This window comes from Thermobia domestica, chromosome 13 (genome assembly GCF_964235325.1).
Source record: "Thermobia domestica chromosome 13, izTheDome1.hap1.1, whole genome shotgun sequence".
Classification (NCBI taxonomy): domain Eukaryota; kingdom Metazoa; phylum Arthropoda; class Insecta; order Zygentoma; family Lepismatidae; genus Thermobia; species Thermobia domestica.
The window spans coordinates 27,210,334-27,354,512 of NC_137466.1; the positions used below are offsets into that span (position 1 = coordinate 27,210,334).

At 35.9% G+C, this 144,179-nt stretch overlaps 1 long non-coding RNA gene across 1 annotated transcript; it reads left to right on the forward strand.

The window, feature by feature from the left end:
* Positions 1-12,566: 12,566 nt before the first annotated feature.
* LOC145669147 (uncharacterized) lies at positions 12,567-112,096 on the forward strand. Its single transcript, XR_014128146.1, has 4 exons — positions 12,567-12,827; positions 30,455-30,600; positions 48,891-49,020; positions 111,920-112,096. It is a non-coding gene; the product is annotated as an uncharacterized LOC145669147 (long non-coding RNA).
* The last annotated feature ends 32,083 nt before the right edge of the window (positions 112,097-144,179 follow it).

The following is a 144,179-nucleotide window of genomic DNA, read 5'->3' on the forward strand; positions in this document are numbered from 1 at the left end:
ATTCGAATGCTTCTGTAACATTCTTACCACTCTTATCTTTAACAGGAACAGCAAACGCATATTTCGAAAACACATCTATAATCGTTAGTAGATACTTATAACCTTTATTTAATTTGGAAACACCTTTTAATACTCCACTATCCATTTCAACAAGATCAGCTTGCCAAAGATCATCGATACCTTTTATAACTACACTTAATCTGTCAAAGTTTTTTTCTAGATGGTTTGTGAATTTCTTCTATAATGTCTTCTCTAACACCTTTACCTTCTTCTAGTCAATCAGGCTTTTTAACGAATTGAGTTTTAGTAACACCACATACAGAACAAATACCTTTCTTTAGATATCTTCCATTCTTTGTTTGTTCAATTCTAATGGTATCTTTCTCTGTATCTGTCAATTTCTTACACTTAATACAATACATCATCATTATTTATTGTATAGAAAGTCAACAAAAAAAATTAAAATTTATCACTACCTAATACTATACTTTTAACATTATTATCATCATCACTTGATTCGTTTTCACCTTCATCTTCTATTTCTATATACATATTAAGCAATAATAATTTACCTTCTTTCAATTCAAAATCTTCGGATGGTCTAATTGTTAACTGATCATTTATATTAAAGTGTAATGGAAAACTTTCAACTAAAACGTCATTTAAAAATAAGTCTATAAAATGTTTATTAAAACTCGATTCTATATGCATTAACATACCTCTATAAAGTAATTTGTAGGCAGCAGCTAAATTATATACAAAAAAGGCTGGTTTCCCAAGATCATCTTCTGCCAATCGACATGGAAATTCAACAATTTTTTTTCTTGTAAGTAAATTAAACTCTTCTTTCACTGATTCAAGCTGTTCTAATGTTACAACATCTTGTTTATCAATAGCATTAGATACATTAACCAATCTTTTATTCTTAAAATCTACCCAGGATGTAAAAACTTCTCTAGATTCTTCCATTATACTTTTAACATTACCAAAAATATCCATATTTATTATATAGCAAACGTCTTTAAGAAAGCTCTCTTTCTATGTACATTACAACAAACAATAATTGACCTTCCATAGCTGAATTTTTATTTGGTTTAATTGTATCATTCTTGTTAAAGTTAAAAGGTACATTTTCGATCAAAGTATCACCTAAATATATCTCTAGAAAGTATTTATCCAAACTTAATTCTATGTGCATTATTTTTCCATTATAGAGAAATTTATAACCATTAGAAAGATTGAATATTCTAAAGATTGGGTCTTTAACATTCTTAGTTCTGAATCGATATAATAGAGGTATAGTTTCTTTCTACATAATCAATTTAGTAGTATCCATCCTAATCTTTTGAAAATCTTCTTTCTTTATGTATGTATCTTGTAACGTTTCTAATGCATCTTCAAATCGTTTTCTATCGTTCTCTAATTGAGCTTCTATTTATCTAAGTTGACTTACGCTAACAACAAAATTTAAATTCTCCAACAATTTAAATTTTTCTTCACTAATATCAACATTATCTTTTCTATCTTTAACATTACCAAATATATCCATACTCATTTATTATACAGAAAATGCCCATCCTAATTTTTCAAAACATTTCTTTAACATCTGTATTTGTTTAGATGAGTGTTTAAAATCAATATCAACATGAACATCGTGCTTTTTCAACAGATGGTATAATACACATTTTAAGTTAATAAACAATACTCTTTTCGGATACAGCTCCCTAAAGACCTCGTATAAGTTTTCGAAGTCGTTTATAAGTGTTTCTTCCATATGTCGTAAGTTTAATGGTTTTTGATCGGTAAGGTGATAGTGTATTAAATAAACATCATCATAATATTTTGTGTATTTGTTTTTCTTTAGTACTTCCAAAACATCTTTTATTGATATTAAATCTTTTGATATATCCCTAAATTCATCATTTAACACCTTGAACACATCTTCAGGAATAATTCTATCCTGTAAAGCTTGCAAACGAGATAGCTGTAACTTAAATCTCTTTGTAGTATCATACCATGGTTTTCTTACGCAAGCAGCTCTCATTCCTTCATTAGTACTGTAAACAAAACCATTCTCTACAGAACAATAATCACAAATGTAGCTACTCCTTCCTTTTGTTAATGACTTACTACCACAATTACTGCATTTTAATGGTCCGGTGTTATAATTTGATAACATATCCTTTAAGGTAATTATTGGATATAACTTCACCAACTCTTCTTCCGTGTACAAAAATTTAGGTATTAACATTTTCCATAACTGAGCAACTGTATATGCGTTGTTTTTATCTTTTAAGTCTATCTTACTAACATCCCGAAAATTCCAACAAAAATTAAATCTAACTAGTGCATCTAGTTCACCTCATGCTTCTCAAAATAATCTAAAAATCTATTGTGTACAGCTTCCATATTTATCTTAAAACAAAACTTTTATGAATATAAGCCATAAAAGTACTTAAACTTAATAATATTTAATCATTTTTAATCATATACATAACATCACTAAAAGAATACCCTTGATTTAGAAGATTTAAAACCTTAACACAAAGATGACCACATATGACTGAATTAAAGTCTTGTATTCGTTCGTCATTGTAAAATAAGTTTTTGGTACCAAGATATTGTACTAGTTGTTTAGGAGGAACACCACCATAAGAATCGAACAGGTACTTTATGTTGTTATCTTTCCAATAGCATATTCAATGAGTGCCAATGTTTTCTGATTAATCAAAGTTAACTACACCACACTCATTTATATAGGGTTTTTGTGGAAGTTCATCACTCATAAATACAACTCTAAATCGTTTTATCTTTAATTCTTTAACCAACCTCTCTATATCGAAGTTGGTCAATGGTTTTAGTTTTTGACTTGTTTGGTTTACCTGCTCCTTATTTTTCTTCCATAGCCATATTGTGCCTTTTTTGTTCTTCTAGTTCTTGTTTCTTCTTCTTAGCATCAAGTACAGTTTTAGTAATCGCTGCTGCACCACCTGCTAATGAGCCAACTGTTCCTAAAGCTGCTAAAATGGCCGGAATTGTAAAAATAAGACCACCCATATGCTCTTTCTTAATCTTTTTCATTTGTGCAGTAGTTAAAGTTAAATCCATTCCTTTACTTTCTTTAATTTTCTTAGATTTATCACAAAGTTGTTTCTTTGTTAATACATGATCGATATTTAAATCCTTTAGTTCGTTATAAGGAACACTAAACATACAACCTTTAATAGAACACATCTTTCTATTTTTTAAGAGAAAATCTTAGTTTGTAAAAGTACAGTTGTAGTTGCTCCACCAAATTCAATTAAGGAATCATTCTCATCTGCTATCCTTATCTCGAAATTGTCAACCTTGTCTTTAGATATAGGAAAAAATAATGGATAAGTAGGCTCATAAATAATATTATGTTTAAACTCGGCATCTGTTTTAAATGATGCTATAACTCCTGTTTCTCTATGTGTGTATTCTTTATCTTTAACAAACATACCATCTGCTATATTACAGTGAACATTTATAGTATCAAACGGATGAAACTTTGGCAACTTACTTCCAATATGTGTTTTGTTTTTTCTAAAACTTCAAGAACATTAAACCCGAGGACAGTACCTATACCCCCAATTGTAACATCATTACTATTAGTTTCTATTTTAACTCTATTTCTTAAATGATCTTCTGATAATGTTATGTTGATGGATTGAGATTTTAAATACTCATTAAGTGATTTTAAATTATATTGCCCTTCTGGTATAAAAACTTGTCTATCACCATATGAGAAACTGTTTTTTTCTGTTGTTATGTTTGGAGTTAGATATGTACTGTAAAACCCAACTAGTCCTATACTTAAATAGTTGCTACTGTTGTCTAATTCGTAATGGACTTTCTTCTTTAAAACAGAAGTATCACTCGTTAACTTAAATACCTTAGCCATTTATTATATAATAAATGAATGAGTTTGATTTACCTAGAGATATTCCAAGACAGAAAGTAATCAAGTTAATAGAAGATATCATTCAAAAGTTAGAATACAGTTTAAAGAAGAAAAGAGAAAACTACGAATTGTTAAATATGCATACTACACTTTGATTACGTTATCGGTTATACTTTCTGCAACAACTGGATTTATTAATATTTTTATACCTGTAACAATTTACTCAATATTAACAACGTCTCTTGCAACTGGAAGTGCTATTATAACAGGTTTATCTTCTAAGTTAAACATAAGCAAAAGAAAAGATGAATATAAAACCATTGTCACTTGTATTAACTCATTTAAAGAACAGTTAGAGATGATAATAACATTAAATGGTGAAATGGATAACGAATATATAAAAGATACGTTGCTTAAGATCAGAGAACAACTTAAAGATATAAGATCATAAAAGAGACGATTTTCTCTATAATAAATGAGTAAGAAAACTGTTAATTGGGATGTAAAAGAGATGATAAAAGAAACAGCAGTTAAGAAAAGAAATGGAGAGCTTATACCTGATGATATTCGATGTCTTATTGGGGGTCCATCTGGGTGTGGTAAAACTTTTTTGTAATTTAATTTTTTATTACAGCCAGGTTGGTTAAACAATAATTACTTCTATATATATTCTAAAAGCATGAATCAGCCAAAGTATGAGCAATTAAAAGATCGATTTGAAAAAGCAGAACTAAAGTTTAAGAAACAAATAGCAACGTTCTTAAGTGGTAATGATCCTATTGTACCTATTGATGAATGTGAAAAATACTCTGTAGTTGTGTTTGATGATTACATTTTAGAGAATCAAGATACTGTTTGAAATTACTTTACAAGAGGAAGGCATAGACATTTAGACTGTTTCTATCTTGCACAAACATATTTAAAAGTACCTAAACAGCTTATAAGAGATAACGTTAACTTTCTATGCATATTCAGACAAGATGATACTAATCTTAAACATGTATATAATGAGTTTGTTGGAGGAGATAAGTCTTATGATAAATTTAAAGAGTTATGCTCAAAATGTTAGCAAGAAGATTATGGTTTTATAGTAATTGATATGACAAGGAAGGTAAACAATGGCAAGTATAGGAACAAGATAAAACACTTTATAAACGTTTGACTTTTTTCACGTTTATTGATGTTCTTTGACGTTTATTGACGTTTGTTCGTTTTCTATATAATAAATGGATGAGAAAGATATTAATAAGAATATCAAGTTAAAGGAGTTCTTGATAAAGGGCTTCAAATCTTGGAAGAAAGAAAGAGCATTAAATTTGATATGATAAATTTAAGACGCAAGAACAACCTGTAATTGATGTTATTAAAACCTTGGAAGTGAGATCAAAGAAGTAGCAGAACAAAATAAAAATCTAATAACTGAACTTGTTCGAGTTGTACATAAGTCGGCTTCAATAGATCCTAGTCTACTAGAAATACCTAAAAAGATAACTTATGATAGTTCTCCAAGTAGTAGTGATACGCCTATTACGGGAGAAATAAAACAAATGAGAAAACAAATTAAAAACAAAGTTGAAGGAGTAGAGCCTTTAACAACAGCACATTCATTTGGTAAGATTGAAACGAAATATTATAGTAAAAGAAATAATAAGGTATTTGGAATAAGAACTGTAGAAGAAGATGGAAAAATAATAAATAAGATAGGAAATTCTGAAGTTAAAGTGAGTGGTGATGATTTGATAATTAATGGTAAAACTTATAAAGGAACAGAAGGTCTATGGGAATTGTTAACGATGAATACTAATAAAACCATTGAAGGTTATGATTATGACGATTTTGAACAGTACAAGGAAATAATAATAGAATCAGATGCTGCCTTCCCAAAATATAATCGAGATAAAAAAGTAGCATCTAATAGAGGTTCTAAGTACATTAATATTATCAAACCTATTTGGGATAATTATATTAAACCATCTTTACCTCCAACTCCTAAAAGGACTGGTGAAGGAATTAAACAATATACAGAGATACCTAAAGAATATATATGGATGGATGATGTGAGAAAGTTAATTGATCGGTTAATAGTTACAGATGGAGAAAAAAAGGCTGGTAATAATAACTTTTATAATGAGAAAGTAGGTATAGTGAGTATGATTAATAATAAGCTTTCACAATTTATTCCTAATGATCCAAAAGGTATAGGTTATTTGATTAAGATCTTAAATACATTACCACCACGATTCTGGAATGATGAGAAGCTTGGAAAAGGATTAGTAAATGATTTGATTAATAAACTTCCATTTGAATTACATATTCCAGGATTTTCGTACTGTGGTCCGGGAACTAGGCTACAAGAAAGATTAGAAAGAGGTGATAGAGGTATTAACTCATTAGATGAGGCTTGTAAATAACACGATATATACTACAGAGACAATAAAGATACAGAGTCAAGACATATTGCAGATAAGGAACTAGAAACTAAAGCGTGGAAAAGAGCATTTAGTAGTGATGCGTCAATTGGTGAACGATTAGCTGCTTTTGGAGTTGGTACTGCTATGGATGCTAAGGTTAAGTTAAGATGGGGATTATAAGTTTTTAATTGTTATTATGTATGATTCTTTTTTGGGTATATCCCATAAAAGCGTTGTTTCAAGATTTTCTTTATAATAAATGGATAGTGTTGAGAGTTACGAGTTACAGAGCTTTAAAGCTAACACAAGAACATTTAAAATTTGAATGAAGCTAACAAAGATATTGAGTTTGATTTCGATGTGGGGGATGGGTTCATACATCCACACAAAGCAGATTGTCATATGACTTTTGAAGTTGTTGGTGCATCAGTTGGAGGAACATTTGGTGCAAATGATACTATAAAACTTGTAGATAACTTCTTACCATTCTTTTTTCTTAAATTGAGATTGGAAAGCATGTAGTTGTTATAGATAAGATTGAACTACCTGGAATAACGTCTACAGCTATTGGAACATTAAAGATTTCCAAACTAGAAGTTGAATATCTAAAACAAGCAGGATTTGAAACAGATGATAAACTTGGTCTAAGAAAGGACTTTAGTGTTTTGTACCCATTAAGATTAATTCCAGGCTTTTTAAGTGATTATAAAGAGGTTATGTGGAAAGGTGGATTGAGAATAACATTTACAAAAGCTAACAACAATAACGATGTCTTGTACAAATGGACTGGATCAGGAGCAGGTGCAGCAGCTCCTCATGATGGAAAAATAACAATAAAAAGTATGGAGATAAGAATGCCTATTGTTGAATACGAATCTAATTATGAAAACAAGTTAAAGTTGAATATTCTTAAAGAATCTAAAATCATGGTTTCATTCCATACTTATCAATGTGTTCAGAAGACTGTTGTAGGTTCTTTCTTGGAGTTTGATGTTACTACTCAATTTAATTCTAGACAATTTGATATGCCTGATTTCGTAGTTGTAATGTTCCAAACTGATAGAAGTGGCAAACAAACAGCAGATGCAAGTAAGTTTGATCATTGTGAGGTAAAGAATATCTATCTTAAGAATGGAAGGAATGAGGTATTTCCAAAAGAATCAAGAAACTTAGATATTGCTAACAGGGATTATTTTAAGATGTATGAGGATTATACTGCATTTAAGAGAATAACGTGTGGCAATACTGAAATGTACTATGATCCTAAAGAGTTTATAGATAATAGACCAATGTATGTGATTAATTGTAGTAAGAGGAAGAATGTATCGGTAAATGAGAGAACAAACATAAAGATTGTAGTAGACTTTGCAGAAGCTGTGGCTGCTAATACTATATGTTATGCGATTTTAATTGGACAAAAGAACTTTACATATGATCCTAAGAATGAGAAAGTAGTAGAAGAGTTTTAGATAGTTAAATATATTTTTGTGTTATTTATGGGAATTTTCCATAAACGAAATTGATAAAAATGATTAAATATTTTTGGTGAAGATAAAAATTGAAGAGTGTTCATTGATTTTCTATATAATAAATACGATGTCGAGTCATATTGAGCTTTTAAATAAACTTGGAAGTCTTGAGCAAAAACAAGTTATTGGATTAAGAGAATTAGAATTACATACAGAATATAAGATTGTGAAAATGGAAAAGATTAAAACTAAGTTTGGAAAGAGCATTTTAGTTGAGCGTGAGGAGTTTAAGGTCTTTCTTCCACCTAGATTTACAAAACACTTAACAGATAAAATAATTGATGAGATCGTTAAAGATGGAATAAAAATCAAATACACTGGTCTAAAAGATAATTATCCAACTGTTGAGTTCTGTATGTAATTTTCAATGAGAAGTGGTTTTATGAATTTTAAATGGGAAGTGGTTTTATGAATTTTATCATAAAACGAACATTTTCCTTACAATATATAAGCTATGGCTACTTATTTGAATAAAAATGACATTAAAGCATTGAGATTCCTTCGCATAGATGAGTTAGAAAAAGGTAAAGCGTACGAGATAACATTATGGAAATTGATTCAAACACAGCGTTATGGTCAAAGAGTTTTAGTACATTTAGATGAGAAATATAAGACGTTATTACCACAAAGATATAATGATGAAACAGACCAGGAGTTGAAAGACATGAAAAAATATAAGCTGTTTGTTATGTATGAGGGTTTGAAAGATTTAGATATTGGTTATAAAATACATCAGTTTTACTTTAGAAATGAATCCAAAAAATAACAAAAATTAAACTTGTAATTTTAAGTGTGTTTTAAGTGTATGTTTTTATAGTATCAAGACTATAAAAACTAAGACCTTTGGATATACAGAACGCAATACCATTTGAATTTTAAAGATACATGTATAAATAAGGGATTTATTCGAGTCATTTATAATTATATCCTTAGAGGTATGCAATCTGCAAGACATTCGATAGATAGTAAATCGATTTCTCTATTGATTGCCGTTTGAATTTTGAAAATCAGTTAATAAACAGCGGAGATATAACAACTTAGAAATAGTATCCTTATAGTTATGCAACCCGCAATACATTCCTAAGATGGCAAATTTATTGCTTTATTGATTGTCGTTTGAATTTTGAAAATCGGTTAATAAACAACAAAGTTATAACGATTTAAAAAATAACATCCTCGAGTATCCATTAAAACAGGGGTTCATTATCGCTTCAAAAAAATATCATAGTTTCCTTATTTAGTACTAGTTCATTTGTAATAGTTTCAGAGCTTTATTCATAATTTTAACAATTCTGGAAAAACATGTTAAAAATGTTAGTTTCCAACCCTATTTGTCACGTGAAGGCAAAAATCATCACGTTACAACTAAGAATTTTAAAACTTTTTCGATTGTGAAGAGAGAGAAAATTGTAAGTGCATAACGTGACAATATAACGTGACAGAATTGGTATTGTTATTATTACACTTCCATATACTGCTTGACTACTAAAAAGAAAGAAAAGAAATACATGTATGACTGCGTGAGGGGATGCAACTTGTGACTTCTACTACAGCTATGTTCATATGGAAGTCACGTACGCAACATGCATGTGGAATCATTCTCATATACAATGGAAGTAGATAACCTTGGCTTTAGTTCAACTTATTCTTTTATTCTCACCAAGCAAACTGGATTCTGTGTGTCTGTGTGCATGTATTAGTGAGTTAGATGAATGAAAATATATATATATTGTTTGGCTGTGCATTTATTCAATACTCATATACAGTCTAAAGTTCATCTTCTTATTACTCGGGCATTTGTGAATCGATTTTAATCAAACAAAAAGTATCTGTTAAATTAAAGACAGCACTATAAGTTATAAGTTTTAGATATAAGTTTTTTATGATTTTAATTGTCATAAAAGCCTATGCGATCTCACTTTAACATTGTAGTTATGGGAATACTTTGGCCGTGTAACTTTGTATAATTAGCTGGATCCTTCTGCGCTGGTCAGAAAAAAAGGTCCAAATTGCGCTAGTCAACTAATGTTAAAGCAAAAATTATTCAAAGAAAATGCTTAGTAATTACATTAGTTATTTAGTGGTGATTTGTAGTTAGTGATATTATACCCCTTTTCTTTAAATTCTGACAATCTTTTTTGTATACAATCATGTAGTTTTATATGGGGTATGGAACAAAAGTTCTCATTATAATATGCAGGAATTCCACATACAACACATTTATTATTAATATTTCTTTCATTAGTTAAGTCATAACAAGATGTAGTTTCGTTCCTTCTTGTAAAATATGGTGGGAAACCAATACGTATTATATCTTTAAATAAAATAACTTGTGGTGCTAGTAACGTAAAACCTACGGGGTTATATGTTGGATCTAAAAACTTACATTCTGATAATGTAGCTGGTCTTAAAATCTTAAATCGTATGTCTATATCCTCAAAGAAAAGATACATTATTTTTATAAAGTCATGCTCTAGCATTTTATTATGTATTTCAACCACTCGTTCTTTCGATGAGAGTAAATAATCTAGCAGCGGTCCAGAATATTTTAAACCATGTTCAATTTCTTTATTGAGATTCTCTGCTCTATAACATCTTTTACAGTTATCAGACCTCTTGTTTCCATTTCTAGCGAACTCCTGGAATTGTTTAATTCTCCACAAATTACACACTTTTTCATGATTTATTAAATATAAAATATCCAAAATAGTTAGCTCATTTTTGTTTGATTTTAAATGTCATAAAAGCCTATATGCAGTGCAATTACTCAATCTACTTTGGGTTATCCCTCTCTGTTAAAGTACAATAGTCAGTGGTGGCTTCATATTTTTTTGACAGATAGGGGGGTGGAAGGGGGAAAAGTGTCCTAAAACATACATTCATACCCTACTTCCCTTATTTTGTGTTTTCTCTCTTTCTGTTTAGTGTGGATGTTTGTTTTTGTGGTGTTAGGGTTTTATATTAAGCCTTTACATTATGTAACCTTTTTTATTTTTTACGAGATTTTTTTTGGAAAAAGTAGAGAAACTTCTTTCCTCTTATATTTATTTCTTAGCGTTCATCTTGTTTGAACTGCTTAAGTAAGATCATTTTATAACTTCTTATGTTATCCATTGTCCTCACGATAATAAAATCGTCAATCTTAACAATTAATTTTATTCTCTTATTTGCAGTTTGCCACACTGTTATATTTGTTAAAAAATTGAGGTTTCGTCCTAGCCTTTCTAATTCTCAACAATTCCAACTACTCTGCTTTTTGGGTTGCCTACTATTGCAGGGCAGGGAGAATTGTATTTAGTAATGCACTTTTGCAGTCGTGTATACACAATGGTGACCGAAGGAAAATGTCTGACCATGGCTGATGCTTCATTCTGCATAATTTCTTTTTCTTTAGACAGAAATTGCTTCGAGCGTTGTCAATAAATAAATACCCTCAAGATATTTTGTCATCGATCTGGTATGTTAACAGCAGAAGTTGTAGAGCCTTGGATTAAATGTAGTTGTTTGATGCGCACAAGTGACTCTGAGTAATAACAAAATGCAATTTCACATAATATGGGTACGGTGATATTTGCGTACATGTTAATATTAATGACATTTGCGTATATGTCAAAGTGTAAATGACTAATTCGGTAGCATTTGCGTATGAGCTAATATGTAATTTGGTTATGATTAGAGACCGGATGCTTAGACATTAAAAGCCTGGAAAATAGTCAGGCAAATAGGTACTTAAAATTTAAAAGTAGGCAGTAAAATATTCACTAAGATGTAACTCTAAGTAATGAAGATAAATACTCAATGCAATTAAAAATTAATTCCAGTCATAGATAATGTTCAAAGAGTATAAAAACATACCTGTTTGTTAATATTTTATTTTGCTCTATATATAAAAACGAAGCTTGACATGTATTCCATGTACATTTGGTTAGTACATTCTACATCACTATACCTAGGCACATAACAGCCCAAATTTTATACACTTTATCAGCACATACAACAGTCCAAAGTTTTACATCTTACCACTACAAAGAACACTTATATTTCTCGGAAGAGGCCAAATCATTTCTTGAAATACTAAATTACACGTTTTTCCCAATAAAGTTTTATTTTAAAGAAAATGCATAGAAGAGGCAACATTAGGCACTAAAACAATTATTTGGGAAGAATGTGAGAAATAGGCGAAAATATAATTGACTTAAATGGAAACTATAACCCCCCATATAAACTTTGAAACGTTATTTTTCATCATATCTTTAATATTAAAGAATATGCATTTTGCCTAATAACGGTCTCTAGTTATGATTCTTTGGAGAATGCTGAATCTTGAACATATACTCATGAAGTGATAAATGAAAGTCATGATAGCAAACTACTATGGTGAATGTTTAGCATACTTGTATGATTTATATTAACGCTTTATCCCATCTATGTCTCGATGGTCAAGATTTGGGAGGGAAAAATGCAAAATTACTTTTCATAAAATAATTATGTAAGACCGATGAGGAAAGGAGAGGGAAAGATAAATAATGTTTAATATTCCAAGCATAGGAAACGACAGGAAGAATGAAGTATGTATTTTATATGATAAAATCTACTTGCCAAGATAATTTTTGCTCACATGGATGAAACAAATCTTATTAAAGCAGAGCATTATTATACCTATTGTTAGAACTACAATATAATAATCGTGATATAGTAACGGAAATAAAGAATGATAATTTAAGATGGTTGGGACATCTAGAACGTAAGGAAGACCATAGAGGAGTGAAACAAATCTGCAAGGGAGCTCTTGAAGGAAGGAGAATCATTGGGAGACAGAGACTCAGATGGTTGGATGATGTATTCAATGACTTAAAAAAGATGGGAATAACGGCATGGAGAAGTAAAGCAAAGAACAGAGAAGAATGGAAATCTACCTAAAGGATGTCCAAGTCCTACAAGGACTGTAGCACCATGGATAAGGTATTATACCTATTATTACAGAAATGTTCTTTTAGTCCACTTTGTTACAAAATAGAAAAGCACAATTTTTCTCATATGAACAAGGGTCAAGTAATGGGAGATCCCAAACTTCATTTGAAAGAAATTCACTGGGCCTATGTTTAGCAGAAGGGGTCCAGCTGTTTCTTTTAAACATTTTTGGTAATTTCTGTTCATATTAGGTTAGAGGTTAGTTAGGTAAGTTTAGGTTACATTAGTTACACTGAGAAAAATAACCGGTAACCTAGTGAAGGTTAATGGACATTAACCTAGTGATGGTTAATTTGACTGCTAGAACGAGTTAATAATTTGCAACAATCCTTTTGAGACAAAAAGGTTAATTTTACGAGGTCACCGGTAATCAATCGAAAAATATTACTGGAAAATTCGTAGAAATAATCCAGTGTTTGGTTGTTATTAACCTATAAAGTAGCTTAGAAGATCACAACCAATTCAAAAAGATTAATTTAATTTAAAACACTCTGTTGTTATCACCTGATTTTCACACAAGGTAAATTTAACCACCCAGAACTTGTTTACTAGTAACACTGCATTACTAGAAGCATACACAGCAACGTCGCCATTTGCAATTTTAAGAACGAAAAGTTTTACCAATTGTGAATACATCCAAAGGAATAGGAAAACAGTTATTAAAATATGTATTCTACATGAATTAATAGAGAAATGTGAAGGAAAGTTTATTTACGGAAGTTTATGCATTTTCTGACATTTAAATGAAAATCATTTTGAGATACATCTTTCTAGTACAAATAATCAAACTAAATGGTAGCACTACTAACCATGCAACTGCCATCAAATAATTCATATACTCGTAACAACAATTTCGTGATATTTAGAGGAAACTTAATACGTTGTACGTTCCTTTACAGTCAAATACCAAAAACCTTTTGCAGCTTTGCTTGTAGGAAAAAGTAACACCCAAACAAATTTTTACTGTTAGTTTTTACATACTTCTGATATGGGTGGCTTAAAAAGGTATCACATAAGTACAACCGAATAATAAGTTTAGGCAGTTCTTACCTATTTTAATACTGCATTTTTTGATGTTATCATATCATCAAAGATGTGATTGAATGAAGAATACAAATTATTCTAACTAATTAAAGATATGTTATTCAAAATACGCGGTTAGAAAGTTGATGCACTCTGTTTCGTTAACCGAGCAGTCGGTTGTTCTCAAATCCTAACTAGGTTACCCGTTATAGGCTACGATTGGTAGTGATAACTACGCGATCGGTTAGCGTACCCCTGTGAGTTATTACACTGTAACCTAGCAATATTAACCTGTAACACAACGTTAAGATCACCGTCTCTCGTTAACCTATTTCGCTTGGTTGCTGGGACACACGACTTTGTTGTCCATATATTGACAAACTGACTTGGTTACTGTTCACCTTTTCCTTGTTTACTAGTACCTTTCTTTTTTTTTTTTTTTTTTTGCGTGTAGGTAAGTTTAGGTTAGTATATGTTATATTATGTTAGTATAGGGGTCCAGTATAATTTTTTAAACAAATGATAGAATTTCGCTTATTTCCACTAATATTAGGTTAGTTTAGATTAGTTCATGTTAGCTTAGATTAATTTAGGTTAGGTTAGGTTAGATGTGGTTACGTTATGTTACGTTACGTACTTGCATCATCCATTTCTTCCGTAAATTTTGTGTTTTTTACGTGCTTCTGGACCCCTTTTGCTAAATACTCCGTTCGCTGATCGTACACGTTTATTGAAACTAGGGACTGCAAAAGTTTTCCGAATTCCAAAAAAATTATTTTCCGGAATGGGAATTTTTCCGAATTCCGGATTTCTTCCAAAATCCAGAATTTTCCGAATTCTGGAATTTTTCCGATTTTACTTTCCGGATTCCAGAAATTAAAAATTCTGGAATTGTCCATCCTTAATTGAAACGGTGTTCAATAAGAAGTACTGTATCGAAAGTTTTTCAGAAAGCATAAGGGCAGGGCGCAAAGTTTTGAAGTCAGACACACTCGCCAATCCAAAAAATTATGGTCGCCAGTATCTCTCATGTGGAAATTATGAGAGGTTCCCTCCTCCTCCACGACCTTTGATTTGACAAAGGAAGATATTACATCAGGGCATAAAATTTCAAAACCAGACAATTAAATTCAGGATAATAAATTTTGAATCGGACAATTCATATACGTGTTAAAAATATAATGCTCACGTTTCTTTAATGTTCTCTCTCTGCACTGAAGTACCAGCTGATCAAAGTCCTTAAGTGAAGGGCCATTGATGAAAATTGACAGCAAATCATCCAGTGTGTCAGTCTTCAGTGAATTTCCGTAGCAGTCTTAACTCCGTTGAGACTGTTAAAGCCTCTCTCACATGAGGCAGTACTCACAAATAAAACTGCACAAAATGTGACAATTGGAATCAAATTTGGGAATCTCGTAATGATGTTTTCACTATAAATTTTTTCAGTGGCTGATTCAACGTCAATGAAGGAAACGAAAGTTTATATTCAGCCTACTCTGCTAAGACAAGGTCCATTTTCACTGTATAAATCTAGTTGCAAGTACTTAAAAAGCGGTTTTATTTCTTCCACACCAAATTCAAGAATTTTTTTCTTTAGAAAACCTGCCCAAAATGTCAAATATATGAAGGCGCAGAACTACCTCTCATGATACCGATTGCAACCGTTCTGTTATGTATATTTTCGCATTCTTGAATCATTCCTACTGAAAACTGGTCACCAGCTCTAAATTTCTAGTCTCCAATGGCGACCTGGCAACCAGAAATTTTGCGCTCTGATAAGGGTATTGAATTATGGGATAAGATATTTCTATTTTGACTTGCGTTTAGCGCCACTTTTAGCAGCGACACTATATATGAGATGTGGATCCATAGCTTAACATGGGAACCGAATAAAAGCTCAAGCCGGGAATCGAGCCCAAATACCCTGCGCCTAACACGTGTGTGCTATTCTCATAGTCACGATAAAGCACAGGGATAAGAAATCGATCGGTATTGGTTCATTTAAAAAATGAAGAAAGGGGCGCGGTGGGGATTACCTCTAGTGCGTAGGGTTCCTGGTTCGAACTTCGGCCAAGTAATTATGTGGTCGACAACATTGTGTCCGTGGGTTCTCTCGTTTCTTCCCAAATCTTCATTGCAACAATTCTTCCATATCATTTTCTTCCCTTAATAATCTCTTTCCCTTAGCTTAATGGGCATAATCATAGGACGTTAAATGAAAGATTTAATTTAATTTTATTTGTTACGTGAGATAGTGTCAATCTTCATGATAATGAGATCTGATAAAACCACACACACACACACACAAACAAAAAAACAATATCGCGGTAAAACCCAAGAGTTGTGGCAAACAACACCATGGCAAACTACGTGCCACTATGTGCAGTTACCGGGATAAAGATAAGAGAATTGACTGTTGGATTGAGATTTAGAGTCCCTTTCGGCATCAGGGCTAAATAAGACGATAACCTAAGTTGGAATCGGAACAACCGTAATGCGTTCAAATTTTAATGATCCCCCACCGGGAAGAAGAGAATTACGTTTTTTAGAATTACACCAGAAGAATGTCCATTCTTCGCACGGGGAGCATACGTTTAACTTTGGACATAAAGCGCTCCAAAACTGTCAGTAATCAACTTAGGGACCAAACACTGTGAATTGGACACTAATATTGGTCATTTTAAATTATTTTTACATGTCACTTCCTTCCTTGGGGTACTAATGGGGTCTGAATTTGGATTTCAACGGCATCGGAAGTGTCACTGTTCATCTCAGCGACCTCGAAAACTATGAATTCGACACTAATATTGATGATTTTCAATCATTTTTATTCATTTTCCCCTCCCTCAAGTGGCGGAGCTAAAATTGGACTTAAACGGCATCGGATCTGTCACTGTTCATCTCAGCGACCCTGGAAACTATGGATTCGATACTAATATCGGTCATATATATATATATATATCTTTCCTTCTTCTTCTCCAAGTTGCTCTGTTAAAGTGAAATGATAAAAACCACCCTAGACCTGGAACTCTCTATGTTGAAAATTTGATCGAGATCGGTCGGGTTAAGTCAGATAGTCACTTTCATTTTTATTATATATATATTAGCAGCTTCATACATTATCTTTACATGTATAAAAATGTTTCATCGTTTTCGGGTAACCCCAGATCTGTCCAGGGTCAACGGGTCACTACTTTACTTTCACAAGAAAGCATTGGTTTTCCCCTCATTCAGTAGTATAATGCATTGATTGCATACATATTTTACTTTGGTTACACATAAGTTGGTAAGGCGTTGAAAGATGTAATTGAAAATTCAAATGAAATCCATGCCATTTTATATCATCCTGTAGTTATTTCCATTCACCTTCTAGTGTAACTTTGTATTCTCCTTCAGTACGTATTAGACGTGAATTACCTTCATTGTAGTTACATATTGTAATGTTTTACACGTGATCTATATTTGTAAACCCTAACACGTGCTTCTTATCTATAAACAAAATCACATGGCCTTCTACTATTACTTCAAGAACCAGACCACAGGAATCATCATCACGTCATGTGACGGAAGAGAAACATTAACGCCACCGCTGTCCAAAAGAAGATATAAAACACCATGTAATATCTCCATCGGCATTAAATAGTAGTTTCGGCTGGTCAATTCTTCTCTTTGCTTGTCTGGAGCCCTGAGAGATCTATCCTAATCGAAGCCTTTGATTCTTTACAATACCGTAGGTTTTTAGTATAAATATTTTTGTCTTGATGTTTCTTTTCTCATTTGTAGTTTTCCTAGACTTGAAAATAAGATGATTACAATATTGACTATTTTATGTTTTTATTTGACAAAGAACCCTGACGATGCTACTAATAGAATTTGCCCATGCTGGGGTAAATTTCTAATTGTATATATATTCGGGATGTTTGAACTACTGCTTCTGCCACTCTGATAGAAGTGCTCATTTTTTCACACGTTGTTAGTTGAACTTTTTATATTAATTTAAGGATACTGAAACCAGTGGAAGTATTTTAAAACTTGTTCCTTCATGAGGTAACACGGGAAATGGATTCAAAGTTGGAATATATACGTTTGCTTCTTTGATCATGAAAAAATAAATAAATAAAAAAATACTAAATAGGAGGTATTCAAACAGAGCGCGCCAACCGTTAGAGGGAGCTAGCTACAGCTACTGAGCGCACCTAACGGCAGGTGTATACAAAAAGCTGCAACTTGCTTCGTTTCGTTACGACCGTCAGTCGCACCATTCAAATTGGTTTTCCCCCATTCAAGCATTTTCCCTCAATCACGCTAAATTGTCCAAGTACAGTTAGCGACAAGAGTTCTTTCCGTTTCGTAAAATTTATTTTAGGAATGACAGTGGTATGGTTGGAACATACAGAAAATCACATTTTTTAAAATTTACTGAAAACTGTACTCAAATTGTCATTCCATTCTGAAGTTATTTATGAAACTAATTTCATGAAACAAAAATAACTTTTGTCGCTGACTGTACAACCGTTTGTTTACCACCCGATACAAATTCATGTAGAAATAAGCTTCCAATCAAAAATAAATAAATAACACAACCAACATCACTTTGGCCCTTTGACCGACTCATACGTTAAAATACGTCCAAAATGAAAGTATGAATTAACCCCCTCCCTTCCAAATGCATTCGACGAAAATTTTAGTTAAAATGTTCGACTTAGCAGTAATAATTATGTCATAAATTCTTTTTAAGGCTTCCCAACCATCCTCTCTGCAGAGAGTTAAAATCAGCAAAAAATAAAGTATTGAATTTACCGTCAGCTGGTCTTCTTTTACAGTTCAACGATAAATTTTCTAAAATACATTCGGTTTTTATACAATATAATATGCATTTTCTTTGACTTTTTCCTGTAATCCCCGTGCTTGGGGTTGAAATTAGTCAAGAATGAGTAGTGAATTGACTCCCTCTTGTGTAATAATATGGACCCCCACAATTAAAAAGAAATATAATCCTTGATTATTTCTGTTTCAACTCTTCGATTTTAGTGTAGTATGTGGTACACTTTCTTTAAGGCTTCCCACTTGTTCATTGTACATGGAGCAGAAATCAGTAAAGAATAATATAAGCCCCTCCCTCGAATTTTTAGTGTTCCATGATAACTTATATAAAACTTAATTCAGTTTCCATACCATATTATGTATATTTTGTTTGAGTCTTTTATGTAATCCATTCTGCTTGGGATTAAAATCAGTTAAGAATGAGCTGTGAATTTAGTTCCCTTATGTGATGCAGATTACTCCGCTCCCCCTAATTAAAAAATACTTGTCACGACATTTTTCGTAAAAATAATCTTTGGTTCTGAAACAATACGACATAGCTATATATTTTCTTTGAGCTACAGTATGATCACTTCTGAATAGTGTTTAAGGAAGACCAGTGAAGAATAAAGGTTGTATTTAACCCTCCTTCACCTGATTTTTTTTAAAAAAAATAAATAAATTTCACAATAACTTTTACAAAATTTATTCCACTTTGACACACTATGCAGTTTCGCAACATTCTAAAGTAAGTAAAACTACATAGCAAGTTGCATTCTGAACAATTCAAACATAATCTCTATTCAACAGAGAGTGACATTCTCCCGTTAGAGAAATTTAGATAATAACTTGAGTTGTGGTGAGTAGATAAGTTGATTGGTATTTTTTCCGATGTTGTGCGGTTTTTGCGTTTTGTGAGTCAGGTAACGCGGAGAAGAATGTGTAATGAAAGAAAAGATTAATTTATTTTGGTAATAAAATAATTAACTCAGTTATCGATTTTATAAAATTCGGATATCTTGCTCTAGCATTTATTGTAGTATTACTAATACAACATTTCTATAAAAACAAAATTTAAATGGGAAATTAAAAATATGTATTTCTGTTAATTCGAACTAACAGTGGAGATAATAGACGTGAGAGAAATGTTTTACGAATTTAATTTATATCGGTATATATTGAAAAATTAAGCACATATTTGTAAGTTAGGGGTTATATTGCCTCCTTTGAAAGGTGAACCATTGAAATCAATTTACTCTACATTTATGGGATGCCTTAAGTATAATGAAAACATCTGTGAGACAAAGAATACGGTGCACTTTATAAAATTCTTTTCCATTACTTTTCCTGCTTTCAATACGTGCGTTAATTTGTCTTTTGGTGCTTGCACAAATAATTGTTTCGAGTTATGGCTAATATGCTTGCAGATTCATATGCCCCCGATTATAAATAATTATTTTCAGTGGAATTTAAGGAAAACAGAAAAGAAAAAAATTATAGTACATGGTAGGTGTTTTGTTGGAATTTACGGACATATTAATATAGTTAAAGCTAGTGAAAATCAGGAGAGGGATCGCTCATTTCAACAATCAGAGCATTATTACATGAAGTAAGGCTTCTACTATTCGACTCGATTCGGATTTGTGTGTCTGGCCGTCCATCTGTTCGACGTTGACTTTCGTAGAACGTTCCCCCATTTTAACGTAACTTAAAATAAGCCTTCCTCCAACAGGCAGAAATAACCATATTATTTGATGTTGCAATCCACGAAGAATAAGCGGGCTCAAAGGGGGCTAAAAAAAATCAACCCATTGTTGTAAATTTGAATATTTGACATAGAAACGATTTTACAAGGTATATAAAAATTCTATTCTGTTTCGATTTCTACAAAATGTGTTATATTTTTTAAAAAAGAGGATGACTGAATAATGAAAGAGTGACTCCTTACCCTCAAGTTTAAAACATACGTTCCACGAAATTTTTATTTGAGAAAAGATATTGGATTTTAAAACGATATGCCGAACGTTTTATTTGATACTACCTGTTCATTCCCTGTGGACTGACCTAAGATCATGGAAGAGCAGAGGGGTGGATTATACACCTTCCCCTGATTTTTTAAAAAAGTTTCGTTGTAACTTTCGCAAATATTATTCGATTTTGCTAGGATATATGAACTTTCTTATTTTTGAGGCTTTTCCACAGTCCTCACTGCTTGGAATTAAAAACTATCACGAGTGAGCGGTGAATGTTGGGTAGAGTCCCCCTTTTATCCCAATCCCAATTTTGTACAAGATGGTGCATATGTTTATTGAGGATCACACAATCTGCAATGCTTGGGGTTGAGGTAAATAAAAAATGAGCAGTCACAGTCTCTCAATATACACACACAATAATTTAAAAGTATAAATATATATTCTACTCGTACAATAACTTTCGTATAAAACAAAATCATTCGATTTTCGTGGAATGTCGCCTGAATTTTTCTGAGGATTCCCAATCGTCTTTATTGATGGAGCTGAAATTGACCAATAAGGAGAGCATAAATCGCCCAACTTGTAAATAAAGTGTGTCCATGAGAATTTTGTAACAAAACTCCGATTTTTGTATACATAATATGCGTTTTGTTTGACATTAAAAACTTGCTGGTATAAATTGAATAGGCGGATCCGGGGCAGGGGGCGAAAGGTCGTTCGACTCCCAAAATCAGCTGCATAGTCACAAGTATTCTAAAAGCTTGATAAGAGATAAAACTGAGAATCTTTCATCCCCTATCCCTAAACTCTCCCAAGAGTCCGTCCTGAATCCGCCGCTAATAATTAGTAATTGCAATTAGTGAGAAGGAAAAAAGGATAGCTCGCTTGAACAATGCATGACGATGCTAGAGACAATGAGGCGAGCTTTCACCAGGTGGCATCGTCTGACCCTCAGACATGTTGTATTTTAAGGTAGGCCAAATAATATAAAATTACAATTTGGGTGTAAGCAAAAAATAGTTGCCTCCAAAAATTTCTCTGCCGCTCCACTCCCCCTTCCCACCAACTCGAGGAAATGAAAGCTGGCATCGTCAGTGATTGTAGAATTATGATGAAGTTAGCATGACTGCCAACTGTACGGGTCTACCAACTCAGATACGGGTGTACGGGTTGCTATGCAAAATGTATGGGTGAACTAATATTTTTGGCAATACTTTTCTTTTATTGGTTAAAAGCAGCAATTGGAACATTATTGTTATCATTTAGCAAAATAAATAAAGAAAATAAAAAAATAGACTTATTTGCCTACCCTATTGTGATCAGAATCACAAAGTAAGATAGGAACAGAGTGGTAACGTATAAACCCTAAAGTAATTGTCTAGCTTTCATGCAGCCAGCAATTTTGTTTCACGATGTTAAGTCACGTGGCTCCAGTAGGCCGTCAGTCCCCACGTGCGGCCTACTTACTCCTCTGTTCGAAAGCACTGACTATCTATTATTTTATGCTTATAGCCTATGTATTTGTTACGATCTTCGATGTTTATTTATTTATTTATTCAACACAACAGGCTCTAGGCCCAGTTACAGTGTTGTTCCTTACAAATACATTTACCCTTAGTTATGTATATTTATATATTTAAACAAGGTTATACATTTGTATATTTTCATTTTCACATATTTTAAGGCTATTTTTATACTGTCTCCGACATTCCAAAAACATCTATAGAAGTTATCCTTTCAATTGCATTGTAGGAAGCACTCATTCTCCATATAGGAGACTTAGCGAGGATATTTGTTCTTGCCTTTCTGCAGTAAAATGTACTGATATTTCCTATGCGGGTTTTACCTGATGGGACATGCAATTGAACCTTAGAAGTAAGATTGGGACAGTTAATTTTACCATGTAGCAATTTGTGTAAAAATAAAAGATCCGTATGTTCTCTACGTTATTTCAACGTGTTCATATTAAAGTTTTGTACTATTTCTGAATACGACTCGTATTTTGGATCCATGCCAGTTTTTCTATAAGCAAGTAATCTCAAGAATTTTGACTGTATTCTTTCAATCATATCTATGTGTTTTTGTGTTTTTGGTGACCAAGACAGAGTCGCATATTCTACTTGTGATCTCACAAAACAAAAGTAGAGTTTCATTTGTTTTGAAACTCCTTACCTATTCTCATAACAAAGCCAAGATTTTTGTATGAATTATTAACAATCGTTTCAGTATGATGAATAAAACTTAATTTAGGATCAAATAGCACTCCTAGATCTTTAATTAAAGTAGGTTCCTCTAAAATAGTTCCTTCAATAGAATAGTCATGTTTAATGGTGTTTTCTTTGCGGGTAAGGGAAAGAGTTTTGCATTTATTTTTCAACTTAAACTTGTTATTGTCACACCAGTTCCTAATATTACATAAGTCTATTTGCAGTTTTGCACAGTCTTCAAGCGAATTAATTTTGGAGAATATTTTAAGGTCGTCGGCGAATAGAAGAGTGTTAGAATAATGAATATAAGACGGTAGGTCATTTATCACTAATAGAAATAAGAGTGGACCAAGATTTGAGCCTTGGGGGACTCCAGATAAGGCTGTGAATTTTTTAGATACAAATCCTTTGTACATGACGACCTGTTGACGATTTTGCAAATAGGATGCAAAAAAATTTTTTGCTTGCATAGAGAAATTAAAAGTTGTTAGTTTTTGCAACAGTACATCATGGTCTACCAAATCAAAGGCTTTTGAAAAGTCAGTATAGATCACATCCACTTGACCCCCTCTATCCAATTCATTTGCAATAAAATTTGTAATAATGGCTAAATTAGTGGATGTTGATCTATTCTTTAAGAAGCCATGCTGACGGGCTTTACATGACACATTATCCTCTTGAATATTACTTGCTCAAACACCTTGACAAATGTTGATAAAATAGAAATAGGCCTAAAATTCTGTATATTCTTCACATCACAAGATTTAGGGATAGGACAAACTATGTCTTCTTTCCACTTGTCCGGAAACACGCTTGTTCTTAATCACATATTTATAATTGTATGTAGAGGATGCTTAAGAATGTCTATACAACCCTTAAGAATGTACGGTGGTATACCATCCGATCCGCACGATCTTTTGGGTTTCAACATTCTTATGGCTTCCTCAACATCCTCTAGAGCTATTTCATTTAAGAAAAACATATCTAATGTTTCGTAAGCTGTCCCATCAGGCATGAATCTATTTGTATCACAATGCGCTCTGCCATTACTATAAACCGAATTAAAATAGCTGGCAAATTCCTCTGCAATATCATTGCTGTTTCTCAGATCCTTACCATTATACGTAAGGAAGCCTGTAGAAAGATGCCTATTTTTACTTTTTATAAAATTCCAGAATTGACTAGGATCCCTCTCTGCCATGTGTTCCGATTCAAAAACGAAAGATTTATACGCTAACGCTATTTCTGTTTTCAATTCTTTCCGGAGTTTACACAATTCCCATTTGTGAAACGAAACATCACCCATACCGTTTCTCCATTTTTTATGGTGATAGGACTTACATTTTTTTTTTTAAATATAATTGGACTTAAACCAACAGGGATAATTTTTGTTCAAAAATTTCTTAGAGGAAACACTTACATGTATCGCATTATAAATAATTTCATAAAACTTATCAACAATCACGTTAATATCATTCAGATCTTCGAGGCAGTCCCAGATAGCATTTAGTAATTCATTGTACATTTTAGTAAAATTTGCCTTTCTAAAGTTAAAACCTTGCAAATTGTTTTGCAGTTTATCTCTTATTGATAGTTGATTTAGGTACAATAAGCCTTCCAATGCAGGATGATGCCTATCTTCTGAAACCAAAGGGTGCTCTACTCTTTCAATAGAAGCGTCATCAACATTAGTAATTACTAAGTCCAATATGCGACCATTCTCATTCTGTACATTGTTAATCGAATTTAGACCAAATAAATTAATACAGTTGAAAAGACTTTTACAGGCGCCTGATGAATTCAAAAAGGATAAACTTGAATTTATCTCTGGAAGATTAAAGTCTCCCATACAAAGAATAGTGCTCCCCATTGGGCAATTGGATTCAATGAATTGACAAAAATTTTCATAAATTATTAAATTAGAGTCGGGTGGTATATAAACAGCACAAACATATATAGTTACACTATTTGTCACAAGTTTTGTAAGAATACATTCAAATCCATCGTCATCTGAATTAACATGAAACATTCAATGTTTTTTAAGTACCGCCAGTAATACCCCTCTACCTTTTGACTTCCCAAGCAATTCAAGATCCCTTCTTTTCTAAATACAGTGTATCTACAATCAAAAAAATTCCGAATTATAAAAAACTATCAGACAGACCGCTTTCAACAATTGCAATTATATCATAATTATTTGATAGTACACTTGTAAAAAAAATTCAGATTGTTTGCTCCTAAGTCCATTCACATTTTGAAAATAAAATGAAAAAGGTTTATTTCTCGCTTTGATTTTGTTTTCACTACTTTTATTATTATTATCTTCAATACGGTCACAAGGAAGGTTAGGTATTGCTGTTTGTACTTACATGGAACGTCCCTTGAGGCATTTTTCTGATTTGGTGTAGTCTGATTTCCGGTTGACCAAGCTTGCACTCTGTGCCTGTTTTCTTGAGGGAGAGGGAGACGATTAAGGGATGGAGTTATTTTGGGTTTCCTCGTTGACAGTTAAAGGTTGAACGACCGTGACCTCCGGCTTTTCTGCTGGCGACACTTGTCTTCGCGCTCCTGGTCCCTTTGGTGTTTTCCATTCTCCAGATCCCATAATGTAAATTTCCTCCCGTCTATGTTTAAGTACCTGAACTGCAGATATGCATAAGAACCCGCTCTCCTAGCATTATTTAAATAAAACTGTAGTTTCTTGCGTTTTTGTCTTACTTTGTAAGAGTAGTCCTGTTCAATATAAATGTTCGAGCCTTTCAGTTTGCTCCTATTTCGTGCACACTCTCTTTTTTCTTGTCGCTGAAAAATTTACGTTATAGGACGATTTCTTGTTTCGGTCTTTCTCCCCAATCTATGGACTCTATTAAGATCAAGTTCATTTGTTTCCACTCCCAATCTATTCCGTATCACTTCACAAACTTTGCGTTCACTTTCTTCTCATGTTTCCTTAGCACTTTCACTTATTCCATAAAAAACTAAATTTTGTATTCTGCTCCTATTTTTTAAGTCTTCTATTTTACCTTCAAGATAACTCGTGTAGTCTTGTAGTTCACCGATTTCCTTTGACATTCTTTCGAATTTGCCCTCAATGTTTTCAAGTCTGTCCACTAGCCTAGCCACAGTATCGTTTAGTCGTTTCACTTCTGACACAACACTATCATTCGAATTACGCAAAGCACCGAGCATATCTTTAATCTCTGCTATATCAGATTTATGTAAATTAGGGGGACCTGGGTTCTCCTCTATTCCTGAAATCAATAGCATAGAAGGAACCACAAGCCCATACACATAGTACACTTTGTTCGATTTTGAGATACTACCCACACCTGGGCTACTACACAGTATTTTCTTCCCAGCATTTCTAAACAAGCCAATTCTGACCCTTCACACACCAATTGATACTCCCATGTCACATTTCACCGAGCACCGGAGCGTTAAACCAACACGTCTTCTCTCAACTACCACTCGATGTGAAAAGTGCGATCTGTGTGTGAGAAATCTGGGGATCAGTTTTTACCTTTAGTATGATGGGAAATGCTTGGACTGATGCAACATAACGTCTGAAAATTTACTGAAATCTAAATTAATGGTAAAAATTAAGTTTCACAGGACCTGCAAAGAATTTTACTCTTATGTAAAAAGAATCATGCTGTATTGAAAGGTGGTAAAAATGAAAATAAGTATTACGTCTGTTCAGAAATAAATGTTAATTACAGTTTCAAATCAATGTTATTTTGTTTCTCTGACAAATATTTCTAAACAGATTTAAAAAAAAAAAAACATGGGCTACATGGATGTGTTTAACTGAAATAAGGTTTTAATTTAACGAAATTAGATTTGGAGGACACGCTGTGAATGTACGGGTGAGCAGGTTTGAGAAGTTGACAGCCCTGGAAGTTAGTATCTAACTCTACCATATGAATAGAATGCATACTTTTGAGGTCCCTGGTTCGATATTGGTAAAGTAAGTTTTTTGGTGGACAACATCGTGTTCATGGATTTTCTCGTGGTGCTCTCGTTTCCTTCCAAATTCTTATTCTACCAATTCTTCCATTGCCATTTACTTTCCTTAATCATTCGTTTCCCTTAGCCTAATGGACATAGGTATAAACGTGGGACGTTAAACTGAAAGATTTCTACCATATGAATGTATAATACTAATGTATGTTGTAATTACTAAGAATGAATTCTCTAATTGCCTTGTATAATTGGATGTTTCCCCTCCCCTTTTCTCTCTCTTCGAGGTCAATAAATCAATACAATAAATTGAAGTATTTAGTTAAAGCATGTTGTGACATTAATTATGCAATTGAACGAACGGATAATTTACATTCTAAAACTAGTTTACAATTATTCATTTCACGGTTGAAATGGCAGCCTCTTTGCTGTTCCAAGCGTTCAAACCAGATAGTATAGATTCCAAGCGTATAGATTCAATAGTTATACTTGTTTGACTACTGCTCAAAATAAATGACCAGTGTCCATCTTCTTTTCTGAAATGTATTCGACTTCTTTTCAAATGTATTCGACTTCTTGCGTGTTGATTTGTGTCCGTATGCTTCGGGTATCCATATCGCTGTAAGGAAAGAAAGAAAAAAGTCAAGCTACTGAGTGATCAAGGTGAAAAGAGACATCGTCATGTTAGGGTGTTTGGAAGGGATGCTCCGCCTCTACTATTACTCCGCACAGCCCGGACAAAAGAGCCACTAATTCTCCCTAATGGCAAACGACCTTACAACTTCGGTAATCTATCACTAAACGAAAACGGTTGCCGTTTTCTGCCACCGATTTGTGTATACACACATATACTACCAAGCATAGTAGCTCAAGTGGTCTAGCGTTGGCTTCGCATTCGGGAGGTCGCGGGTTTGAGTCCTGCTGCCGGCCATAGTCACTGGGTTTTCCTCAGTCTTACGAGGCAAATGCCAGGATGATACCTACTAAACAGGTCCTGGCCGATACCTTCCCAAGTCCTTTCCATTCTTGTAGTTGTTGTTAGATATCCAGTATACCTAGGTAAAATTGCCTCTGACCTGTATCTGGTGATTGTTAAATACATACATATATATATATATATATATATATATATATATATATATATATATATATATATATATATATATATATATATATATATATATATATATATATATTCCTATACGCTACGTGCCATCACAAGTTAGTTCACCTCTTTAGCCTGCGCGCTGAAGGTATAAAACAGAGCTCCGAAAGCAACAAGAAACGCTGTCCGCAAAGGGAGTTGGTGATTTACGTTCGATTAATGATGGTGTCCGCCATAGAAAAAAAAATCGGGTAGAGAAATGGTTACAGAGCCAAACGTGCTGCTACTAAAGCTTTTTTTCGGGGGTGAGGATCCAAGGAAGATGTATCTACTCGTAATGCCTTTAAGCCTTTCTTCAAGTTGGGCAACGCTCATCTCCTGTTGATTTGTTGTAGATATGAAAGATAATCTGAATTCCGCACGAAACTTTTGATTTTTGTTAAATCGAGTTCTTCCTCGAAATGAAAATCTTTATCTCAGTTTAACATCCCACTATTATGCCCGTTAGGCTAAGGGAGACGATGATTAAAGCAAATGAATGTTAATAGAAGAATTGATGGAATAAGAAAGTGGGAGGAAACGGGAGTATCCCGAAAAAACTCACATACACGATGTCCACAACAAACTTATTTGGCCAGCGATCGAACCAGGGAGCCAGCATATCTTGAGATAAACGCTCTACCGCTAAGCTACCGTGCCCCTCGTCCTCAGAATAAGAATTAATACAGGGTGGTTCAAAAGTAGATATACATTACCGTACTAATCGGCTTATGGCATTTTATATCATTTACTTATTGTTATCCACACAGGTATTGACTTAGGTTCTTACTTAGGTGTTCTTAATTTATTTTTACTTATAACTTAAGCTCGGAACAAACCATAGGAAATAAATTCATTATCTTAAAAATTAAAATGCCATACTTGATCGATGCAGGTCTGTACACCTACTTTAGGACCACTCTGTATATTTAAAGATAATAATCCTTGAAGAAGAGAGGATCCGAGTTGAAGCTTCTTTTTTCTTTTTTCTTTTCTTTTCTTTTTTTTTAAGATGTAATTTCGACCCATTAATGTTTAAGAACAGGAATGAAACGGAATCAAAAATGAACGGAATTTTATTCCTGATTTATTCGGAGTAAATTTAACATGCTAATATTATCATCGACTTATACATAAATCACAAGCCACGAGAAAAATATTCAACATCAACTGGAACGCAGTAATAAAACAGATCATGGGTAACCAAGTCACTTGAGTCACTCGGATGTAGGTCTCTCTTCTCAGATTCCGTCTGACCCGAAGAGATCTGGCAACCCAGGCAGATCCGATTACCCAGAAACAACAGTTAGCCAGCGATGAACTGGTCACCACGCTCTCTGGATCTCTTTCAACTTTACTTCTACCTATATAGGACCATCTACCTTAAAGCCATGTTGTACATCGTCAAGATTCGGAATTTACAGCATTCGTTGCTGTGAGTGGAGAATGCATATACTGGCGTGGGCGTGAGTCTAGAGACATTACTAGCAGCTGTGAGTGAGGGATGCAAGAGGTTTGTGGCAGCCATCATAGCTGCAGAGACTGGTTATTTCAAGTCTATATTGTGGGGAATCAACATAGAGATACAATGAACTGATACTGATAACATAAAATGGTCAGCGACGTTTCACTCTTGTGAAAACATCGCATATAAAACATGCGTCCAATGGCGACCTTTGTATTTTAAAAATTAAAGTGATATTCAGGATGACACGCTCCAACATGGCGGCTGTAGTGGTCACTTGTGTTTCTGATGTTGCCAGATCTCAAACCCCAAATATGGCGAATACAGGCCCCGACTCAGAAGCCTTTCCTGTGTTAGCTGTCATATGACTTTTGGCTCAGGCCCGCATTGTGCAACTCAAACTTTTTATGTGGATGTTGGAGGTGGTAAAATTTCGAGATTTCATCGGAAGTGTTCTTGTCGAAAATTAACACAATTTTGATGATTGATTAAGCACTGATTATTAATTTATATTTCATGTTCAGAATTATTTACTTAATTCTTATGTGTCAGAAAAGTTTACGTCGATTTTTCTCAATTGCTTTGTGGGTTTCAAGTTTACTCTTTTGGGTTTAATAGTTATTCTGATGTGCGGTACCAACAAGTTATTGGTTCTTCGGTAACTCATTGACGTCTCGTGACATTCCCGCGTTAGTTACTTGTGCCCGAATGTCGACGATATATTGAGAATGGAGATTTAAGTAAGATCAATATATTCTTAAATCCATACATAAATAATTTGTGACATTGTAACTATGCAAATGAACCCTTAAATTTGAAAGCGTTTGATGTAACCGAAACGTATACGGCCTTCCTAATTATAAGTTAAGTGAGCTATACGTATATTGTTTCTTTTCCTTCAGTATATTTCGATATAACAATTATAATTGTATATATGTGCATATCCAATCTTATTTCCATTGTTACTAATAAATAGCGATTCTCCTAGAAACAATGAAAGATTATTTAATTATTTTATTGAACTTAATCAACTATCTTTATAGGAAAACCACAAACTGGAAATAATTCAAGAATAACGTTCACATACATCAAGTTTTATTTAAATTAAATTGGTTAACTCGAAAGAATAAGAAAAATACTTAAGAAAAATGTATCGTGCCAACATGAACAAAAGGATTAATTCTTTAAGGTAAGATTTTTAACTCTTAATACTCACAATACTTAAGAACACAGCAATTAGATTATAATTTCGTTTGTACTACCGGAGAGGGACGGTTCTGTAATATACTCACGTGCCTTCCTAATTTATCTAATAAACAAATAAAATAAACTAACAATTATGGAATTTTGAGTGGCTCGAGCGAACAAAATGGTAAGTGCCATTTCCGGTGAAATTGAGATATTAGGTAGAATGGGATTTGGCAACGAACCACAGAATAGTATGTAGGTAGTTTAATTTCGGAAATACACCTGCAGAGCGGAGGGGAATCTTGTTTGGGATGTGTCATTGCATTGAATTGCATGGGAATTTTGAACCTTCTTTTACAGTTTACACAAAAGTTAGAAAATGTGACAGACCATATGTTCGCCCGAGCCTCATTTTATTCCTGTATATGAGTGAGGAACGACTCAAAACAAATTTTTACTTATTTTATGTTGAGCCGGCAATCCTAATTAATGTCCAGGAGAGATATTGCGACACAGTGTAAAACACAGTGCTTGAAGTCACAGTCTGTAACGTGTTCTGGCTTTGTTCTTTCTAGTGCCCGCTGCAGCTATAGAACAAGCCATTAAACGGCTGTCCTCATGTAGAATGTAGTCACACAGTTCGCATCACTGCATCTTTCGTTTCCCATGACCTATTTTTTTTTTTCACGGGGTTTTCTCACCCAACCTGGCAGTGTTACATAGTTGTAAGTTCTATCGATTTATTTTCCTACGTTTGTATATATTATTATTATTATTATTATTATTATTATTATTATTATTATTATTATTATTAGTAGTAGTAGTAGTAGTAGTAGTAGTAGTAGTAGTAGTAGTAGTAGTATCGGATACTAATTTAAAATGGTGTATAGACAAATCCAATAGTATTGGGTGATATCAATAAAACGGAGAAGTTACTCATTACGCCCAATTTTGAAGTAGTTACTCGCATTGGTATCAATAAAAAGAGAACTGAGCACTAGTCGTCTCGGCTGACCTCGGAGAAGCCCCGCCCTTTTGAAGTAACCACACCTCTATTCTCGAGCCGAGTAACTACTACGCGTTTGATATCAATAAAAATGAAAGACTCCTCTGTGATGCTAGTAACTTCTCCAAATTTGTGGAGCAAGCTAAATAGGTGACTCCGTGCGAAATATGGCAGAGTATATGATTGTTTTATTACGTAGAAAAACTTATAAACTGCATAGAAATGTTGGAAATGGAGATTACAAAAAGCATTATAAGTTTATGAAAGAAAATGTAGTGATTAGCACAACATTTTTAAAGGAGAATCAACCGAAATTCGGGGTGGTGGACTACGTAATGATGAAAAGATGCGGGTTTTCTTCAAGGGCGCCGATCCTGTGGGGGCCAGGGGTCCGGGCCCCCCAAAGCTCATGTGGGCCTCCTATTGTATTTATGAATATACAATATTTGGCATAATTAGAGTGCAATTTGTCTTAAAATCCTGATATATATACCTTCTGCATCTGAATGCCCTCCCCCCAAAATTTACAGAGAAATCGGTGTCCTTGGTTTTCTTGCGTTACGTGAGTGATCCGGGATTCCAGGTCGGAATGTCAGGGGATTCTGGTGTGGCTCAAAGTACTGTTTATGACTACCTGAAAATGGATTGTTTCCGGAAGTGTGCGTAATATACAAACAGCAAAGGCAGAGTGGCAAGAGCAATATACATTTCCGGGTGCTATCGGAGCACTTGACTATACACAAGTGGCATTAAAGAAACCTAGTATTTTGGAGAGTAATACGTTAATAGGAAGAGCTATTTCGTGGCTAAGCGGTTAGCATACATGCCTTTGGCATAGGAGACCCGCGTTCGATTCCCGGCAGGAGCTTATGTGGTTCGGATTCCACGTTAATCAGTGGGTTCCGTCTCATATAGGCACGCTACTGAAAAGGACGTTAAACTAATAATCAACTCAACTCAACGTTGATAGAAAGGGTGTATACATGAGAATGTATTTTGTTTATGTCAAGGCGAAAGGGGACACGTATGGTGTGGAAAACGCAATCAGATGGACGTGATTTATGACGTGGGTGGCTGGACTTTTTTAAAAAGAAAACAAAGGAGCCAAGTGTCTGATTTCGTTCTTAAAGCCAAACAATCTACAAAGACCTTGGACAACACGTGATATGCGCTTGTCGTGTTAATCTTGATATTGCTGGATTCCAATCAACATCCATCAGCTCAAATAGGTTTATTCCCACGGTTTCAGTATTACTTTCTTCTTTCCCGGTTTTTTAAAATTATTATTATTATTATTATTCTCGCTCGAATATTAAAGATTCTCTTTTGAATTTGTGTCTCAGTCGTAGATGTATTTGATATTTCGTTGCATTTCACTGTAATTACCTTCAAAGTTTCGGCTTTCCTTCGTTTACTTTCTGGTAGCTGTGACTTTGAAAGTACCATTGAAAACTCTTTTAGAATATCCACAAATGCACTTTGATTGAAGCTATTGTTGCTACTTGCCCGTTTCATGGCTTTTAAGATACTATGCCATAGGTTAAAAACAACGAAATGACTGCGCGATGAATGGGAGAAATGGGTAATCACTTCTTTTATTGATACGACTCAGTGCTACGTGCAGAGGAAGCGCGAGTAAACGTTCACAAATCTGGAGCAGACTAGACCTGAGTAGTGGCTTGTTTTATTGATACGAAATTGAGGGAGGGGATTACTCCAGGTGTAGTTACTCCGATTCTCGAGCAGGACTTCTCAGGAGTAGTTACTTATTTTTATTGATATCACCCATTATCCACAAATTATTTCATGATCATTCACTCTTATTAATCATCTTTCTCATTTGGCCACATTACATAATTATCGGACGTAAAACTACGAATTTCATTTCGGGTTTCATTTTTCAACAATCAGAATTTAAAATAATACAAAACGGAGCCACCAAGAGTACGAAATGGAGCCATCAAAAAGACTGTTCCATAGCTCGGCTTCTAGCATTGAGAACTTTACAATAGAAGGGCAGGTTTAAAGTCGCATTATGACTTCCATAGTCTATTTCTCTATTATATTCAGATGAATTGTAGTCAATCCTCCTTGTAACAACTTTGCTTAATCACTGTATTAACTTCATTTATTATTATTTTATGTACACTGCTCGGGAAAATACAGTGAGTTCAACACAAGGGACCATAATCCAGTGCAACACCTCGACAATGTACCATTAGCTTCTTAAATGTTTGTCAATGTGTAGAAGGCACAAATGGGCACATAATCTAATGCCACTCCATACCATAACATCAGGTGCTGGATGCTAAATACAGGTGTCACTTAGCCTAGTGGCACGATAGCGCTAGATACGAATGCAGCAATCATGATAGTGCAGATAGAAGCGGAATTCGTGTGAAAATAAGATGCCCTGCCATTCGTCTCTTAATATGCAATTTTTGTGACACCATTCTAGTGTCCCATACTTATCTTGAGCTGTCAGAGGAAACCGCAGTAATTTGCGCCTCTGTCTGCCAGATTATGTAGAACTGTTCATGGGGGCATTGGACACTGTGCGACAGCATCCAATACTTGCGCCAGTATAGGATGTAACTGTCCGATTCGCCAGAGCCATACCCGCAAGCCATGTGTCTTCGCGCCCTGTGATAGTGCACGGTCGCTGAGATCCTGCGTGTCGCTGCATAGTATAATAGCGAGCAGTGTATTTACCAGAGTTTTTATAATATGTTCTTGTGTTTGTACGAAAATCTACCAGCTTGTGAAGAAGCAAGATTTCTTTCCACAGGAGTGTACTTGCCCAAATGTAATTAGGTGGAAATCTTTAAATAAACAATAATTTGAAAAAAATGAAACTGGTCGGAAGTACAGAAGGGTTAAAAAAAAAGTACATATCTACAACAGAAAGGACACCATATCAACTTACAGTTGCACTATTTCCCCAAGGTAAGCGTTTACACCTCATTCTCACGGGGAAGCATTATAATTATTTTACATTAGATATTTCGAGCTTCCAGATTCACCATATTTCAGGGCACTGAGATTTATAATTTTATCATCGATTTTCTTCGTTGTGTTATGTTCAATCCCATTCCGATTAGAAAATGATTTACTCCGAAATTTAGTTCAATGAAAGTCAGAAACGATGAGCCTGGCTGCAGAAATCTAATACAGCATAGTTTAAGATAAGATACATTTCACCTTCTCATATAGCAAAAATAACCAAACCTTTTTCGATTAAGAAAATAAGTTATTTAATTCATAGACACGAAATGCTATATTAATAACTTAGGAAATAATTTTAATGTGGGTTCGTTTAGAAAGTTCTTTGATACATCAGCTGCAAAGTAAAACTATAAATTACTCAAATTATGAATTACTTTGCTTCAGATTATAATACTATAGTTCTTTCATTTCAAATAATATTTGATACTAATGGAATTATTAAAAATCTTTCACTCTTAAACTGAATATGCGTATTTCATTTCCATAATTTTTAAAGGAGTTTCGTTCCCTCGATATGATCCCTTCGGGACGACTGTTGCGAATTCGCGACATACTATGCGTTCTTCTGCGAGTCGGTGTACGAAGTGCTTTCAAGTTGTAACACCGCCATTTTTTCTCAGAACTTGTAACAGATAGAAGCGTGCTGTTTGTTTTAAAACACGCAAACACTTGTTTTCCATGCATGACAGTAATGGAAATACCGTACGATACACAGAACTCTAGCACGCTGGAAAATTCATCGCCAGTTTACTGAGACTTGTGATGATGGTGTTATAGATGTATCTAATGTGTGTTCGTGGGTACGATAGTTCAAAGAAGGTAGCACGTCGTGTGACAACAAACCAGATAATCTCGGCCTCGCCCAAGTCGGTCTGACGACATGATCGAACGAGTGTAGAAAGTTGTCTTTGGAGGATCACCGAATGAGTGTGGAACACATCGCCTCCAAAGTTAGCATATTCGTGGGATCCGTGCACACAATCTTGCACAAAGACCTGAAAATGCGAAAAGTGTCCTCCAGGTGGTGCCACAAATGCTGACGAACGACCACAGGGCTGCGCGCATGGTTGTCAGGCAATGTTGACGCGTTTCCCTAGCGACTTTTGGCTGTTACCAACAAAGAAAGATACTCTCCGTGATTGATCATTCATTAGCCGTGCCGCTATTGCATCAGCGATTTTTCAGTGGTCAAAATAAACTCCTAAAGAAGCGTTCGCTACGGTCATGGAGTTATGACGTCGATGTTGTGAAAAATGTGGTCGACTGCATGGAGATTAAGTCGAGAAGTGACATAAGTTTTATAGTTTTCGTTTGATTACTCAGTGAGAAAAAATATTAGGTCTTTTAACTTGAATGCACCTCGTATAGCAGTAGCAGTAGATGCCGATTGCAACAGATTCGCGACGTGCCCGCTCACTCATCCTTCCTTACTCTGCCATCTACTGTTGATTTTGTCTAGTTCTCTGGGAATGAGGATTATGGCGGAAATAGAACAATGCGTTCCTGCGTTTTTACTGGTTTTATGTTTTGTTCTACTGAGAAAAAGTGCTTCTAATATAAATAGATTAAAGAGTTATTTTCTGTGTCTGCCTGTGTGTCTGTGTGTGGCCTGGGGACCATTCGAGTGGACCAACAGTTACCAAATTTTGGTCACGAGTACTTTGAGGCAAGCCCCTGTCTTTTTAAAGTTCATACATACCAGGGAGGTCTCAGGCAGGCTTTTATCGAGATATGTAAAAATAATCCAAAATGACCAATATTAGTGTGGAATTGATAGTTTTCGCGGTCGCTGAGATCAATGTTGAAACTCCGATCGCATTAACTTCCAAAATCACCCCATTCGGCTGCAGGCCGGGGGTCACCGGGGGGTTACCGAGACATGTAAAAATAATGCAAAACGACCGACATTAGTGTCAAATCCTAGTTTTCGCGGTCGCTGAGATCAATTGTGACACTTCAATTAGCAATGGCTTTCAAATTCAGCTAGCATTGAATGCGGTTCGGGGATCATCTGCGGGAAGGGGTTACCGAGACATGTAAAAATAATCCAAAATGATCGATATTAATGTGAAATCCATAGTTTCTGCGGTTGCTGAGATGAATGTTAATACTAACACAGGCATTGATTTCCAAATACAGCCCTCATCGGCTGAGAGCCAGAGGATTCTTTTATTAAAACAAATCGAACCAGTGGATCTCAAGGGTCGTTTACTGGGATGTGTAAAAGTAGTAGAAAATGACCGATATTTTTTCCTTTTGTTGTTCAATTTGTTTACATAGATATTTTATCTTACCCATGCGAAGAATGGATATTTCAGCTAGCATAATATAAAAGAAATTCTGCCACTTATGAATGATCCTACACAATGCTGCCTATTTTGAAACATCGTTTCTCGATATATCTCAGTAATGTGATTAGTCATTTTCTCTCAACAAAGTGAAAATACGAGAAGCAGTCATAGTTATGGCATCTGTGATGCAATCACAATGAATATTGTACAGTACAGTCCTTAGGCTGCCTAATTATGAATATGACAAGTGTGAACAGGTCATAACAATCAGTTTATGAGTAGTGCACCTAAATGGGCGAGTATGTGGTGATCAGTTGTTGCATTGTCGCAGATGTTACAACGCGCAAACATCTAGTTTTAGTGCAAATTGGCGAAATCTGCTTCAGATACCTAGTTTGATAGCCTTAAAGCCAGTTAACGGTGACAGTACTTTAAGGAAACCGTAGGAAACATTAAAACCAACGCGACTGCTGAACTTCGGAAGACGTCTTTCCTTGGTGTTTCCAGCAATGGCAGCAGCGGTGGAGGAAGTGTGTGTGTGCGTGTTCCGCAGGTGTCTACTTTGAAGGTGATTAAGTAAATATGTAATTGCATTGTGGTAATAAAGAGCTACAATAAATTTCCTGGAACTTTCTGAGTGCCCTCATACATAATAGTAAAATACTTTTTGCATATTTTTCAGTTCATCCAACTTTATTAAAACTGAATATTTTTTGAAAGTATTTTGGGTAATTCCGGCGTTAAGGGCAGTAGCATCATTTCAAATTTTGCCAGGCGGCAAGATGTGTTTGCGTTTTTTTATTACTATTTAGTATACAACCGATTAAAATGTATGAACCCCTCAAACGCAGGGTAGGGCAACTGCTCTCTGCCTTCTCAAAGGATGCTGTTGGTTAAGGGGGTAAAGAAGGATTTTAGTAGATTACGCTTTTTCTATAACTATTATACCTTTGTTTTAGGATATTTTATAGTACGGTAGGTTAGAAATTGAAATTCAGATTTGGGTGAAAGGTTTATTATTTTCTTCTGTATTTTTGTTAAAGATTTAAGAAAACGGCGGGAAACTACTGATATAGCTAAGTATGTGTGTCATACATGTAACGTATGTTGTGAATTTGTTTCGTGTTCCCTACTTCTAAAGACCTAGGAAGTGAAATTATTTCATTGCGTACGAAATGACTGAACAGATTTCTTTCCACCAACAAATATCTAGGCTGCGCGTGGATCAACGTCACTGTTATGGTTGCTTGAACATCAGAAAAATTTAGCTCTATGAAACACGGAAGTTCCAAAAGGCGTACAGAACGGGCTAGTGTTAGAGAAAGAATCATTGTCAGGATAGATTAGATTATTCTGACGGGACTTCTAAACATTATGGGAATTATGCAGAGTCGTTTTCAGCGTTGCATTAAAAGTAGAGATGCAAAAAAGCCGGCTTTTTTGAATCGATGGTTTTTTTCACATAAAAAGTCGGCTTTTTTGGGAAAAAACGAGAATTTTGGAAATTTTGGCTTTTTTCAACTTCATGATTTTTCTATCTAAATAGCTTTCTTATAGTATATTCTATAGTCAGATAAGAATTCCATGACCTGAATGTGATATTTCGCTCTGAAATTCACCATCAAGATGGATGGAGCACGTGTTTTACGAATTAAAGCTAACATGAAGAATGTAGTATTTGAGGGTAATTTTAGAGGCAGCTTTATTTAACTTTATTTTAAGTTTTGAGTTATCGACATCTCTTTTCTTCTCTAGTTTGTCATCCGTGTTTCATTTCTAAGAGCTTTTAGTACTCTAGCTTCTAGCGCAAAAGTTAAACTTGCCCGTTTTTCTATTTATCCGTCAAAGCGTACGTTTTTCAATATATCCGTCAAGCCGTACTTCCATATTTCTGTTATACTGTAGCTGTGAAGTGATTTAGCAATAATTTTCCGGACACAACCTTGAATACCAATTTATACAAATAATCAGTAGCGGATTTAGAAAAGTACTTTAGGAGGGTTTTTTCTGATTGTTTCGTTTCCTAAAAAGTCCTAATTTTATTTGGGAAGTGCTTGAAGTTTATGAGTACAGGCATAATATTTCGTTTCGTTTATATGTTTAGCAATAATCTTCCGGATACAACTTTAAAAATCATTTTATACTGAGAGTCAGTGGCGGATTTAGAAAAGTATTTTGGGAAGGGTTTCTTACTAATGTTTAGTTTTTTTAAACATTCGTAATTTTTATTTGACGGGAGCTTAAAGTTTATGAGTAAAGGCATAAATAATAGATATTTCGTTTGTTGCAGACATTCCGTAACTTTGGGGAACGGGCTTCAGTCTGAAAGACCGCCCCCCTAACCTTCGCGAAACCGTCACTGCTGGTAATTAGTAATAATAACGATTTAAAAACAATAAAAAAGGAAGTCGCCCGACTCACAGTACATGCACTATTTCTACATTCACAGATGGAATGAAGAAAAGCTTTGTCAGAATGGTCGAATGCTGGTTAAATCTCGGACTTCCCGATAGAAGCGCAAAAGCTAATCACTCAGTCATGTTTGTTGTGGAGTTGTATTTAGGTTAACTTAAATATATTCCGTAGTCCTTTTTTTTTGGGGGGGGGGGAGTTCCGTAATGATATGTTGAATCCCTCTTGTTAAAAATTCAGAAAACTTGAGGATTGGGTAAACTGTGATGGTGGTTCTATAAAACTTAACTGTAGAATTTCAAGAATATACAGAACCAAAAGCTCTAGATGTGCAGCCTTTAAGTGTATCATATAAATCTAAGTATTTCTCTTATGTTTTATTTTAATTTTATTTTGTTTCAAAAAGACGGTATGGAATATTTTGAAGTAAAAATACTACATACTATTTTGCTAGTTATTTGTGTATTCTTTAAAAAGAAGTGTTTACTTTTAGGGTTGGCTGGTTTACACCAACTTTTTTTTTTTAATAACTGGTTTAAACCACAAAAATAAAAAGAATGAAAAATGCGAATCGTGTGAACTTCATGGTAACGTTTCCAGATATCAAACTACCTGCAATAGTTTTATTTCCCTTTCACCTTTTAATCAAGGTGTCCCATGTTCAATTCTCGGTCGAACCACAAACCTTCTTTCATGCGTAACCCAAGTAGCGGTTCGGATGTCAGTTTAAGCGAAAGTCTTCTCCTTGATAACCTCGGTATTTCGTAAGGATGTTAAGTCTAAAAATACGAAACAAACCAAATTGTATATTTCTGCATGCCTAAATGCGTGTTGTTTTATAAAGAAGCCAATATTGCTTAAATATATTGATAGAAATTGGCAAAATTTATCGATTGCCTACGTAGCTTCCAACATTAGCTTGGATTGGACTTTCAATGATATCTACGTACCGGTACTAAATTTGTAATTTAATACCTCAGTTTTAGCGTACTGATTATGGTACGTTGACCTTTAAATTTTACATGCAAAGCAATAACAGGATTTTCCCGTTATTGTCTTACATTTCAAGTAATGACGGGATTTTCCCAATGGCTAGGGCGGGAGATTCTCAACTTAAGAAATTTACTGACCGCACTTCTTTAAGCTTATGGGAGTTCTTCCGGCATAACCCCGCTGTTGCATAATAACATCAAGGCGAAACAAAGTTATTTCTGTGAATATGTAATATAAATACATAAAGCAAAAAATCTAAGTCAAAAAAGCCTGGTTTAAACCAAAAAAGCCTGGTTTAAACATCCCCCAAAAAACGGGTTTTTGGCATTTTTTAAAAGAACCACGGTTCTTGCCAACTCTGCTTACTTTTGTATATAGGAGGTTAAAAAATTCTTATTATATACATTAGTTAATCCTGTGGAATTCATAATGTAAATATGTTGAAGAAAAATTGTTTGAAATATCTTTTCGAAATTCATAGTTTATTTTCGAGGTTTTATATTATTATCAACATCAACCACTAATTAAATGATTTTTTGTGTTATAGAGAAGCGATACAAAGTCTGTTTTATCAATTTAAAGCAGTATTTTGAAAAAAGCCCAAAATTTCCCAAGCAAAAAAGCAAAGCAGAAAAAACCGAGTTTTTTTCCAAAAAAGCCGTTTTTTTTCCGAGCCCTTGCATCTCTAATTAAAAGCTTGACTAACAAGTAATGCTAACTTCCATATTTAGAATCACGTTTGTGAAGTTAACAACGATTTATATCAAAGAAGGGCAGCCACCACTTCCCTGAAGGATTGTCCAAACACATTAGGAAAAGTTAAGCAAAAGCTGTATTCTGTCTTCTATTGATTTCTCCAATTGTGTTTGAATAACCTTGCTGAAACGTCATAGCTAACTTTCTTCAATACTCGTATAAATCGTTGTTAACTTCAAAAACGTGTTTCTGAATATAAGTTCGCATCACTCGTTAGTTAAGCTCTTAATACAGGATTAAAAATGATTCTGCATGGGACTCTATAAGTCTAAAATGTAGCAACTTTGAAATCTACATATTATCTACTCAAAGTGAATTGTTAAAAAAATGTTTACACACACAAACGTTGAATGCGTTTCATCACTGGATGATTTATTTCTTTAAGAATGCCATTACGTTTTAGCGCTGTTGGGAGTAGAACCAAGGACGTCTATTGGACACTATAAGTAACCATAAAAGGAGACCATGATCATCAAATATAAGGCGAATGGGAAAGCTGGGTGCCCATTACTATGCCTGAGTCAGTACAAACTTCATAGTTGATATCCCTATTCATTTTATGTCGTAATCAACAATAATCAGTAGAGTTGAATGTATCTGTAGTATTTTATGTACTTTTGCATCTCGCTATGCTCAGAAACACTGTATATGTTTTTTTAATTGAGCACCACGAGTATGTTAACAGTAGGAACGCTAGACGCACATGTCGTAGTTAATCTCGAAATAAGTAAAAGAGTCATTCCCTGTCAAATCATCTAATTTTAAAACATGACCGTGCTTCAATGTCTCAGATTCTCTTCAAATTTTTTCATACATTAATACCAATGAAATTATGCTAAATTAAATTTTTCGGATTTTTTTGGATGAGAAATGGGCCGGGGATAAATTTTTGAAAAATGTGAATTTTGCTTCAATTTCACTTTCCGGCACTCAGCATCATGGAACTAAAATTACCATAACTTCCTTATTTTTTAAGTTATTGGGCTCATCCAGGTGTCAAATGAAAGCTTAATTTTGGGTCTTTCAGTAGATCCTAAATAAATTTACAAAAGGTTACTATGTCAAACATGAATGGGAATTCATTTTTTTTTACAAATTGTGCCTGTGCACATAAGTTACAATTATGATGGTTAAAAAATAGAGTGTTTTTGTATTTTTGTAATTATTATTTTTTATGTACGGAAACTGTGTTCTTGCTCGTAATTTACACTAAAATACAAATGCTGAGCAACGCAACGTTTTTTATAAAATAGTAACATAATAAATGTGACAGTTTCGGATATCTAACATATCCTTCTTCAGACACTCAGGAAAATAAATGAAAATGCACACATATATATAGTGGGGTGAAGCGTTTTGCACTTTTTTTGAAAATTCAATGACGGCTAGTGCGGAAAAGGTGTCATTAGTGGCACCGACCTTACTGATTTTTAAAAAAAAAAAAGAATTTGGACAACCCCTTACCGTGCCTCAACGGACTTCAAGTTTTTTAAGTGTTTGGTTAGGCAACATGCACACACCAATGACAGAAAAGCTACTTATGGTCGTTTGTAGAGTTACCAGATGGCTATAATAAAATTAGTTTATTAAAAGAAACTTGTATCAATGCCAGTAAATAATTTTAAAATGTTTGAGTCAAAGTACAGCCATATTAGCTCAGTTGTTGGAATTAATGTCCAGATTTTGTTTGGAATGCCACGTTAACGATGATTATAGGCATAGCCCCTGATATAACACGATTTGTTTTTGGCAACTCCTCGCTTGTTATGTACATCGACAGCAGATACCATCTAGCGGCAGGCTACACAACTTCGTGGTTGCTTACTTTGGCCACACTCTTCCAGCGTCGTCGCAACGTTCGGCTGCGTCCAGAAGATTCGCGGACCTCTCGCTCGCCTCATTGGCTCCAGAACCTAGGCCGACGTTTTTAGAATATTCTCGTTCGAAGTTCGGCGGTGGTATAAATATTGCATACTTCGGGCAACCAATCCAACAGGCCAGTTTATTGCAGCTTAAGCTTTAACAGTTTTAGTTCGCTACTGTTTCTGTTAAGACAGAGAGTTTGTGCATTGTACCTAAAGTTACAGTTTTCTTAGTGCGACGATTCATGAACATTTTGTATACTTTGGTTTCCAAGTTCGGAAGCAATGGAAAGCAAGATGAAGAAAAAGCCTCGTAGCAGACCAACGCGGGAAAGTGTGAAACGAGTCTTATTTGGCACTCCAAGTGAAATGAGTGAAGTGCAGTTACCCACGAACGCTGACGTTATGCGACATTATCATGGTTTCGCTGCATCTCATTTGCTTTCTTCATACCGAGTTGCCATTCCGACAACTGGTTACCGAATTGGACGACTGGACCCAACGCTTTTTCCGGCCCCATCGGAAAGAAATTAAAGGATTGTGAACGTTCACCGATCGTATCCTTTACACCCATTCCCGTTGCTACAGGAATGTGTACTACCGATCTAGCAAACAGAAAACCAGGATCATTATCACATTCACGATGGCTTACATTGGCCTGTAGGATGCTTCGCCGCTACTTCAGTACTGATAAACCTAGTTCAAGTTTCTGTCTACTTTGCCAGTGCATTGTTAAAGTATATGCTCCCGTCTGATTTTCAATACGGCGAAATCCTTCATGCGAAATGGGCACCATGCATCTGTTTAGCGTAGTTAAGCTATCACGTTTTCTGCCAGAAAATCTACAACACATAGTCCATTCTCTTCTACAAACAAAAGGATACTACGCTCATCATGAAAATCTGCTGATAGCGATGACAGCAGATGAAAATCCGCATATTCGAACGTTAGGCTGGAGAAGGATAAAAAAAAGTGCCGCAGCCAGAAGACTCCGAGATCAAACCACCCACGTGACTTCATTATTTCGAAATTAAACTTTACAGCTGAAAATTACTACATGATTAATTGGCCTAAATGTGTAACAGCAAACACACGGAACATAACGGATCAGCAGCTTGAAGAAAACATCCGAACTTCAGCTACTCTAACAACAATATTCCTTTGCCATAGTCAAGCTGTGGAACGCACAGTGAAACTGGTGTCCGAGGCAGCGTCGAAAAAGTGCGGCCAGAACGCAAGAGATATCTACGTTAGAGTCAAACTGAAGTCTAAAACAAGAATGTCCCGCTTCGAGACCAAGCAGAAGTACGTGACCTAAAGTCAAATGTCAACGTATGCCTACTAGGTGGGTGGGTGGGCGGAACTCGATGTGCAACCACCTCCCTGTGGTGAGTTCTGGGTTATTTTGCGTACAGAGCAAAATAAACGAAGAGTTGCACAAAGAAAATCGTGTTATATCAGGGGCTATGCCTATAATCATCGTTAACGTGGCATTCCAAACAAAATCTAGACATTAATTTCAACAACTGAGATAATATGGTTGTACTTTGACTCATAAACATTTTAAAATTATTTGCTGGCATTGCTACAAGTTTCTTTTAATAAAATAATTGTATTATAGCAATCAGGTAACTCTAAAAACGAGCACAAGTAGCTTTTCTGTCATTGGTGTTGTACATGTTGCCTAACCAAACACTTAAAAAACTTGAAGTCCGTTGGGGCAGGGTAAGGGGTTGTCCAAAAAAAAAAAAAAATCAGTAAGGTCGGTGCCACTAAAGCATTTTTCAGATGGGAAGCGGCATGGCCTTGAGTTGGCTTTACGCGGCGTCCAATTGGCTTTGAGCGGTGTTGACAATTCGCGACAAGCAGTTCTGCACGCTGACTTCTCGCGCTACTGCGAATCTTGACAATAGCAGAGGCGCTTATTAGAAATATTGTATTAGCACATTAACTGCTCACTTTACGAAGTAGAGGAAAGAATTACGAACACATACGTGAAAACTACATCTTTTTATGACAACTGGTTGTCATGATACACGCTTTGAAAGGTTTCCATATAAAACAATTAGTAAAACGAGCGTTGAGTCCCGTCTAATTTCCAATGGATTTTTTTTCGATTTGGAAATGGAACTCAACTTTTATTAAAGGATAATCAGGGGTGTAACCAACAGGTTGTTCTAGGGGAACATTACTTTCAGGGGGAGGAAAGCTTTTCACGCATTAAAATCAGAACAAATGACCTCTTTCAGGATATGAAAGCATTTTAACTCACCATGTATACTATACACATATTATGTTTTCTCGATGCTACCTTAACAAAAGACGGATCTTGACAGTACTGAAGTTGAAAAGCGGATTGTAAGAGATAAATCAACAAGCTATTCATAAGAAAACAAATGCTGTTTCTAGCAGTCTGTTTATCCGACTTTGTGTTTATGTAGGTTAAAATACTAAAGGGAAAAAACTCGAAAAAATATCAACTCAGATATTATTATGCAATAATATAGTAGTGAAAGATCCTGGGGGGACTGAGGGAGCCAGGGCCCTCATTTTATTTGTAAATGTGCAATATTAGGCATAATTTGAATGCAATTTGTCACAAAATCATCATATATGCTTTCTGCATCTGAATGCACCCCCCCCCCCAATTTACAGAGAAATCAGCGTCCTTGTAATTAGGTACAGAAACTGTATTGATGATGTTTTCCTTTTTCTTTTTTTAAAAATCGTATTTTATTATAAACGTTCCTAATTTGCATTAACTATTAAATAAGTTTACTAAACATATACTAGATGAACCTCATTTCGGGGCTGGAAATAGTTTGGAAAGTCAAGGCCTTCTTTTCCCCCGTTTCTACACCCTTGAGAATAGTAAGCGATCGAATTAAATAACAAGCCTCTGCAATTTGATTCATTTATATATATTCGATTCCCGGCGGGAGCTCATGTGGAAGAACAGAAGGTATGGGACATTCGTAATATTGTTTTGAAATTGCCTTCATGCAAGATTCTTCCTTATTCAACAGAAGAAACGCAGTATGATTTTTTTTCTTCGTTTCAATACCTTACGTATGTGTGGCCAATTACGTAATCCTTCTTTACTCCTCTAGCAGGGATGCAAAAGCACCAGGCGTCTGAGTGGTGTCATAAATTATTGTAACCCAAAACAAACTCGACCATATCGCGTTGCTTACGAATCAGATGGATTGTTGTTGTGAGACCTACATCAAGTATAAGAGTATGTTATTATAGGAACAGACATGGAAGCAAAGGAGCTGATTGTGTGTGTAGGAACGCAACTTCTCTTCTAGCATAAACAGAATTCATCAGTGTCTAGATTGCTTTTTTTCGTGGTAGTTCATTTGTTCTCCAAAATTATAGTTGACAGTGTCTTTAAGGAAACCGAGTACAAGTGCGGAATTTTCTTAAAAAAAAAAGTGCTACGAAGTGAAGCTCGAAGAATTATTTTTTTGTGTTTATAATTTTTGGAACTCATAATAAAAAATTTACAAGAGTCAGATTCAGACAATGGCGAAATATTAATTGACATAGACGATAGTGAAAGTAGTGTTGAAGACGAACGTTTAGCAGTTCCACTGGAATAAGTTAATAGGTAGGTTATTCAGTTGCTATATATACTTCTAGGATACACAGCCAAAATCTTTGAGTTTGCTGGAATAGTATATTTACATTGTGAATAATGTTGCCAATGTATGTGTAATAATCTCAACTAGAGGAAGAGCGAGAAGGGAAAGGGGAGTCCGAAATCCGGCAACACCGCGCGGAATATCCCACAGCATTGGCTACTGCCCGTGATGCTTTACATCTGAAAAACACAATAATGGTACCTTTTCCGCACTAGCCATCATCCAATTTCCAACAAAAGTGCAAAACGCTTCACCCTAATATATAGTCATTGTTATGACAAATTTTAAATTCTTTAACAGACATACGTTCATTGTTAAGAAAAATATTTAATTTCCTTTAACTATATATATTTAGCATAATTTCATTGGTATTAATGTATGAAAAAAGTTTAAAGAGAATCTGAGACAATGAAACACAGTGCTCTAGGTGATTTGGTATGGAATGACCCAGAAGTTAATGAAGTGAAGTATTGTTAAACGAAAAGAAGAGCTAAACTTCATTAATAAAAGCAAGGAACAATATAAATAATAATAATAATTCAAGGTTAATATTTCGTTTTTGAGTGACGGTAAACACTAATCTTATACTCGGTCGATGATAGCCTATTGAACTATTGTATCTTGTCGACTTGTAGGTCAGTGCCGTTTTCGTTTCTACTCAACTTTCTTTCGGAAGGTAAAATATATTTCAGTTGATTAAATAAATGTTAACTCATTAGGTGACTTATCAGTACTGATACCCTTTGATGCTTCCAATCGTCATTTGACTAACAATGACAGACTTGCAAAGAGGTACAAACATGTTTACTTATTAAGATAGTTGTTTGTGTTTTTATTATTATTATTATTATTATTATTATTATTATTATTATTCGAAATACTAAATATTTTTTTACACCTTGTTAGCAGGTACATAGCCAAGGGGAGTCCGGAACCCCTCACATTCGAAACCAGATATGAAAAAAAAATAATTAAAGAATGATAAAAAAAAGTAACGAGAAAAAAATCTGCGTTAAAAATGAAAATAATTTTTCGCTATCGCTTCTCTGCAGTATCAAACATGTATCAGAAACAGTTTCCTACTGCTCCTTTAAATAGTCGGGGGCCGCGGTGGCTCAATGGTAGAGCGTTCACCTCTGGTGCTTGGGGTCCCGGGTTCGATCCCAGCCCCCGCCAAGAGAACTTTGTGGTGACAAACACTGTGTGCGTGGGTTTTCTCGGGGTTCTCCCGTTTCCTCCCACTTTCTTCATTCCACCATTTCATTCATTACTCATCATCACCGTCTCCTTTACCCTAACCAGCATTACCATGGGACGTAAAACTCAAAGATTTCATTTTCCTTTAAATAGTCATTTGGAACAGACGGTAGTTGACGGAGTAATAAAAACAAGAAGTTATGTGGAAAGAAAGTTCTGTTAATATTTGATTCAACAGAGAAAAGAAAGCATATATTTTAAAATATTTTAAGACATTTTTGGATATGTACTTTTTATATTAGTTAAGGTTATAATGAAAGGAAATTTGAATGATATTTGAATGAACAGAGGAAGGAGCGTAGATATTTTAAAATCTTTTACAATACTTTTTATATTCTTTTACTTGAGATTTCTTCATAGTTCGTTATTAAAATACTTACTAACATATCCTCATTTTATTGTCCTAACAAATCAATATATATTGCCAGTAGGAGACTTTAGATTGATTAAGCTGCTGGTGTGATAACAACAATAGGACGGCCCTATTTCATGTTATGCCCCATTATGAAATCTTGGCTAAACGAACCAATATATATTGCCAGTAAAATAGTTTAGAATGATCGAGCCCCAGGTGTGATAGCTATAGTATTTAATGCCACGGACCTCCCTCCCCATTACGAAACCTACGTGCCTGCTGTTAGGTATCTATGTAAGCCTGAGAACCTAAAGGCAGATATGACAAATCAATTTTTTTTAATTTTTTTTTTACGTAGTTTAAGTTATTGATATCTTTCTTTAGAAATAAATAGTGTAGATATATAAGAAGGGTTGGTATTTCTTTTTTCAATGTAAGTAGATCATTTCATTACTGTAAGTCTCTCGTTCATATTAGAAAGATTCTGACAACTGATAGATACAAATGCAAATGACAATTTACTTTAATTTACATTTTAGGCTTTGAGGGGTTCTAGAGGCGTTGGACCACTTGGAAATACCTTGCCTTTATAAACTGCATGACATTCCTTCACTTTTTTCAAGTTTAAATATTTATTTAGATATTAGGATATTATTTCTATGAATGAATATATAAATCGAAATTTATAAATAAAATTCATTTTCAGAACATTACTCAGAAGTGGATAATGCTGAAAATAACAGATATTCTTCTTAAGTTCATGCAACCAAGAACCAGCAAACACGAATGTCCTGCAACATTAATGTTAGATATGGTAAATCGAAACGGAAGACAAGGTAAGAATCTTTTCTTACTCACAGGCTTAGAACATTAGAAGTTACTTCAGGATTTTAGGTGTAATAGTCAGCTTAAGATTAAACAAAGTATTTAGTCTGTAGTTACTGAATTATGTCCATTAGGCTAAGAAGATCGGATGATTAATAAAAGTACTTGATAATACAAAGTAGAATGAAGACAGTGAGAAAGGAAGGAAAAAATCCGAGAGAACCCACAATGTTATCTTGGATTTAAAACGTAAAGTATTCGCCATCTTACAAATGAAAATCAGTGGTTCCCAAGACAAAACACAAAAACTAGCTGACATAAACCATAATGTTTTTCAGATAGTACATTATATTTAGAAAATTTTATTTATTTATTTATTAGGTTTAATTACTTTTTCAATTAAATTAGGAACGTAAACATGCAGTTCGATTCATGCTAGTAAGTATTCGCGTTAAGATTATTTTCAATTTATTGTCTCAAGTTTTAGTGTTTTTATATATTATTTGGAAATAATTTGTGGAACTGACATTAAATGTTCTTGAATACATAGTATTACTGACAATTGTTTCTGAAGCTCTTCATACAATTTAATTTTATAATTTCATTCCATTTCATTTTCTTTCCTCTTCTCTCCTTTCCTTTTCTTTCAATTAATTTCTCCTTCCCTTTATTTTTTGTTTAAATTTTCTCTCTTTCTTTCGTTTCATAGTCTTCCTTTGATTTCCATTTATTGTATTTCTTTTATTTCTTTACTTTCCTCTTATCTTCTCGTCTCTCGTTCACTTTAAAGAAAGTTGATGCAATAGTCAGATAGCTTTGTATGATCACAAGGAACGATACTTAATTTAGATAAAGAAAGATATTTATTCAACGATAGCAAAATATATACATAATTGTTAGGGAAACATGTGTATTCGTCAGTCCCATCATCATTTATTTGCCCACAAACACGCATAAGCAAATTTCGAACATCTCTAAATACCTATTTGACATACTTTTAGTCACTCTGTTTAAGTGATCAAACACATGATTTAATTGATGGATCTGTGAGTCTAAGAGCTCGACGTTGAAACTCTCTGCTTATGAAAAGTGAAGATTAAAATGATTTTTCACAGTTACTGGATTATTATTATTATTATTATTATTATTATTATTATTATTATTATTATTATTATTATTATTATTATTATTATTATTAAGTATTCTGTCTTTTGGCAGGTCCTAGGACTAACGAGTTTTTTTCTTTTTTAAAATTTTAATTTTGGGCCTGAAAATGTTTTTTCCGTGTCTCTCGATTTTCAGCTTTCTGTTTTAATATCTGTGTTGTTCGTCTTCCTATTCCTCGTTCTCCTTCTATCTTTCCTTCTATGGCGGTATGAACAAGACAATTTCTTCGTAAGATGTGTCCAATTTAATTGGCCGTTGTACAAGTATGGTGGCTAGAAATGTCCTTTGTACAGACGATCAAGAGGAGTTCTATCTTGAAATCTTGAAGTACCTATGGGCACAAATTGAACAGTTCCATCCATAATACCGACAAATTAGTACATGTGTCCATTAATACAAAGCGCCAAATCACCCGTATGTGCCTGTCCATCACTTTTGATAACCTTCCCTACATATTTTCCTATCTTTCTCCTCTTGAGTACTTCCATTCCACGAAATTGAAATTAACCTAGTTTACATTCAAAGAGTTCCAACGTCAAGGGTGTTTAAAGATGTTTTGAAAAGTTGTACGAGTATTACCTTCATTATGTTGAACCCTAAGAAATATATTTTTGATGATATATTTCCCTTTTTGCGTATGTGGTTCCAATTTTCTGGTTCTAGTCTGGAAAATTATAGGACACACTATATATTGACTGAATTCGGTATTTATGAAATATTTGTAACCTACAAATAATTTTCTGTGATGGAGAAGAGATTCATTCGCCTGTTTTATTCTCGTCCAAAATCTGTCCCAGGCGATAGACCAAACTGAGGAAATCTTAGGAGGAAAGCAGCCAGAGCTGAATATATCACTTCGTATAATAGTATAGTAGTAAGTATAGTATAATTTAGGTAGTACAGGGTGGTCCGGAAGTAGGCGTACTCCCCTTTAGTTTCAACCGTATAGTGTTACTTATGGTAGAATGTCTGTACACAGTTACTTTAAAGTCTTAAGAGTCATAAATATCGGTATGATCATCATCCATGTCGTAACACAGTTGAATTATGCGCCAAGTTCTCGCAGATGTTTTGCGGAGATACTCCGGAGTCACGAGGGTAAAGGCGTGTTCCACAGCTGCTCGTAATTCCTGCATTGTATGATAGCGAGTGTATCTTACTTATTGCTTTATGAAACCCCAGAGATCATTTTCTGGTGTCATCTGATTGAGACTTCTTGGAGACCAGGCAAAGGGAGCTGGTAAAGATGCACAACCTCTTCCAATCCATACTGTCAGTAGCAAATGCATGTTTTTCCGACCCCAACATTGTTGCTTTTCTTGGTAGATTAATACCAAAGCGGTCTGTAAATTTCGCTTTAAAACTTTCCATGGTATCACCTGTGTAACGCCTTTCGTGAAGCCAAACCGTAACAACTAATCTTTGTTCAGTGCTACATGGATTTTGATCACACATTGTTGATTACTCCAACTTCACTGCAAGTACCTGTTACCAAGCAGAAAACACCAGAAAACAAATGAAATGAAATGTTTGAATTTTACGTCCCAGGTTAAGCCGGCTAGGAATGAATGAAGTGGTGGAATGAAGTAAGTGGGAATAAATGGAAGAACCCCGACGATACCCACGCACACGGTGTTTGTCAACCACAAAGTTCACTTGGTGGGAGCAGAGTTTGAATGCTGGACACCATGCACCAGTAGTGGGCGCTCTACCATCGAGTAACCGCAGAAAACAAATGAATGTGGATAGCAATGTTGCCAGACAATGCCAAGCAATGTTCCAAACAAATATGGATAAAACCTAAAACCGTCAGAATACATCAATTACGGTTACGCCCATTTGCGGACCACCCTGTAGGTCTATATATCTTTTCGACAATTCAACTTTACAGTGTATTTATACGTATATTATTTCAATGCATCAATCCAACCTAAGAATAGTCTAGTCACTGTTCGTTTGGGTCTCCATATTAGGAGAATCGTCGCTCTGAATGTTGGTTTGATAATAGACATAGAAAAGAATAGACCGATAACGCTTCTATCTCTATTGTACGAACTGTATATTGAGGATTCTCGGGGCATAACGGCTCACGTCGCAGAACAAAAGAAAGAAGGGGAAAGGTAGATAACAATTTCAGACACACACACACACACACAAACACAAATCGATAACGAGAGCGAAATAAGTGACGCGAGATTTATTTTGTAGTTGATGGTCACTTTAATATGAGTTTCAATGATTACTAGATGTGAAGCATTTGCCCATTCATCTCTCTCCGCAACAGCAGAAGAAAACCCTCAACAGCACATTTTCTTATTTCCTTCTGCATACAAGCAGCGAAATAAAAACTGTGCTTTCCGATTCCAATTTACAAGCCAGCTGTGGCGTGATGATGAAATTAGAAAATGGTCGCTTTCTATAAATAGAGTACATACAATATTAAGTATTTTCGAAATGCAGGTCCGAGCAGGGGCCGATCCAGTGAGGCGATCGCCCCCCCCCCCCTCCAGAAGAGGAAGATTTCTTATTTTGTATATAAACAAAATCCATCCCAGAGATTGGAACTCTTAAAACTAGCGCTAAGTAGCAGTAACAACCCACCACCCCGCGCTAGAGATCCTTCCTGAATCCGTCGCTGGGTCCGAGTGTGTCTTCGAGTTTCTTAAATTGTGGATACTAATAAAGTTGAATTGCTGAAAAGATCAGTTAGTTTATAAGGTCCTGGTGCAGAACCTCGCCAAAAAGAAAACAGAAGGACCATTAAGAATAAACCATTAAGAAGGACCATTTGTCAGAGAATTAACCTCAAAAACCTACAAGAAACTCATAAAATTGCAGAAGTTGGCACAAGTGAAAATTTGCCCATTTCTGAAAGAGAAACAATACCATGTGGTTGTTTCTCTGCAAATACAGAAGCAATTTCTACGTTTGAATCCATTTTGCAGGAGAGAAATTTTACTGAAAGCGAAAAATACTTCACCTGCCATCTCATGGGAATATAATAGACATTTCAATATTTTTAGATTATATTCTTATCACACAGTATTCAGAACAAATCGGGAAAGAAATTTGTATTTTGTATTAGAAATGATATTATCTTTACCAATATACTTGGAACGTTTTAGTTGCTGAAAAAAAACAGCTTCCAACTATAAGAAGGCATCCTACTTCAGCTCCTCTTCTTCCTTTCTTTTTCTTTTTTCAATATAATTCCATTTCATTCTCTTATTTACGTTTCTTTTTAGAAGTTTAGATTCCTTTTCAGCTTCGAGGTTATATTAACTTACAGTTGATTGTGGATCCGAATCATCGTAATGCGTTTAATTCTTTCATACCAAGAATCGAACCCGAGACCTCGTTTACCAAAGACATGCACGCTAGTCACTACAATGTCACCGTCGCATTTGCGCTTGAGGGTACACTTATCTCGATTGCGCATATGGCGCATGGATGACACAGGTGGTTTCGTTTATGGAATTAATAATCAAAAACTAATAAGAAGAGGTTTCATATATTTTAAAAAATTATATACAGATAACACTGATTGAGTCTGTACAGGTAAGGGGAAAAAGCCAAATACTTAACATACATAAGGCCCGTTACGCCAGGCGCACTTCTTCATTCTTGTGGTCTATTCATTGTAACATGAACAAAAGTCCTTATGCAGTAATTTCCATCACTGTCTTCTTAGTATACCTTCTAGTGATCCTAGCCCCATCAGGTATTTTTACGGTGCAGCCGATGCTCCTGTATAGTAGGAGTGGTTGCCGGAAAAAGAAGGAAGCTCTCACGGTCACGGTAATGTTGAAGTTTTGCGAAGAGTATCGGGGCGAAGCCCCTGACTCCATGAGTAGGATGGCGTAAAGAATATATGTTGATGTGCAGGTGGCTAGTTGCGTATTACTATTGTTTTATTATGTCTGGAAGTCTACATCTGCAACTGTCGCAGAGTAGCTGATAATGTTATTACGAGCTATGGAAAGATATTAAATGCGTGGCGTGCGATGAACATTCCGTAGAGCGCATTTGGTGCCGATGGTGGCTATAGGTGGATTAACATGTCTTGGTAAATTATGCCAGAACTTCTGATGGAGATGCCGTAGAACTTCTCTAACAGGAGGTAGCTCTAAATCTTCCAGAATTTGGCTGTTGCGTGTATATCTGTCGTGACCAGTGATGATGCGACCGGCTCTCGTTTGCACACTTTCGAGTGTTGGAAGATGCCTATTAGAAGCATGTTGCCAGACAGGACATACATAAGAAAGTGTGGGCAGGATCATCTTTAATATGTGCACGCGGACCTCATGAGAGATTGAACTGCAGCAAAAAATGGGGTACAATGCCGAGATTTTCCGTAATGCTCGTTGCTTGATATCTTTGGTGTGTGGGGCGATCGTGAGCCCATGATCTAATGTCACACCCAAATATTTCGCATGCGTGGCGTGAGGAATGTGTGCGTTCTCATATATTAGATTTCGAGGGGCGCGGATGCGTCTTCTACTGTGGATGACAGCGCAACTTTTGTCGGCATTTACTTTAATTCTCCAGCGCCTGGCCCATTCCTGAGACCTGTCTAGTTGACGTTGCATATAGATGTAGCACTGTGCAAGTGAACTACTTGTGAAAAAGGCGGTATCATCGGCATACGTTGCGAAAAAACAGTTTGGTAAAGTCGGAAGATCTACTGTATAGAGATTATATAAAAGCGGTGAAAGTACAGCGCCTTGTGGGACACCTGCTTTAATTGGCCTAGACGAGGATTTGACACCATCAACCGACACCTGAAAGGTTCTGCCAATGAAATAAGAACGAAGTAGATGCAAGAAACGATCCGGAAAACGTTGAGTGTATAGCTTATATAATAATCCAGCTAACCATACTTTACCAAATGCTTTTGACACATCCAGGTATACTCCAAGGGTGTGGTGTTTTCTATTGAAAGCCACTGTTAAGTGATCAACTACTCGTACGAGTTGGGTAGTAGTGCTATGTTGAGCACGAAACCAAAACTGATGGAAGGGTAGATCACTATTTGCGACATGTTGTTTCAACCTCCAGAGGAACACACGTTCAAATAATTTACTTAAGTGTGACAGAAGACTTATCGGCCTATAGTTTTCCGGAAGCAGCGGATTCTTTCCAGGTTTAGGGATGGTGATGATACGAGCTTCCTTCCAGGTCTTTGGGAAGTAGCATATTTGAAAGATGGCATTAAATAAATATGCCAAAAAGATCAGTAATTTTCGAGTTGGATGTTGCAGTATCTCAGGTCGAATCCCATCAGGCCCAGATGCTGTCTTTGTTGGTAGACATTTGATGTGTTTTTCAATTTCCCGAGGTGTAACTAGGTTGATGCCATGTGTAGGGTTTTGAGTTCGTATACTATATAAGGTAGTTCTAATGTGCTGGTGGAAATAAGGATCGAGTTGGCCTCTATTGGGCTGGAACTGTGCTTGCAGAAAGTCAGCGAAAGTATCTGCTTGCAACTGAGGGTCTTGTGTCAGTCCTTGTGGTCCTTGGAGGACTCTAGCTCTGGAAGCATTAATAGCCCGTTGGAAGGATTTAGAGTATGTCCAAATTTTACGATCATTTACTGTGAGATTACGAAAAGTATGTTCCCAGTACTGTTGGTTTTATCGCTGAGTCAGCATCTTGATCTTTGCACGCAGTTTATTCCACAGTGTCTTGTAGGCTGGATGAAGTGTGTGCTGCCAGCGACGTCTAGCCCAACGTTTTAAATGAATATAGAGTTTCAGATGTAGACTGTCGCATTGACCTGTTTGCGTTGGAGAGATTGTAGTAGTGGAGCTTGCTGCCTCTGCTGTACGAAGTGCTACTGTGATATGAGAAACTGCCTGATCGATGTCCTGAATGATGGCGGGCCGATCTCTTAGATCGATCAGTGTGTTTATGTCTTGTTTAAAAAAATCCCAATCAGTTTCTATATTTTATAATAGGAGCAGTATGGGCGATGCTACGGTGGGAGACATGAAAAATGACTGGATCGTAATATGAGTCTAGGTTCGAGAGGACATATGGATGAATACTAAAGGATACGTTTTTGCAAAGAGCAACGTCAAGTACGTCGGGTTGTCCGCCGAATTTTGGATAATGAGTTGGATCTGGTGGAGCACTGATGATGAAGTTGGATGTGAGGAGGTATTGATGCAAAGCGTCTCCAGCAGTGTTTGGAGTAATGGAGTTCCATTCTCCATGCTTAGCGTTAAGGTCACCAGCTAGGATAACTTTGGGCCCTAAGTTTGCGATGATGTCGAAGTCACTCGGTTCTAAGTGTGTGGCCGGAGACCTGTAACCAGTGACCAGTACTAATGGAACTCCTGGAGTTATTAGCTCAACAGCAAGTACCTCTAAAGTTAGTAGTGGTGGTATTGTAAGGGACCTTACTGGGAATGACTTTTTGATGATAAGCAGCAATCCTCCTTTCTGTCTACCCACTCTGTCCTGTCTGTACACAATGAAAAAAAATAAAAGTGTGTATATTGTATGTACTGCATAGTGTATATGGATAGAATGTAAACCCAAGTCAAGTCATGAGTGGGAACCTTTCACCCCTTGTGGGGATGATATATCATTATCTTATTAATTTAGAGTATTCTAGATTTCATCTAAATAAAAGAATTCTTATTATCGGACTTCCGAAGAGAAATAAAATGTAATAAATATATAACCGTGTTTATTTTAACTTGAGTTCCCAGTCACGACCCCCTTTTTCAGTTTTTATTTTTGAAAAGAAGAAAGAAAAGAAGAAGAACGAGGTGAAGAAGACAGGAAGAAGGGAAAAGAGGGAGAGTAAGAAGATGGAGGAAAGAGGAAATCTGTTATTGGTTAATTTAGGGGATATGGTAAAAGGAAGTTAAGAGTTGTCGAATTGAAATCGGTTTTAAGGATTATTCGGTAATGATTTGGTATTCGATGGTCGAGATAGACACATGTCAACTCACACACACCGGACCTAGCACCAAGATGACCAACATTTTTGGGGGTCACCCCAGGCTAGCGCCGAAAATCAATGAGAAAGTTTATATTATCATTTCAAAACTGTTCGATGTTAATTCAACACTTGAGGTTTAAATTCTGAGATCGATTGTACTGTTAAACTGGTCGCAGGAAAAGAAAAAAATATTTAATTGGTCTCTGGAGATTCAATATTCCAAAATATTAATAAACAATGGTTAGTTTCGGCTTCTCCTGTTCTCTTCGCTCCTCTCATAGAGCCATTTCAGATATAATCAGTGTTTTCATCAGTATTTATTAGTAATGAATTGCAGCTACTGACTACCATTAATCAGCAAGTCTACATATAGGTAAACACAAATTTTTCAATTCAAACTAAATCTAATGTCCAGCCACACACACACTCATACAGGACAGCGTATAGGATTTGTACATTTAAATTAAACTACCTAACTACAATTCACCAAACAGTTTATTACATCTATAAAAAAATTAATTTAGCAGAACACAGGAGGGTAATAAGTACATAGGTTAGAGAAAAAAAAATTGCCATCAATATTCACATAGATAGGATAGTCTGGAATACTACATTATATGCTCACATATCAATGAATTTAAATACATTGAAAGCAAAAGAAGAATGAATAAAAAAAATATAATGATACTACAAGTATTGACAATAGGGTGTCAACATACTTAAATTTTCGTGAAATGAATGAAAAATTTAAAAAACATCTTTCGTTGACCATTCTACAACGTTTTGTAATTAAAAAAATGTTCAAAAAAAATAATCTTCGATGAGTTTGGTTCTTTTTAAGCCAAATTGGTTCAACATTTGAGTCCTGTCTCAAATAACTAACTTTAATTTATGTAACGAGACTCACTTGCACTAATCAACGCGTCCATGTTTATCTTCCGTGGTCTCTAACTAACTATATATATATTATTGCATCACACGATGTCTATTATACGAAACTTTCAGTTCATATTTTTGTTTTTATCATATAACTGTTAAGATCACTAAATTTCGAAGTTCAACTTCTCATCCCCAAACATAGGGATCATATCTTTCAAGGTAAACTATTTTAATGAACTAAGTCCTCGGACCAATCCTGGGTCCCTCATACTAATTTAACGTATCAGGTAATTCATGTCAACATTTTGTAGCACCAAAACAAATTTATTCCGTGAAGTTCGTGGAGATTCGCACACGCTAGTAACATTCAATAGTTTCACTTTTGAGACGTACCGGGAGGATTTGGGGCACACTGTTTCAGAATTTCGAAGTTCGTAAGTCACAGGAAAGAAAACTATACCACCGAATCGAAGTTTAAAAAATTTTAGCTACGACCTGCCATTTGAATTTCAGTTACATGCAGATTCAACTTACAGTGAGATTAGTCAAAACACACATGCATATTAATATGTTTACAACAGATTATTAATTCTACATACACGGCAATCCACAGCAAACTACATTAATATCGGGTGTTCGAAAACTATGGCAACCTAAGACGTCAAGGGTAGATACCGAGCCCATACTAAATATATTCATTAATATATTCCATATAACTACTTATTATATTCATTATTACTTAAAAATCAATAATAATATTATCGTCGATAAATATATTTCATATACATATATATTCATATTCATGTCAATATTCACTAAACATTCACATTTTTCTCTTTGGCTCACATGACCCTGACAAAACACATTTTTCCCAAATAGGTTGCAAACTTTACAAGAAATCCCGACAAAATAAAATTTTCATTAGTATCCGCGTATTGAATGATATTTAATATTCCAATGGTAATAGATATTATGTATGTATTCAGAACAAATTATGCAGGCACGTAACATAACAGGCAAGATGGACATATATACACATGCATGTACAAAGAAGAGAAAAAAATCAAAGATTGTTAAAATTAGTGGGCCCAAACTACAAAAATGTACACTACATGCAAAAATAAAGTCAATTGAAACGAAATTATAATCGGCAACCACTTAGAGTATTGGCTAATCAGCAGAAAATAATCAAACTATTGAAAATCAGAAATAATGTACCCTCCCAGCAGTCACTTCTGTAATCGATTGAAAATTACAATAAACGGTTCGATGTTGTTTAAGAATACGGAGTACCCCCACGAATTATACCTTTCGAAGTCTCAGTTAGTACATTTTGTCAAAATCAGTAGTATAGTTGATTATATATTTATGAGCTTCAGAAACTAGGGGGGGGAGGTTCAAAAATTAAAAAAAACTCGAAGGCTAAGAGAGAGAGACAAGATGAAGTAATGACAGCAAGAAAAGTAGAAGAAAACGAAAGTACTACCCACTACACAGATGAGTGATCGGATTTCAATATTTAGCGACTCATAGCCAAAATCTTCATGTACGCCCAAAAGGGTGGTCTAATCAAATACATAGACTCAACATATACTTTCCAGCCTACAACTAGTCCGTGTCCTGAATGAAATTTCCACAAAGACAATGGTTTTAAGGGAATTTCACTACTCGCTGTAATCCGGTTGAATTCTGGGAAGTCCCGGGATCTCCAGGAAAGCTAGGATGGATCATAATTTGGAAATTTCTAACAAAAAAAACTCATCCAACCTTCTCAGAAACTAAGAAGTCAGAACAGTAATGAAAGTTATAGTAAGAGGGATAGCTAAGAAGTCCCTAACTTATAAGTTGCCAAAATAAAAAAAAATAAAATAAAATAAAATTAATTTCGTACTGGTGATTTTCCCGCCAAAATCTCACCAGTGGCGTACCCGTTCGCAAAGTTCGCTAAGCCTTGAAGGTGTCATAAATTTCTATAACTTTCTAGTTTTCAAAACTAAGAAAAGAAAAGATAGACTCCAAGGGAAAAGGGATTCGACACCTCGGGTACGAGAACTTGAATAATTTTGAGGTTATTTCAGTAAAATTTGATTTCTGTTCGGTCTATTTACTCTGTGAACATTGTACAGAAACGATGTAACCGATGCGACGGAAAAATCATCAACAGTAAATGGATATGGAAAAATGCCACTGATCAAATTATAAATCTTGGTGGCCTAACTTTTAGGTTTGTTTGTAATAATTCCGCGAATATCTGGGACTGATGTTTATATGATGTTGCTTTCCACTCTCAGATAGTAGGATATTGACTAAACTATAAAGTAGCATGATCACGAAGTAAACATAACTTCAACTTCCACATAATCATTCCACCAATTAGATCGAACAAACGTATGAGGTTAAGAGTCGAACAGTAGGGTATCATTAACTGTAGCTATTCATATTATTAATACATACGTAACGAACACTGGGCTAATGCATTTTCACTTAGGTGGCTCCTCAACTTATTCATTTTTCTTTATAATCATATATATTATTATTATATTACTACACTTATTCGTATATTTATTTCATTTAATCAACCGAAGCACTATATTATGGACACCTTATTCTTTATTTTTACCCAGGCCACTCATACATTACATTACACAATAAATATACAATAAAACTACTAAAATTCCTACTCTTAGACTCCCAACTGAGACATTTTTTCGAACTACGAACCTCTTTACTCGTTCCAGGTTATATTCACTTCGCTATTTAAAAAAAAAATGTAAATACGTTTACCAGGGTTGCCACACTCGAGACTCGCGATGATGCCAAACACGGGTCTGAATTATGCTAGATTTTTGTAAATTATGCCAGATTTTCAAATTACCTTTCCTAACTAATTTTAAAGACCCACCCCTATTTATCTTCATTATTTTAATGAAGTGTATTAACTGTATTCATGTACAGCTAACATGATGCTGTCAGGAATGATAGTAGATGGCACGTTATAGGGAAGGATGGTCGAATTTATATTTTATGAATGGATAACATTTTAAGAAATATATATATAACATGCTGTTTCCGACATAGCCCTGAAGCATTTCTTTTATTGTATTACTAACTGTCCCCTGACCGTCATATCCCTCCCCTCTCAAGTTGTAAATTGAAATGGACAGAAACATCCCAGATAACCACACATTCATTTTTCAGTTGACAATAATAAAGCTATGGGTAAGTAAATGTGTTTTGCAGAGTCGCTTTTGCTATTTTTGAACATTTGCGTTTGCTCTGAATTCAACAAAAAATTAGAATCGCAGAAATACTGACAGGTTTCATTGCTCCAACCATCGCTTCACCTAAAATAAATAATTCCCGGCAGCCCTTGAACCATCTAAATTTTCGTTCTTTTTCTGTCCACCAGGGAGAAGAATGAAATTATGCGAGATTTGGCCAGGATGCTAAAGTCAAGATGCTAGATGCTAAATGCATGTGGATTATGCTAGATCTAGCACCAAGATGCTAGATATGGCTTCACTGACGTTTACTGAGAGTATAGATATTAAGGATTATTCTATTTCTGATTTGATAAGGTCAACAATGGCCTCTTCTGTAGTTATAGAAAAGCGAGTTTTATAATGAAAAGTTGACAGAAAGCAACAACATGTGAATTTATATTATTTAGTAAAATAGGTGTTCTTTATTCTTTTGGATATTTCATCATATAATTGGAACCGAACGTTGCAATTTTTACGACAGAAAGGTGGAAAGACTGTTCTCTACGAATATGTATTTATTTTGAATAGAAACTACATTCGATGCTTATAATTTCAAAATTAAGGGCCAAAACCTACCATTCTAATTCACTAAGTTGTGTGATGACGTCACACGAACCAGATGATTAGTTACGGTATTCTACCGCTATGGCGTTGTAAACATGAGCAAACAACTGAATATGTAAACATTGGCCTTGCGTTTAGATCAATGATACGGAACTATATATTTTAACTATATTCAATAAATTGAACTCATCGTAACAACCAAAATACACTGTCCTTAGTTTCTCATCACACATTCATACCCTCTTATTCATCATACATAATACTAATTATTACACACATTCAACTACTAAATTCATAACTTAACCAAAACATTAGTGACATGCACACTTCATATACTAATTTTTACTATCAACATTTTTTTACCATTTGAGATTACTCTGTAACGGCTCTATTGTACTGTAGGGAAAGAGAGGAAGGGTATATCCAGGTCAAAACCGACCTAACAAAATCTGAAATTACATGTTTACAAATATTAAGTGCCTGAAGGGCAGGTCATTTAGAATATGGGAGGGGCCCCTTTTCCCCCTGAAGGGGGGAAAAAGGTCCTAACTGCCACTGCTTATTAATTCATGACACTGGAGGGAATTTAAATTTGGGAAGAAAAATAGGTCCCCCCGAAACTGTTTTACACTTGCATATTCGTGGCTTTATGTGACATTTCGAAAACCTACTCTACTACACTTATACTGAATAATAATAAGGAAAAATTTACACTACCGATATAAACTGAAACTAATCTAGACAGGCCGTATATATTTCTTTCGAATAAGTTTACTAATTATCGGAAATAAGGGGCTCAAATTATTCGTTCATATCATCCTCCCCGGTCTAGAGCAATATGGCGGAATCTACCAAAGGGGTCCTGTCACTAAATTTGAAGATTTCACTCCTGCACTATTTCTGCTGAAATGCTAGTCCATATTTGCGTCTATATGATGCTTGTGGCTTTAGAAATTAATTAGTCTATATGTTACCTTACATATTCAACAGCAAACTCCCATCTCTTTACAAATTACTGCAGGGAAAAACGCACTTCTGATCACTGTAGGTGTTGAATGTAAAAAGCAGAATCTGTCCGCCGAAAACAGACAAGGTGGAAGGTATCCTCCAATCAGAATAGGGTATTCAGGGCGGGTAGAATAAAAGCAAATGAAATTTGGACAAAACTAGTTATAACTAGATCTGAAATTAGAGATGGACTATTGAAGGAATGTGGGGGGAAGTTTAGATACCTGGTAAAAATTGATATTAATCTGAGATTCTAAAAAATGATACCCAATGAGGGACTATATTCGAGTATGACGTCAGAGCCGCAATTCTTTTGCTGATTTAAGTTGTATATTGAGAAGCGAAATATAATTATGAAATATAAAGTAATTTAGGTGTAAATGAAAAGATTATTTCCCAAAAGTAGCTTTCTGATGGGATAATTCGAGTTGACACGTTAATTTAGACACAAAAGAATATATACGCAAAAGAATTTCCCGAAAGATGAAATATAAAAAATTACACTAGGTACAGTCCTGTAAAAAAAAATTACCAACTGTAGTGGTACACTACAACAATATAATTAGATAGGCGCCAAGTAGTAATGCGAGCAGTAAAATGTGTTTCTTGGATGAACATGACATCAACTCTATGCTTTATTAGAAAGCGGAGAAGCGTTTGTTTTTGCCCCTCGAGACCATCTACATTCCACGTAGCAAGTATAAGTGTTTGGTGGAGGACGCCGGATTTAGAAACAGCCATCGTCAAGCATTTTCGCTATTGTTTCGATTACTGCTGCAGGCCTGGAAGCGGAGTCTGCAGCTTGTCGAAAACGTGTGATACCACGTTTTATGTGTGTAAGGATTTTACGGAAAGGTAAGCCCTTGAGAAATGAAAGAACTGATTTTAAGTCAAGGTCTTCGTTAGAGTTCTCTTGTTGGACGGCAGTAACTAGTTGGGAGTGAGAAGAAGTGGGAGCTTCAACATCTTCGTTATCCGTAGTCACGGGTTGTATATTATCAGCAGTGGGAATGGAAGTTTTCTATGAGGATGGTGTGTGGAAATTTTTCTTAGGTATGTCTGGGTGTTTGTTCGGTTGTTGCACCGGTAATTTGAGAGCTTCTGAGTAGGATTTAAATACCGGACAGCCACGGTAATTTGCTGCGTGATCTCCCTGACAGTTTGTGCAGGTGGTGGGTGTGGATGTGTCTGGTTTGTTACATGACTGGGTGAAATGTGATTGCCCACATTTGAGACACCTCGGGTGGGCTTGGCAGGTGTCTTGCGAATGCCCCAAGCGTTGACATCTGTAACATTGCAAGACTGAGGGAGGCTTGTAAGGTTCAATTTGAACCCGGTAATGAAGCAAGTTGTTTATAGCGTATATTTCTTTAACAGCTGCAGTTCGTTCTAAAGCAACCAGGAACAGTGGCATCATTACTTTTGTGTTATCCCTTTTCCTCTTGCGAGACATTTGGTGGATGCTTGTTGGTTTATAGCCCAGTCGGAGGAATTCATCCTTCAGATCGTCTAGGTCAGTGTCAATAGGTAGTTTTCGAACAACTACCTTAATGGGCCTTTCATTTTTTGCTACTGCTGTGGCATATTCATTCTTTGTGTGTTCGCAATACGTCTTGATAGAGTTGAAATCATGTTTGTTAGCTGCTTGAAGTCGAAGTGCGCTCCTTATTGGGCTGTGCTAAGGGAGGCTCCTTCAATGCTCGTGATAAGGTCTTTATAAAGGTATATGTGTTTGTAATTCCGTATATGAAAATTGGAGGGGGCTTGCAACTGGAGGGCTTGTTATTCGGTGCAGTGTTGTCACTGGCATTAGTATTGTCTGTTTGTTCGGATGACAAAACAGCGAACTTATTGCTAGTGGGAAGAGGTGGATATTCTAGAGTGCTATTAAATAGTTTTTCAGCGTTGTTGAGATTTTCCAAAGAAAACCTACGCCGCTTAAGTGTTCCCACTACTGTGAAATCCATGTCTTCTGTGTTATTTGACGTTGATGGCTGCGAATTACTTGTCTGTTTAGCTGTAGTTGTTTTCAATTTTGACTTCACTGGAGCGGTCGTTTGCTTGTTTTTACCTAAAGGCAGAAGGAAGTCTTCTGGTTTCTTTGTTGATCTTATTATTTTGCCCCTGTTATTAGGAATCTTGGATGATTGGGCCTTTTTCTCAGATTTCACTGGTGTCTTCTGAGAGACCATCTTTATACTTAAAGTAGGAGATGGCGGCAGTTTTCCACAAAGGAGGGTAGCGGTGTACCTTTTAAATGGTTTGTACCTAAGGCAATGCTGTGAGTTTGTAGGTTATTAATCTGCTTCCTCCGAAGAGGAAGCACAAAAAGTAATCGGTAACCAGTAGAGATGCCTAAGTCGTCAACTAATTTCGCTTGTCTCTTCCTCCGAAGAAAAAAGTAACAAAATAAATCGTGAAACCAAAAGAACCAGGTCGTCAACAGATAAGATCAATCTGGTGCTTTAACCTCCGTGGAGGTATTAAAATAATTCGACAGTTGTTTCCTCAGTCTCAAAGAGGCAAGTAATCCAACCGTTTATACGAAGATCGCGAATCAATTCAACAGATGGGGATGGAATACCTAAATGACCCGCTTATTTTTCTCCGCCAGCTACGGATACCCTATTTTTAAACCTGGTTAGAGCTCCAGGTGGCAAGTTCGAAGCTCTCATTCTTTCTTGACATTATATAACCCCTTGGCTGGTCTCTGTGCTGCCACCTGCCGAGAAAGCTGAGAAATTCTCCAAAGGTATTTAGGAAGAGAGGAGGCGATCTGGTGGCGCTGCCTACCACATCAACTAGCGAGCAAAGGTTTTAATCTGTTTTTATTCTTATATTATTTCTTCTTTCGAGTTATAACACAAACTCAGCATTTAATGTAGAACGGTGCAAAATTGGTATAGTAATACTTCAAAAACATTGGTTCTCCTACTTACTGTACGATAAATCTAATCAGCATATTCTGAAATCGAACAACATTCACAATCGTTCACACCTGATGATTAAATTTTAAACAGATGACATGAGCACACTTGTGGGAGGATTTCCTGCATTCTCTTCTAGCCGTTTTCTAGTGTCCTTTTCTCTTCTAGTCGTTTTGAAACGTCTTCGTTTTTTACTCTTTCTGTCCATTTTATCTTCTCCATCTTTCTCCAACACCAAATTTCGAAGCTCTCTAAATATCTCTTCTCTAGCTTACGTAATATCCAATTATCTGAACCATAAGTCCAATGCTACATATATATATATATATATATATATATATATATATATATATATATATATATTTGGTCTAGGAATTAATTCGTGCGGTTGGTACGCACACATTGAAGCTGTAGTACAAACACAAAATACATAAATACCTTAAGAAAAATATTGTCCATCGCTAGCCACCACTTTCGCCCATCTGTCAGGCAATGTACGGATTCCGTGGCGAAAGAAGTCCTCATCCTTGGAAGCGATCCAGTCAGAGACCCATGTTTCGATATCTTCTGAAGAAGTAAACCGCTGTCCAATCAAATCGTTGTTCATGCAATCGAACAAATAGTAGTCCGAAGGAGCAACGTCTGGTGAATACGGCGGGTGGGGTAAAACTTCCCATCCGACATTTTCTAAATAGGTTTTGACCGGTTTTGCGACATGTGGGCGAGCGTTATCATGTTGAACAATAAGTTTATCATGTCTGTTCTCCCATTCTGGTCGTGTTCTGGCCAGAGCTTGCTTCAAACGCATTAATTGTCGTCGATAACGTTCTCCATTCATAGTTTCACCCGGTTGCAGCAGCTCATAGTACACCACACCTTTCATATCCCACCATATGCACAGCATAACCTTTGCACAGTGAATATCTCGTTTTGGTTGTGATGGACCTGGTTCACCTGGTTTCACCCAGGCCTTTTTTCGTTTAGGGTTCTCGTAATGGATCCACTTCTCATCAGCCGTAATAATTCGATGCAGAAACCCCTTTCTGCTCTGTCGTTGAAGCAGCAATTCGCAAATGGTTCTTCGTCTTTCAACGTCTCTGTCTTTCAATTCATGTGGAACCCAATGTGACATCTTTTGAATCATTCCCATGGCTTTCAAGCGTTTGGAGACTGTTGTTTAATCAACGCCTAATGCTGCTGCAAGTTGTTCCTGCGTTTGACACGAATCCTGCTCGAGCAATGCTGTCAATTCTTCGTCTTGAAATTTTTTTGGCTGTCCAGCTCGCTCTTGGTCTGCCAAGCCGAAATCACCACTTCTAAACCGTGCAAACCACTTCTGACACGTTCGCTCAGCTAGAGCATGGTCACCATACACTTCCACCAAAATACGATGACTTTCAGTCGCACTTTTCTGCATGTTAAAGTAATGCAGCAGGACACCCCGCAAAAACACTTTATCAGGCACAAATTGCGCCATGTTCACTTAACTACAAACTGGTGTTGTTGACGCTTTAATCCACTGCCCTATACTACGAACGATACGCGATGACAGGGGTTTGCAACACATGTGTGGATACACGGAACTGTGGGACGCTCCGTTCGTTGCGCCATCTCTTGTCCACCCGCACGAATTAATTCCTAGACCAAATATATATATAGCACTTGCCCAACTTCTTCTTTAGCCCAATAACTAAAACTGCTAGTTAAGAATGATCTTTAACTGTTCAATGTTTCTTTGGCTATTTCAATTCTTGACCTGATCTCTTTGATGCAGTAAGCGTCTCTCGTTAAAATTCTTTCCAGATATTTGAAATGATCGACCTCTTTAATTACTCTTTGTTCTATTCTGACCAGTAAGAGCTCATTTCCAAGTGATATTCTTATGACTTTAGATTTTTCCATGTTTTTTTTCTTCATGTAGTTTTTCAGTGTCAACTATTTTGCCAATCATCTCCTGTAGTCATTCTTCGATTCTAGCTATAATAACCGTATCATCTATAATAACTGGCTCTTGTTAATGATATGCCCTTCAATCTTGAAGTCTCCAATTCTCATTAATGCTTCCTTCACTATGTATATGTTGAATAATTGGGGCGATATGCTACAATCCTTATCTGACTCCTCTTGCAATCTACACCCTTATTGGTTTCTCCTTCATACAAACGCAACCTTACTCATTGCCCTATGTGTAGATTGCGAATGAGTCGTCGGTTTCTCCGGTTGACCCCAATTGCTTTGAGTATTTGCAGAAGTTTAGTCCAATTCACCCTGCCGAAAGCTTTTTCAAGTCTATGAAGCACAATCACAACGCTTCGTTTACGTCAAGAACTTGTTCTGAGATAACTCTCATCATCCCAATGGCATTTTTCGCGCATTTCCCTTCTGGAATCCAAATTGATCTTCCTTCAATATCTCTTCTACCTTACTTTCCAGCAGCCTGTTCAGTATGCCCACAATTACCTTTCCAGTGTGGGAAATAATTGTAATGGTTCCATGATTTGAGTTGATTTCGACTTAACGTCCCTTTCAACAGCGAGGCTATATGAGACAGGACCTACTGATTAACGTAGAATCCGAACCGTATGATCTCCCACCGGGAATCGAACCTGGGTCTCACCTGGGTACGGAGCTCAGATAGTGGTTCTGTGATCACTGCAATTCTTTGCTTTCTTTTTCTTGGGTAATGTAATCAATCATTGTAACATCAATTTACTGGAGATTTGTTATTTCATTGTACTTAAGCTATAATTTTAAGAACTGATGTAGTGCATATACTTACTGCAAGATCTGCAAAAATAAATTTCAAATTATCCTTATGCTTTACCTGTCTTACATATAAATTTGAATGTTAGGGAAGGATACCTGAAAACAGTTACAGTGACACAAGCGATACCAATCTAGATCACAATGTTGGAAATGAAGTAAAATAGGGGAAACATCTAACTACTGACTTTTGCATAATTGTAGTGCACAATCTATTGTGAGCCGTGATGAAACATTGTGTTTTCAATGTGTAGAGAAGTGCGAAAATTCGGTGTGAAAGAGCCAAGAATCCCCCAAAACGAAAAGATTCAACTGCAGAGGTCCCATATCAAAAAGATGCTCCTCACATTCCTTGATTCTATAGGTATAAATCATAAAAAAAATCATCCAAATGTACAGACGATCAACAGGAATTCTATCTTGAAATCTTGAAGTATCTATGGGCACAAATGGAACAGTTCCATCCATAATACCGACAAATTAGTACGTGTGTCCATTAATAAAATGCGCCAAATCAACCGCATGTGCCTGTCCATCACTTTTGATAACCTTCCCTAAATATATTTTCCTATCTTTCTCCTCTTGAGTACTTCCATTCCACGAAATTAAAATTAACCTAGTTTACATTCAAAGAGTTCCAACGTCAAGGGTGTTTAAAGATGTGTTGAAAAGTTGTACGAGTATTACCTTCATTATGTTGAACCCTAAGAAATATATTTTTGATGATATATTTCCCTTTTTGCGTATGTGGTTCCAATTTTCTGGTTCTAGTCTGGAAAATTATAGGACACACTATATATTGACTGAATTCGGTATTTATGAAATATTTGTAACCTACAAATAATTTTCTGTGATGGAGAAGAGATTCATTCGCCTGTTTTATTCTCGTCCAAAATCTGTCCCAGGGGACAGACCAAACTGAGGAAATCTTAGGAGGAAAGCAGCCAGAGCTGAATATGTCACTTCGTATAATAGTGCAATAATAAGTATAGTATAATTTAGATAGTACAGGGTGGTCCGGAAGTAGGCGTACTCCCCTTTAGTTTCAACCGTATAGTGTTACTTATGGTAGAATGTCTGTACACAGTTACTTTAAAGTCTTAAGAGTCATAAATATCGGTATGATCATCATCCATGTCGTAACACAGTTGAATTATGCGCCAAGTTCTCGCAGATGTTTTGCGGAGATACTCCGGAGTCACGAGGGTAAAGGCGTGTTCCACAGCTGCTCGTAATTCCTGCATTGTATGATAGCGAGTGTATCTTACTTATTGCTTTATGAAACCCCAGAGATCATTTTCTGGTGTCATCTGATTGAGACTTCTTGGAGACCAGGCAAAGGGAGCTGGTAAAGATGCACAACCTCTTCCAATCCATACTGTCAGTAGCAAATGCATGTTTTTCCGACCCCAACATTGTTGCTTTTCTTGGTAGATTAATACCAAAGCGGTCTGTAAATTTCGCTTTAAAACTTTCCATGGTATCACCTGTGTAACGCCTTTCGTGAAGCCAAACCGTAACAACTAATCTTTGTTCAGTGCTACATGGATTTTGATCACACATTGTTGATTACTCCAACTTCACTGCAAATACCTGTTACCAAGCAGAAAACACCAGAAAACAAATGAAATGAAATGTTTGAATTTTACGTCCCAGGTTAAGCCGGCTAGGTTAAAGGAGACGGTGATGATGAGGAATGAATAAAATGGTGGAATGAAGAAAGTGGAAGGAAATGGAAGAACCCCGACGAAACCGACGCACACGGTGTTTGTCAACCACAAAGTTCACTTGGTGGGAGCAGAGTTTGAATCCTGGATCCCATTCACCAGAAGTGAACGCTCTATCATCGAGTCATAACAGAAAACAAATGAATGTGGATAGCATTGTTGCCAGACAATGCCAAGCAATGTTACCAAACAAATATTGGTAAAACCTAAAACCGTCAGAATACATCAATTAGGGGTACGCCCATTTGCGGATCACCCTGTAGGCCTATATATCTTTTCGACAATTCAACTTTACAGTGTATTTATGCGTATATTATTTCAATGCATCAATCCAACCGAAGTAGTCTAGTCACTGTTCGTTTGGGTCCTTATTAGGAGAATCGTCGCTCTGAATATTGGTTTGATAATAGACATAGAAAAGAATAGACCGATAACGCTTCTATCTCTATCGTACGAACTGTATATTGAGGATTCTCGGGGCATAACGGCTCACATCGCAGAACAAAAGAAAGAAGGGGGAAAGGTAGATTTCAGACACACAAACACAGAGAAACACAAATCGACAACGAGAGCGAAATAAGTGACGCGAGATTTATTTTGTAGTTGATGGTCACTTTAATATCAGTTTCAATGATTACTAGATGTGAAGCATTTGCCCATTCATCTCTCTCCGCAACAGCAGAAGAAAACCCTCAACAGCACATTTTCTTATTTCCTTCTGCATACAAGTAACGAAATAAAAACTGTGCTTTCAGATTCCAATTTACAAGTCAGCTGTGGCGTGATGATGAAATTAGAAAATGGTCGCTTTCTATAAATAGAGTACATACAATATTAAGTATTTTCGAAATGCAGGTCCGAGCAGGGGCCGATTCAGGGAGGCGATCGCCCCCCTCCCCCCTCAGAAGAGGAAACTTTCTTATTTTGTATATAAATAAAATCCATCCCAGAGATTGGAACTCTTAAAATTAGCTCTAAGTAGCAGTAACAACCCACCACCACGCGCTAGAGATCCTTCCTGAATCCGTCGCTGGGTCCGAGTGTGTCTTCGAGTTTCTTAAATTGTGGATACTAATAAAGTTGAATTGCTGAAAAGATCAGTTAGTTTATAAGGTCCTGGTGCAGAACCTCGCCAAAAAGAAAACAGAAGGACCATTAAGAATAAACAGTCGAACAACAACATCCATGATTTTGTCAGAGAATCAACCTCAAAAACCTACAAGAAACTCATAAAATTGCAGAAGTTGGCACAAGTGAAAATTTGCCCATTTCTGAAAGATAAACAATACCATGTGGTTGTTTCTCTGCAAGTACAGAAGCAATTTCTACGTTTGAATTCATTGTGCAGTTGAGAAATTTTACTAAAAGCGAAAAATACTTCACCTGCCATCTCATGGGAATATAATAGACATTTCAATATTTTTAGATTATATTCTTATCACACAGTATTCAGAAGAAATCGGGAAAGTAATTTGTATTTTGTATTAGAAATGATATTATCTTTACCAATATACTTGGATCGTTTTAGTTGCTGAGAGAAACAGCTTCCAACGATAAGAAGGCATCCTACTTCAGCCCCTCTTCTTCCTTTCTTTTTCTTTTTTCAATATAATGCCATTTCATTCTCTTATTTACGTTTCCTTTTAGAAGTTTAGATTCCTTTTCAGCTTCGAGGCTATATTAACTTACAGTTGAATGTGGATCCGAATCATCGTAATGCGTTTATTTCTTTCATACCAAGAATCGAACCCGAGACCTCGTTTACCAAAGACATGCACGCTAGTCACTACAATGTCACCGTCGCATTTGCGCTTGAGGGTACACTTATCTCGATTGCGCATATGGCGCATGGATGACACAGGTGGTTTCGTTTATGGAATTAATAATCAAAAACTAATAAGAAAAGTTTTCATATATTTTGAAAAATTATATATAGATAACACTGATTGAGACTGTACAGGTAAGGGAAAAAAGCCAAATACTTAACATACGTAAGGCCCGTTACGCCAGGCGCTCTTCTTCATTCTTGTGGTCTATTCATTGTAACACTGAACAAAAGTCCTTATGCAGTAATTTCCATCACTGTCTTCTTAGTATACCCTCTAGTGATCCTAACCCCATCAGGTATTTTTTCGGTGCAGCCGATGCTCCTGTATAGTAGGAGTGGTTGCCGGAAAAAGAAGGAAGCTCTCATTCTCTCTTGATATTATATAACCCCTTGGCCGATCTCTGTGCTGCCACCTGCCGGGAAAGTTGAGAAATTCTCCAAAGGTATTTAAGAAGAGAGGAGGCGATCTGGTGGTGCTGCCTACCACATCAACTAGCGAGCAAAGGTTTTAATCTGTTTTTATTCTTATATTATTTCTTCTTTCGAGTTATAACACAAACTCAGCATTTAATGTAGAACGGTGCAAAATTGGTTCTCCTACTTACTGTACGATAAATCTAATCAGCAAATTCTGAAATCGAACAACATTCACAATCGTTCACACCTGATGATTTAATTTTAAACAGATGACATGAGCACACTTGACCGATGACGTGAGAGGATTTCCTGCATTCTTTTCCAGCCGTTTTCTAGTGTCCTTTTCTCTTCTTGCCGTTTTGAAACGTCTTCGTTTGTTACTCTTTCTGTCCATTTTATCTTCTCCATCTTTCTCTACCACCAAATTTCGAAGCTCTCTAAATATCTCTTTTCTAGCTTACGTAATATCCAATTCTCTGAACTATAAGTCCAATGCTACATATATATATATATAGCACTTGCCCAACTTCTTCTTTAGTCCAATAACTAAAACTGCTAGTTAAGAATGATCTTTAACTGTTCAATGTTTCTTTGGCTATTTCAATTCTTGACCTGATCTCTTTGATGCAGTAAGCGTCTCTCGTCAAAATTCTTTCCAGATATTTAAAATGATCGACCTCTTTAATTACTCTTTGTTCTATTCTGACCCGTAAGAGCGCATTTCCAAGTGATATTCTCATGACTTTAGATTTTTCCATATTGATTTCCATGTAGTTTTCCAGTGTCAACTATTTGGCCAATCATCTTCTGTAGTCATTCTTCGATTCTAGCTATAATAACCGTATCATCTATAATAACTGGCTCTTGTTAATGATATGCCCTTCAATCTTGAAGTCTCCAATTCTCATTAATGCTTCCTTCACTATGTATATGTTGAATAATTGGGGCGATATACTACAATCCTTATCTGACTCCTCTTGCAATCTACACCCTTATCGGTTTCTCCTTCATACAAACGCAACCTTACTCATTGTCCTATGTGTAGATTGCGAATGAGTCGTCGGTTTCTCCGGTTGACCCCAATTGCTTTGAGTATTTGCAGAAGTTTAGTCCAATTCACCCTGCCGAAAGCTTTTTGCAAGTCTATGAAGCACAATCACAACGCTTCGTTTACGTCAAGAACTTGTTCTGAGATAACTCTCATCATCCCAATGGCATTTTTCGCGCATTTCCCTTCTGGAATCCAAATTGATCTTCCTTCAATATCTCTTCTACCTTACTTTCCAGCAGCCTGTTCAGTATGCCCACAATTACCTTTCCAGTATGGGAAATAATTGTAATGGTTCCATGATTTGAGTTGATTTCGACTTAACGTCCCTTTCAGCAGCGAGGCTATATGAGACAGGACCTACTGATTAACGTAGAATCCGAACCGTATGATCTCCCACCGGGAATCGAACCTGGGTCTCACCTGGGTCCCACATGCTAACCGTTTAGCTACGGAGCTCTGCTAGTGGTTCTGTGATCACTGCAATTCTTTGCTTTCTTTTTCTTGGGTAATGTAATCAATCATTGTAACATCAATTTACTGGAGATTTCTTATTTGTTGTATTTGTTTTTATTTACGGTATCATATTTTAACGGCGTTTGTTCTTTAATTACCATAATTGGCATAAGTTTACAATAGGTAATGTTAACTTCGTATGTGTGTGCCTTAAGATATTTGAATATATATACATATATTAGATACAACCATAAGTAATTACATAAGAATTGTAAAATAACAATGATTATTAAAAAAAAAAGTGTTATAATGAAAATTTCAAATGAAACAGTAAATATCTATTCTTCGGTACTTTGTTCCCATGATTTTTGCAGGTAATACTAAATCTTCTGCTTTCAAAGGCTCCAACCTGTCATGTTATGTCACTGTCTTGACGTACGGTACATCATTCATGCCGTAATTTTTTATATAAACTTATGGACTGTTATCTGTCTCTCCATACTCCTTGCTCAGTTGCTACATAAATTGATGCACCACCTCCCTTCTTCGCAATTACAGATGTAAGACTTCTTCTAGCTCTTTACTAGTGGGTAACATTCCCATTATAGCCGACACGTTCCCACGTTGAATGGCCATCCTTATGCGTTGAATCAGGAAACTTTTTGCTCGATTATTTCCTGATTTAATCGATAGCCGGTGGCCGATTTCTTTTATAAATTTGAAACCTCCTTCTTCCCAAGAACCGCTAGACTCAATTGCTATTGCGACTAAGCAATAATTATCGAGTAGATTGCTATATTTATTCCATTTTCTTTTGCTCTTCGAGCAGCTAGGAGTCCAGCTTGTACTGAGGCATATTGTAGGTTGGAGGGAGCATAGGTGTCTGAACATGTGAAGTCCCAAATCATTGCCTTTCCTTTCTTTCAAGGTACTAATGTCATACCATCGGGTCTTTTTCTGTCAGATCGGCTGCATCCAATCGGTTCCCTCACTGCTGGGATCCCTGCTGATATTAGTTTTTTTTTATTTTTTTTATCTTATTTGTTTGTGCATAAGGTATAATTTTAAGAACTGATGTAGTGCATATACTTACTGCAAGATCTGCAAGAATAATTTTCAAATTATCCTTATGCTTTTCTTGTCTTACATATAAATTTGAATGTTAGGGAAGGATACTTGAAAACAGTTAAGTGATACAAGCGATACCAATCTAGATCACAATGTTGGAAATGAAGTAAAATAGGGGAAACATCTAAATACTGACTTTTGCGTAACAGTAGTGCAGAATCTACTGTGAGCCGTGATGAAACATTGTGTTTTCAATGTGTAGAGAAGTGCCGAAATTCGGTGTGAAAGAGCCAAGAATCCCCAAAACGAAAAGAGTCACCTGCAGAAGTCCCATATCAAAAAGATGCTCCTCACATTCTTTGATTCTATAGGTATAAATCATAAAAAATTGTTCCAAATGTACAGACGATCAACAGGAATTCTATCTTGAAATCTTGAAGTATCTATGGGCACAAATTGAACACTTCCATCCATAATACCGACAAATTAGTACGTGTGTCCATTAATACAATGCGCCAAATCACCCGTATGTGCCTGTCCATCACTTTTGATAACCTTCCCTACATATTTTCCTATCTTTCTCCTCTTGAGTACTTCCATTCCACGAAAATGAAATTAACCTAGTTTGATTTTGTTGAGAACATTCAAAGAGTTTCAGCGTCAAGGGTGTTTAAAGATGTTTTGAAAAGTTGTACGAGTATTACCTTCATTATGTTGAACCCTAAGAAATATATTTTTGATAATATATTTCCCTTTTTGCGTATGTGGTTCCAATTTTCTGGTTCTAGTCTGGAAAATTATAGGACACACTATATATTGACTGAATTCGGTATTTATGAAATATTTGTAACCTACAAATAATTTTCTGTGATGGAGAAGAGATTCATTCGCCTGTTTTATTCTCGTCCAAAATCTGTCCCAGGGGATAGACCAAACTGAGGAAATCTTAGGAGGAAAGCAGCCAGAACTGAATATATCACTTCGTATAATAGTATAGTAGTAAGTATAGTATAATTTAGATAGTACAGGGTGGTCCGGAAGTAAGCGTACTCCCCTTTAGTTTCAACCGTATAGTGTTACTTATGGTAGAATGTCTGTACACAGTTACTTTAAAGTCTTAAGAGTCATAAATATCGGTATGATCACCATCCATGTCGTAACACAGTTGAATTATGCGCCAAGTTTTCGCAGATGTTTTGCGGAGATACTCCGGAGTCACGAGGGTAAAGGCGTGTTCCACAGCTGCTCGTAATTCCTGCATTGTGTGATAGCGAGTGTTTCTTACTTATTGCTTTATGAAACCCCAGAGATTATTTTCTGGTGTCATTTGATTGAGACTTCTTGGAGGCCAGGCAAAGGAAGCTGGTAAAGATGCACAACCTCTTCCAATCCATACTGTCCGTAGCAAATGTATGTTTTTCCCACCCCAACATTGTTGCTTTTCTTGGTGGATTAATACCAAAGAGGTCTGTAAATTTCGCTTTAAAACTTTCCATGGTATCACCTGTGTAACGCCTTTCGTGAAGCCAAACCGCAACAACTAATCTTTGTTCAGTGCTACATGGATTTTGATCAGACATTGTTGATCACTCCAACTTCACTGCAAACACCTGTTACCAAGCAGAAAACACCAGAAAACAAATGAAATGAAATGTTTGAGTTTTACGTCCCACGGTTATGCCGGCTAGGCTAAAGGAGACGGTGATGATGAGGAATGAATGAAATGGTGGAATGAAGTAAGTGGGAGGAAATGAAAGAACCCCGACGAAACCCACGCACACGGTGTTTGTCAACCACAAAGTTCATTTTGTGGGAGCAGAGTTTGAATCCTGGATCCCATTCACCAGAAGTGAACGCTCTACCATCGAGTAACCGCAGAAAACAAATGAATGTGAATAGCAATGTTGCCAGACAATGCCAAGCAATGTTACCAAACAAATATGGGTAAAACCTAAAACCGTCAGAATACATCAATTAGGGGCACGCCCATTTGCGGACCACCCTGTAGGCCTATATATCTTTTCGACAATTCAACTTTACAGTGTATTTATACGTATATTATTTCAATGCATCAATCCAACCTAAGAATAGTCTAGTCACTGTTCGCTTGGGTCTCCTTATTAGGAGAATCGTCGCTCTGAATGTTGGTTTGATAGTAGAGATAGAAAAGAATAGACCAATAACGCTTCTACCTCTATCGTACGAACTATATATTGAGGATTTTCGGAACATAACGGCTCACGTCGCGGAACAAAAGAAAGAAGGGGAAAGGTAGATAACAATTTCAGACACACACACACACACAAACAAACACAAATCGATAACGAGAGCGAAATAAGTGACGCGAGATTTATTTTGTAGTTGATGGTCACTTTAATATCAGTTTCAATGATTACTAGATGTGAAGCATTTTCCTATTCATCTCTCTCCGTAACAGCAGAAGAAAACCCTCAACAGCACATTTTCTTATTTCCTTCTGCATACAAGTAACGAAATAAAAACTGTGCTTTTCGATTCCAATTTACAAGCCAGCTGTGGCGTGATGATGAAATTAGAAAATGGCTTTCTATAAATAGAGTACATACAATATTAAGTATTTTCGAAATGCAGGTCCGAGCAGAGGCCGATACAGGGAGGCGATCGCCCCCCCTCCCCCCTCAGAAGAGGAAGATTTCTTATTTTGTATATAAATAAAATCCATCCCAGAGATTGGAACTCTTAAAATTAGCTCTAAGGAGCAGTAACAACCCACCACCCGGCGCTAGAGATCCTTCCTGAATCCGTCGCTGGGTACCGAGTGTGTCTTCGAGTTTCTTAAGTTGTGGATACTAATAAAGTTGAATTGCTGAAAAGATCAGTTAGTTTATAAGGTCCTGGTTCAGAACCTCGCCAAAAAGAAAACAGAAGGACCATTAAGAATAAACCATTAAGAAGGACCATTAAGAAGGACCATTTGTCAGAGAATTAACCTCAAAAACCTACAAGAAACTCATAAAATTGCAGAAGTTGGCACAATTGAAAATTTGCCCATTTCTGAAAGAGAAACAATACCATGTGGTTGTTTCTCTGCAAATACAGAAGCAATTTCTACGTTTGAATCCATTGTGCAGGAGAGAAATTTTACTAAAAGCGAAAAATACTTCACCTGTCATCTCATGGGAATATAATAGACATTTCAATATTTTTAGTGCAAATACAGAAGCAATTTGTACGTTTGAATCCATTGTGCAGGAGAGAAATTTTACTAAAAGCGAAAAATACTTCACCTGCTATCTCATGGGAATATAATAGACATTTCAATATTTTTAGATTTTATTCTTATCACACAGTATTCAGAACAAATCGGGAAAGAAATTTGTATTTTGTATTAGAAATGATATTATCTTTACCAATATACTTGGAACGTTTTAGTTGCTGAAAAAAACAGCTTCCAACGATAAGAAGTCTTCCTACTTCAGCCCCTCTTCTTCCTTTCGTTTTCTTTTTTCAATATAATTCCATTTCATTCTCTTATTTACGTTTCTTTTTTGAAGTTTAGATTCCTTTTCAGCTTCGAGGCTATATTAACTTACAGTTGAATGTGGATCTGAATCATCGTAATGCGTTTAATTCTTTCATACCAAGAATCGAACCCGAGACCTCGTTTACCAAAGACATGCACACTAGTCACTACAATGTCACCGTCGCATTTGCGCTCGAGGGTACACTTATCTTGATTGCGCATATGGCACATGGACTGACACAGGTGGTTTCGTTTATGGAATTAATAATCAAAAACTAATAAGAAGAGGTTTCATATATTTAAAAAAATTATATACAGATGACACTGATTGAGACTGTACAGGTAAGGGAAAAAAATCCAAATACATAAGGACCGTTACGCCAGGCGCACTTCTTCATTTTTTTTTTCTTAGAGGTAAGGGAATAGGGTTATAAGTGAGGTGGATAATCCTTTATTCATCAATTATTTACTGATTTGGTCAGGGTGAATACTCCTACTCCCAGCCATTAGAGGGTTACGCCCTCTCTTTGGCATAGATGCCTTTAGATTTACATTGATTGTTAACACTGTGAGATGGTCAAAGTGCAGTTATATAAACATGAGGAAAAAGTGAGCATACTAAACTAGGTGTTACTGATAAATAATAATAATAATAATAAATCAAAAGTAGAACACATATGTGCAAATAGATATACGAAGTGCTAAAGTATAAATATGATAGAAAAAAAATGTATCACAAATGTAATAGAACTTAGAGCAATGATGATGAGGTATGAGATGAAGTGCAAAGACAACACAGACATAGTTAAATTAGCAAGACAGATGCAGTGTTAAATCTTCTGTCCTGGGGCGACTCGGGACTGATGAGGACAGGGGGAAGCCCTTGTTAATAGTGAGAATTTCAGTGCTAATATGGAAAAATATGAGGAAGATGATCATTAATGAAGTAAATGTCATATATTTCCCGTTCGTCAGCAGTCAGATGTGTATTTTGGACAAACAGAGATACTAAGATGTTTAACGGTGAATGTTTGTACCGAAATGTAGCGTCAGTAAGAGCATCAGCCTGCAGGATATCCAAGAATAGCGGATGACCTGTTTGTATACGTGAAGTGATATACTTTAGTCGTAGTTCTGAGAGATGTTTCGTGATTTTTGAAAAATCGATATACTCATATGTCAGCCATGTAGGGTAAGGAAGCTTAATACGATAAGCCAGCCGAATAGCATGTCGCTCGAAAATGCAGAGTTTTTCGTAATATGACGCAGAAGCATTGCTCCAGGCGGTGTGTCCAAAAGTGAGGATGGGTCGGAGGAATGCCTTATAGGTGTGAAGTATCACTTCAGCTTTCAGACCCCAAGTCGTGCCTGTGAGACGGCGCAATAGATTTAACCTCATGTTAGCCTTAGCTGTTAGCTTTTTCAGGTGAGCATTCCAAGTGAGTTTTGAGTCGAAAACCACGCCTAGGTAGGTAGCAGTAGGGGTAGGGCGTACACGGTATCCATCAACAGTTACTTGCAAAAGATTCGGATTTCTGTAAACGAGGGAACGTCTGTTTGGAGGCAAGAATATGATTGCTTGAGTCTTTTCTGTATTAATGGTTAAATGCCATCTCTTGCACCACTTGATGTAATTATCGAGAGTTCTTTGTAAAAGAATATTAAGTTGTTGGATAGTTTTACCAAGAGCAAGAAAAGCTGTGTCGTCTGCGTATTGAAAAGTAAAAACATTGCGTGGAACTGCAGGGATATCAGAAGCGTATAGGATATACAATAAAGGGCTGAGAGCCGAACCCTGAGGAACCCCAGTAAGCGGAAAGATAGGCCAAGATAGAGCATTTCCGACTGTAACATAAGCAATGCGATTTGTAAGGAAAGAATATACTATCCTCAAATAGCAAAGTGGAAAATTGAATGATTGTAATTTTTTGATTAAGCCGTAATGCCAAACTTTATCAAAAGCCTTTTCTAAGTCCATAAGAATGAGGCAAGAAGGGAAGGCTTTATTATACTGGTTAGTGATTATGGTGCTGAGGCGAAGTAACTGGTCATTTATGGAGAAGTTAGGCCGAAAGCCTGCTTGATGGATGGGTAGTAGAGTAGTTGTCTCAAGGTACTTATGAAGACGGCAGACAAGAATTTTCTCAAAAAGTTTACTGAATACTGATGTCAGTTGAATTGGTCTGTAAGAGGAAACGGAGTGTACAGGCTTGTTCGGTTTATGGAACATGCAAATTTTTGATACTTTCCAGTCTGAGGGATAGAAACCAGTTCTGAGAATGAAGTTGTATATAGCCACCAGTAGTAGTAGAAGTGGTTGCGGGGCTTCTTTAATATGTCGATAGCAAATGTTATCAACCCCAGGGGCTGTGTTCTTTTTCCGCCTGAGAGCAATGTGAATTTCATCTGTAGTAATCGGTGCGGTGAGTGGATGTTCCAGATCAATGACGTGATCTGCAGAAGGTTGTAAAGCAGGAATGTAAGAGATGTCTGTCCGTTCAGAGATCTTAGAGGCAGCTGTTGGAGTAAAAACTGTCTGTAGCTGACTAGCAAAAGCGTTAGCTTTCTCTTGGTCTGAGAAAAGAGGGGTGCCATCTGAAATTAGAGGATAAGTTGTTTTCGTATTCTTGCCAGTTAGTTGATTAAACCTCTTCCAATAGCGTGATGGGTGTGCTTCCTCAGATAAGGTATTACAAGTCTTAATCCAACTGCGACGTTTATATGCAGCAAGATAATTACGAACCGTTCGTTGCCATTGGCGATGCTGATGAAGATAGACATCATTCCCTGTTCGATGGTATTCACGGAGATGTTGGCGAGCCTTATGTATGAGAGTGACATACGTTGGTGGTAATTTTGGCTTGTGAAGAGTCACTTGAACAGTTGGAATGTTATTATGAGCACTGGTTCGTATTGCTTCAGTGAGAGTAGTAAGACACGAAGCCAACTCAGGTTCTGTAGCTGGAGCTGCTACACTTGAAAGAGTGTGTTCGATGTCTTGCCGAAAACGAGGCCAATTCGCTTTGTCAAATCTAGGAACACGTCGCGGTGCAATTTCCCGTCGTGGCGGTTGTCCTCGAGTTAATATTAATTTAACTGGATGATGATCGCTTCCGATGGAATCGAGAACTTCAAGCTGACAGTCGTTAATAAGATTTATAGATGTAATTACGACATCTGGTGTAGTCTGACTGATTGGTCTGGTGTGAGTAGGAAGGACATGAAGATGCAGCTGGAGATTGTCAGTTAAGAACTCCTGAAAATTTGCCTTTTCACGAGCACTACGACTATGGATATTGATATCCGCCATGATAATAATATTACGAAAGTTATTGGCTATATATTCAAAATACTGTAATGGTATGGGTTGGCGTGGTCGAATATAGATTGTGCTAAAATTAACTATTAATGATGGAAAGTATATAGAGTAAAGTAAGTATTCCGGGAGATCTGCAAAAACTTGAGGAGTATATGCTCTTACTGGATATTTGGGAGAATAACCTATTGCAACCCCTCCTTGAGCACGTGCCATATGATCGGGATAATCATGGCGCTGTAGTTGGTAACCAGAAATATGGGCTAACACGTTCGGTCTTAAGGCGGTTTCGTTAAATGCAAATGCATTAATATGCTCCTCATATAATAATGTTTCGAATAACAGCTTATGTTGTGAAAATGAGCGAATATTGACGAACAGGAAAGTAATCCCCATAATGCAGAGTAGCACATGCATGGTTTTAAACAGCAGTTTCCAGAGGCCCAATGTGAAAGTGAACATAATTATTGGAATACGTTGCATGGAGATTGATGTGAAATATGGATTTTGCGGCAGAGATTATATGATGTAAGACATGAGCCCGTTGAAATGGAAATATATTTTGTAACACCAAGCTGATATATCGGAGGAGATCTTCAACGGTTAGCGGAGGTAATATGGATTGAGTCGGTTGAGTTGCTTTATCGGCCGTTTTTAGTGGTACCGTTAGTTCTGGATGCTCAGGAGTTGGTGCTGGTTTGGCTTTGCATCGATAACTGTAGGTAGGATGAATCCAACTGCAAGTATTGCATTTCGGCGGTCCTTGGAGATTGGGACACGCTTTGGTTTCGTGCAGCCCTGAGCAGTATCCGCATTTAGAGGGATTTGAAGAGTTAGCGGTAGTATGATCGTTGTAAACCTGACATTTTTCACAACGAATTGGTAATGGTCCTTGAGTTTTGGATGGTTCAACCCTGTGGATTTTCTTATAGATCGGCGCACCATTTCGTAATAAGTAGTCGATAGTATCCTGACGCTTACAGAGAACGCGGACCATGTATGTAGGACCATTATTATTTCGAATCCGCAGACATTTATCGACTGATATCCCTTCTTGCGCTAGTTCCTCGAGTATTTCTGCATCTGTCAGTTCGGGTGAGACACCTCGAATGACAACAGATAGAAAAGATGGCTGTCGCGGTGGTGGAGGCTGCTTCTGACGTTTATCTGCCAATTTTGTGAGTTTAGCGTTTTTCCCGAAAATTTCGTAGGAAGCTTTGTTCCGTATGGTAATTCCAAAATTTGGATCTTTGGATTTCAGGATGTAGCCATTCCTAGTAGAAACGATTTGGATTAGAGTATCCCGTACCCTAGGAACGTATTTCATGAATTGTAAGAATATCATTTTGGAATTTGTGAATTTAGAGTCATAATCCGTGAGTAGAAAATGATAGACAGGATCGAAAGTTGAACGTGATAAAGACTGATCAGTAGGCCCGGTAGTCATATTAGTATGCTGTGGATTGCTCGCAATATCCATTGATGTAATAGGGGACCTTAATCGAACACGTTTAGCAGATTGTGTGGATTCAGTAGAAGGATGCCTATCTCTAGATGTGCTGCCTATCGGTTGACTTCCCCAAGAAAAATGGAGAGTCCTGCTGCGAGATCCGATAGATGTAGTTATTTCGCACGAAGTGCTTGGATTCGTCGGAATGATTGGTGGTAGTCCTAAGTGACGACCAGGGAGCGCTTGACCGTTTGTGGTGCCAGAGTCCGTCATCGTGATGAAGAAGTCTAGGGCCGAAGCCCAAACGAAGATGAAAAAGAAAGAAAAGATGATGAAGATGAATGAGGTTCAAAAAGCAAGCGCCCTCCGAAAGTGAAAACTTTCGTCAATCCTCTAAGTGTCCTAATTGTGTTATGCTCGCAAGTACGTATTCAATACTTGGTCCTCGCTGACACCGTAAGAAACACAAGAGAGGCTAGGCTTGTTGGTAAGGTATCCACTTCTTCATTCTTGTGGTCTATTCATTGTAACACTGAACAAAAGTCCTTATGCAGTAATTTCCATCACTGTCTTCTTAGTATACCCTCTAGTGATCCTAACCCCATCAGGTATTTTTTCGGTGCAGCCGATGCTCCTGTATAGTAGGAGTGGTTGCCGGAAAAAGAAGGAAGCTCTCATTCTCTCTTGATATTATATAACCCCTTGCCCGATCTCTGTGCTGCCACCTGCCGGGAAAGTTGAGAAATTCTCCAAAGGTATTTAAGAAGAGAGGAGGCGATCTGGTGGTGCTGCCTACCACATCAACTAGCGAGCAAAGGTTTTAATCTGTTTTTATTCTTATATTATTTCTTCTTTCGAGTTATAACACAAACTCAGCATTTAATGTAGAACGGTGCAAAATTGGTATAGTAATACTTCAAAAATATTGGTTCTCCTACTTACTGTACGATAAATCTAATCAGCAAATTCTGAAATCGAACAACATTCACAATCGTTCACACCTGATGATTTAATTTTAAACAGATGACATGAGCACACTTGACCGATGACGTGAGAGGATTTTCTGCATTCTTTTCCAGCCGTTTTCTAGTGTCCTTTTCTCTTCTTGCCGTTTTGAAACGTCTTCGTTTGTTACTCTTTCTGTCCATTTTATCTTCTCCATCTTTCTCCAACACCAAATTTCGAAGCTCTCTAAATATCTCTTCTCTAGCTTACGTAATATCCAATTCTCTGAACCATAAGTCCAATCCTACATATATATATATATAGCACTTGCCCAACTTCTTCTTTAGTCCAATAACTAAAACTGCTAGTTAAGAATGATCTTTAACTGTTCAATGTTTCTTTGGCTATTTCAATTCTTGACCTGATCTCTTTGATGCAGTAAGCGTCTCTCGTTAAAATTCTTTCCAGATATTTGAAATGATCGACCTCTTTAATTACTCTTTGTTCTATTCTGACCAGTAAGAGCGCCTTTCCAAGTGATATTCTCATGACTTTAGATTTTTCCATATTGATTTCTATGTAGTTTTCCAGTGTCAACTATTTGGTCAATCATCTTCTTTAGTCATTCTTCGATTCTAGCTATAATAACCGTATCATCTATAATAACTGGCTCTTGTTAATGATATGCCCTTCAATCTTGAAGTCCCCAATTCTCATTAAAGTACCTTTCATTATGTATATGTTGAATAATTGGGGCGATATACTACATCCTTATCTAACTCCTCTTACAATCTTCACGCTTATCGGTTTCTCCTTCATACAGGCGCAACCTTACTTATTGTTCTATGTGCAGATTGCGAATGAGTCGTCGGTTTCTCCGGTTGACCCCAATTGCTTTGAGTATTTGCAGAAGTTTAGTCCAATTCACCCTGTCGAAAGCTTTTGGCCAGTCTATGATAGTGATGAGCAAATGCAAGACCAAGACGAAGACCGGGGTGGTCTTGGTCTTGGTCTTGTTCTTGCACATCCAGTCTTGGTCTTGGTCTTGCACTGGAACCCTTAGTCTTGGTCTTGGTCTTGTTCTTGCACACCCAGTCTTGGTCTTGGTCTTGGTCTTTCATGCAAGAGTCTTGCAAGTGTTGCATTTAAGAAATCTCAAGCTTTTCCTAGGTAAGTTTTACTATGGATATAAGGGATAATAAACTCTACAATGCGCCAATAGTGACGGAAATATAATACGTGTTTCTAAACGTAATATAATTTAAGTTTGTGTAAGTATCATGATAGTGTACAACATAGGTGATTACCTTCCCACGCTTCACTTTTTGTAAGATATGCCTAAATCACAACGTTTCGTAATCTGTTTATATTTTTTAACAGATCCAACACTCCCCTGGTTCCCAAACTAGGGATGCTATCCCTGAGACACATGAAAGTCAAGACGGCACAGATTATTGAAATACCATGAATTGCAAAATTATTTTTCCACTCTAAAGGCGTCAGATTTTTCTTTTTAACCACGATTAGCTTGTATTAATCAAACTTCCAATGAAATATTGGGGTTTTGTTTTACAGATTCCAATATGTACTCTATGGGCAGAAACTTGACATTACGCAAAAGTGATGAAAAAATTGCAGGCTTTCGATACATGGGCATGGAGAAAAAAAAAGAGAGAATTAGCTGTGTTGAACGGATAACGAATGAGAAGGTGATAAAAAGAAATTAGCAGTAGGGGAAAAAAGAATATTATATATTGTTAAGAGAAGGAAAAGGAAACGGTTAGGATGTTGGCTGAGGAAGAACTGTATTATGAGGGACGTGCTGGAGGGTATTGTGAAAAGAAAGAGAGGGAGGGAACGAAGGAGACTAGTTGAAGGAAGGTATAAAAACAGAAAATTTCTACGTCAAGAAGAGACTAGCTGAGGACCACCGAACGTCGAAGCTTCTCAGTTGCAGTAAGTAACCTGCCAATAAGACAGAATAGCTATTATGAAGATGATGATATATTTAGCAATATTGACTAAAAAAGAGAAAGAGAAAATTAAAATAATAATAATTATTATCAAACCTCTTAATATTTTAGAATAATTTGAGTGAAAACTGAAAACGATTCAACTGTCTATGTCTTTTGTGTAAATTTAATCTATATAAATATTTTGATCTGTATTGGAAATAGAAAGTAACGGCATCAAACTCCAAGTTATTTGAAGTCCCACTTGTGAATATGGATTACTAGCATCAATTACCCACTTCGTTCGGTTAAACTTAAAAAAAAAATAATAATCTATTTCGTTAGTCAGTCACTTTTTATTAGTAGTAAAGCGCTCTCTGATATCGGTCAATTTTCGATTATTTTTATATTTGACTCCTCCTCCCCAAGTTACGAGGCTGAATTTGGTCGTAAGCTGTATCGAAAGTGTCAGTATTCAACTCAGCGAACTGGAAAACTATGGCTTCGACAATAATATTCGTCATTTTCGATCGTTTTTATATATTATCTTCCTTCCGCCAAAGTTACTGGCTGAACTTGGATTTAAATAGCATCGGAAGTGTCACTGTTTATCTTAGCGACCCCTAAAACTACAGACTCCATTTTAAAATCGGTCATTTTCGATTATTTTTAAATATCTTTCATTCCCCTCCTCTAAACAGCACCGTCAAAGTGATATGACAGAAACCATTTCAGGCCCGATCCTCATCTATGTTGAAAATGAGACCGAGTTCGGTCGGGTGGTTCAAGAGTTATTAAATTATTTTTGTACATTTTCCATCCCCACCTTTTACCCTAAGTTCTACCGTCAAAGTGATTTGATAAAAAAAAAAAAGTCAGAACCTCATCTATGTTGAAAATTTGATTGAGATTAATTGGCTGGTTCAAAAGTGATGAAGTCACAAAGACGGCACTTATATTTTTATTTTTACATATTATATATATATATATATATATATATATATATATATATATATATATATATATATATATATATATATATATATCCCTCCTCCACCTCCCCTACGTTGTATCATCAAAAGTAAACTGATAAAAATCGCTCCAGCCCTGAACTTAATCTATATTGAAAATTTGATCAAGATCGGTTGGGTGTTTCAAAAGTTATTAAGTTTTATTTATTTTCTATATATATTCCTCCCTTCCTCCTCCCCTAGGTTCTACCATCAAGGTGAAGCAAATTCTAAAAAAAAAAAAAAAAAAAAAAAAAAACTTTCCAGGATCGAACCTCATACATGTTAAAAGTTTGATTGAGATCGGTTTAAGAGTTGTTAAGTCACAAAGTTAGTCATTGTTATTTTAATTTGTATTGACTTTTGTACATCTCTCCCTCCTCCTCCTCCTCCCCTACATTGCTCCGTCGAAGTGAACTGACAGATAACATTCCAGGCTTGAACATCATCTATGTTGAAAATTTGATCGAGATTGGTCGTTTGGTTCAAGAGTTATTAAGTTTTTCCCCCTTCCTCTCCCCTAAGTTTTACTGTCAAAGTGAAATAACGAAAACACTCCCAGGCCCAAACCTCATCTATGTTGAAAATTTGATCGAGATCGGTCGGTTGGGTCAAGAGATTAGGACTCACAAAAATAGTCACTTTCAATTTTACAATATAAATTTGTTGTAGTATAATGTTATATCGTTTAATCCCCGATGTGCCGTATACCTAAGGAGGCTAAAAGTTATATTAATAAACAATTATTCAATGTATAAGCATCCGCCCATGAAATCAAACTTGCGGTCACATGCACTAAGTCTTTGTCAATGTCATGAAAATGTTATTTCGATATTAGTTTTAAGAGCACGCATTGAAAATTTCCAACGGATGCATGAGTGTCGTAGCCAAGGCCAAACCATGTAGTCGAGACCTATGGTGTACGAAATTACCTATGTTCAATAATACAAATCTCTTTAGTTTTGGAAAAAGAACACCACTAATATGCTTTGAAATGAAATGAAGTATCTAATTTAACGTCCCACGATTGTGCACCAAGGCGTTAAACACAGGCGTTAAACAAAGGAGACAGTAATGATGAGAAATGATTGAAATGGTGGAACGAAAAAATAGGAGGAAACGAAAAAATACCTAGAAAATCCACGCACACGGTGCTTGTTCACAAAAAAGCTCACATGGGGCGAGATGACACCGTTATGGCTTGAAAACGAGTAATATCTACAGAAAACGTAAATAACCGATTCAGAAAACGACATACTGATCGACTCACACGGATTGCATAAAACTACTGGAAACACATTCACTCCAGCAGCATTTTTACTGAAGCCAAAACATCCATCTCCTTTTTTTACATTATAAAAAAAATTCAAGTAGTGGCGGTACTTGTGCAAGACTCTTGCGCAAGAGTCTTGGTCTTGGTCTTGGTCTTGCAGGTATGGTCTTGGTCTTGGTCTTGGTCTGGGTCTTGCATAGGAATACCTGGTCTTGGTATTGGTCTTGCATGCAAGATTCTTGCAAAAACTGCAAGACCAAGACTCTTGCGCTCATCACTAGTCTATGAAGCACAATCACAACGCTTCGTTTACGTCAAGAACTTGTTCTGAGATAACTCTCATCATCCCAATGGCATTTTTCGCGCATTTCCCTTCTGGAATCCAAATTGATCTTCCTTCAATATCTCTTCTACCTTACTTTCCAGCAGCCTGTTCAGTATACCCACAATTACCTTTCCAGTGTGGGAAATAATTCTAATTGTTCCGTGAATTGACTTGATTTTGACTTAACGTCCCTTTCAGCAGCGAGGTTATATGAGACAGGACCTACTGATAAACGTAGAATCCGAACCGTATGATCTCCCACCGGGAATCGAACCTGGGTCTCACCTGGGTCCCACATGCTAACCGTTTAGCTACGGAGCTCTGCTAGTGGTTCTGTGATCACTGCAATTCTTTGCTTTCTTTTTCTTGGGTAATGTAATCAATCATTGTAACATCAATTTACTGGAGATTTGTTATTTCCTTGTACTTAAGCTATAATTTTAAGAACTGATGTAGTGCATATACTTACTGCAAGATCTGCAAAAATGATTTTCAAATTATCCTTATGCTTTTCCTTTCTTACATATAAATATGAATGTTAGGAAAGGATACTTGAAAACAGTTAAATGACACAAGCGATACCAATCTAGATCACAATGTTGGAAATGAAGTAAAATAGGGGAACCATCTAAATACTGATTTTTGCATAATTGTACTGCAGAATCTATTGTGAGCCGTGATGAAACATTGTGTTTTCAATGTGTAGAGAAGTGCCGAAATTCGGTGTGAAAGAGCCAAGAATCACCGAAAACGAAAAGATTCAACTGCAGAGGTCCCATATCAAAAAGATGCTCCTCACATTCCTTGATTCTATAGGTATAAATCATAAAAAAATTCATCCAAATGTACAGATGATCAACAGGAATTCTATCTTGAAATCTTGAAGTATCTATGGGCACAAATTGAACAGTTCCATCCATAATACCGACAAATTAGTACGTGTGTCCATTAATAAAATGCGCCAAATCAACCGCATGTGCCTGTCCATCACTTTTGATAACCTTCCCTACATATTTTCCTATCTTTCTCCTCTTGACTACTTCCATTCCACGAAATTAAAATTAACCTAGTTTACATTCAAAGACTTCCAACGTCAAGGGTGTTTAAAGATGTTTTGAAAAGTTGTACAAGTATATCCTTCATTATGTTGAACCCTAAGAAATATATTTTTGATGATATATTTCCCTTTTTGCGTATGTGGTTCCAATTTTCTGGTTCTAGTCTGGAAAATTATAGGACACACTATATATTGACTGAATTCGGTATTTATGAAATATTTGTAACCTACAAATAATTTTCTGTGATGGAGAAGAGATTCATTCGCCTGTTTTATTCTCGTCCAAAATCTGTCCCAGGGGACAGACCAAACTGAGGAAATCTTAGGAGGAAAGCAGCCAGAGCTGAATATATCACTTCGTATAATAGTGCAATAATAAGTATAGTATAATTTAGATAGTACAGGGTGGTCCGGAAGTAAGCGTACTCCCCTTTAGTTTCAACCGTATAGTGTTACTTATGTTAGAATGTCTGTACACAGTTACTTTAAAGTCTTAAGAGTCATAAATATCGGTATGATCACCATCCATGTCGTAACACAGCTGAATTATGCGCCAAGTTCTCGCAGATGTTTTGCGGAGATACTCCGGAGTCACGAGGGTAAAGGCGTGTTCCACAGCTGCTCGTAATTCCTGCATTGTGTGGTAGCGAGTGTCTCTTACTTATTGCTTTATGAAACCCCAGAGATCATTTTCTGGTGTCATGTGATTGAGACTTCTTGGAGGCCAGGCAAAGGGAGCTGGTAAAGATGCACAACCTCTTCCAATCCATACTGTCCGCAGCAAATGCATGTTTTTCCCACCCCAACATTGTTGCTTTTCTTGGTGGATTAATACCAAAGCGGTCTGTAAATTTCGCTTTAAAAGTTTCCATGGTATCACCTGTGTAACGCCTTTCGTGAAGCCAAACCGCAACAACTAATCTTTGTTCAGTGCTACATGGATTTTGATCACACATTGTTGATTACTTCAACTTCACTGCAAACACCTGTTACCAAGCAGAAAACACCAGAAAACGAATGAAATGAAATGTTTGAATTTTACGTCCCAGGTTATGCCGGCTAGGCTAAAGGAGACGGTGATGATGAGGAATGAATGAAATGGTGGAATGAAGTGGGAGGAAATGGAAGAACCCCGACGAAACCCACGCACACGGTGTTTGTCAACCACAAAGTTCAATTGGTGGGAGCAGAGTTTGAATCCTGGATCCCATTCACCAGAAGTGAACGCTCTATCATCGAGTCACAGCAGAAAACAAATGAATGTGGATAGCATTGTTGCCAGACAATGCCAAGCAATGTTACCAAACAAATATTGGTAAAACCTAAAACCGTCAGAATACATCAATTAGGGGTACGCCCATTTGCGGACCACCCTGTAGGCCTATATATCTTTTCGACAATTCAATTTTACAGTGTATTTATACGTATATTATTTCAATGCATCAATCCAACCGAAGTAGTCTAGTCACTGTTCGTTTCGGTCTCCTTATTAGGAGAATCGTCGCTCTGAATATTGGTTTGATAATAGACATAGAAAAGAATAGACCGATAACGCTTCTATCTCTATCGTACGAACTGTATATTGAGGATTCTCGGGGCATAACGGCTCACATCGCAGAACAAAAGAAAGAAGGGGAAAGGTAGATAACAATTTCAGACACACAAACACAGAGAAATACAAATCGACAACGAGAGCGAAATAAGTGACGCGAGATTTATTTTGTAGTTGATGGTCACTTTAATATGAGTTTCAATGATTACTAGATGTGAAGCATTTGCCCATTCATCTCTCTCCGCAACAGCAGAAGAAAACCCTCAACAGCACATTTTCATATTTCTTTCTGCATACAAGTAACGAAATAAAAACTGTGCTTTCCGATTCCAATTTACAAGTCAGCTGTGGCGTGATGATGAAATTAGAAAATGGTCGCTTGCTATAAATAGAGTACATACAATATTAGGTATTTTCGAAATGCAGGTCCGAGCACGGGCCGATTCAGGGAGGCGATCGCCCCCCTCCCCCCTCAGAAAAGGAAACTTTCTTATTTTGTATATAAATAAAATCCATCCCAGAGATTGGAACTCTTAAAATTAGCTCTAAGTAGCAGTAACAACCCACCGCCCCGCGCTAGAGGTCCATCCTGAATCCGTCGCTGGGTCCGAGTTTGTCTTCGAGTTTCTTAAATTGTGGATACTAATAAAGTTGAATTGCTGAAAAGATCAGTTAGTTTATAAGGTCCTGGTTCAGAACCTCGCCAAAAAGAAAACAGAAGGACCATTAAGAATAAAAGATTAAGAAGGACCATTAAGAAGGACCATTTGTCAGAGAATCAACCTCAAAAACCTACAAGAAACTCATAAAATTGCAGAAGTTGGCACAAGTGAAAATTTGCCCATTTCTGAAAGATAAACAATACCATGTGGTTGTTTCTCTGCAAGTACAGAAGCAATTTCTACGTTTGAATTCATTGTGCAGTTGAGAAATTTTACTAAAAGCGAAAAATACTTCACCTGCCATCTCATGGGAATATAATAGACATTTCAATATTTTTAGATTATATTCTTATTACACAGTATTCAGAAGAAATCGGGAAAGAAATTTGTATTTTGTATTAGAAATGATATTATCTTTACCAATATACTTGGATCGTTTTAGTTGCTGAGAGAAACAGCTTCCAACGATAAGAAGGCATCCTACTTCAGCCCCTCTTCTTCCTTTCTTTTTCTTTTTTTAATATAATGTCATTTCATTCTCTTATTTACGTTTCCTTTTAGAAGTTTAGATTCCTTTTCAGCTTCGAGGCTATATTAACTTACAGTAGAATGTGGATCCGAATCATCGTAATGCGTTTATTTCTTTCATACCAAGAATCGAACCCGAGACCTCGTTTACCAAAGACATGCACGCTAGTCACTACAATGTCACCGTCGCATTTGCGCTCGAGGGTACACTTATCTCGATTGCGCATATGGCGCATGGATGACACAGGTGGTTTCGTTTATGGAATTAATAATCAGAAACTAATAAGAAAAGTTTTCATATATTTTGAAAAATTATATATAGATAACAGTGAGTGAGACTGTACAGGTAAGGGGAAAAAGCCAAATACTTAACATACGTAAGGCCCGTTACGCCAGGCGCACTTCTTCATTCTTGTGGTCTATTCATTGTAACACTGAACAAAAGTCCTTATGCAGTAATTTCCATCACTGTCTTCTTAGTATACCCTCTAGTGATCCTAACCCCATCAGGTATTTTTTCGGTGCAGCCGATGCTCCTGTATAGTAGGAGTGGTTGCCGGAAAAAGAAGGAAGCTCTCATTCTCTCTTGATATTATATAACCCCTTGCCCGATCTCTGTGCTGCCACCTGCCGGGAAAGTTGAGAAATTCTCCAAAGGTATTTAAGAAGAGAGGAGGCGATCTGGTGGTGTTGCCTACCACATCAACTAGCGAGCAAAGGTTTTAATCTGTTTTTATTCTTATATTATTTCGTCTTTCTAGTTATAACACAAACTCAGCATTTAATGTAGAACGGTGCAAAATTGGTATAGTAATACTTCAAAAATATTGGTTCTCCTACTTACTGTACGATAAATCTAATCAGCAAATTCTGAAATCGAACAACATTCACAATCGTTCACACCTGATGATTAAATTTTAAACAGATGACATGAGCACACTTGACCGATGACGTGAGAGGATTTCCTGCATTCTTTTCCAGCCGTTTTCTAGTGTCCTTTTCTCTTCTTGCCGTTTTGAAACGTCTTCGTTTGTTACTCTTTCTGTCCATTTTATCTTCTCCATCTTTCTCCAACACCAAATTTCGAAGCTCTCTAAATATCTCTTCTCTAGCTTACGTAATATCCAATTCTCTGAACCATAAGTCCAATCCTACATATATATATATATAGCACTTGCCCAACTTCTTCTTTAGTCCAATAACTAAAACTGCTAGTTAAGAATGATCTTTAACTGTTCAATGTTTCTTTGGCTATTTCAATTCTTGACCTGATCTCTTTGATGCAGTAAGCGTCTCTCGTTAAAATTCTTTCCAGATATTTAAAATGATCGACCTCTTTAATTACTCTTTGTTCTATTCTGACCCGTAAGAGCGCATTTCCAAGTGATATTCTCATGACTTTAGATTTTTCCATATTGATTTCCATGTAGTTTTCCAGTGTCAACTATTTGGCCAATCATCTTCTGTAGTCATTCTTCGATTCTAGCTATAATAACCGTATCATCTATAATAACTGGCTCTTGTTAATGATATGCCCTTCAATCTTGAAGTCTCCAATTCTCATTAATGCTTCCTTCACTATGTATATGTTGAATAATTGGGGCGATATACTACAATCCTTATCTGACTCCTCTTTCAATCTACACCCTTATTGGTTTCTCCTTCATACAAACGCAACCTTACTCATTGCCCTATGTGTATATTGCGAATGAGTCGTCGGTTTCTCCGGTTGACCCCAATTGCTTTGAGTATTTGCAGAAGTTTAGTCCAATTCACCCTGCCGAAAGCTTTTTGCAAGTCTATGAAGCACAATCACAACGCTTCGTTTACGTCAAGAACTTGTTCTGAGATAACTCTCATCATCCCAATGGCATTTTTCGCGCATTTCCCTTCTGGAATCCAAATTGATCTTCCTTCAATATCTCTTCTACCTTACTTTCCAGCAGCCTGTTCAGTATGCCCACAATTACCTTTCCAGTATGGGAAATAATTGTAATGGTTCCATGATTTGAGTTGATTTCGACTTAACGTCCCTTTCAACAGCGAGGCTATATGAGACAGGACCTACTGATTAACGTAGAATCCGAACCGTATGATCTCCCACCGGGAATCGAACCTGGGTCTCACCTGGGTCCCACATTCTAACCGTTTAGCTACGGAGCTCTGCTAGTGGTTCTGTGATCACTGCAATTCTTTGCTTTCTTTTTCTTGGGTAATGTAATCAATCATTGTAACATCAATTTACTGGAGATTTCTTATTTGTTGTATTTGTTTTTATTTACGGTATCATATTTTAACGGCGTTTGTTCTTTAATTACCATAATTGGCATAAGTTTACAATAGGTAATGTTAACTTCGTATGTGTGTGCCTTAAGATATTTGAATATATATACATATATTAGATACAACCATAAGTAATTACACAAGAATTGTAAAATAACAATGATTATTAAAAAAAAGTGTTATAATGAAAATTTCAAATGAAACAGTAAATATATATTCTTCGGTACTTTGTTCCCATGACGTTCGGCAGGTAATACTAAATCTTCTGCTTTCAAAGGCTCCAACCTGTCATGTTATGTCACTGTCTTGACGTACGGTACAGCATTCATGCCGTAATTTTTTATATAAACTTATGGACTGTTATCTGTCTCTCCATACTCCTTGCTCAGTTGCTACATAAATTGATGCACCACCTCCCTTCTTCGCAATTACAGAAGTAAGACTTCTTCTAGCTCTTTACTAGTGGGTAACATTCCCATTATAGCCGACGCGTTCCCACGTTGAATGGCCATCCTTATGCGTTGAATCAGGAAACTTTTTGCTCGATTATTTCCTGATTTAATCGATAGCCGGTGGCCGATTTCTTTTATAAATTTGAAACCTCCTTCTTCCCAAGAACCGCTAGACTCAATTGCTATTGCGACTAAGCAATAATTATCGAGTAGATTGCTATATTTATTCCATTTTCTTTTGCTCTTCGAGCAGCTAGGAGTCCAGCTTGTACTGAGGCATATTGTAGGTTGGAGGGAGCATAGGTGTCTGAACATGTGAAGTCCCAAATCATTGCCTTTTCTTTCTTTCAAGGTACTAATGTCATACCATCGGGTCTTTTTCTGTCAGATCGGCTGCATCCAATCGGTTCCCTCACTGCTGAGATCCCTGCTGATATTAATGCTTTTTTTATTTTTTTTATCTTATTTGTTTGTGCATAAGGTATAATTTTAAGAACTGATGTAGTGCATATACTTACTGCAAGATCTGCAAGAATAATTTTCAAATTATCCTTATGTTTTTCTTGTCTTACATATAAATTTGAATGTTAGGGAAGGATACTTGAAAACAGTTAAGTGATACAAGCGATACCAATCTAGATCACAATGTTGGAAATGAAGTAAAATAGGGGAAACATCTAAATACTGACTTTTGCGTAACAGTAGTGCAGAATCTACTGTGAGCCGTGATGAAACATTGTGTTTTCAATGTGTAGAAAAGTGCCAAAATTCGGTGTGAAAGAGCCAAGAATCCCCAAAACGAAAAGAGTCACCTGCAGAAGTCCCATATCAAAAAGATGCTCCTCACATTCTTTGATTCTATAGGTATAAATCATAAAAAATTGTTCCAAATGTACAGACGATCAACAGGAATTCTATCTTGAAATCTTGAAGTATCTATGGGCACAAATTGTACAGTTCCATCCATAATACCGACAAATTAGTACGTGTGTCCATTAATACAATGCGCCAAATCACCCGTATGTGCCTGTCCATCACTTTTGATAACCTTCCCTACATATTTTCCTATCTTTCTCCTCTTGAGTACTTCCATTCCACGAAATTGAAATTAACCTATTAATAGTTTGAATTTGTTGAGAACATTCAAAGAGTTCCAACTTCAAGGGTGTTTAAAGATGTTTTGAAAAGTTGTACGAGTATTACCTTCATTATGTTGAACCCTAAGAAATATATTTTTGACAATATATTTCCCTTTTTGCGTATGCGGTTCCAATTTTCTTGTTCTAGTCTGGAAAATTATAGGACACACTATATATTGACTGAATTCGGTATTTATGAAATATTTGTAACCTACAAATAATTTTCTGTGATGGAGAAGAGATTCATTCGCCTGTTTTATTCTCGTCCAAAATCTGTCCCAGGGGATAGACCAAACTGAGGAAATCTTAGGAGGAAAGCAGCCAGAGCTGAATATATCACTTCGTATAATAGTGCAATAATAAGTATAGTATAATTTAGATAGTACAGGGTGGTCCGGAAGTAAGCGTACTCCCCTTTAGTTTCAACCGTATAGTGTTACTTATGGTAGAATGTCTGTACACAGTTACTTTAAAGTCTTAAGAGTCATTAATATCGGTATGATCACCATCCATGTCGTAACACAGCTGAATTATGCGCCAAGTTCTCGCAGATGTTTTGCGGAGATACTCCGGAGTCACGAGGGTAAAGGCGTGTTCCACAGCTGCTCGTAATTCCTGCATTGTATGATAGCGAGTGTTTCTTACTTATTGCTTTATGAAACCCCAGAGATCATTTTCTGGTGTCATTTGATTGAGACTTCTTGGAGGCCAGGCAAAGGAAGCTGGTAAAGATGCACAACCTCTTCCAATCCATACTGTCCGTAGCAAATGCATGTTTTTCCCACCCCAACATTTTTGCTTTTCTTGGTGGATTAATACCAAAGAGGTCTGTAAATTTCGCTTTAAAACTTTCCATGGTATCACCTGTGTAACGCCTTTCGTGAAGCCAAACCGTAACAACTAATCTTTGTTCAGTGCTACATGTATTTTGATCAGACATTGTTGATCACTCCAACTTCACTGCAAGTACCTGTTACCAAGCAGAAAACACCAGAAAACAAATGAAATGAAATGTTTGAGTTTTACGTCCCACGGTTATGCCGGCTAGGCTAAAGGAGACGGTGATGATGAGGAATGAATGAAATGGTGGAATGAAGTAAGTGGGAGGAAATGAAAGAACCCCGACGAAACCCACGCACACGGTGTTTGTCAACCACAAAGTTCAATTGGTGGGAGCAGAGTTTGAATCCTGGATCCCATTCACCAGAAGTGAACGCTCTACCATCGAGTCACCGCAGAAAACAAATGAATGTGGATAGCAATGTTGCCAGACAATGCCAAGCTATGTTACCAAACAAATGTGGGTAAAACCTAAAACCGTCAGAATACATCAATTAGGGGTACGCCCATTTGCGGATCACCCTGTAGGCCTATATATCTTTTCGGCAATTCAACTTTACAGTGTATTTATACGTATATTATTTCAAAGCATCAATCCAACCGAAGTATTGTCTAGCCCGTGCCGGATTATGGGCTTTTGGAGTATTTTTAGACTTTCAATCAAACAGCTACTGCTTCATAACTGTTTATCCTAGGATCATGGTTCATACCTCATTCTCTTTAGAATGGAGCTGGCTTTTAAATGATACTACTTGCATGCTCATACCATATACTAGAAGCGGGAAAAATGATGTCAAAGGAAAATTTTGAAGGGAATTTTTTTCCCTCAGTTTGCCCCCCCTCCTGGAACGGCCCTGTGTGATCGTAGCCATCTAAAAAAACCTGATAAATAGTACTTTGTATACCAAATCTTTGTGTCAAATTTCAAGTTTCTATCTTGAATACTAAGGGCGGGAGAAATTTTTTCAAGAATTCCCACAATGCCACAAATTACCAAAAAACACTATGATCTCAGGTAAAAAAAATTCTGAGACATCCCTAATTACGCTAGGGTCATGTTTTGCCCATCATTCTCTTCAGAATGGAATTGCCTTTCAGGCGGTACCATTCTCATGTCTCCATCATGTATCTAAGGCGGGATATACCCGAAAAAGGGATTTTTGGGTCTAAATTTCCCTTTTTTCAACTTTTAGCCCCTCTTGACCCCCTTGTTTTAACGCAGAAATCTGAAAAAAATCTGTTAAATACTACTCGGTAGACTGAATGTTTGCGCACGATTTCAATCGTCTAGGTGCAAAAATAAGCCCGCCATAAAATATATATATCGACAATGCCCCATATTACCCTACACAGAAGTACATTCTGATAGAAATTCACTGAGACGTCCCTAATTACCCTAGAATAATAATTCGACCGTCATTCTCTTCAGAATGGAACTGCCTTTCAGACGGTATGACTGACGTGTTTCCATCGTGTAGGTGAGGCGGGAAGTTCCTGAGGAACGGGATTTTTTGGTGCAAAAATCCCTTTTTTCAACTTTTTCCCCTCTGGACCCCCCTGTTTTAACGCAGAGATCTGAAAAAAAAATCTATTACATACTACTGCGTGGGCTGAATGTTTATGCACAATTTCAATATTATAGGTGCAAAAATAAGCCCGTCATAAAATATATATATCGACCATGTCCCATTTTTTCCTATATAGAAGTACATTTTTTAAAAATTCCCTGAGACATTTCTAATTACCCTGGGATAATGATTCGACTGTAATTCTCTTCAGAATGGAACTGCCTTTCAGACGGTATGACTCACGTGTCCCCATCTTGTATGTGAGGCGGGAAAATCCTGAAAAACTTGATTTTTGGGTAAAAATATCCCTTTTTCAAACTTTGCCTCTCTTGTTCCCCCCTGTTTTAACTCACAAATCTGAAAAAAAAAATCTGGTAAATACTACTCGGTGGACTGAATGATTGTGGAAAATTTCAATCTTCTATGCCCAAAAATAAGCCCGCCAAAAAAATATTAAACAATAGGCTTAATAAATGAAAAAATAAATTTTAGACTTATGCCGTCATCACCTCCTATGTCTGGACGCAGGAAGGACTGAAACCGTACGTAATGTCTTCTGCAATGCCTCTGGACTTGGAAAAAAAAAAGACGAAAAAGCTCAAATAGAAGAGAAATAACGCAATGTACCATGAAAAACGCGTATGGTACAAACTGTACCATAAAATCCCCAAAATGTTAGTCACTGCTCGTTTGGGTCTTCATATTAGGAGAATCGTCGCTCTGAATGTTGGTTTGATAATAGACATAGAAAAGAATAGACCGATAACGCTTCTATCTCTATCGTACGAACTGTATATTGAGGATTCTCGGGGCATAACGGCTCACGTCGCAGAACAAAAGAAAGAAGGGGAAAGGTAGATAACAATTTCAGACACACACACACACACACACACACAAACACAAATCGATAACGAGAGCGAAATAAGTGACGCGAGATTTATTTTGTAGTTGATGGTCACTTTAATATGAGTTTCAATGATTACTAGATGTGAAGCATTTGCCCATTCATCTCTCTCCGCAACAGCAGAAGAAAACCCTCAACAGCACATTTTCTTATTTCCTTCTGCATACAAGTAACGAAATAAAAACTGTGCTTTCATATTCCAATTTACAAGCCTTCTGTGGCGTGATGATGAAATTAGAAAATGGTCGCTTTCTATAAATAGAATACAAACAATATTAGGTATTTTCGAAATGCAGGTCCGAGCAGGGGCCGATACAGGGAGGCGATCGCCCCCCCCCCCCCTCAGAAGAGGAAACTTTCTTATTTTGTATATAAATAAAATCCATCCCAGAGATTGGAACTCTTAAAATTAGCTCTAAGTAGCAGTAACAACCCACCACCCCGCGCTAGAGATCCTTCCTGAATCCGTCGCTGGGTACCGAGTGTGTCTTCGAGTTTCTTAAATTGTGGATACTAATAAAGTTGAATTGCTGAAAAGATCAGTTAGTTTATAAGGTCCTGGTTCAGAACCTCGCCAAAAAGAAAACAGAAGGACCATTAAGAATAAACCATTAAGAAGGACCATTAAGAAGGACCATTTGTCAGAGAATTAACCTCAAAAACCTACAAGAAACTCATAAAATTGCAGAAGTTGGCACAAGTGAAAATTTGCCCATTTCTGAAAGATAAACAATACCATGTGGTTGTTTCTCTGCAAATACAGAAGCAATTTCTACGTTTGAATCCATTGTGCAGGAGAGAAATTTTACTAAAAGCGAAAAATACTTCACCTGCCATCTCATGGGAATATAATAGACATTTCAATATTTTTAGATTATATTCTTATCACACAGTATTCAGAAGAAATCGGGAAATAAATTTGTATTTTGTATTAGAAATGATATTATCTTTACCAATATACTTGGAACGTTTTAGTTGCTGAAAAAAACAGCTTCCAACGATAAGAAGGCTTCCTACTTCAGCCTCTCTTCTTCCTTTCGTTTTCTTTTTTCAATATAATTCCATTTCATTCTCTTATTTACGTTTCTTTTTTGAAGTTTAGATTTCTTTTCAGCTCCGAGGCTATATTAACTTACAGTTGAATGTGGATCCTAATCATCGTAATGCGTTTAATTCTTTCATACCAAGAATCGAACCCGAGACCTCGTTTACCAAAGATATGCACGCTAGTCACTACAATGTCACCGTCGCATTTGCGCTCGAGGGTGTACATATCTCGATTGCGCATATGGCGCATGGACTGACACAGGTGGTTTCGTTTATAGAATTAATAATCAGAAACTAATAAGAAAAGCTTTCATATATTTTAAAAAATTATATACAGATAACACTGGTTCAGACTGTACAGGTAAGGGAAAAAGCCAAATACTTAACATGCATAAGTCCCGTTACGCCAGGCGCACTTTTTTTTTTTTTTTTTTAGAGGCTAGCCTGACGGGCTACCTGCCTTTCAGAGGTTTACGCCCTCTTTTAGGAAGGAGACATGATGGTTAACTACGGAATGAGTATGTTAGATGGGCTAAGTGATTTTATACTTTATTAGCAACAACATTTACATAAATAACTAATTTTGGAGGTGGAGACTTAAGGGCCATTAATCCTTAACATTTGGTGCAGGTATATACACAAGGAAAATAAACATATAGTATATTTTAAGCAAATAAACGATAACGAAATGAGAATGATGATTAGGTATAGAATTCATGATATGTACAAGTATAGCAATGGGAGTGAAAGATGTGGTGAGGTGCATACACAGGACAACACGTGGATGTTGTTAATTAGATAGATGAGGTTATCTTCAGCCTAGGGGCTACTCTAGGCTATGATGAAAACGAATGAGACCCTTGTTTGTAAATAATGATAATCACTGTGCTGGAAATGATGGGTGAATGAGAGGAAGATGTTCATGAATGACGTAATCTGTGATTATAAGTAAAGCAGGGTCTAACGGTGGTAGAGTATAATGATATAATGTGAAGAGGAGCGAAAGTGGAGGATGATAATAACGGTGAGGTGTTGGGTGAAGTGCTAAATAACGCATTGTGTCCTGTAATAAAGGATGTCGTGTTTCGAAGCGTTTGGTGATAAATGTTAGCCGCAGCTTTTCTAGGTAATATTGTAAAGTCGGAAAAGTGATTTTGCGGTATAGATCCTGTGTAGAACTAGGCAGCTTAATGTGGAACGCTGTACGGAAAGCATGGCGTTCTAGAATTAAAAGTTTACTGTAGAACTTAGTGGGTGCAGCTATCCAAGCAGTAAATCCATAAGTAAGGACAGGTCGTAAGAATACCTTGTAGGTATTTAGGATGGTGTGTGCTTTAAGGCCCCAGGTGGTACCAGTCAATCGTTTCAATAGATTGAGTCTGTTATAGGCTTTTGTTGCAATGACTTTCAGGTGTTGGGACCAAGTAAGGTGGTGATCATAGGTAATTCCCAGATATGTGACAGTATTACTGATTTGAATAGGCACCCCATCAACGTACAGAGAGAGATTGCGTTGATTTCTGCGGACGTTGGAAGTTCTTCTGGGTGGTAGGAATATGATGGCTTGGGTTTTAGCTGCGTTGATAGTAAGCCGCCAAGGAGATTAATAGCAGTCTGTAACTTAATGTTGAGCTGCTGGATAGTTGCTCCAAGTGCGAGAAGGGCCGTGTCATCCGCATACTGGAAGAGATGGACCTGATCTGGCAGGCGGGGCATATCTGCTACATACAGAAGGTATAGTAAAGGAGACAAGGCTGACCCTTGTGGTACTCCAGAGAACAGAAAGATCGGATGTGACAAACTGCCTCGTACTGAGATGTAGGTGATACGATTTGTAATGAAATGGTAAATGAGGCGAATGCAGGAGATAGGGAGCTGAAATTGCAGAAGTTTGTATATGAGCCCATAGTGCCAGAATTTATCGAATGCTTTCTCCAAGTCATAAAACTAAACAGGAAGGATTAGCTGAATTATAGTGTTGAGTAATGAGCGTTGTGAGTCGAAGTAGTTGATCATTTATAGAGAAAGCTGGACGAAAACCTGCTTGTGTGACTGGAAGTAGGCCGTGATCTGAGATGAAAATATGTAATCGTTTAACTAGGATACGTTCCAAGATCTTACTGAATGTGGATGTAAGTTGTATAGGCCTATAAGACGCAACATCCTGAGGAGGTTTATGTGGTTTGGGAAACATTAGCGTCTTAGATGTTTTCCAAGCTAAAGGAAAGAAGCCAGTTCGCAATATGAATGTATAGATATTCACAAGAAGTAGTAATAGTGAAATAGGACATTCCTTGATATGGCGATACGTCACGTTATCTAAGCCAGGTACAGTATTTCGTTTATTATTGAGAACTTGAGAGATTTCGTGAGTGGTGATTGGGGCGGAAACAGCAGTATTAGGAGGTAAAACATGAGTAGGATTGGGTTGTAGTTCTGGTGATGAAGTATTGAGTCTGTCTGCAGGGTGAGGTGTTTTCTCAAATGGCGGTGTGAAGATAACTTGTAGGTGATCTGCAAAGTCATTTGCTTTATCGCTATCGGTACCAACAGGTGTATGACCCAATAAAATGGGGTAGGGTGTATTAGAGAATTTTCCACAAAGCGCATTGAAGCGGGACCAGAATTTAGTAGCATGTGATGTTTCAGTCAGGGTGTTGCATGTCTTTACCCAGCACCGGAGTTTATATGCTTTGATGTAATTGTGCACTGTACGTTGAAGTTGTTTGTGATGTCAGAGTGCTTCTGGGTTGCGAGTGTGGAGATATTCTCGATAGAGCTGACGTGAACGTTTGATCATGGAGAGATAGTGTGGCGGAAGTTTAGGCTGATATGGAACAGATTTTGTTGTTGGAATATACAAGTTGCGGATGTAATGCGATCTACAGTCTGGTATAAATCGTCACATGTGGCCGGTTCTGTTATATCACTGGTGAGGTCTGAAATATGTGAACGACATTGATCCCATTTAGCTTTATCGTAGCGCAAGCTCACTCGTACTGGTAAAGAGGAATGGGTTGTAGCTGAGTATGGTTTGTAAACAAGCTTGATTGGTGCATGATCACTACCAAGAAGATCAAGGATTTCTACAGTGCAATGTGAGATAAGATTTGTGGAGACAATAACTATGTCAGGCTTGGTGTTTGAGATTGGGCGTGTAGCTTGTGGAAGATCAACAATAACCCCAGTAGTGTGGGTTGTTATGAAGTTAATGAAATTTGTCCGGTCACCATTGCTGCGGCTATGCATATTGAAATCGGCCATAATGATGTATCTATTGAAAGTATTGGAGATATATTGTACGAACTGCTGAGGTGATGGATGATTTGGTCTGATGTATATAGTTGCTAGGGTGGTGATGACACTTTTGAAATAAACTGTGGCAAGGAGATATTCAGGAAGAGCTGTTGCAGTATACTGATGCTGGCGATAAGGGATGTGAGGGGAAATCCCTATGGCTACTCCCCCATTTGCCCGAAGTTCAGGTACGGGATTTCCAGAATGTAACATGGTATATCGTGGTAAACGGCAAGTACGAGAGTTTGTTAGAAAGGTTTCATTGAGTGAGAATACTGTAACATGTTCCTCAAGAAGAAGCTGTTCTAATAAAACTTTGTGTTTTTGTAGTGATCGGATGTTCAGAAAAAGAAAAGTTAAAGCCATGATGTTAAACGAGTGAACTAGCATGTGATTTATGAAAACGAACAGTATTTCCGGAATAAGTAGCAGTAAAATTAACATGAAAAGTGGTTTTTGCTGCCAGAATGATTTGCTGTAGAATCTGCGGACTAATAAAAGGGTGGATGTTTTGCAAAGCTAGAGTTAGAAACGTCAATAGCTGGTCTAATGAAACAGGAGCGTCAATTGGATGTGGATGGGTTTGAACTGGTGCCGGTGGTCGCAAGGGAGCAACGATGTTCAGGATGATCTTGAATAGGCTCTGGCTTTGCCTTTCACTTGTAACTGTAGGCCGGATGCTGCTCATTACAAGTGGCGCATTTTGGTGGCAATTCCAAGTTATCACAAGTCGGGATGTTATGAGGACCAGCACAATAGCCACATTTACTGGAACTTTTACAATCAGATGTGTGATGGGAATTGTAGACCTGGCAACGTTCACAGCGGACCGGCATTGGAACTGGTGTTCGTGATGGTTCGACTCTGTACTTGTGATTATAAATGTATGCACCTGACGCTAGTAACTCATCAATGGTGTCTTGATGGTTTGTAAGCACACGAACCATATAGGTAGGACCTTTATCGTTTCGAATGCGTATTACTTTCGTAATAGTGTGGCCCTCTAGCTTGAGCTCCTCTTGGACCTCTTCATCTGTATAGGAGGGGTCAATCCCCCAAATAACGACAGATAACAATGGTGGTCGCTTTGGTGGAGGCTGCTTACGTGTGGAGGAGTTCAGAGATTGAATCTTTGCATTTGGACCAAAAGTGTCAATAGGCACTTTGTTTTTTATTGTGGTAAGGAGAGTTGGGTCCGGTGTTTTTAAAATGATACCATTTCTCGTATGAACAATTTCTGAAATAGCTGCTCGAGGGAGGTATTTGCGCAGTTGTATGGCAACAAACTTCGCATTGCTGAACTTTACGTCGAAATTAGTGAGCAACATGGAATGAACTGAAGGTGAGTAGATCCATCAGAATGATTTGAAGTTGTAGTTATGTCCATGGGAACTTGATTTAGATCTGAGTTAGAAGAGAGATGTTGCTTTTTCGGAGGTGGAGATTGTTGATGACGTTCGACATAACTGTCTGTATGTTCTGATGGATGTGGCGATCTGCTACAGACAGAACCAGAAGAGAGGACTGAAGTTGCAGAGGAAACTGAGGCTTGAGAACCTCGCCGCTGCTGTGATTTGCTAATAGTAGAAGTGTGGCTCGGATCCTTGCGTGTCCTGCCCTTCGGGGTGCTCTCGGAGGGTCCAGCTAGAACTTGAGTTAACCCTGTATGTTTGCCTTTCATCGTTTTGCCTGATCCTAGCCGCGGGTCCGCCATCAAAAATCCGCCCCTGGGCTGATGCCCAAATGTAAATGCAAAGATGTGTGCCTCTAGATGTGTGATGAATGATGAGAGATGATAGTTTCACCCTCCAGCACTGAAAAGCGCTGTCAATCCCAGAGAGAGCGTATGCGTGCTAGTCTCGATTGTGCGTATGCTACACAATGTTCTCGAAAGCACGTTAACACTTCCCAGTTAGGCTAGGCTTTATACAAAAGACAGCTTATGAAAGTATGTGTGCACATCTTCATTCTTGTGGTCTATTCATTGTAACACTAAACAAAAATCCTTACGCAGTAATTTCCATCACTGTCTTCTGAGTATACCCTCTATTGATCCTAGCCCCATCAGGTATTTTTTCGGCGCAGCCGATGCTCCTGTATAGTAGGAGTGGTTGCCGGAAAAAGAAGGAAGCTCTCATTCTCTCTTGATATTATATAACCCCTTGCCCGATCTCTGTGCTGCCACCTGCCGGGAAAGCTGAGAAATTCTCTAAAGGTATTTAAGAAGAGAGGAGTCGATCTAGGGCCGGTGCCTACCACATCAACTAGCGAGCAAAGGTTTTAATCTGTTTTCATTCTTATATTATTTCTTCTTTCGAGTTATAACACAAACTCAGCATTTAATGTAGAACGGTGCAAAATTGGTATAGTAATACTTCAAAAATATTGGTTCTCCTACTTACTGTACGATAAATCTAATCAGCAAATTCTGAAATTGAACAAAATTCACAATCGTTCACACCTGATGATTAAATGTTAAACAGATGACATGAGCACACTTGTGAGAGGATTTCCTGCATTCTCAAAATACAAAATGAAAGATAATAAAACGAAAATGCCACTATTAGAATTTAAAGAGATACATACAACTGGATTATGAGGAACAGTGTATTGTTTCTGGGATATTGTTCACGGTCGTTTTAAAGTCATTTAATTGTCACAGAACACCATAAATTATTATTATTATTATTATTATTATTATTATTATTATTATTATTAATATTATTATTAATAATAATAATAATAATAATAATAATAATAATAATACCCTATTTTTATTTTCCTTACTCTTAGTTAAACTTATACATACATAATTTAAGTGAATGTTTTCAGGCCTGAGAATTCTTATTCTGATCTATAATAGTTTTTTTTTTTTTCTTAAGACTTCCGAGCTATGCTATGTGTAAGAGTCGAAAATCTTAAAGAACGGTTTTGTCCGTCTGTCGACAGAGCAAAATCGGTGAAAGATATCGAAATGCTGTTTTCTTTGTAATTATTCAGTGTCCCAAGAAAAGGATCTATCACCTCTGTTAACCTTTTACTAAAACTAGAAATGGTTCAAATTTATCATTACTTCCGGTTTCAATATTGATATCCAGAAAACAAAAGCAGTAAAAGAGATATCGATTAGATATGTACACGAAAATCGTGAAACAATATGCATTTGGAAGCTAGAACCAATCAGTAATAAAATTCTGCATACTCTAATCTCTGCATACTATTCGGTTCAAAATCTCTTATCGTCGCGAATTCTGTCGAGGAATTTGAAGCTTAAAATATACAAAACGATAATTATGCCTATTGTTCTGTATGGCTGCGAAGCATGGTCACTTACTCTGAGGGAAGAACATAGACTGAAAGTATTTGAGAACAAGATCCTGAGACGAATATTCGGACCCAAGAGGAACGGGAATGGGGAATGGCGGAAACTTCATAACGAGGAACTACATAATTTATATGGTTTACCCAACATTGTTAGGGTCGTCAAGTCTAGGAGGCTTAGGTGGGCGGGTCATGTAGCTAGAATGGAAGAAAGTAGAAACGCTTTCAAAGTCTTGACTGGAAAGCCAATCGGAAAACGACCATTAGGAAGACCTAGGCGCAGATGGGAGGACAATATTAAGATGGATCTCGCAGAGATTGGAATACAAAGTAGAAACTGGATGCAGTTAGCTAAGGATAGAAATCAGTGGAGAGCTTTTGTGAACGCGGCATTTAAACTCCGGGTTCCATAGTCCATAGAGTTAGTTAGTTAGTTATACTCTAATCTTTACTTAATGAGACCACTGCCAATGAAATTCTTAATTATCTCTTCGTAGAGTAATAATTTATTAATTATTCTCAAATTCATTAATAAAATTAACGTATTTTTTTTAAAAATAAACTCTTACTTGTACTGAACACAGTTTAGAAGTTTTGATAACAAGAATCCATTATGCTTTTGTAATCAATATATAGAGGAAGTTCGGATATTATGGAATACGATTTTTGTTTCGCTTGTAACTCAGATAAGAATTGCACATTGAAACAAAAAGGAAAACAAATATACTCCTTACATATTTGGTTTTATTTATGCGTATCTCGATAAAGAAGTTTCGATACAGGTGTGGGCAAAACTTATAATTTGTAAAGAAACCACTTTGGATGGTGATATGAAATAGTCGAGTAATATGGAATACAAATGCTATATAGAAAAAAAAATGATTTTTCTGTTGAACATCCAATGAATACAGTGACAATATTTAAAAATTCTGAATGCCAAGCCATAACTGAATGTAATTACTTGCAAAAGTCACAAATATAATACTCTGCTTCAGGATCGGCACAGTCATTGTGTGCTCACATTAAACATGATGAACGCTGGACACAAGCTCACCGCTTGTATCATCAGAAAATTTGCTGTAATAAAAAATACGCTTAGCATTCTTGTCATCATAAATGTATGTTTAATTGCCCAATACCGATAGATATTTTTGTAATCGAAATACGGAATACCATACTTTTCTTGCGGGTATACCATATTGCCCTCCACGCCAACTTGGAAACGAAAGAGCTATTAAACGAATTCGAAGGCTTATAGGATAGTGACGCTTATCAAACTACCACTCTGTATATCCAACGTCATAGTAAACAAAGAATTGTTGTTCTATTACACTGGTATACAAATTTTGATCAAGGTCGTGCTTATGTTGGTTTTTCGTCGGTTTCTTAATGATTTGCATCCGCTGAAAGCGACTATGGCAGTTATTTTCCCATAATGTCAAAATTTGTGATGATATAAGCATATCTGATTTTATTGAAACAGTAACATATTATACAATTGTATCTTATGAGTACATTGAACTACAAGCGCAACACAAACACTGTAGTCGTGCTTCTGTTGATTTTTCATTGGTTTCTTAATGATTTGAACCCGCTGAACAAGAATATAGTAGTTATTTTCCTGTAATGTCAAAATTTGTAATGATATATGCATATTAGATTTTACTGAAACAGTAACATATTATACAATTGTATCTAATAGGAACATTCAACTACAAACATAACACACACATTTTGGACATCAATTTTCTGGGTAACAAAAATCTACATAACAATACATAAATACCAAAATATGTGAATATTGCATTTCTTATAAAAAATATACAAAAGTACTTGAGATTGGAAGAAAGTGTTCATCAAGTACTGGAATTCCGTAATTAAAAGTGAAGGTTAGTGGTTCTTTTTCTTTTGTGGAAAACGTATACTTCGTCACGAAATAGCCCCAAATAACTTATAATCACCCATCATTGCACAGTCCAACATTCCTTGGTATCTGCTTTCCATTACCTCAGTGTCCTTATGGAAACGTTCCCTGTGCTCTTCGCTAACATCTCCTAAATTCTCCCTAAAGAATTCCAAGGGTGAATTAAGCATATGTAATTTTAAAAACATTCTACATAACAATGCTCGATATTGATCAATTAATGTCTTAATGTGGTAATCCAACGCTTCATTTCGGTTATGGACAAGAAATCCCGTCAACAACTTATGAAAAGCCTCCCAAGCGTCTCTTTCCAACTCTGTCATTTTTTGTTTAAGTGTAGCACTATTAAGCACGACACGAATCTGAGGCCTTGTGAAAATGCCTGTTTGCCTCTGATAAAGCTGGCAACATTTATTTGATACATTGTGGGTCAGGCGAATTGCGATCCAGAGCTCTCACAAATTGTTTTACCAATCCCAGCTTAATATGTAATGTTCACATGAGAATCTTCTCCCTGGGCACTAATGCTTCATTTATCACATTATGTGTTCCTGGAATAAGCTCCGTTCTTTCAGGCCACACGGTTTGATCATAATGCTGGTTAGTTGCCCGTTTGTCCCACAGACATAGAAAGCAGGAATATTTAGTATAACCACTTTACAACCCAAGAAGAAAACCAATAATTTTGAAATCCCCACACACGCCGCATTGATGTTCCTCATATTTAATTTTCTCTAACATCAGCTTCACACTTGAATAACTTTCCTTCATGTGGATGGAATATGCAACAGGGATTGAAGGGTACTGGTTTCCGTTATGCAAAATAATAGCCTTCAGACTAGTACTCGAACTGTCCATGAACAGTCGCCATTCCTTTGGTTCATATTGAAAGCCAATTACCATAAAAAGGGCCACCGATATATGTACAGTAGCACAATGTATCCTCAACAGCAAAATAAATGGAAAAACGTTGATGTCTGCTTCTGTACTTATATAATTTGCAGGAAGGAAGTAGGAAGTTCCACTCTTTGAGTCATGATGCTAGCAATTCGGACTTATTTTTCGGTAATTGTAGATCTCTAATCAGATCATCTAGTTCTTTTTGGTTCAGTAAATTAGGTTTCTCACTATCTTCCAAAACGAACGAACTATCTGAACTGTCGGAATGAGCTGCTTCTTCACTGAAAACCGTTTGGGGTGGAGGTGAGGGAATAGGGAGTTCACTATGCGGAACAGATGCTCGGGAGGATGGTATGTTTGGGTATTGTAGATTACGTCTGTTTTTGCCTTTCTTGTAGTGCATCAAGTCGATTATGCTAAATTAACAATCATCATGATGGTTGGTAGGTTCTCTCCACACGCGCGGAATGGCATGGCAAAAGGCACGCTTTTCCTATTCCCACGCAACTAATGTTCCAGGGTCGACCTGCAATTACCACAAGACACATGTGGGGTCCATGGCTTGTCAAGATCCCTAACCGCCATTCCGAAGTAAGCTTTATATTCTGCACAAAATTTTGTTCTAGGCACTATCCCATGCTTCACCTGCTTCGGAACAATATAGTATCCACACACATGACAAAAGGAATCCGCACGTAGCTTGCACTTCCGACCCGGCAACATGTTGTTCAAATACATTAACTACACACTGACACTTACACATTGACATTAAACTACACGCACATACACTCAGATAGCCTTATACGATAATGTAAAATAACTGTGGAAATTGTGCAAGCAGCACTTTTCGACCATTTCATTACTACCAGAATTGCTACAGCTTAATTATTGATTAGACTCTATTTAATCAATTTACAATTCTGCTATGAAACTTTAGAATCTATATTCTCGGTTTGCTACTTCGAACAATTTATCTTTAATAACAAATGCACTACCACCTAGCGAGCATCGAAATAAATGCACGAAAATTGCTCTGCATAAACCAGTATAGGTAGAAAAATAAAACATGCTTATATCACTGAAAATATTGACACTACATAAAAATAAGTGCCGGATTCGTGTTCAGGGGGTCAAAATACATAAAGATTCATCAAGAAATAATAATAAGCAAAATTTTGTTTACCAGTGTTACATTTCAATAGGAAAATACAGGTTGTAAAACACTTACCTGTAAAAGTTTTCAGTAATAAGAAATCAGATTTTCAAGTATACCAACACAACGAATGTCACAGTCCGAATCGGAATCGGAACTGTAGAGCATCATGGGAACACGAGGTAGTAGTTTCCTTCCTCTCCGCTTCGAAGAAACACATCACAGGTGAGATAATGAGGTATTCCATATTACCCGACAATTCCATAATACCGGAACTTCCTCTACTATTGGAAGTTAAAATATACTGAAAGAATTAGCTGTAACGAAACTAACAGTTTGTCTAATTTTAGACTAGTGATTAGTATTAGCTTAGTTTAATTTTAATTTTCTGAAAGTAACTTGTTTTGTTCATATACTGTGAGATGTTTTGTTTTAACACCCAGGTGGAGCGAATCCCAAGATTTGATCATCAAATGACTTAACTTTAATATGTGTTGGAAAATGTTAACTCCGCTTTATAACATCTGTTACAACGGAAGGTGTTAACTGATCTTTTCCACACGACTGTACTTTCCGGATAATGTACTTTTCTTTCATTTAATAAAGTATTTGGCATGTGATTTGACTTCTTTATACTTATATATTAATACTATTTACCTATTGGTTGGTTGATTGATTAGAGCTTACATGCGTGACTTTCAGCAGTGAAGCTCTATGAAACTTGGAGCTACAACTTAACGTGAGATCCGAATGACATGAGCTTCCGCCAGAGATGGTGTGGGTCAATGAAAACTTGACCCATGACCCATTGACCCAACCAACCAGTGTGACCCACCATTATCTTGTCTGACCTACTCTGACCCACCACTTCCCATGACCCACTCTGACCCACCAAAACCCAACGCCATTGACTCTAACCCATGATCTATACACTCCTCTTCAATGACTAAAGAGTTTACACTTCTAATAAACACGGCTGTGAAATCATCACTAATTGGAGTTTGAATTTTTACAATCAAATGCTCAGGCACCACTCTGTTACATTACCGGTTGATGTGTCCTTTACGATATAAAATGGTAAAATGTTTGTCATGGGCCAAATTACGATGATATCATATACAATTATTTCTTGTTTGAATTACAGATACTTTTAAGTGAAAAATAAGACGAAAGTCTCAAATCAAGATAAAGTAGGCCAACGACAAAAAGTGTAAAATTCAACTGTGTTTCGAAAGCCATAGGAAGTCCTATCGCTATTGTTACAATTACAAATATTAAATCCAGAGGTTCATTTTTCACTTAGATATTCTCATTTCAGGTAAGTAAATAGAAACAATTGAAAAAGGAAGAAGAATGGAGGAATTGAAAGTAAAACGTGGACAAATTCGCCAGTGTTCACAAGATGCTGCCTACAATGCACTGAGCAGAGTGCTTCGGTAGGTCAGAGTGGGTCACGTCCTATTGATCCACTTTCCACTCACAAATCTTAACAAACGACCCACTGACCCACTCCATCTGTGCTTTCCACCAGGGAACTTGAGTCTCCCATGCTAAAGACGCATGTGCTTAACATACAACTACAACGAAATTCATATTATTTCTCTGTGTATGGAAGAATGTTGTCATATATGCCTTATGTGTCAATTTGTTTCGCAGAAAACAGCCTTCTAATATTAAACTAAAAATAATAATAATAATAATACACCTTCCCAATTCCTACAGGTCTAACAAGAAGAAAATAAGTATTCTCACAGGCCTACCAACAAGCATTTTCAATATTTATGAATTAGAGTAACACGTACGAACGTCTCCAAAAGTGCATTATGAATTCTCCTTTTCCTGCAACCCAAAAGCAGAGCGGTTGGGTTGGTTGAGAATTACAAAGCGTTGGAGCAAACCTCAATTTTGTTACAAATATATCTGTGGCAAACTGCAAATAACAGAATAAAATAAATTGTGAAGGATAACGGTTTTAATATTGTGAGGGAAATGGATGACATAAAAAGTAACAAAATGATGTTACTTAAGCAGTTCATACAAGATGAATGGCAAGAAATAAATATCAGAGGAAAGTAGTTTCTTTCCTTAAAAAAAACGTAAAAAAAGAAAAAAAAACTTACATAATGGAAAGCTTTAATATAAAAGCCTAACAGCACAACAAACATCCACAAGAAACGGAAAGAAAGACAAACACAGAATAAGGGGCACCATGGGCGTAGGAGATTTCTGGGCTTCCCATACAAGATAAAGAGATGGGACCTAGGTATAAAAACAATTGTTTAATAGTAATAATAATAATAATAATAATAATAATAATAATTATTATTATTATTATTATTATTATTATCATTATTATTATTATTATTATTATTATTATTATTATTATTATTATTATTATTATTATTATTATTATTATTATTATTGAAAACTTGTCTCCTTTCCAAATCTCTGAATCTGCCTAAGAGCATGTCTGCATATAGCGGTCATCTGTTCAGTTTTTGTCAATGAGCGCTCTCAAAGACCAAATGCGATGGAAATCTCCGAGAGAGAGCAACAAAAAACTTTCTTATAATAAATTCTAGGTCAAAGTTCGACGAACTTGCTTTTGACAGGTTTGGTTTTCTTTCTTTTTGGGAACAGAAAAGTTTTGGACACTAGAAATTATAGTATATAATATTGCAAATTTGCAAGTGGATTTTTTATATTGCAATTTCTGGAAATAAAGAAATTGTCATTAGAAGATATTATTTTAAAAATTAAGATTTATTACTTCAGCTATCCCAAGTCTTAGGGTCCCCCTATACCTCGCTCCCCCAACTGAAGATCGATATCGAAAATTTAGTATATGGAATACACCTGAAACAAGAATGAAAATCTAAATGATTTTTTCCACTTCCCTACTAAGGTTGAGGGAGAAGCGGGTGAACCAGAAGAAACATATTAAGCCAAAAAGTTTGTTAAAATAAAAGTAGTTATACTTCCCCTTAATAGAAAACTATCACTGTAATTTATCTTTTAATTCTCTTTCTGATTTTCATTAGAAATCAGCGATAGTAACCACACTTGACATAGTATAGCATTATACTCTGTAATTTTTCACATCTAAGCAAATCGGAAACTGAAATTCCTGTGATGTTAAAGTGGAATTTTCTACAAAATAATGATAATTCATTGTTCTTATTTCTATCAGGCTTCTGCATTTTGCTGAGATTGGCAATTTTCAAAAAAAAAAAAAAAAAAAAAATGCTAATTTTCGCTACCGCGTTTCGAGGTAATTGGTAGCGGAAAGAGTAAAATTTGTCGACTGTCAAATCTCGACAGTTTGTTAAAAAATATTTCATATTTCATGTTGTTATTTCTTTATCACAAAAACATTTCTGATTAACTCTATTTCATGTTAAATTACTGAGCATATACACTCCGCTTAAAAGCAAGAGGCAACTATCACTTTGTAATTAGGCCATCCAAAATACAACTTCTTATCCCATAATCGTGTCTGGTAGAGAGACAACCTCTCTATTCTTCTTTCCTCTTTCCCATATTAAAATCAACAACAACACGAGCTCAATTCCAATTTCATAATATACATATATTATTGTCAATTAAGTGAAAGGATAAAAATGAGACGAAACGAGATTCATAAGTTGGTGAAGGGAAAAACTTAAACATATCTCAATGAAAAATTGAAACCAATAGATATCTGGTAGAGGTACGGAAGTGAGACATAGAAAGAAAGGGAGATAGAAGAAGAAAAATGAAAGGGAGCACAAATAAAAATACTGGATTTAAATGTAGTGAGAAAAGAATCTAACATTATAAAGTTCCGTTTCTAGAAATACAACAATAATATAGAAATAATGTTTTTATAAAGTTTTGTTATAACTATTTTAATATACGTAGAGTATGCTTGAAAAATTCATTAAGGTACTTTCAAAATTAATAATAAACTTAGTGGAAAAATTAAATACTTAATTTCCAATGTAACTGAAAAGTTTCGAGACACAACCAGAATCATGCCAAAAGTTTAACTGACATCCTGTCTTTCCACTTGCTTCTGTTGCAAATTCCGTAGTGTTCATTAAACATACTGATCTGAAATACATTATAATAAACCTAGTAGATAGCATAGGACATATCTTCCATTAACGACTACTAATACAAATTAAAAAAAAAAGAAAAAGAAAAAAGAAAGTATAGAAAAAAGATAGAAAGAAAAATTAAATGAACACTATTTTACTGCAAATTTCTATCAGAGAGAGCCTACATTAAAATTCGAAATTGTATCATAATGAAAAGTTACAAATGTTTAAGAGGAAAATTGGATGTTGGTTCGTTATAGATGTAGCAAATCTTGCTATTTCATATTTCATACGTGAATAAAACAAATTGAATTATAGGATGGAAACGAATTTTCTGCCAAATTAATATAAATAAAATTTCTCTTCAAATCACCAAAAAGGAGGCCATTTTCTACTCATTTCTGAATATTTGTCTGTTCCGAACACCCACTCTAGATTTCACCTATTACGGATATAACGTTGTAATTCGCAATGATAGAATGAACACGCTAGAACTGAAACGGGTCATCTCAGTGACATGGTGATACAATTAAGACTGTAACCCACAGGATAAAAGAGACTTTACTTATTTCCTTCACACTAAGTATGTGTTTATGTGTGTATGTGTAAGAGAGAGATTCAGAAGAGAAAGATGCAAGCCATAATGAGGAAACGTCAAGAAAGATGGATAGAGAAAGAAAGAGAGACGAATATAAATATGAAAACTAACTATGATTAATCTGTATGATGAAGACCATGCACACTGTTTATTCGGATTCTCGCCAGTGATGCCTTGTAACTTCTCCAACCAACGTTGGTAGCGAATGTTTTATTAGAAAATGCTACCCGACTAGCGTGATTTTCCGTTTGGGAGTCTAGGGCCGTACCAGTACACCATCAGTTTCTTTACTCGAAATATACTTAAAAAATATATAGTGTTTCTTTCTAAGAACAATAACATGAAAAGTGGACCAATTAGGTGTTTCGAATTGTCCTAGTAGCCTCCATTGTTATTATTTTGCCATTTCCGAACCAACACTTGTAAATCGTCTCTATCATGATACAGGTGTTCGCTGCAACATTCTTACGGATTGCTCGTTTAGTATGAGAAGTCACCCTTCCACTCTTCATGATCACTTTGTGAAAAAGAAAACCTTTGACTTGACCAGGATTTGAACTTATAATACTCGTAAATCCCGGCGTTACCCCTATACTACTTTTTTAAAAAGAAAACATCAACCGATTCTACCTCAGTTTCCTCGTATACAAGGCCTTTTTGACTTTTACGAAATTCGACAGGGACACGAACACATACAGGGGTCTCCAAAGTTGACCGGAACTTTTATTTCTTAAGAGGAAATAGATAGCACAAAAAGCACCAAACTATGAAAGCTCTTCAAAGTATTCTCCGTGCGCGTCGAGGCACCGTTGCCTTAGTTGTGGCATTTCCTTGATTCCTTTGGCGTAGAAAGAACTTGGTTGTTATCGTAGCCACTGGAGAACACCGTTCGCAGTGCTTCATCTGTTGTGAATTTATTCCCTCCCAGATGGTCTTTAAGAGGTGCAAACAAATAATAGTCACTGGGGGCTAAATCTGAAGTGTAGGGGGATGGGATAGAACTTTCCAACGCATTTCGGCCACAGTTGTTGTTGTCACATTGGCCGTGTGGATTTCCAGACAACATCCCAAGTCTTGTCTTGCGAAATGACTTTCCTACAGCACCACTCAATAATGTGGAGTAATACTGTGCATTAATTGTGCTTCCTTTGTCCAGAAAATCCACATAGATAACACCCTTCATGTGCCAGGAGACACTTGCTATGATCTTTCCAGCGGACGGCAGCTTCCGTTCTTCGCGAAACTTTTCACACTATTCGTACACTCTTTGTACATCGTACATCGTTTGTTCACCATACTGTGCTTACAAGCTTCTGAAAAATTCAGCTAGTTTAACTTGCTCCTTCACAAGAAATTTGATTTCACACCGCTGCTCCACAGCCAAAGATACACCGCTTGCCGCCACGTTCGCTGCAACTGCTGCGCATGCGCCAAATACATCCTGCCGGGCGCTACTTACTCGAGAAGGAATACATTACGTCACCCACAAGTTTCATCATGATCCGGCTATTCGTCGATTATTTACGTACGAAAATCGCGGTCAACCTTGAACGACCCTTGTACATATCCAGGACAGTTAAAATTCCAAAGGCTCTCCCACCAGGAATGGAACCCTGGGAATTGTACACCACTACCCTGTCACCTGAAACTATAGCTTAAGTCTTACTAAGTTCAGCTCTGCTCTTTGGCACGAACCGGCTTCTTACCGTCAGGGTATTTACACCAAAGTGCAAGTCAAAATTCATTTATTCGACGACCTGGAGACAAATTAGTTGCCACTAATAAAGGAAACAACATACAATCCAGGAAAAATTACAGAAATAATATACTATGCAGTAGTTACGTAGTGCAAGTTCAAAAGTACACTTATAATAATAATAATAATAATAATAATAATAATAATAATAATAATAATAATAATAATAATTATTATTATTATTATTATTATTATTATTATTATTATTATTATTATTATTATTATTATTATTATTGTAAATATTATGCTTCACTGTGTAGTTGTCATTTTAACATATATTTACCTCAATATGTAGAGTCAATCTAACGAACATTTTTTGAAGATTAGGCAGTTGTTCCATTTACTCTTCCGTTTCCAGAAAATTCACGCACTTGATGTTTCTCCACCATAAAGTCCGTATGACATGTGATGGGATCGATCTTTCGTATACGTAAAAGTCGGGACCAGTACTACACATGTTATTGTCAAATAATTCAATATTGCGTGCAGCGTTTACTTGCGTCTTGTGCGCGTTTTAGTCTTTTGTAGTAATTATTATTGATAATATTTTGTACCGGTAATTTTTGTCCTTACGTACTGTTCTTATTCTTCTCTATATTTTAAAAATAAATCCAAATAAATGTCTTCATAATTACTTTTATTTTGAATATCAACGTCATTTACAATTGATAAAGAACAAAAATTTAACGTTCCAACGTAGCTGTAAAAATTAAGAAACAAAAAGAGGAAGTTTTAGGCTTCGAACACATACTTCCAAAAGAGGCAATACAGAACTTGAACTTGCGTGTTACTGAGCGAAATCATCATGGTCAAGCGGTTTTAGGTAGTTGGCTGTATACTTTGGATGTACATGAACATGGAATCGAACTCATATTTTTACACTTTCGTTTTTTACTTTTTGCAAGCTACGTCGGGATGTGGAGGCAAACACCAGTATCATGATAGAGATGATTTACAGATGTTGGTTGGGAAAAGGCAACTAATAACTATGGGGGCTACTAGGATATTCGAAACAGTTAGTTGTTTTGTTGTATCCACTTTTCATGTTATTGTTCCTAGAAAGAAACAATATAGCTTTAGACAAATATGTTTCGGGTAGAGTACCAGTGGTGTATTGGTACCGCCCTTGACTTCGAAACGTAAAATTTCGATTCGAATCCCAATCATATAGTATCTTTTTTCTTATAAAACATTCACTACCAGCATTGGTTGAAGAATTTACAAGCCATCACTGGTGAAAATCCGAATAAACAGTGTGCACGATTTTCATCGTACAGAGTAATGATAAGTAGTTTTCACATTTATATTCGTATCTCTTTCTCTCTCTCTATCCATCTTTCTTGACATTTCCTCATCATGTCTTGCATCTTTCCTTTCTCCGTCTCCGTCTCTGACGCACACAAACCCACACTTTGTGTAAAGAAAATAAGTAAAGTCTCTTTTCCTTCCTGTGGGTTAAAGAGTCTTAATTGTATCACCGTGTCACTGCGATAACCCGTTTCAGTTCTAGCGTGTTCATTCTATCACTGCGAATTACAATTTTATATCCGAAATAGGTGAAATCCAGAGTGCATGTTCGGAAGAGACAAATGTTCAGAAATGACTAGAAAATGGCCCCCTTTTTGGTGATTTCAAGAGAATTTTTTATTTATATTAATTTTTACTGGAAATTGAGTATTTAATTTTTCCACCAAGTTTGGTATTCATTTCGAAAATGATGTAATGATTCTTTCAAGAATTCTCTACGTATACATCTGAATAATTCTGACAGAAACTTAAAAAATCAAACGTTATTTCTACATTACTGTTGGATTTCTGGAAACAGAACTTTATAAAATTAGGATATTTCCTTACTAAGTTTAAATCCAATAATTTTTATCTGTGCTCATCTTTTCTTTTTTTTCTTCTTCTACCTCTTTTTCTCTCTATGTTTCACTTCCCTACCTCTCGAAGATATTTATTGGTTTCAATTTTTCATTGAGATATGTTTAAGTTTCTCCCTATATCAACTTATGAATCTCGTTTCGTCTCATTTTTATCCTTTCACTTAATTGACACTAATACATGTACATTTTGAAAATAGAATTGTGCTCGTGTTATTACTGATTTTAATTTGGGAGGGAGGAAAGGAGGAGAGAGAGAAGGTGTCTCTTTACCAGACATGATTATGGAATAAGAAGTTATATATTGGATTTTAACAAACTGTCGAGACTTGTGAGTCGACAAACTTTACACTGTACCGATTACCTCGAAACTCCAGTAGCCAGAAGTAGTCCGGGATAGGGGACTTATATTTTAAAAAATGACAATTTTAGCAAAATGCAGAAGTCTTTTAGTCTGAGAAAAAAGGAATTAAATCTCTCATTTCTAGTTCTATTAGTTTTATAGTTCTAAGTCTATATGAAAATTACTGATAGAAAATAGAACAATGAATCATGATTATTTTGTAAAACATTCCACTTTAATATCACAGAAATGTCATATTCCGAGTTGCTTAGTTGTGTAAAATTATGGAGTATATTGCTGCACCGTGTAAAGTATATGTCCTGTAGCTGATTTCTGATGATAATCAGAAACATAATTTAAAGATAAATTACAGTAATAGTTTTCTATTAAGGGGAAGTATATCTACGTTTATTTTAAGAACATTTTGACTTACATTTTTTATTCGGGTTCACACCGTTCCCCTTAACCTTGGATACAGAAATGGAAGAACTTATTTAGATTTCGATTGTTGATTCCAGTATACTTCAAGCATCATTTCTAGGATCTAGGCCTGTGAGATATGTCAATATTGATATCGTCGATGTGGATATTGTCATATTTCAACTTTCAATATCGCAAATATATCGATTTCGATATATCATCTTGAATTTTTGATGTTGATATTGGAGAGGGCAAGGTATAGGGGCCTCTCAGGCTTGCGATGGATGAAGAAATAAAAGTTAATTTTTAAAATAATGTTGTCCAATCCTTTCCATGATGTTGTTCAAAATAATGATTTCCAACCCTTTTAGCCTTTGGGACCGCTCATTGACAAAAGCTGCACACATGACCGCTATATGTGAACATGTTCTTAGGCGGAGGCAGAGATTTTGAAAAGGAAACGAGTTCTTAATAATAATAATAATAATAATAATAATAATAATAATAATAATAATAATAATAATAATAATAATAATAATAATAATAATAATAATAATAATAATAATAATATTGTGTTTACAACTATGGTCCTATCACTTTATCTTGCATGGGAGGCTCGGAAATCGAGTACGCCACTGGTGTCCCTTAGTCTTTGTTTGTCTCTTTTTCCGTTTCATGTGGATATTTGTTTTTGTGCTTATATTAATATTTTTTATTGCGCTAATATCTTTTATATTAAACCGTTACACTATGTAACTTTTTCTTTTTACGATATATTTTCAGAAAAGGAGAGAATGGTTTTCCTCTGAGATCTGTTTTTAATCATTCATCTTGTTTGAACTCCTTAAGTAAGATCATTTTGTAACTTTTTATGTCATCCATTTCCCTCACGATAATAAAATCGTCATTCTTAATTTATTTTATTCTCTTATTTGCAATTTGTCACACTGATATATTTGTAACAAAATTGAGGTTTGTTCAACTCTTTTCTAATTTTCTACCACCGCGAAGCGAAGATTTTGTGTTTTGGGGTTGCCTACCTTTGCAGGGAAGGGAGAATTGCTGCTGGTAATGTATTTTGGAGTCATGTATACATGAAATTTTGGGAAACACTTTAGAAATTCATCACTCTCCAGGGCCATTTGATCACGGTTTATGTCAGATGATCAAAAAAAGACATGATTGTAAGCTAAGAACTTACAAGGCAGGCTAGATACCATAAAAGAAATTGAAGAAACACATTATGACTGGGCTTGTAACAGTGCCAAAAAATGTCAATAATCACAATGGATGAGAAGATCTTTACCACACTTCAGAAACTGTAGACGACATCGACCATGCTTCACCTTGAAAACACGCCATTCATATATCAATAATTGCTGCTAAAGTAGTTATCACCAATCTGCTTGTTGCTCGACCTCTATATTCATGAAACGTATCTCCACCAGATATTTTTTTCCACAAAATTAAAATAATCTCTCAAATATATTCGGTTTAATTCCATTGGCGCCATTAAGAGAAATTTGAAAGTGAAGTTCCGAAGCCTTTTCAAAACAGTCAATCCAGTAAGCACTCCATACATGATACATATAAGCACTTGATTGGGCCATAAACTCAGGTAGAAACTACTTCAAAAGCGATAAAGTGAATTTGCCTCTAGGTAAAAGCAAGTAATTCCAATGTTTAGGTGAAATGTGAATCATAAATGACAATAAATATAAAATAAAAGTTTTCGTGTAAGCAATGAAGGAAAAAATCTTTATAAATTAAATGTCATACAATGTTCCACTAAAATAATTCCGATAATAGAACATATCGTAAAAATAAGCTTAACTACCAAAATGCTCGCTTTATCGTTTAGGGAAAAATATTGCCTTGATTTCAAATTTATATACGTTATTATAAATATGTTTTAAAATATTGTACGAAAATAGATTAAATTATATATGATGTGTATATGGAAGTATCATTTAATCTAAAATATATTAATTGAAGTAATGCCATTATCACAAATCTACATAAAAGTAAAGAAATAAGTTTCAAATTTCAATTAACTTAATAGTTGTTAAGAATATAACTTTCTATTAGTTTAATATATGCTTTTACTCAGTCAGTATTTATTGTTTCAGTCAGTGTTTTAAATGCGTATTTTGTTAAACAATATGATCCATTAGCTGTTGTGATTTCATGGACACATTAGAGTTAGCAAATTTGACTCCTTCAGCAAATCACCTGTTGAAGCTCTGTATCTCGTTTACTAAAAATAAGAAAGGTAACGTAACTTAAGCCATTTTAGACTTCATTCTAGAACGTGCAGGTAGTCAATAGAAAGCAATTTATAGTTAGTAATGCTGCAAAATATTTTATTTACTTTTGTTTATCTGCTTGCGTTTATAATAGAAAAAGAGAGAAAAAAAGTTACGCACACGGATAAGAGGAAAGCCTCCCGATCGATTCCTGTGTAGTCACCAACGAGAAGAAATGGGTCCACTGGAAATATAACGTCTGAGCTAGAGCCGCACTGCGGCAGAGAAAACTGCCCATCCTTTGGTTCCACCCACGCCTCTAGGCAGGCGAATGGTTTAGTGTTCTTCCGCCCTTCACACCTGAAGCACAACAATATTCAGCCTTCCGTAGAGAAGGATGGACTTTCGGATCACCAACCACTCTATATTACATCCGGCAACAACCAATAAACTCCTACCTTTAACAATTTACACTAACAGTGTAGAAGAACTGTCAAGTCACAGCCTGAAACATTATCTGACACACATGCACATCAAGTACTAGCGAAACTTCAGATAGAAACAAATAAGTAATCAAACCATTTATAACATTTTAAAAGCTACTTCTTTCTGCAAATTGTTATTTCTTTTTTTATATAGTAAAATTTATTAGTAAACATTCAACGAATAATTGACAAGTGTGCTCCCATAGTATCCTTGCAAAATAATGTTAAATCCAGTGTAAAATAATTTATAGCATTATAGCATTTATAAATCTTAAATTGCATACGTCCTAAAAACAGGAGCACAAGTTCAAAGATTTACTTCTTCTACAGTTTAAGACCTATGCACTTTAGAACTTGCATACTTCAGGGGAGGTGGCATAGACGGGGTGCAGTACAAATTAGGGAGAGTGATACTCCAAGCCTAAAACTGGATGAAAAGTCTAACTTTTATGATAAGAAAGTCGTTATCACAAATTTTGGTGAGGATATAACACCCAATCTTGACAAAATACGAACATACAATAGCAGACCCTATTGCTAGTTGAATCCCAGAAATGTTGCAAAACACAGCACAAAATCGAATATGCTTAGAAGTCATGCAAGTGACAAAAGAACGTATTTGTGGAGATATATTGACATCGTAAAAAGAGATATTCAGTTTGTTATTTACGTTAAAAATCGTACAGCTGTAAATATTGTTATTTGTAATGCAATTTTGTAAAGTTTGAAAGAACTTATGGACAAATTGTATTGCTAACATTTGTAAAATGTAGTCCTTGGTGCGTGTTAATTTACTAAAGCATTTGAATTATGTTACATCAATATAACATATATATTGGAATATAATTAGTCAAATGTGATTTAAATTAGGAACAGAATAAATATTTGTATAAAAAAACAAAAATCGCTATTAACTTTAACGAAACACTTAATACATCTTGCTTTATGAAAAGCTCGGCGAACCTAGTAATAAGCGTAACTTTTGGTGAAATTGAGCTATTACTGGAATAAGTTGAGATTGAACTACAGAACAGTATGTAAGTAGTTTAATTTCCGAATTGTACCTGTAGATGGCAAAGGAAGCTTGTTTCTTATGTATCATTGCATAGTATTACATGAGAATGTTGAACATTCCTTTTCAGTTTACTAGAAAGTTTGAAAATATGTAATACCATTATGTTTCCCCGAGTTACTCATATATAGTAACATAAGTTCCACACAAATCTAAAACTATTTCGAAAAACTTGATTACATAGGTATTTTAGAATCCGAAGTAGTTCAGCCTCAACCAAGACAGTGGTGTCTATTAAGTGAAATATTTCAATTGTTAAAAATAGGATTAGCTGCAAACTTTCTCCATAACTACAATATATCAAAGGGAAGATAGCATAGGAAGTAAGGGAGAAATAAAGGCTATGCTTAAGTAATTTCTTCTCAAGAAATACAAACAGGAAAAGTAACCAGACAGAGTAAAGAAATTCATATTTATCGAACTCTTCACCTCACAGAAAGCCTAAATAAAAAATCAGTCATACTATATAAATGTGTTACAACTAGTAATGAAAATATCAAACAAGACTTTTCCCAAATAACCCCCTCGTCACTCTATGATTAGTGCACGCGGCTTCGGCGCGGAACACCCAGATATTATTCCCGGTGTAAGTTCATGTGGTGCAGATTCCACGTTAAGCTGTAGGTCGATATTAAGTAATCCTGGAGAAACTATAAACTAGAAATCAATCGACCATCAAGACTTTTCTGAAGTAGATGTTGAAATACCAGATTTATATCCAAGCATCCAAGCATATCTCCTTTACCAAATCCACCTCACACACGAGGACACAAGATATTCAACCAAGGAACAGCGCTCTTTTAATCAGAGAAGCTGAACCAAAGAGAACCATGTACTACCCACTTCAGAACAACAAAAGTAATCAAATACTAATAGAAGAATATGCAAAACTGAAAGCACAAATATCTACAATTCTACACTACTCTCATAATTAAATAAAAAACATATTCACTTGTGTAAATGTGAGAGTAGCTTTCAGTATTTTTTCGTAACTTTAATTGTTGTTATTGTTTTATGAATTTAAATTTGCCTATTTGTGAGACATAAATTAATACAAAGATAATTTAAGTAGCGAAATGGTTAACTACTACTAATTGAAATATAATGTATCTATCGGTAGAAATAAAAGAAAAAAAGTGTGATGCATCTTTTCTATTTTCTTTACACAAACATACAAGAATTTTTAGTAAATATTTACATATTATTTATGAATAAATAACCTCCACGGAGAGAGACCTTCTGGCACATGACTTCTTGTTTCCTTTTCTATAACAAAAATTTAAAGGTTTAACTTATGGAATAAAATTTGGAGGTAAAACAGCCTTATCCATCATCGTTCTTGAATAGTGATATTACAACTAAACAACAATCCAATCTGAACAAGCCTCTATCAGTTTTTCCACTCCTGTTCATCTTCCTACCCGTTTATATATGTTGTTTGGGCTTTCACCTGTTGTATTAATATCTGAATTTCTTTTTGTTTTTGGTTTACAATAATTTTACAAGTCTCTGCTTCCTGGAAAATGAAAATTTCCTATTTTTCAGGAAGTATTACTCAAACTTATTTTTACAATAGTATACTAAATTGTCTCTCTCTCCTTCTTTTTATACACATCCAATAGTCCAAAATCATATTATAGTATCTCACTACAGACAATCCATTAAGAATTCATTCAACAGCAGATTAAATTCCACAATGTCATTAAAAGCTTAATCATCTAAAGACCCTCTTAACCTAATTAGACTAATTACCCACACTTCAGAGATAGTATCTAAATTAACTGATTGCATCATGATTAAATAGAGGAAGTGCAATGTGGAAGAACCTACAAGTGTTCCTAAACTATGTGAAAATCATTAATACGGCCATCGTGCGAACGAATACGTGAATCAACGATACGGCAGCTTCGTGTATGTTGCAGATGTGTGAGAAGCGTTCCAAATTGACCAACAAATAAGTTTTGTACGAAGTGCAAGATCATGCTGCACCGCACAGTCAGAAGCGATTGTGTAAAAGATCATTCTTTACTATCCAGATCATGCAATCAAAGATTCTAACAAGAGAATACCTTAACCAGAAGTACGGCTCTACGAAGAGCTGAGAAATTCTATAATGAAGCAGAAAATTATGAAAACCATCCAATTAGCAACACAATTCAAACAGACCTATCAGCAGCAGTCTTCTTTATGTGACGAAAAAAAGGCAGTAATTTATAATTTCTGCTGTTAAATAACATCCATATATCACTTAAATCTTCAAACCTGTACATGATCATCCTTATATACTTTTGTTATTGAGCTCTTACACTTTGTATAAATGATTACAACATATATAAGTCAATACTCCTCCAACCCGAGCTAATGCCATTTTGATTACATTATTTTCAGCGATGCAACCTGAATATCAATAATTTGCTATAAAATACTATACTTAATATACACCATAGTATGACAGCTAGTTCTTACCATCAAGGAGGGTCAACAGATAATTGATGATGATGGAACGCAAAGACAGAACTTATACAGCAGATTTTTTATTATTAATCTTCTCATGCAAAGGTTCCTGTATTTCACAACTTCAAAAGTCATAACCAGCACTGCAACAGATATTCCGAAGAAACAACTTTTCCTCTTAACAAGAACTCAAGAGGACTACTAGAAGGGAGGGAAGTTTCCATTTTCCTTTCTTAATGATTAAATCAGTTGACTTGTTTCGACTTGTAGAAATAATTGCTTGTTTTCGGATGCAATGATTCAGATGCTTTGGGGAACATGTAAAAAGTACATTTATTTAAGTTGGTTTCGTTAATGAACGAAACTAGTTTCCTTCTAGTTATTAACGACTAGTATAATGCTATTTGTTATAACTTTTGTAAATATATTATAGTGTTTTATATAGAGCGACTTACCAAGAAAGTTGATTGCGCTCTTTATAGAGTTTATGAAAGGAGTTCACTAATGAGATTTAAATATCTCTAGAAGGCATGCTGCCTCACTACTAAAACGCTCACCTCTGGTGCGTAAGGTTCCTGGTTCAATCCCAGTCTGCTCAATTGTTCTTCTTGCTTTGACAAACCCTATGAGGGTGAGTTTTCTATGGATTCTTTCCACTCTTCATTCCAACCTTTCGTTCATTCTCGTCATCAATATCTCCGTGCTTTGAAGCATAATTTTTGGACATTCAAAAAAAATATTCAACAAAACCAGTTTTTCTTTCTATTTGTATCACAAACCTTACATTTCTGTTACATCTCATGTATCTATGTCTACAGGAAGTACCCTATAGGTTATTATTACAGTGTCGTAATTTTGCCCTTGCTCCCTAATTTTACCCCTTGGAGGGGAAAATTTCCAGTTTTCGGAATTTTTTGTTTAACTTTCTCATACCCTACACTTGTGCCAAATTTCAAGTTTCCACGTCTATGAGAAACACCAAATAGCTTTTGATGAATGAGTGCAAAACTTTGAGCTTTTCTGGGGATTTCATTGCCTTCTATCTCGTAAAATCTTTATATCTTTTAAAATTATTTGTTAATATATATAAGATATAAAAACAATATAATAATTTTGGAAAGTAGGTCATTGAATCAGCAACTTTCAGTATTTTGAAACCACACAAAATTGTATGTATATTTCAAATGTTTCCAATAAACTTTATGCTTCCCATGCGAAGATTGAGCATTCTGCTAAATGTTTTACGATTTTAACTAGATTTGAAGACTATTATGGAACCCATGGAGGGTTTTTTTTTAAACTTCAATGTTTATATTTATTTTAGATAAAAAAAAAAAAACTCGTCCAGCTTGGGTGAAGATAGGAAGGAGTTTAATATGCTAATTGCATTGCCTCTTTGTATGGCTAGGCTTATCCTCTGTGCCAGAAAATAACCGCTTCTAGGATCTCCTTTTTTGTTAATTAAATTTGATTTTAATTCCTTCAAAAACATTCTGGCTTCTCTGCTAAAACCACTCATTGTTTCCTTGGCAAACGCAATAAGAATATGATCTTCTTTAAGTTTTGAATGCTTAGAATGTTTTCGCATACAGGCTGTCTCTGCATTATGTTTATTGTAACATCCTACGATTATACTCTTTAGGCTGAGGGAGACGATGATTAAGGCAATTGAATAATGATGGAAGAATTGGTGGAATGAGAAAGTGGTTGGAAACGGGAGTACCTCAAGAAAACTCACGTACATGATGTTGTCCACCACCTTCGGGGATCCTGAGATCGGGCCAAGGATCCCACACACCAGAGGTAAAATAAACGCTGTACTACTGAACCACCCTGCCCGTCCGCACTCGTAAACGATCAAGAGGAAACATTGAAATTTTATAAAGGGCATGGTTTAATGCTAGTTAGTGACACAGCAGGTTTTCGTTGCACCATCTTCATGGGAAAAGAAGTTATGGATATTCAAAAAATGTCTGAGTTGCTTCGTGTAACATACACACTGTGTACTCCAACCAGAGAATTTGGCTTTACTTGAAATATGCCTTGATACATTTCTTACATTCAAAAATTAATTTTCTTTGTCAGTAAATTGCAGAGTCTGTATTAAAAAAAAAAAAAGTTTATATGTAAATAGAAATGGAATAAATGTTAAAATGAACATTGAATCGTGAATCAGTTATGTTATCCACTAGGTCAAGAGCGGATGACTATTACATTTCTCCGTTTGTTTCTATTACTGTTCTGTTGAAGGCGTGCTTTCTCGAGGCTTGAGTGTTGTATCACTTAGTATGGTAGTTTTGGTATTTTACCTTCTTTTGTCATATTTTATGATTATTTTCTACGTACCACTTGGATATTTATTTGGAGTTAATGTCCAGATGGTTTATCTCTATTAGAAAATACGCATATTGCTCTGTAACAGAGTGGAAGAAAAATATATTTTCGTTGTAAGCAGATCTCATGAACGCAAGGATCTAGATTCCACTTGCTGGATTTATACTCTGGAAAGCAATTTCGGTTTCTGTGACGAGAAGTATCCCATTAAACATAAATAATTCATCATCCACATAAATATTTATAATTTGCAGTACGCTTTCTTTTTAATGAGAATGAATGTAATTTCGAACTTTACTACCGCAAGAAACTGTAAGATATTACTTCACCCAGTTCTCACAAGAATTAACATGTGACTTTTAGTGAGCAAAGTGCGTAGTGAACAAGAATATAGTATTCTCTTTGGCACCGTACTATTTTAGTAAAATCATACTGAATAACAAAATATGTGACTGAAAGAAAAAGGACGTTGAAAATAGATTTTTATATTCGTAATATGGCATGCAAGTCAACAATTCTTCCTATGGTTAAGTAGTATGGGATAATGCGTCTGTGTTAGATGAGAGTGGTAATATCGGATTGTATGGATGATATATGCATATATTTATTTGGTTCAATGACGAAATCCTTGTACAGATTAATTCAGAAGACTGCCATAGATCAAGATACAAAGCTACTGAATTTATTGGATCATAAGGGAATTCATTAATTGTATGAATCGATTAAAGGAACGTGTATGCATAAGTGTTAATAGTCAGTCTTTCTTTACTCTGCTGCCAGATGTATTTCTCGGAAATAATACAGTTTCCGGGAGTATTTTTAGAGATTGCATACATGCAACATATATATCAATCAACCTGTCTTGAGGAAAGAAAGCAATTGGTACCAGAATCCGTCACTTCAGGTACATGGTACCTAATACAGTTTCTGGAAGCGGAGTGTTTCCAGCGATTGCACACATGCAACTTATAAACCAATCAACTCAATTTATGCAAAAGACTTGTCACTTCTAATACACAGTACCTAATTCAGTACAATGAGGTGTTTACAATGTTTGCACACACACGCATGTATATCAATCAATTCGACTTGATTAATGAAAGTGATCTGATCTGGAGTTAGCCACTTCCAGTAAACTATTTCTGTACCTTACACAGGTTTTTCATGTCATAGTTTATTCATTTCATGAATAGTACGCATGGTAACACTAAGAGAGAAAGTCCATATGTTCGGGAGAGAGTCCATGTACTATTGACGATATTGGTCAGGTTTTGGCCGTGTACCAAATGTGGTTGACGGGAAGTGACAAATTCTGATACCGATCAGTTCAGTATATATGTTCCACACCTGCAATTGCTGGAAATAACTGCAACCTATATTATTCTTATTTTTCTATAATGTTTTCGGAGAACCTGTGGTTTTATCTGTCAATTTTCATCAACACTTGAAATAGCATATATTGGGCCCAAACTCCAATGCGTTCTGAAAATTTGTTATCTAGAATTCAGTGTCTGTTTGGAAATTGTTGGTCCAATTTATTCAGGGAAACCGGGAACACAGTGGGTTACGTTTCCAAATTCAACGAACGAATAGATAAGTTCGACAGTATTTAGTTGACAAAATGATACTTTTAACAAAACAACACTACATGTCACACATTTAACGTCTTCATGCACTTCGTAGTCAATGCATATTTAGAAAAACCCATAGCTTCAAGATCATATAATCTTACTTCTCTTGGCTTTCCCTCTGAAAATTCCAGATGAAAAGGAATCGTTTAAGAACGCTGTACAAACTGCGCCATACTACTTCGCAGAATATGGTGCAACAGATTCAGTTGTGGTTGGTGAAGGTGGAGAACAATTTCAACATTTGCTATTTCAAAAAAATTTCACAACTTAATGTAGATGTTTATTGTGATTTCTTAAAAACTAATAGGTTAATAAAATAGTAAGGGTTTGTATCCATTATCCTGCGTGCGAAATTCTGTAAACAAAACCTTGTGCTATTAGTGCCAAGGGCCAATATGAGTATGCTTGCTGTGCTCAGCAGGGCTATGCAGTTCTACTCACTTGTGCGTTTCCTGTTCGTGCTATAGATTGGTGCTTTCATTATTTTTCAATTTATTTAACAGTTGTAATGAATGTGAATTCTCTGTTATCATGCACAGCCAAAAAGATACCAAATTTGTTCGTATATATATATATATATATATATATATATATATATATATATGTGTGTGTGTGAGGGTCATCCGGAAAGTAAAGAACGTTTTGCGCTAGCGCGTGCGCGTGTTCCCCCACCCCCGCTGCCGCTGAGTTATTGACCTGGGCATGCTTTAGCCTCAGTCTGGCACCAGCTGCGATCCGCTACGGTCCGTTATTGCTTCGCTGTGCGACTGTAAAATATGCGATACAATTACTGATCCCGCCAAGTGTGAGGTTCGTAGTGTGATAAGATTTTTGAGTGCAAGAAAAGTGCGTCCGATAGAAATTTATAGGCAAACAATGAGGTGTATGGAAATGTAATGAATGAAGCATCAGTTCGTAAGTGGTGCATTATGTTTAATGACGGGCGGACGAATGTGCACGATGAGGAACGCTCGGGACGGCCTTCTGTTGTGACTGACGAACTCAAAGGAAGAATTGAGCGGAAAATTCAAGAGGATAGACGATTCACTATTGATGAGCTGCACGAATTCTTTCCTGAAATTTCAAGAACTTAAGGAAGCTGTTAGTGATTGGTTCAACATTTTGGCGGCAACTGTGTATGCCGAAGGCATAGAAAAGCTTGTACCACGGTATGACAAGTGTTTAAATTTACACGGCGACTATGTCGAAAAGTAACTTAAGTATCACATAGTGTGTAACACAAATTTCGCCTTTGTATATCAGTTATTAAAGTGTTTATACAAAAACGTTCTTTACTTTCCGAATGACCCTCGTATATATACTGAAGTATGATTGCATATTGCGGACTAAGTTTGACTCTTTTTTCCGTCATCTCTGCGAGTGGTGCTTCTTTATTTGCGAAAGCTATGTGGTCAAATAACGGTTCCTCAAGGTTATATGGTTAGTATAAGCCTTCAGCGTGGTAGATTCCCGGCGGAAGCTCATCTGATTCGGAGTCCACATTCAGCTGTAGGTCCACATAGCCTATGGCTTTGCTAATGAAAAAGATTATAAACTCTAATCTAATCCAAGCAAACATTAATGCTATTTGAGTCACACATTCTTGGCCAAATTCATAAGGAAATCAATCAATGTATGCATTTAAGAAGTAATGTAGAAATAACTGTACCTGTACTCTATTTTCTTCTAAAAAAAGTTATTTCTTCCTGTAGATCTCATAGACCTACAATTCACGAGGATAAAATAATGAACACAATACTCAAGAGATAGTGAAGACCATACAAGATATAACCTAAAGTAATTTGCGCTAAGAGAAACTTTTCAAAATTTTTATTCTTCTTTTAGAACTTCAAGGTGAATACTGAACTTAAGCTTGGGTGTAATAAATGAAATAGGGAAATATGCAATTTCGAAATTTGGAGGACATCCAAGAACAGGATGCGAATCATGGAAGTGGAAGGGAATTTCTCCACTTAATATTTTTGAAGAAAATTCCCCAACTAATTACTTACTGAAGGGTGAATAAAGTGATGCTATTGCCAAACGTTTGAAAATTAATTATAATAATTGATATGTAATTAACATCTATTTATCTGTAATTAATGGGAATCCCTATTCTTACATAGTTCAATAATAAATTATGTTCAAACACGTGATCTCTATTTGTGGAAACGTTTCAGTGCAAATAGTTTTATTATTAGACTTCTAACTCTTCTGCTCCCAGTTCGACTGCTATAATTTCGCACCCTGTCAGACAGTACTAACATATGAAGGGAATATTTAGTGTTATGAATATTGACTCTGACAGATAAGGAAATACCATGCACACCACAAACTATTTGTGGAAATAAGCACCGATATGTGACAGTGAAAAAAAATCACATTCTTGCCAGGGTAATAAAATCAATAGTTGGATAAATTGTTTTTTATTATCATGATGATATCCAAAACCGTTTTGATTAAGAAGGTCAAGAGAATTGTCAAGAGCTCCTGGTGCGTGCTGTGTGGTTAATAATGAAGATCAAAGTATATATATATATATATATATATATATAACGTGTTTGAGACCGTTATTGCTATTACCAATAATTAAGCAGGACCACTGCGAAAAGAGAAAATGAAGCTGTATCCCTCACTGGCAGCGATAGAGGTGAGAATGTTATTATAGTACTAGCTTATAATATACAATATTTTGTTAACCCTTTTCTTGGCAAGGAGACTTGTGTTGCTCAGAGAAAATACTGGATGCGACTTCCGTGCCATTATAAAATAATAGATAATTGCACATTTTAGTTACATGTTTTATTTAAACAAGGCTGTGATGTAATGTATCCCATAGGACACATTGCCAAAATAGGTAGTCAAAGAACGAAAAATGTTCAAAAAATTATGTATCTCAAAGGATACATTGTCAAGAAAAGGGTTAATGCATACCTCCGTTTGTTCTTGCTAAAGATCAGAGCATTAGAGAAGAATTCAAAAGAAACATACGACGAGGTTTTCATGTTTTTTTAATCAGAAGATGATTATATTAACGGAAAGTTTTCGTTAGTATTGATACAAAAGCAAAGCATGTTCATATCAAGTGGGTGGAAAGTGTATTAGTTATTAAGACAAAGCCGAACCTAACTGTGGAAGTTATCTATGTTATTTACCTTTTTCGATGTTCAAGTTTTTTGTGTAATAAAGGGTATGACTGCGTTTTAAGAAAAAGAAACACGCTTGTTGCAAATGGTGAATGTGGGAAAATATGAGATGCTTAAACAGCGAGAAAAACAATAGTGACAGTGGGAAAGTGAATTTGATGAACATATTTTTAAGATGCAACGAAGTTGGTCGTGTAAATACATTGCATTTTCATCAAAGAACTGATAGTTTGGTGAGATCTGTCCACATTTCTTGTAAATGTGGTATTTGAAATTGTTTTGTGTTAGTTAGTTGTTACATTTAGGCGTTGCTATTAGTTAGGCCTATCTTTATTGACATCAATTGTTATTCTTCATCAGAACTTATAAATATAAATGACACCTTGCCATCAACGATAGAGGAAAATACATTTAATAATTCAAATTCTTCTGAAATCATGAACATTTCCAACAAAGTTGAAATCTCCAATAATGACGTTCAACATTAGTAGGACATGCAAACAGTAATCATGGATAAAGTAAATAAAGATCATTCTAAGGAAATCTCAATATATTCCAAACACCAAGATCATTTGGTTAATCTCTATGATACCCACCACTCTGCACCATTCTTTGTCTTTTTGAATGCTAACAACACGGAAATAGGAAAAAAAATATGTCAATAAGCAGAAAACTGTACTTAGCAGAAATCTCTGGTATCACTAAAATACAAACAATAGGTAGAAACCTCCTTAAAATTTCATTTAATATTGGTATTGAGGCAAATCAATTCTTAACTCATCCAATTCATAAAACGCAAGATTGGTCATCATTCATACCTAATCATGCCTTGTACTCCAGGGGTGTAATCAAAGATGTTGACGTAAACACTTCCACAGAATACCTTTTACAAGATCTTTACTCTGATATACCGATAACTTCGGCGCGACGAAATCTCCGTAAAGGAGACTATGACACAAGATACCTACTAAAACTATTATACTTACTTTCAATTCTCGCCAGCTACCGTCAGAAGTTAAACTCTATTTTGTCAAACTTCCAGTAGAACCATACATTCCGGCCATCAGGCAGTGCCTAGTTGTTTAAAATACAGTCACACGATACGTTGGTGTAAACCTAGGATTCAAGTATGTATTAATTGCAGCCAAAATCATTCCTCAACTGAATGCACTAACTTCCTACAATGTTACTATTGTAAATCTAATCATGGAGCTAATTCTGACCAATGCCCGGAACAACTAACCGTAAGACATAAAATAATTGTACAATTAATGGCTAACTTACATATATCCTTTAACGAAGCAAGTACCTTAAAAACTCTTCCTAAACAACCTCATACTTCTACAAGTGTTACTTTCACTCGTACACTTTATACTGAAATGGTACGACAATCTCCTGTTGACAACATATCTTCACCCTCTAATAAATGGATTCCAAATCACTCCCCTGCTTCTTCTACTGGCTCCCAACATCATATCCATCCAAATTTCCCCCTCCTCTTCTACTGCAGCTCCGCCTGAAAAGAGACGGAAAGGCAGACATAATGAACAACTTCCTCTTTCTCAATCTAATTTAAACAGTAAAAGAAGTTACTTGTCCCCTTCAGCGGTTCCTTCTAACTCTACCGTTCCGTCTCCCCATTTCCCACCCTCGAAACCTACTCCTTCAAAATTTGTATCTCATAATAAACGTACCTTTCATATAAAAGATAAAACACCTTTTCGCAATATGTACGCACAAACTAGTCCGTCCGAAACCATACATTCCGTTGACAACTCCATTGTCGGCCTTAATACTTCCGAATCTACATCTAACCCTATTAACAATCGTCAAAATCATAACTTTCTTACTGATACTGAACAACGTGTTCAAGAAGAGAATCGGGAATTATCCCGTCTCAATGATATTCTCAACAACCAAATAAAAGCCATAAACAAGTCTTGACTATGGCCTCTTTTAGTTTTACTAATGAACCCAATGCTAAAATGCTGGATAATTTAATTCAACAAGTTACTAGTATACTCAACACTAAATAGTTTCTTAATGGGGTCATTCCATGTCAAATCACCTAATTTTAAAACATGACCGTGCTTCAATATCTCAGATTCTCTTCAAAATTTTTTCATATATAAGTACCAATGAAATTATGCTAAATTAATTTTTCCGATCTTTTGGATGAGAAAAGGGTCGGGGAGAAATTTTTGAAAAATGTGAATTTGGCGTCAATTTCACTTTCCGGTACTCAGCATCATGGAACTTAAATTACCGTAACTTCCTTATTTTTGAAGTTATTAGGGTCGTCCAAGTATCAAATGAAAGCTTAATTTTTGCTCTTTCAGTAGATTCTTAGAAATCTTGCAATTGTTACACTGTCAAATATTAATGGGCATGCAATTTTTTTTTTTTTTTTTTTTTTTTTTTTTTTTACAAATTGTGCCATTGTTCAAAAAATACAACTATGAAACTTTAGGAACTTTATGTATATTCATTTTAACACGTACATGGCATGGTTAAGAAATAGAGAGGGTGTTTTTTTTGTATTTTTGTAATTATTATTTCTCATATTTTATATGTACAGAAATTACAAAAATACCGAAAGCCCCTTTTCTATATTTTAACCATATCATTTATGTGCTAAAATGATTCTATAAAAAAGGTTTCAAGAGATTCACAGTTGAAATTTACGAGCAATGACACAATTAGTAACAAAAATTAAAACTGTTTATTTCCGTACATTTAAAATATAGAAAAATAATAACTACCAAAATACAGAAAACACCCTCTTTATTTTTTAATCATACCATGAACGTGTTAAGATGAATGTACAAAAAAATTTGAAAAGTTTCATAGTTTTAACTTTTGAGCAATGTCACAATTTGTAAAAAAACTAAAGTTTGTTTGGCATGCCCATTAATTTTGCAAAGTTTGTCATAACCTACTGAAAGACCAAAAATTAAGCTTTCATTTGATACCTGGATGATCTCGATAACTTCAAAACTAAGGAAGTTACGGTAATTTAAGTTTCATGATGCTGTGCCGTGAAGTGAAATTGGCGCCAAATTCACATTTTTCAAATAATTCTCCCCGGGCCATTTCTCACCCCGAAAATTAGAAAAAAATAATTTAGCATAATTTCATATGTATTTATGTATGAAAAAATTTTGAAGAGAATCTGAGACATTAAAGCACGTTGCTCTAGGTGATTTGACATGGAATGACCCAATGGCTTTACATTCTTTTGAAAACTTATTACTTCTTCAGTGGAACATGCATAGTGCAAAAGGGAAGGGTTATGCACTAAATCATCTCATTAAATTATTTCACCCATATTTACTTACAAGAGACCTGGTCTAAACCTCACTTAATGCTACATATTAAAAGCTACCGGATCATCGAACAACTTCGAGAATATGGTTACGGAGGTATTGCCATTGGCATCCGTCATGACATCCTCTATACCAAACTTCGGATACATTTAACTCACACACCTCATACCGTCCAAGTTTTAGGACTTCAACTACAAAATTTTAATTTTTCCAACATTTATATTCCTTCCTCGGTTACTGTTCAAACAGGTTTCGGGCAGGAACTATTTCATAATAATAACTTTGACGTCATAACCGGTGACACCAATATCCAAGGAATTTGGTGGGGTGGAGCCCGTACTAATTCAGCTGGTCGACAATTAATCAAAGCTTTATCAACAAATGATTACCTTGTTCCAAACGATGGTACACCAACTTGCACCTCGTATAACTTTGCTAGTGCACCCGATAGTTCACTCATCAATAGAACTCATTACAGTTATTCCTCATGGAATGTTTCTTTACGACGCTCTAGGAAGTGACTATTTTCCTACCTTAACAGAAGTTACAAGTTGAGAACTACCTAGTACCGAAAATGGTCACACTTCCCCTTTCAAATCGAAATTACCTCATATTACCTCAGCTGTACATTGGTCTTTATATTCTGAGTTCATTACTTCTCGTTTTCAAAACAATAAGCTGTTTTTCTATACCCTTTTAGACCAACAGAATGCAGCAAGAAACTTTGATAGTCTTCTTAAAACGGCAGTTTGTCATTCCAAACTGCAGTTAGTATATCCTTCTAAATTACCACCAACTCGCCGTCCTCTAGCCAAACATCCTTGTTGGACATTAGAATGCCAACAATGTCTTAACTTCCGAAAAAGAACCTGGAAAACTTTTATGCACACCAAAGAAAAAGTCCACTTTATGGCTTATCAAAAAGCGAATGTACTTACCAAAAGAATACAGTACTTTGTCAAACACAACGTCAACATTGACAAGTTCTGCAACAACCTTCCATATCAACCTTCTAAAACAAAAATCTGGAAATTTCTCAAACACTGTAAAAAAAAAAAAAAAAAAATACTCTTTTATCTGCACCAAGCAAAATCCAGCTTCTTGGATATACTTGGATCAAGGAATTTCATCAACAATTGACACTGTCTTCTGTGAATAATAATCGTTTAGATGTAATAACATATTTTTCTCCCCACTCACACTCTACATTTAACATCTCTTCCTGGGGGCCGCGGTGGCTCAGTGGTAGAGCGTTCACCTCTGGTGCTAGGGGTTCCGGGTTCGATCCCAGCCCCCGCCAAGTGATCTTTGTGGTGGACAAACACCGTGTGCGTGGGTTTTCTCGGGGTTCTCCCGTTTCCTCCCACTTTCTTCATTCCACCATTTCATTCATTACTCATCATCACCGTCTCCTTTAGCCTAACCGGCATAACCGTGGGACGTAAAACTCAAAGATTTCATTTTTTTTTAACATCTCTTCCTCCGGAGGGAATTGTTGCATTGCTGAAATTATACAACAGAGTCTGGAAAACTTCACAAATCCCATCCAAGTGGAAACAAATTTTGATTACTCCTATACAAAAAACTAACAAGCCCATTGGCAAAGCGACTAGTTACAGACCGATAGCATTACTATCATGCTATTTAAAAACACTAAAACAGCTTACTCTCACCCGCTTACAATGGTATCTGGAACACAACCAGCTCTTACGCCCCATTATGACTGGTTCCGAAAACATATGCCAACAATAGATACTATCAGCCCACTCATATTAGACATATGGACCACTTTCCAATTGTAAACAATGTAGCCATTCCTGTAAGCGATAGCGTCAATAGCCTAGGACTCCAGATCGATAAATTCCTAAATTGAACAGACCATATTAATAGAGTATGCAAGAAAGCTTACGGCTCCCTCCATTCTCTTCAGCGTTTAAAAAACCTTCTTCCGGAATCCATTAAAGCTTCCCTGGTTCAGTCATTGGTAATCTCTCATTTAGATTATTGTGATGCAGCATATGTTGATTTAACCGAAGATCTGGCAAAACGTTTACAGCGCATTCAGAATGCCTGCGTTCGATTCATATTTAATAAAAAGCGCTTCGACCACATCTCCCATTGTTATCAGAAACTAGGATGGTGCAATCTAAATACCCGCCGCCGCATTCATTCTCTAACACTTTTATATAAAATAATTAATAGTAAGAAACCTACTTATCTATCCTCTAAATTTAAATTTCTCGGCGATACTCACCCAATAAATACCCGTTCTAAAGGAAATACAACACTCGCCGTTCAAACGCACAAATCTAATCTCTTTTCCAAATCTTTCAACTATTTGTCACCAAAGCTTGGAATGACACCCCTGAAAGCATCAGAAACTCTGGTTCAGTGTTGACTTTTAAACGTCGGCTTAAAGAATATCTTTCTAATGTAGGTCTTCAGTAAGAAAGAAAAAAATAATGTTACACACGAAACTATTTCTGGCGTTACCATGCAGTCGTTTTTTTTCTTCTCTCCCTTACTATTTCTTCTCATTTTCTTTTCTATTCACTTCTGATACATGTGTATGAATGTATACATTATAGACAATCACTTAAGTAGGTGCATCATTTTATCTATAGATAGTGAATCATAGGAATGTATTTTATGTTATATATAATCAAGATTGACGTATTTGTTTCTCCTTGTATAGTTTAACATGTCTTTAGCATGTCTCTTGTTAGTTTTAGTGTTTACTTTATATGTAATAAATTCCATTTTCATTTTTTATGTTTTATTTTCTGTATTGTTATGTATGTCGGTAACTCTTTAACGTGCCTAACTGTATGTCATTTTTATTCTCGTCGTAAAAAAAAAGAGAGAGAGATCCGACTGTAAAGAAAAATGTAAATGGTTGAGTGGAAGAAAAGGTTATGCCTTAACTCCGCCATTTTAAATAAATAAATAAATAAATCGTCAATATCTTATGGCTGTAAGTATAAATCTTCAAGAAGCATATGATTTAGTACAACTAGATATATTGATTCAAAAAATGCACATTTAAACATTCCGGCCTCATTTATTCGATTTGTGTACAATGTTATTATCAATAGACAAATATCTCTTAAATTCAAGAAGACATATAGCACTTCTCGACAAACTTCGCTGGACCTTTTGCAAAGCAGCAAACTGAGTCCCACTCTTTTTAGTATCTATATAGTAGACTTACTTAAAGCTCTCACAGGAATTGTTTCTACGTCTCTGTATGCCAATGACCTACTAATTTACTTCATCACTGATGATTGCATAGTAGACGAAAGAAACCGGAGCATACGTTGGGAAAAATTTAAGCTTGGTATCAGGAAAACGGTTTACAAATTAATTGGACCAAAACAAAATACATTGTTTTTACTAGAAAAACTAACAATTTTCCACCTCTACAACTTCCAAATTTTGAGCTCCATAGTACAACATGCATCAAATATTTAGGATTATACCCTGACTACAGATTAACTTGGAAAACGCACCTAACTTAAGTTACACAAGACTGCAAGAAAGTACACTGCATTCTTCGCAGCTTAAGTTCGAGTATTATTTACTCCGCTACATTGCCACAGCTCATATGTCTCTAGCAAAGCTACAACATTATACATTAAAAATGATACTTGCACAGCCTCGATTCTGTCCAAAACAATGTCATCTTGGAGTAAACAAGCACGCTTCATTTACCCATAAAAAATGTTTAAGCTGGCCTGCAAATATCTTCTACTCCGACTCACTATTACTAATTCACCACTTTTCAAAAAATTGGGCAAATTAGAAGTACATAATAGACATAACAAGCTACCATATGGTTCCAAGCTGCCATGACTCTACAAAGCTTATCTATTTTTAAAAGTCATACGTTCGAAAATTCCGCATCTACCGTGCTTCAGCTTTGCATGTAAAACCATACTACTACTATCAAACCTACTATCAAACTACTACCGCCTTATGTTCATACTAAAAATAAACATCTATTTCAAAATTTAAATAAAAATATTTGGTATAGTTTTATAGATCATTTTTCCCTCAAACATTATCTTTCTGTACACTGATGCATCAAAGGCCGAACTTAAACCTGTTGGTGTGGCAGTTTTTACCACACAACTCAAAATTATTTAACAATTGAAACTTCAAGTTTCTACAACCATCTTTGAGGGCGAAGCCTTCTGTATTTGGCATGGACTACTATTAACACAACCTCACAATATCTTGTACTCATTCCTATAGTGTCTTGAATGCACTTTCTTCTATTCATTGGACTATCAAAACTATTTGGTCCTTACTCAACATCAAATCTCTTTATCGTAAATTAGTTGCTATGGGTCATATAATAAATTTCATTCACGTCCTCAGCCATATGAATATAAAATCAAACGAAATCGTTGATAACGTATCTAGAAAAGCAAGAGACACAGGACTCCTCGCCAATATCAAACTTCCCCCTCTAAACTTTCAATATTACACTGATCAGATGATTTCTGAGCAATCTCTCATATGGAAAGACAAAAACGGAACAGGTCCTGGAACTTATTATTGGGAAGTTAATCCCGCTCGTTTTGCCACCTGGAATGCCCTGCGCTCCTGGTCTAGATCCGAAATTAACCTATATCAGCGTTTCCCAACCGGTGTGCCGCGTCACACTGGTGTGCCGCAAATAAACCGCTGGTGTGCCGCGAGGAAATCGAAACCAAATTATTAATTCTATAGCAACCAAATTGCAAGACATAGGGAAATTGTTTTGTATTTCACGTTACTATTAATTTCTACCATGGAAAAAAGTACTGTAATTGTAATATATTATTCTACGTCTACATTACTGCGTAGCAGACAGTATTTCGGCTCGTACACATTTCCACGGTTAGCTACTAATTTACCGGTACGCTTCAATCGAGAGTCATACTAACCGAGAAATGGAAGCACTTGTATGGTAGGCGTCAAGTGAACGTTCGTAGAACACTCATTCGCACGTGAATGACAGAACAACACTTTGTTCTACTGGTGTGTTTTGACTTCGACGCATCGCAAGCTGTGTGATTGCAATAATATGCACCGCTTTTGGTTAAAACAGCAAAGTTAAAAGTACAAGACATTTGTTTGTTCGTTCGTTATTTAGTAATCTTCGTTCTTAGTTTAATGTTGGATACAGTTTTCGAAAAAGAAAGCATATTTTTAAAAATCTGAGTCCTATATTTCATTGCAATTGTTTTCTATTTTCAAATTAGAATAAAAAATAAGCATAATAAATTAGCATAGGGGAAAACCAGTGATAGAGCTTTCATCTCTGTGAGAAGGAGATCAATAATCATAGAAAAAAATACCATGGTATTTTATATTTGGAAATAATAATAATAATAAAATAATAATAATAATAATAATAATAATAATAATAATAATAATAATAATAATAATAATAATAATAATATCTATGACTGTGCCGCGAGAATTCAAGTTACACCTGTAGTGTGCCGCAAGCTGAAAAAGGTTGGGAAACGCTGACCTATATTATAGTCTTAGGTTCAACACTGCAATTACACCTTACCTCCGGTACAAAATTCACAGGACCTCTTCAGCCTTATGTTGGTGCAATGAACAGGCAGGCATACAACGATATTGTATATCTGTTTTGTGAATTTCTTCTATTTTTATATCTTAGTTTTGAGCAACGGTGCATAAAAGTAACGCAACATAAAAGTACACAATCTGTTATGTAGAAGATGAAGAAGAAAAGAAATTATGTGTTGTTGATTCTAAATAGAAAGAAATAACATTTAATCTCAGTAGCTGAAGATATATGTTGATTTTATGTGTATAATCGATGATCTTAGTTACCGCACAACAGATGCTTGTTTAACTAAAAGTCACTATGACAACTGACAAAGAAAATTATTATTATTAATGAAGTTAAGTGAAAAGGAATGAAAGGTAATAATCAAATAAGATGACGTATCGTATTTAATGCCATTTGATCGTGTTGATATAGCTAAAAAATTACAAGAACTGTGAGCTGGAATGTAACAAAAATATAACGTTACATTTTAGATGGTGTTTACCGACTAGAATTACCTTGAGATTGGTTTTGAAGTTAAGTAAAGCAATCTCATCATAGCTTTCAACACGAAGTATACTTTACTCAGAAGTAAGAAAATAATCTATAGAAACATCAAAATGAATGTTTCTGGAAGTGAAAATATATATGAGGAAGGTGGTGATATAGAGCTACCAGGTACGAATTCATCAACGAACGTGGCTCATCTTATAAGACAGCTTGGTCAGCAAATGTCACATTAAACACAGCAACTAACACAACAGATGAATGCTAAGTTTGAGGAAATAACTAATCAAATGGACAATAAAATGGATAGTAAATTGGAACAAATAAACCAACAAATATACTCCAAATTAGAACAAAGTGATTATAAGATGGAACAGATTTTACATCGATTTACTGATGAGCAAAGTTCGGTAGAAGTTGTGGAAACCTTAGCTAATGAGCATACTGGTCAGATCAGGGAATTGCGAGAAGTAAATGCGATCAAAGAGAAATTTAGTACTACAAATGATGATCGAGTTCCCGCTGTCAACATTGAACCTATACCCTATGAATCCCGAGTAGCAGTGGAAGATAACAATTCATCCGAAGGATCATCAGACAGGGACGATAGTAAAGCTAGTATGGAGAGAGATAGGAGAATAAATCATCCATCTTACCTCGGAAAAACATTCCCGAAAATTTCAAATCTTGTAAGCACAATAGTAAAAATAATCATTTTCGGTTTAGTGAAATTAGATCCCTAACAAAATTAGTAGAAGATCAGGTGACATCCCGACTAGCACCATTAAATCCCAACATCCATTAAAGAGTGTGATTTAATGGAAGCAGATAAATCTAAATTGTTGAAAATT